Below are 144,179 nucleotides of genomic sequence, written 5' to 3'. Positions count from 1 at the left end.
CCTCCAGCAAAAAAAGAACACATTCTGACCTCTGCAAGTGTCTATTGGTCACCCCTTACCTCCCAGGAAGAACAGGGGTATATGGAGTATTAGGGGAGGGTAGTACCTCTGGTGTACACATCATGCTCCTTCTGACATAGTTTGTCTACCTTTGTCCCCCACCCTGCACCCAGCTCTCACCTGTGGCTCCTAGAAACTACCAGCATGCAACAGCAGCCACACCCTGGGAAATGGTGTTGATTGGCTGACTAAACCAGGTGAGGGTAGCTGATGGGTCTCAGACCCTTGGTGAGTGAGGGACTAGTGCTGTGTGCAAAGACAGGCTCCAGCGGATTGTGTGGGCGAGACCAATAGTCAAGAAGGCAGTTTCTGCACATGCTGTATGTAGAGGGAAGTGAGGGGCAGGTGGGGCTTGTCAACCTGGGACGGTAGTCAAAAACTCTGGTCCTAAACCTCTGCTGCTTTGTGGGATATGTTCAGGAGAAGAAAAGGCTAAGGAGCAAACCCTATACAAATCCAGACTGGAGCCCCTAAGATGGTTGGATGGCATCTTGTATTCCTCCTTCCAGCAACTTCTGCAGCCAAGCTGGTGCCAAACATATTGCTCTGCTTTCCTTTGGACCACATCAGTGAGGCTGAGAAAGGGGGCCTTGTTGCCTAGGCAGCCCAGGACCTCCATACACACTGCCCAGGCTTGCGCTCTGGGGAAGTACGGTGCTCCTAATGCAGTGGTTTGACTTCACTCCATTGTCTCTCAAGACAGACAGATGCAAACAACAACAATAGAGGCAAATGTAGAAATAGTTATTATAATTTAAATAGAAATGCATTTGCCCAAGGCAGAGAAGTCTGTGTCCAAATGAGCTCAGGTGCTAAATGTTGATACACCATCCTTACCTGTTCTCCCTTCTTAGGGTTTTTAAAATTGGGCTTGGACCAAAGGACTCTTCAGACAGAAGGCACCTTCCATTAAAGGATTGTCCTTTAACAGCCATTCCACTAGAGGACTCTAAAGTAGGACCCATGAGTCCTATTCTGATATTGTCATCATCTTTGAACTCAATACATTAAATGGTATTTTATGGGGGTGAGTGTGCCAGCTTTGCATTTGTCACTATTGCTTCCATCTTTTCCCGTGAGCTGGAGTGAAGCTGTGTGAGGTGGATATTCCCTGCACATTTCAGACTTCATTTTGGACCAGTTAAAGCTTCAAACCATCTTTAAAGGCAGGCCCACGTGGTGTGTGCTAATTTTATTGAGATATTATTTTACCTGTATTTTAAATCTTCAGTTCGTATCCCATGTCAAATGGTTTGACTGAAAAGCAAGCTATGGACACTGGCAGGTTTGCACATAATGCTAAGCCATGGTTGAGTAAGCTGTGGTTTATTAAACTATGGTTTATTTGGTGGTCCCGACCCAGCCCAGCTGCTTAACCATGAAACCATGTGGTTTGTTAACCACAAAGAAACTACTCCTATAAGCCATGCTTTGTTGTTGGTTTAAAAACCTTGCCTTACTTTAACCAGGGCCAGTATTATATTAAATATATTTGAATTTCCTTGTTTAGAATAAAATAAATAAATAAATCACATACACTACAACAAAAACAAAACAGACCAAAGAAAACCTAACTTGTAAAATTAAATATTTAGCTTAAACGGAGAAATACTATATATTTTCTAAAAATCTGCAAACCTGGAGACAAAAGATTTATGTATCTTTGACATACAATTATTGGCTTCCCCCCTGGTCTTGCTCTGGTGCCTTTCAGAGCATCATGACACACACAATCTTAGCAGGTGACTTTTTTCCCCTGGCTTGCAGACACAGTGACAATGACAGCGACAAATGTCAGATGTTGTTGTACACCCCACAGTAATATTCTCAGGACCTTATACAGGAGAGAACTGTGATGAGAAATGTCTTTTCTTGAATTCTTGATAACCGTCAGGATAACTTAGCAATGAATTGAGGTGAAAAGACAGATCAGAATGGACGAGCTGCAAAACACAGATCTGTGCACCCTGACAATATGTATTTGCATTATTTAGGAAATATTTATTTTCCTCTAGCACAAGGGTGAGAGGAGCCTTTTTTCAGCCCAGGGCTACATTTTGTCGTGAGGGTGGGGTCACATGCTAGTCATGGGTGGGGCCAGATAGAAAAGTGGTTGGGACCTCTAACGCTTTCCTTTTAGACATGAGGCTACACAGCCATGCAAAAGTCAGAGCTTTCTACATATGCATCTCTCTCCAGCCACTCCTCCCACCCCCAGATTTCTTTCAATAAGCAGCCTGTAATTTCCAGGATCCCCCTGGATCTCCCACTTTTTAAATGATGTTACATCAGTTGCTTTCCAGCTCTCAGTTAGAGAAGATCAGCATTTTCCCATTTCTTTGAGAACTCTTGGGTGGATGCCACCTGGACCCAGGCAATTTGTCAGTTTTTAATCTTGTCTATTTAGGCCTAGAACCTTGTCTCTCATCACTGCCATTTGCTTCAGTTCCTCAGGCTCCCTTCCTGGAAAAGTTAGTTCAGGCACAGGGATCTTCCCTTTATCTCCCACTGCGAAGACACATGGAAAGCATTCAACCGGCTTCTCTGCAGTCTCCTTGTCCTCTTTTGACTTCCTCTCATCCACTGTGGGGAATGCCAAGGACTGGAGGAGAGAGAGAGAGACCTGAAAGGGTCCTGTGCTTGAGGTTCTCCACTGATACACTACCGTAGCACAGGTGTTCTTGGAGAGGCTAACAAATTCAGTCAGTTGAAGTAACCACAACAATAAAGGAGGATGCTTTCAACAAAACATTTGTCTGTGTTTTATTACTTCTCTGATTCCTAGATAACTTTTCAGTAACTTTCTTCTTCTTCTTCTTCTTGGGCGATCACTTGTAGCTAAGTACAGTGGAACCTCGGTTTATGAACACCTTGGTTTACGAATTTTCGGTTTACGAACGCCGCGGACCCATCTGGAACGGATTAATTCAATTTCCATTACTTTCAATGGGAAAGTTCGCTTCAGTTTATGAACGCTTCAGTTTATGAACAGACTTCCAGAACCAATTACACCCATGCTTTGGGTTAAGTACGCTTCAGGTTGAGTACTCCGCGGACCCGTCTGGAACGAATTAATCCACTTTCCATTACTTTCAATGGGAAAGTTTGCTTCAGTTTATGAACGCTTCAGTTTATGAACAAACTTCCAGAACCAATTGTGTTCATAAACCGAGGTACCACTGTAAGAGTGTCTGCCATGAAAAGTTTTAACACAGGTGGCACTGTGGTCTAAACCACTGAGCCTAGGGCTTGCCGATCAGATCGGAAGGTTGGCAGTTCAAATCCCCGTGACAGGGTGAGCTCCCGTTGCTCGGTCCCTGCTCCTGCCAACCTAGCAGTTCGAAAGTACGTCAAAGTGCAGGTAGATAAATAGAACGACATTTCCGTGCGCTGGTTTTGCCAGAAGTGACTTAGTCATGCTGGTCACATGACCCGGACAAACTCTCTGTGGACAAACATCGGCTCCCTCGGCCAGTAATGTGAGATGAGCACCACAACCCCAGAATCATTTGCGACTGGACTTAACTGTAAGGGGTCCTTTACCTTTACCTTTTTTTAGGTAGCCATGTTGGTCTGACACAGTCGATATATATATATATATATATATATATATATATATATATATATGAATAAACATGTCCAGTAGCACCTTAGAGACCAACTAAGTTTGTTCTTGGTACAAACTTTCATGTGCATGCACACTTCAGTGAGTCTGTAGGTGACTCTGGAGGCCAATTCTGGATCTGCACATCTTTCCACAGTGGGGACATTGGTTTCCGGGTGGGAGTTGATCACGGTGAGGGTTTGCCAAGTGTGCCTTCCTCTTACATGTTTCTCCCTTGCGTCCTCAAAGCCCATGACACCTTTGGTAAAGGCTGTTCTCCAATTGGAGCTCTTGCAGGCCAGTGTTTCCCAGTTGTCGGTGTTTATACTACATTTCCATTTTTAAGTTCGGAATAGAGTACGGTAGTTGCTTTGGAAGACGATCATCAGGCATCCGCACAACATGACCAGTCCAACGAGTTGATGTTGAAGAATCATTGCTTCGACACTGGTGATTTTTGCTTCTTCCAGTACATTGGCACTAGTTTGCCTGTTTTCCCTGTAAAAAAAATCGGAAACACCACCACCAAAAGCAATCCCCCTCTACAGGAATACAGATGTCAGAAACCATCATTTGATTAAATGGATGAGGGGGGGCGTCTTCTTATTTTGTGGGGGGGGGGTTGTTTAAGAAAGACTGCCTTTTGTAACACCTGACCCATTTTGTACAGAGGTCGTGTGTGTGTGTGTGTGTGTGTGTGTGTGTGTGTGTGTGTGTCCGTGCCCCCCCCGTCTAGAGCGGCCACCTTTAAAAACAAGCAAGCAAACAAAAACAGTTCTACTCCAGTGCATTTAGAGGCATCCTGATACATTGGATGATAATCAACCAAGGCATACTCAAACATGCCCAAACTTAGACATTGATTCTCTGAGTCTACTCTGAATACTGTAATCACCTACAGCAGGGGTGGCCAACTCCCAAGAGACTGAGATCTACTCACAGAGTTAAAAACTGGCAGTGATCTACCACCCTTATTGGGGTTCAGGTCAAAGTTGTTGAACTTTTTTTAGGAAGGAGGAAGACAGATTTTGGGGGGGGAGGTTCAGGTCAAAGTTGTTGAGCTTTTTCAGGGAGGAGGTAAAATGTTGAGCTTGTCTTAGGGGAGCCACAGTTGTTCAGCTTCTTTGGGGGGGGGAAGCCAATGATCTATCAGTGATCTACTGCAGACATCCAGTGATCTACCGGTAGATCACGATCTACCTGTTGGACATGCCTGACCTACAGCAACCTTCATCACCCTCCTGTCCTCCTGCTGATGAGAATTTTAGTGCAAAACACCTGAAAGGTGCCATGTTGGCGGAGGCTGACCTACAGGTGCCAAGCAGGTAGTGCTACATACCAGGAAAAGTCTTGGCTGCAAAATATCTGTGTGCAAAAAGGTGTGTGTGTGTGTGTGTGTGTGTGTGTGTGTGTGTGTGTGTGTGTGAAGTGGAAAGTCTGACTCTAGTTTCAGCCAGTCCCTTGGAACAGCTCTTATCACTCCTTAAAGGGAAAATAGTCCTCAGGTTCCTTGCTTTTGTAGTCACGCCATAATTAAAGCCAGCAGATTCAAAGGATGTGATGCTACTTAGTCATCGTGACAGCAGTTTCTGTATTTCCAGAGAGTACTTAATAATAAACTACAACCTGTCACCCATTCTTTCCAGTGGGAATCCTATGCATATCTACTCAGAAATAAGCCTCATTGCGTTCCATGGGACTTATTCCCAGGTGTGTGCTCTGCATAGGATGGTAGCCCTTTTTTATGTATACCATGGATTGCAGCCATTCTGAAAGTTTTCTTTTTAAAAAATTTAAATAAATTTTATTAATATTTTCCACAGAAAAATAACAATACACAAAACACAAAAGAAGGTTATGAAAAACAAATCCAAATCTTACAAATTAATAATATAAACACTAAAAAAACAAACAAACCTAGATTTCCACCAATCCCACAGCCCCTCCTTTACATCTCACGGTGTCTTCCTGTATTCCTTATCATCTAGCATCTAAATATGTATCACTCTTTCTTATCCTTTCTATTCTATTTACAAGCTTATTCCAGACTCAGCCAGATTTCTGTCCTCGAACCTTGTCTTTTAAGGTATTCATTTAGGCACTCCCATTCCATTTTCACTGCACTTTTTGGTTTTTGTCTTATTATATCTGTCAGTTTGGCTAACTCTAAGTACAGTATTCACAAAGCTTACATAACCGTTCTCCCCTAGTGGGTATCTGATTCCCTTTCCAATACTTATCTACCAGAGTTCTTGCTGCAGATGTAACGTATAAGAAAAAAATGTCATTTAATATTCCTAAAAGGAATGCCTTTGGCCTTTTACTATATGATGTTCTTAATATTTTCCACGAAGAAATAATGTTTTCATATTAAAACAATTAAAAGCAACAGGAACCAACTTTCTTCTTATTGCCCACCACCACTATTCACAAATTGACTTTTTTTTAAAAAAAAGGTATTGTTTAATATGTTGTGTTTGAATTGCTACTGGATCAATACCAGCCAATCGTTTTCAGGCTGTTTTTCATCCCCACATCCTGAAAAAACAATTTGGATACAACATCTTAAGAAATGTTTTCAGTAATCAAAGAACATCAGAACCTAACAGAAAACCCTAATAATTGATTTTTTTTCTGAAATCAAACTACTAGAAAAATCAAATAGTTTTTGATCTGGTAACTAATTGTCAAAAACTCCCAATTTTCTTTATATATATTCTTTTTTAAAAAAAAAAAAGGCATGGTGGATATTAGTTTTAATATATACAACACAAAACTACAACCAACAAATTTTCCCCTCCCCCTATACTACCGGTCTCTGGTATTAAGGTGAGAATTTTATTATTCTCTTCCCCCCTCTCACCCCCCCTTACAGTTACTCAGTGTCACATATAAGTAAAAAACAACAACACCTCATTTTAGATGGATTTAGTTGTTAAATGTTTCAGTTTAACCTATGTTGATAAACATAGACTTGTAAGCTTAGTAACAGAAAGGCAGAGTTTAAATAATTTAAATAACACTGCTGTTTCCACCCAAGTTTTGTGTATGAATAATGGGAATTTCTTGTATTCATTTTTCTAAAAAAGAAAGTCCAAAAGTGTGATCCTAACCACGCCTATTAAGAAGGAAGTCATATTGAATTCTATGGGTCTTACTCCTAGGTAAATGGGATTAGGGTTGCTGTCTCACATTGACAATTTGCATCACAAAAAAAGATACATTTCAGCTTTCAGCCCTTTCGCCTCTCAAAGGACTAATCTGCATACACTGGGAAAGTTCCCTTTAAAAGTCCAGTGATAGAAACTGGTTTCATCCTCCATATCACTCAATTGACTCACTTGAGAGACATATAGATTAGATTGCCCATCAATGCAGCTAAAGGTGGCTATCACATTCAACACCTCCACCCTTTTGAGATGGATGAAACTGGCGGCATTCCAGCAGGCATGAGAACTAAATGCAATGATGCTTGATAAATTCACAGATAGCTGCACCTGAAAATTCCCTTCCTGAAAATTCCCTTCCATGGGAATTCTGTAGGAACTATTTTAGAGAGTCAACCCTATATCAGAATTGAATAGGTTTATGCAGAAGAAGAGGAAGGAGGAAAAGAGCTGTTCGGCAGTGGAATTTGCAGCCAAGGAGTGTGGTGAAGTCTCCTTCTTTTGGAGGTCTTTAAGCAGAGGCTTGACAGCCATATGTCAAAAATGCTTTGATTGTGTTTCCTGCTTGGCAGGGGGGTTGGACTGGATGGCCCTTGTGGTCTCTTCCAACTCTATGATTCTATGAAAAGGATCCTTCCAGGAACAGACTCAAAGGGATGCTTTCGCCACCTAAAATGGAGTAGCTTTGGAAGGATCTTAGCGCACAAAAGTCTTTGGGGTCACAATAGGGGAAGTTCTGGAAGCCTGAGAGCTTCTTGAACAGGCATCCCCAAACTGTGGCCCTCCAGATGTTTTGGCCTACAACTCCCATGATCCCTAGCTAACAGGACCCGTGGTCAGGGATGATGGGAATTGTAGTCCAAAACATCGGGAGGGCCGAAGTTTGGGGATGCCTGTTCCAGAAGTTACCTTAAATAAATAAGAACTGAGTTCCCTTAAATAAATAAATACTGAGCAAGGAAAAATGCATTCTTGTTATAAAAATTCCTTTCAAATTGCTCCAAATGATCTGAAACAGGTAATTTTTTAAAACCTAGTTTTAGGTCCCTTTTGCCTTTTAAGCATTGTGTAGAACAGGCATCCCCAAACTGCGGCCCTCCAGATGTTTTGGCCTACAACTCCCATGATCCCTAGCTAACAGGACCAGTGGTCAGGGATGATGGGAATTGTAGTCCAAAACATCTGGAGGGCCGAAGTTTGGGGATGCCTGGTGTAAAAGATAAGATTATGGCAAGAAAAGCTGCCAATTTATTATTATTTTTAGTGGTCCTTCTTTGCCTTTAGTAGCAGGTAGAAATTAAGCTGCTGACTCTTCCCCCCCCCCCAAAAAAAATTATCTCAATCCCAGGAAAAACTTCCTGGACTCAATTTCTGCCTGATAGGGCTGCCATTAGTAGCTCAGGAGCAGAGCCAGCGAGTATGCAGCTGGCAGGTGCAACTTTTTCTCTTCAGTGCTGCAGACATGATAAAGACTGGCACCTGCCAAAATTCCCTCTCCAGCTAAACAGCAATTAAAAGACAAATCCTGCCCCCCCCTCCACTTTGCATCTGGTCATTTGGGTGATAAAATCTCAGGAGTTGTGGAAATTGAAGCACCAGACCTTTCTCACACTCATCCATGAAGTTCTGCAACATCACCAAGACAATAAAGCAAGAGTCTTATCTGAGCCAGGCCTTTAAGCCTTAGACCTGTCTTGCAGCCGATGGTGAAACCTGTTGCCAAATTCCTCTGCTGCAGGTTCTATGGACATCTTTCAATCAGACCTCCCTGAGTTATAACCCACCAAACTGAATGCCATCAATTGTAGCCTGCCAGGTACGTGACAACTCACTCCTAGGAACATGTCAAAATACCTATTTCACAGAAGAAGAAAGATGCTCAGATACCCACTGCTGGGGGGGGGGGGGCTACAAAAAGAACACCCCTCATATAAACCCAGGAAATTTCTTCAAAATTTCAAAACCACCTCCTTGAAAAAGACGGGCAACCCTCCCATGCAAAAGAGGGCAGATAGTACAACCTGTAAGGTAAAGGTACCCCTGAGCATTAGGTCCAGTCGCGGACGACTCTGGGGTTGCGGCGCTCATCTCGCTCTATAGGCTGAGGGAGCTGGCGTTTGTCTGCAGACAGCTTCCAGGTCATGTGGTGGACAGCTTCCAGGTCATCTGGCGAACCAGAGCAGCACACGGAAATGCCTTTTACCTTGCCGTGAGAGTGGTATCTATTTCTCTACTTGCACTTTGAAGTGCTTTCGAACTGCTAGGTTGGCAGGAGCTGGGACCAAACAATGGGAGCTCACTCCATCAGGGGGATTCGAACCGCCGACCTTCTGATTAGCAAGCCCTAGGCTCTGTGGTTTAGACCACAGCGCCACCTGCGTCCCTGCACAACCTGTAAAATATAATTGACTGCAATGAGATGTATGGATCCTCCAGACCAATATAACCTGACCCTTATGCAGATAGAATACGCTGCAAACAAAAAAGGAGACAGAACATGCCACCATACAAACAGAAATATACACAAAAATGCAGCCAGGAACATGTGCATCCCTCAATGAACAGGGAAAATACCTTGTGAGAGTCACTCCTCATCCCCTAAAATTTATCAGGCACCAGCAGGATCCTTTCCCCCAAGAGTTTTAGGCAGAGTCTGCCTCGCTGCCCCTGCCACCAGCTGCTCCATAGCCTTCCTTTGCATTCCCGTGAAGAATGACTCTGGGCTCACATGGGGCCCAGATTCATTCTGAGGGGGGAAATGGAGAACAACAACAACAACAACAACAACAACAACAACAACAACAACAACAACAACAACTTATTATTTATACCCCGCCCATCTGGCCGGGCTTCCCTAGCCACTCTGGGCGGCTTCCAACAGAAAAAGAAAACACAATAATGTATTAAACATTCCTTCCAGCAGCATCTTAAAGACCAACTAAGTTTTTATTTTGGTATGAGCTTTCGTGTGCATGCACACATGCACACAAAAACTCATAGAAAAATAAAAACGTAGTTGGTCTTTAAGGTGCTGCTGGAAGGAATTTTTTATTTTGTTTCGACTACGTCAGACCAACACGGCTACCTACCTGTAACTAGAACTCTTAAACATTAAAAGCCTCCCTGAACAGGGCTGCCTTCAGATGTCTTCTAAAAGTCTGGTAGTTGTTTTCCTCTTTGACATCTGTTGGGAGGGCGTTCCACAGGGCAGGCACCACCACCGAGAAGGCCCTCTGCCTTGGCTTCTCGCAACGAGGGAACCACCAGAAGGCCCTCGGTGCTGGACCTCAGTGTCCGGGCAAAATGATGGAGGTAGAGACGCTCCTTCAGGTATACTGGACCGAGGCCATTTAGGGCTTTAAAGGTCAGCTGCATATACTGCTCTTCTCAGCAGCCCAACTACCAACCAAATATTAAAAATCTGGAGGTGCTGGGTCTTAGCAACTACTTTGGGAGAAGTGTGGGGATGCCTTGGTGCCCCTGGGCACTGTGTTGAGGTCCCAACAGCAGCAAGACATGGGATTTATTGGGCACCAAGTTCACAAGTTTGTGCGGTAGAATAAAAACGCACCTTTTCCCTGATTTTCCTTCTGGAGTGAGGGAAAATCTTTGACCCTCTGCATTTGGTTGGACCCTCCTGTCATTCCTGATCATGCTGGTGGGAACTGATAGAAGTTGTAGTCTAACAATATCTGCAGTGCCACAGTTTCCCCAGCTCCTGAAAAGGTCAAATAGAACACTATAAACACAGTGTTTTACCAAAGTTAAAGGTAAAGGTAAAGGGACCCCTGACCATTAGGTCCAGTCGTGACCGACTCTGGGGTTGCGCGCTCATCTCGCATTATTGGCCGAGGGACCCGGCGTATAGCTTCCAGGTCATGTGGCCAGCATGACAAAGCTGCTTCTGGCAAACCAGAGCAGCACATGGAAACGCCGTTTACCTTCCCGCTGTAGCGGTTCCTATTTATCTACTTGCATTTTGACATGCTTTCGAACTGCTAGGTTGGCAGGAGCTGGGACCAAGCAACGGAAGCTCACCCCGTCACAGGGATTCGAACCGCCGACCTTCTGATCAGCAAGCCCTAGGCTCAGTGGTTTAACCACAGCGCCACCTGGGTCAAATAGGGTCCATCCTTAGTAAATAGGGACAGCTGGGTCATGTGAGTTTATATAATCAAATGAGCTACAGTATTTGAAGGAAGCATGTGATGTCAGTGTGATAAACCAAATCCAAAATAATGCTCATTTTCATTACTGTACATGAAAATAATTTGGTGGTGATAATATGATACAGAGAATCTCCAAATTGCCAAGGGATCTTGCTTATATTTATTTACTTGATTCCATTTATATATCACCATAAAAAAATATCAAAGTTACAATAAAAGCAATTTCATAGATAAAAGCTACCGTAGTTAATGCCTAAAAAGAATTAAAATCCAGAACAGATACAGACTGGGGTATAATAATTGCAAGATGTAACACTATATATATATGTGTGTGTGTGTGTGTGTGTGTGTGTGTGTATACACACATACACAATGAAGCAGTGAGTGTTGCAACAATTACAAGCTTAGCTCAAGCTGCAACTAGTAAGATTTATTTTTTTTATTTTTGACACTGCTGCTGCATTGCTGAGATAATGGACCCATTGTGTCACCTAACAGTACTTGATGAACAATGGAATTCTGTCACATAAAAGATTGGCCTAGGTCTCTGAGAGTAATGAATTTGCATAACCCACTCACAGCCTCACCAACCCATTGATCAATCTCCAACTGTTAAAAGCAGTCTGAATTCAATCACCCCATTGAGAAAGTATTTGATGCCTAAGTCTCTGGCTGTTAATATAAATAAATAAATCCAACCAGTAGTTTCTAGGCACCAGAGAAAGTACTGGCAGAACTGTTGAATAAGAGGGTGCAAATACGGTAGTTCGATTCCACAAACTTAAACTCACCATGGCTGGAAAGAGAGGTGAGATCAAAGCAGTGTGGAAATTAGAGATGGGGAAATGTGTGACTATCCGACTCAAGATTCTAGGGCTTTATTCGTAGAGGGAGGGGTTAACATGAGCTGAATGGAGAATGTGCATAAACACTGGTTATTATGGACATTCACCAGTTGTTGCAGAGAATGGTTATGCAGTTAGAAGGCGAACAGAGACATGCATGACCTTCAAGTGATCTTCCAATTTTTACATCATTCATTAATGGATGCATTTCACACATTTGACTGGTAAACATGCATTGATGTCCAAGTGAAGAATATGCAATGTTTGCAATGCCCTGTTTAATGCTGTCAAGTTGTACACATTCTTCAATGTCATTTGGAGACTATGCACAGTAACCGGGCAATCTGCGGTTCATATCTGCACATTCCCCACATGGCTGGTGTCTTTTTACACGTTCGGTCGGTGGTTCGAATCCCTGTGACGGGGTGAGCTCCTGTTGCTTGGTCCCAGCTCCTGCCAACCTGGCAGTTCGAAAGCACATAAAAATGCAAGTAGATAAATAGGAACCGCTATAGCGGGAAGGTAAACGGCGTTTCCATGTGCTGCTCTGGTTTGCCAGAAGCGGCTTTGTCATGCTGGCCACATGACCTGGAAGCTATACGCTGGCTCCCTCGGCCAATAATGCGAGATGAACGTGCAACCTCAGAGTCGGTCACGACTGGACCTAATGGTCAGGGGTCCCTTTACCTTTTAATGAGGGGGACAGATTTCAGGCTTGTCAGATTTGGTTTTCTTTTGTTTACTTGTTGTTGTTTTTGTTGTTTAGTCATTTAGTTGTGTCCAACTCTTTGTGACCCCATGGACCAGGGCACGCCAGGCACTCCTGTCTTCCACTGCCTCCCGCAGTTTGGTCAGACTCATGTTGGTAGCTTCGAGAACACTGTCCAACCATCTCGTCCTCTGTCGTCCCCTTCTCCTTGTGCCCTCCATCTTTCCCAACATCAGGGTCTTTTCCAGGGAGTCTTCTCTTCTCAAGAGGTGGCCAAAGTATTGGAGCCTCAGCTTCACGATCTGTCCTTCCAGTGAGCACTCAGGGCTGATTTCCTCCAGAATAGATAGGTTTGATCTTCTTGCAGTCCATGGGATTCTCAAGAGTCTCCTCCAGCACCAGAATTCAAAAGCATCAATTCTTTGGCAATCAGCCTTCTTTATGGTCCAGCTCTCACTTCCATACATCAATCCTGGGAAAACCATAGCTTTAACTATACCAGGCATCCCCAAACTGTGGCCCTCCAGATGTTTTGGCCTACAACTCCCATGATCCCTAGCTTACAGGACCAGTGCTCTTAGAATCATAGGAGAGAGAGATCCCAAGGGTCATCTATTCCAACCTCATGCAACCTCTCACATTTTTACCAACCAGAGCCAGGTATGCAAAGGATATATAGTTAGATTTTTTTTTAAAAGGGTGCTTTGTAGAACATTCTGAACCTAGGAACCTAGGAATTTGTTTTCAATGTTGGAACTGAATTCACAGTCCTTTCCACACAGAGGTCCTTTCTTCATTTCAGCATTCAGGTGGGAAAAGTTCTTTCGCTGTGGCATTTTTATTTATTTTTTGCTTCATTTATGAATTGCTTCCCATGAAACATCTGAAGCCATTAACAATAAAAACATCAGCAGTAAAAACATACAAAAATCTTTTCAGATCAAGTATTAGTGCAGCCCCACCTGCAAAATAGCAACCATCAAGAAATGTCTTAGATGGCCATTGAAACTGTTACCAGTAGCTCCTGAATGGCCTTGATTCATTCACAAAGATCCATTCATCACTAATCTCAACTGCCCTGTGATAAACCAAATGTTTTAAAAGACTATGGGACAATTCAGTTGTTCCAGGGGTGGGGTCTCCCAGGTGTCTCAAGGGACTCAGGATTCTTCCTGTGCTTTGTGCCCTCTTCTGAGTGCTTTTATCTGGCTGAAAAAAATGTATCCTTGAACTGTGATAAGATGGCTCCCCTTTTCCTGGGGGGGGGGGGCACATTGCAGGCAGAGATCCAGGACCTCCAAGTGACCCGGCAGTGGGAGGAGGGATGCTGCCAAGTCTTTAGGACTCTCAGTCGAGTCATGCCCCCCCCCGGCTAACCAATTGGGGGTTGGTCACCACAGCACGCTGGGGGGGGGGCAGCCTCCATTCACCTCCTCCATCGGATCCCCCAGCCCACCCACCCTCTTTTCTTGCATTGCTTGACTATGGCCTTGCTATGACTAATGCCGGTCGCCTAGTTGTTGGGGCCAGGTAGGAATTTTTCCACTTGGCAAGTTGGCACCAGCCATTTGGTTTTCACCTACCTAGTAGCAATTGCCACAACTTTGTAAGGTTAGGCATTGGGTAAACCTTGTTATGGGAGGGGAGGTTGTTGCCTCCGCCTGCCCCTCCACACTAAGGATATCCCATTAAAGGGATCCGTGGGTGTGATTCCTGTCTGAACCCTGGGCATGGGCTAGGGCCATGGCATGACCCCATCGGTGACCCTGGGGGAGCTCTTAATTGATGTATATCATAGGGCTCCCCCTATCGGTGGTTAAACCTTTGAGACTTCCTGCAGACAGGCAGGAGTCAGGAGTCACACCTGTAACCAATAAAGTTGTGGCCTAATTTATCCCATTAACCCAACATATTCGCGTCTGTGTGTTTATTTCTGAGGGAACTGTGCCCCCCCCCCAGGCATCGCCATGCAATGCTTCTTGCTTGCCTGGACAGAGGATATAGAGCTGTGAGGCTACTGTCATTTAAGGTACATAGGTAAGAATTTGCCTCTTGCTCCACCCACTTCTTTCTCTGCCCTCACCCACTGCTGGCAAGTGGCCTCCTGAAGGCTGCCAATGAGGGGAATGTGGCCCTCAGACTGCAAAATGTTCTCCACCCCCTGAGCTATACTTACTTGTTGAGCAAAGTGCAATGGAGGCGTTATTCTCATTCCTTCATAAGGCCTTATGGCACAAAGTGGTCATCGTGGCAAGTAGGCAAGGGTGGACCGCTCCTGGTTTTAATCTTTCCTTTTGGTTTCCGGAGGTGTACTAAACTACTGTGTTGCATTTTTAATCAGGTAAATGCACTCTGTCAGAGAGGCCTTTGGGCTGAAGGAAATTTGTCTGTGTGGTGTTGCTGTTTTAAATATAAACCAGAGAAGATGAAGTTAGATGAGGGTAATAGTAAAACTCCCAAGCAAGAGGAATTTTTTAAACTGTTTCTGAAATATGCTTACATGCAGTCTTTCCACTAACAGGCCACTGTTTGAAATTACAGCTTATATTTCAATAAGACACAATGCAGAAGGGAGAATGGTGGGAAATGGAAAAGGGAATTGAGCACATTCGGGTTCTGTGGCCTCTGAAGGAGATAATTCTGAGAGGGGAGTAGCCAAATGCCAGGTAGTCGGAGCCATGCAGATGCTTTAATTTGTTGGAAGCTGCCCAGACTGGGGCAATCCAGCCAAATGGGCAGCATCAAAAAGGTAAAGATAAAGGGACCTCTGACAGTTAAGTCCCATCGCGAAAGACTCTGGGGTTGCGGCGCTCATCTTGCTTTACTGGCCGAGGGAGCCGACGTTTGTCCGCAGACAGTTTTTCCGGGTCATGTGGGCAGCATGACTAAGCCACTTCTGGCAAAACCAGAGCAGTGCACAGAAACACCGTTTACCTTCCCGCCGGAGCAATACCTATTTATCTACTTGCACTTTGACATGCTTTTGAACTGCTAGGGTGGCAGGAGCAGGGACCGAGCAACAGGAGCTCACCCCATTGCGTGGATTCGAACTGCCGACCTTCCAATCAGCAAGCCCTAGGCTCAGTGGTTTAGACCACAGCATATAAATTACAAATTGTTGGTGGTGGTGGATGTTGCTGTACAACCTCTCCTAGCTTGGTGGCGTGGGACCTTAACAGTTCTGGGAGAGGAGGATCCATGAGTTGGTTAGACCAGGCCAATGGAGGGCCTCATATCGTGGGGCTTCCAGCTACCCAAAAACATATTGAAAACAGGAGGGACACAGGGCACACAGACAAACCTGACTACCCATTGATGCCCCACCCTGGCCACGTGGTTGGCCAACATGTTAAGGAGCTCCCGACATAACAAGATGTATATATGTCCATCTTGCAACAGGAGACCATGATCTGACCAGGGAGTTCCATAGTTCAACTTTCCTCAGGTTAAATACAGACTAGTTATGGAGGTATCATGACTCAGCTTCCCCATTTGGGGCAGAATTTGCTGAAAAAAGCAGTGACATCACCTTACCAACAAAGGTCCGTAGAGTTAAAGCTATGGTTTTCCCAGTAGTGATGTATGAAAGTGAGAGCTGGACCATAAAGAAGGCTGATTGCCAAAGAATTGATACTTTTGAATTATGGCGCTGGAGGAGACTCTTGAGAGTCCCATGGACTGCAAGTAGATCAAACCTATCCATTCTGAAGGAAATCAGCCCTGAGTGCTCCCTGGAAGGACAGATCGTGAAGCTGAGGCTCCAATACTTTGGCCACCTCATGAGAAGAGAAGACTCCTTGGAAAAGACCCTAATGGTGGGAAAGATGGAGGGCACTAGGAGAAGGGGACGACAGCGGACGAGATGGTTGGACAGTGTTCTTGAAGCCACCAACATGAGTTTGACCAAACAGCGGGAGGCAGTGGAAGACAGGAGTGCCTGGCGTGCTCTGGTCCATGGGGTCACGAAGAGTCGGACACGACTAAATGACTAAACAACAACATTGCTGAGTTAGAGATTGCTGGCATTTACCTAGACAGGGCTCAGGTGGAGTAGGGCAGCACTGAGATGGAGGCTGCAAGGATGCACTGGCAGAAATGATGGATTGGCTCTGCAGATGCATCCACTCAGCTGCCCTGCCCAAGTGTCATTGAGGTAAGGTGCAGCAACAGCAGTTTGGGAAGGCACCTGTGGAAAACAATATTTTCCTATGAACGTCTCAGCAATCATTTCCACAGTGAAGATCTCAACTGGCGGTGCCATCAGACTACATGGCCCAGGCTTGTTCAACCAGCTTGAAGACCCTCATATTAATTCCAGTGTAAGACAGGTGTGTTTGCTTTCATTTTTATTGCAGCAGAGCTTAGCATTTTGAAAATCCACACCTTGACATCATAGATCAAATATTTAAATATACATACTAGAGATCTTTAAATATACATACTAGAGATCTTCTGACCTTGAGCCAGACATCTTGGAGAGTGAAGTCAAATGGGCCTTAGAAAGCACTGCTAATAACAAGGCCAGTGGAAGTGATGATATTCCAGCTGAACTATTTAAAATCTTAAAAGATGATGCTGTTAAGGTGCTACACCCAATATGCCAGCAAGTTTGGAAAACTCAGCAATGGCCAGAGGATTGGAGAAGATCAGTCTACATCCCAATTCCAAAGAAGGGCAGTGCCAAAGAATGCTCCAACTACCGCACAATTGCGCTCATTTCACACGCTAGCAAGGTTATGCTTAAAATTCTACAAGGCAGACTTAGGCAGTATGTGGATCGAGAACTCCCAGAAGTGCAAGCTGGATTTCGAAAGGGCAGAGGAACCAGAGACCAAATAGCAAACATGCGCTGGATTATGGAGAAAGCTAGAGAGTTCCAGAAAAACGTCTACTTCTGCTTCATTGACTATGCAAAAGCCTTTGACTGTGTCGACCACAGCAAACTATGGCAAGTTCTTAAAGAAATGGGAGTGCCTGATCACCTCATCTGTCTCCTGAGAAATCTCTATGTGGGACAAGAAGCTACAGTTAGAACTGGATATGGAACAACTGATTGGTTCAAAATTGGGAAAGGAGTACGACAAGGTTGTATATTGTCTCCCTGCTTATTTAACTTATATGCAGAATTCATCATGCGAAAGGCTGGACTAGATGAATCCCAAGCCGGAATTAAGATTGCCGGAAGAAATATCAACAACCTCAGATATGCAGATGACACAACCTTGATGGCAGAAAGTGAGGAGGAATTAAAGAACCTTTTAATGAGGGTGAAAGAGGAGAGCGCAAAATATGGTCTGAAGCTCAACATCAAAAAAACCAAGATCATGGCCACTGGTCCCATCACCTCCTGGCAAATAGAAGGGGAAGAAATGGAGGCAGTGAGAGATTTTACTTTCTTGGGCTCCTTGATCACTGCAGATGGTGACAGCAGTCACGAAATTAAAAGACGCCTGCTTCTTGGGAGAAAAGCAATGACAAACCTAGACAGCATCTTAAAAAGCAGAGACATCACCTTGCCGACAAAGGTCCGTATAGTTAAAGCTATGGTTTTCCCAGTAGTGATATATGGAAGTGAGAGCTGGACCATAAAGAAGGCTGATCGCCGAAGAATTGATGCTTTTGAATTATGGTGCTGGAGGAGACTCTTGAGAGTCCCATGGACTGCTAGAAGATCAAACCTATCCATTCTTAAGGAAATCAGCCCTGAGTGCTCCCTGGAAGGACAGATCGTGAAGCTGAGGCTCCAATACTTTGGCCACCTCATGAGAAGAGAAGAATCCTTGGAAAAGACCTTGATGCTGGGAAAGATGGAGGGCACAAGGAGAAGGGGACGACAGAGGACAAGATGGTTGGACAGTGTTCTCGAAGCTACGAACATGAGTTTGACCAAACTGCGGGAGGCAGTGCAAGACAGGAGTGTCTGGCGTGCTATGGTCCATGGGGTCACGAAGAGTCGGACACGACTAAACGACTAAACAACAACAACACTAGAGATCTTAGTATGCCAGAGAGTGTGAGACTGTGCTGTAGATAATAAGTGAAGAGTCTTGCAATTGTGGAAATTTACTTCCCCTTCAAAGGATGGGTGGGGGGCAATAGTCACCAAATTTTCTTGAGAGCTAGACAGGAGAGATAACTTGCCCCACCAGAAGCCATCAGGTGGAACTCCTCCAGAGCTCCTGGTGGCCCTTTCAAATGCAAATGCAGCTGTTTCTTTGAAAAAAACAACGCAAACCACCCATTCAGTGTCATTGAAATTTATTGCGAAATATTTTATGCTGTTAATTAGGTACTAATGATGGATGGGGGAAGAACATTTCCTGGCTATTAAGTCAAACCTTCTGACCTTTCAGGTCAGTATCGGTCACTGGGAAATTACTGTTTTTTAGAAAGGGGGATGAGTTAAAAGAAAGACATTACCTTTTAAGGTTTTTGAACCTTGCCCATGCTTTTAGTTGCAAAATCAGTGTCCTTTGCAGAAACTGCAGACCTACTGGCTCACCATAATAAGCGGGCCAGGTTTTTCTTTTTACATGGCTACTGTTTAGAAAAGCAAGATGCAGTGTTCTGCTATGATGACATATAATCCATCATTGTTTTCATGGCAGATTCTGTCTGTGGAATAATCAAACTAAGGAATTTCTGCACTGCAGGAGATTGGACTAGATGACCCCCCATGGTCCCTTCCAGCTCTACAGTTCTATGAATCATAGAGAACACCTTTGTTACTTTTTTGGTTGGACTTAATAAAGGTATTACTGTACTGTGGATTCTGGATTTCTATGATGGATGAATAGAGCTACATCTATCGCTGTGTGCAACCTGCCTGAGAAGGCAATTGCACCTCAGTGTTTCTCAAGGGGGACATTTGACTTCCTTTCCTGGGATGGGGTTAGGAGGAGTGGAATGGACTAGCAAGGAAAGGAGAGAGAAGAATGCAGCTACCTGGTCTTTCCCCCAAATCAGGCTGCAAAGGTAAAATGGGCAGGCCAGTTTGAGATAACTCTGATAGAAGGCAAAGGGAGATCAGGAGATTGAGGCTTAATAGCAGGGTGTTTTCATTCCTTGGACCAGGGTTGGGGTGACTGTCAGGTCACCTCCACACAGTCCTCATTTTGCATGAGCGATTTAGGCAGAAGCCGGTGCCTAAGGTTGTTGTGGAAGCTCAAGCCCAAGTAAGAGAAAATAAATAAATGCCATTTGTGAATTTCTTCCCACTGAGCATCCCAAAACGATTAACATAACATATATAAAATAGATTCCTGCATTGCAGGGGGTGCGACTAGATGACACCCCCCCTATGGTTCCTTCCAACTCTCCAATTTCATGATTCTATGAATTTAAGAAAATAATTATTAATAGCGAAAATATTTTTAAACAATAACACATAAAATCAAAACAAAATAAAAAAATCCTTCCAGTAGCACCTTAGAGACCAACTATGACAAACTTAGTTGGTCTCTAAGGTGCTATTGGAAGGATTTATTTATTTTGTTTTGACTGCATCAGACCAACACGGCTACCTACCTGTAACTAGTACATAAAATCAATTCAAATTCATGACAGATACCCACTGAGATAAAGATTTTAGCAGGCTTGTTGAAAGATGAATGTTTTTAGCTGGAAATACAATAGGGAAGGGACTGGTCTGGTATGCTTTTCCTAAGGTGATGGCAAAGCAGTTGGGCTTTGGGCCTCCCACAAGAATTTGGTTGGAGTGAGAGTAGCTCAGTTTGTAGAACACTAGACTATTAATCTCAAGGTCCTGGGTTCAAGATCCCTGGGTTCAAGATTCCTGCATTGCTGGGGGCTGGACTAGATGCCCCTCGTGGCCCCTTCCAACAATTCTATGATTCTCTGATCACTGTGGGAACAGGATGCTGGACTAGATGAACCACTGGCCTGATCCAGCAGAGTTTTTCCTGTGATGATGGGACCAATCACTCTGGATGCTTAAGGTGTACATATTAAATTCCTAATGATCTATCAGTTTTGAAAGCTAGTTGAAGCCTCCATGCTCAGGAAGAGTTTACCTGCACCACTTTCCAAGGACAAACAATAGATGAAGTGAATCACCTGCATGTGATCTTCCCAGAGGCACTTGGCTGGCCATTGTTAGAAACCATCCTGGATCTGATGGACCTTTTGCTTAATCCAGCCGAGAAAATGTGCATTAAATCACTTTTGTATTGCCGCAGAGTGACCAAGCTGTCAACTTGCCAAAAAAAAAAGAGAGGTCAGAGGTCCAACCTGTTGACTTACTTGTTTGAAACAGAACCTTCCCCCACAAATTCTTTCCACATATCTTCTAATTTTTTTACTGTCACTGTAGCAAGCGTTGTCTCCCCAGCTGCAAGTTTTATGATGCGGCTGTTTGGAAGGAAATATTGCAAGAATGAGATCACTGCGAGATCTGGAGTTGCCGTAAACATTGCTTACAAGTTTTGGATATTGTTTTGTTCTTCTTCTGCTTAGGTAACAATTTGGGGAAAGGTAAGGGAGGTGAGCTGATACCATTTCCAGTTGTTGCAATGTCTGTCGATGACAGTAAATAGAAGTAAGCTGAGTTCCATGTCACGCAAAAATCTGGGTTGGAATGGAAAGAAAGGGATCTGCTCACATTTCAGAATAGGATGCAATATTTGCTTCTTTCCGAAAAATAGATTTTCACTGTTTCTACAATTTTTCCGGCGTGCCTCCCCAAGAGAGGCAAATTAACTACAACCCCATAATTTGGATTCCCCTCAAAACCTGTGCCAAAGTTTTGCAGTTGTTTTGCAGCAAAAAAAAACCCCACGTTTTGCAGCATCCCACAAACTGAGTCCTTGGTACATGAAACACCGGGTCCGCACTTAACATGAACTACGAACCCCAACATTTGGAATCCCCTCCAAACCTGTGTTTTGCAACATTTCACTGAAGGGTGGAATAGACATTTGGGGGCTTTGCATTTAAAGGTAAAGGGACCCCTGACCATTAGGTCCAGTCGTGACCGACTCTGGGGTTGCGGCACTTATTGGCCGAGGGAGCCGGCATACAGCTCCCAGGTCACGTGGCCAGCATGACAAAGCCGCTTCTGGCGAACCAGAGCAGCACACGGAAACGCCGTTTACCTTCCAGCTTGTAGCGGTACCTATTTATCTTCTTGCACTTTGACGTGCTTTCAAACTGCTAGGTTGGCAGGAGCTGGGACCGAGCAACGGGAGCTCACCCCATTGCAGGGATTCGAACCACCAACCTTATGATCGGCAAGCCCTAGGCTCTGTGGTTTAACCTACAGCGCCACCCTGCAACATATTATCCTGCAACATATTTGCTGTGGGAAAAGCCATGCACAAACGGTGACTGAAAGGCACACATCCCAGATATAGGCATGCATTGCACACCCAGCCCTTCACAGGAACTGCTGAGCTGCGTTTATGAGTGGCCTTGGACCAGTCACTCTCAGGCTAGCCCACTTCATAGGGTGGTTGTGCTGATAAAATGGGGAGGAAGAACCCTGTGCACTGCCATGAATTCTATGGAGGAATGGCAAAACATGGATTTCATTAAATAGATGCATACATTTTATCCTTATGCTACAGGTGTGTTTTTTTGGGGGGGGGGTATTTGGTTGTTTTTGTTTTTGTTTTGTGGCTTGTGGTTTTATACTCTAATTTTATCCTGTGAGGCCTGCAGGTATGGGGTGGTATACAAATTTAATAACTAATAATAACTAATAATAGGGACTCAGGTGGCGCTGTGGGTTAAACCACTGAGCCTAGGGCTTGCTGATCAGAAGGTCGGCGGTTCGAATCCCTGTGACGGGGTGAGCTCCTGTTGCTCGGTCCCAGCTCCTGCCAACCGAGCAGTTCGAAAGCACATCAAAATGCAAGTAGATAAATACCGTAGGAACTGCTACAGCGGGAAGGCAAACGGCATTTCCATGTGCTGCTCTGGTTTGCCAGAAGCGGCTTTGTCATGCTGGCCACATGACCTGGAAGCTATACGCCAGCTCCCTCGGCCAATAATGCGAGATGAGCGCGCAACCCCAGAGTCGGTCACGACTGGACCTAATGGTCAGGGGTCCCATTACCTTTAATAACTAATAATAATAATAATAATAATAATAATAATAATAATAATAATAATTACAGGTGAAGGCAGAGAAGATTGAGGTCAGAAGAGCAGGGCCTTGTCTAAGATCACTGTAGAAGCTCAAGTTCAATCAATTCTTACTACATCACGACAGGTGTGAAAATTGCTCCTTTATTTTGGGGAAGGATCATAGCTCCCTGGTAGAGTACATGATTTGCATGCAGAAAGTATCAGGTTGAGTCCAAGTAGGGCTGGAAAAGATCCTGCCATAGAACCTGGAGAGCTGCTTTCCAGTCAGTAGACATATTACTGAGCTAGATCACCCCAGACTGACTTGGAATAAAGCAATTTCCTATGCTTTGTACTCCAGAGGAGCAAAAAAAGACCCAAAAAAACTTCACTCAAACACCTGCTTCTCAGGGCTTCCCGTAATGTTCAAAGCCACTTTTAGAACAGGACATGAGTGAGCTTTCTGGAACTAGGAGAAATTTATGTTTCTCAACAAGTTGCTGGGAAATTGCCAGCGATGTGCATCTCCATGATGTCCAGATAGTCAGACGCAATACATATGACCAACACACTGGACAGGGAAGGATGTCCCCCAGAGTGTGTCTAATAAACCAACAAAACATTATTTATTTATTTATTGCCAGCATTATGGGAGAATGGGGCTCCCAGGTGCTATCCCATTGCTCAGGTCCAGACCTCCTTAACATTCATCATGGTTAGTGCATCATGTTCTTTCATACCATGGCCCAGAACCATGATCCATTTATTTACAGGCAAGTCCCATGTTCAAAGTGTTAGGCTCGCTGTTTTTAACATCTAACATCAATGTGTGTGTGTGTGGTTTGATGATTAAGCAATATATAAGTCTTGTAAAATAAAATAAAATAAAAATCCAGTTACAACATTCAGATAGCAGGCGGTGATAAAGACCTGTACCTGTACTAGCCAAATGGGTGGGGTATAAATAATAAAATTATTCTTATTATTATTACCTGGGGCCCTGGAGAACCCATCCCAGAATAGAAAATGGTTGCATTCACACTATACAGTGCTACCTCTGGTTATGAACTTAATTCCTTCCGGAGGTCCGTTCTTAACCCGAAACCTGCTCTTAACATGAGGCGCGCTTTCGCTAATGAGGCCTCCCGCTGCCACCGAGCCACCAGCGTGCAACTTCCACTCGCATCCTGGGGCAAAGTTCGCAACCAGGAGCATCTACTTCCGGGTCAGCGGAGCTCATCACCCGAAGTGTTCGTAAGGAGGACGGTACGTAACCCGAGGTTCCACTGTACATTTGAAGCACATGGCTTCCCCCAAAGAATCCTGGGGAAAGTGGTTTGCTAAGGACGCTGGGAATTTTAGCTCTGTGGAGGGTAATCCAGAAACTTTTTACAGCCTGCCAGTCATAAGAGCTGATGCTGCATAAGTCTTCTATTCAGTTATGTCCCTGGAAAGGTCTTTAAGTTTGGGCCAGTACATATCTGTCCGGTCGTCCATTCCCAACCATCCTTGTTTTTCCTGACCACATTGCGCAATTATCTCCCATCACACGTTGTCAGACCATTTTTATTTGGCCCTGCTTGAAGCAAAAGCTGCCATTTTCTATTGGGCTCGCCATCAATGTGGTTTCCCATCCCATAAGGCTTCTGCTCCTGACGACGTGTCACAAAACCCTGACGAGATGTGCAAGGAATGACCCCTGGCAAGAGGTCAAGGCGTTGCATAACCTCCAGAGCTAATTTGGAGCCAGTCACTGTCACAAGGGGAGCATCCAGCCTAATTCAGATGGGAACAGAAGCCCTTGAGAAAGAGCTGCTCATTTACTTGCTTTTAATTTGGGAGGCATTTGATAAAGACATAAAGGAAAGAGGATTTGGAGAAATAAAAACGAGATTTGAGTCAGAAATTCTTAATAGCAAAGAAAAAACCCTCTCGAAAATGTATAGACTTCTAAGTGAACAAGAATGGGAACAAGAAATAAAGAACAATTATATGGAAAAATGGGAGAAAGATCTAGGTCATCCGATTGAATATAAAAAATGGAAAGAATTTTGGAGCAAACAAATTAACTTTACAGCCTGCTATGCCTTAAAAGAGAACTTTATGAAAATACACTATAGGTGGTATTTAACGCCTGAAAGGATAGCCAAAATAAATAAAAATAGCAATAACAAATGTTGGAGGTGCCAGCAAGCTATCGGAACATTGTATCATATGTGGTGGTCATGCCCAGTAATTAAAACATTTTGGGAAATGATCCACCGGGAAATTCAAGAATTAATTAAAGTTCCGTTTAATAAAAAAGCAGAAGCCTATTTGTTAGGAATTCTTAATAATGAAATACCTCCAGACAAGATTAACGTATACCTCTATGCATCAACAGCAGCAAGGATGATTATTGCTAAAACTTGGAAGGAACCTAGGATACTAACGAGAGGAGAATGGGTTGATAAACTCTGCGAATATCTAGAGCTGGCAAAATTAACTGATCTGATTCGTAATAAATCTAGAGATAAAATTAGGGAACAGTGGGAGTGTCTAAATGACTATCTAAAGAACATAGGAATGGGCAATAGAACATGGTTGTGCTTAGAATAACTGTGTAGGAATGCTAACAGAAGTCAGTGCAACAAACACCAAGAGGACAAGATATAGAAATGTAGAAGAGTGAAATGCTGTGCAAAGCGCGGTGGAAGCGACAGAAGAAGAAAATGTAATTAAGTAAGGTATGACTGTTGAATCAGTCAATCAGGTTCTACCTCCCTCTTTCCTTTGTCTGTTCCTTTTTTCCTTTTTCTTTCTTTCTTTCTCTTTTTTTTTTTTGTTTTTTGTTTCTTTCTCTTCCTTTTTTTCGGTGATTCCCTTTTCGTTTTTGATAACTACCAACATTATTATTTATAATAGTATTATTACTATTATTGTCATTATAATTCTTTTTTTTTTCTCCCTTTCTTCTTTCTTTCTTCTCTCCCTTCTTCGCTTTTCTCCTTTTGGACACAATTGCCAAGTTTTAGTTTTTCTGGGATTTTAACCTTGGAAATTATTATTAGGAATAATAATAATATAGATTTGTATGTACGAAGTAAATGATGGACATGTATGTATGTAAGTGTACTATTATTTCTTGACTATTTTTTGTTATTTTCTGTTATATAAATAAATAAATAAATAAAAAAAAAGAGAGAGAAAGAGCTGCTCCAAGGGAAGGCTCTAAAAATACGCTGTGATGCCTGCTCACAGAAGAGGAGGATGAAAAATGTACAAATGCTCTAATCCCCTCCAATCCCTCCCATTGCAGAGCTGCGGTGGCACAGGTTGTTTGCAATTATGCGCTTCTAAGTGCTGGTTTAGCTACTTGGGGAAAGATGCCAACTGAATTTTGGTGCATTAAAGAAAACAAAAACAAGAAAGGGAGAGGCTGGGAGGGAGGGAAGAATGGGCTGATACCTACAGGATCTGTTCTGTCTGCTGAAGGGGAGAAGAGAGCTTCATTCAAGGAGCAGATTCACCTGCTTAAAGGGCTGCAGAGAAGAACTCCCCGGCAAACATGAGTAGGCCACGCACCCAGGTCCGGCCCTGCAAGGAGGCAAAGCGAGGCAGCAGCCTCAGGCGCCAAATGCAGACAGAACTACATACCATGCACCCTCTAAGGAAGCTTCCTGCCCTCAAGTAGGATGAAGGATTCTGTCCCATTGCCTGTGTTGACGTAAGATTTAAATTCCAGTCTAGGTCATGAATCCATAGCAGAGGAGGAATGACTACTGGGAGTTGCGCAGAGAGAAGAAACTCTATGGTGCATCTGCAGCAGCAGCATGGACAACTTCATCTGCCCCAGCTGCAACAAAACATGTCTCTCCCGTATCGGTCTCTACAGCCACAGCAGGTGCTGCAACCATCCAACCGTTTGACTTCACTCCTAAAGACTCACTTCTGAGATGGACGGATGCCAACATTGATGAATCCATGGGGCTTCTCCATCATATCTAGTTTGGCCCTGAGTGATGCGGCAGTAGTTCTGCCCTATTTGCTTCCCGACAGCACAATAATGAGATATCATTGTCCCTGGGTGCATCCGGATGACTGGTTTATTAGACACTCATCCAGAGAACAGATGACATTGGTTATTTATTGAGCATTCATTCTGGTTTGTTGACAGGGAGGTTAGATGAGTTGCATTAAAGTCAGCGTTATTCCACACTTTCCAGTGCATTTTCCCATCACTTCCGTTATCACACACAAACAAACAAATACTGATGTAGGGTGTGGGTTTGTCATACAAGACCTTACAATAATTGCACAACCTGAAACTGCAGGATTGTGGTTGTATTGCAGCAGGTTCTAGCTGAATCTATACAGATCTGGGTAATGGTCAGCTCCTGGATCAGAGACTACCCCGAATTCTATGGGTTAAAAATATAGATAGCAAAATAATAGTGCTCGCTAAAATAGCAAAAGAATAAACATCTTATATACAACTTCTTTTAAAAATTTTTTTATTAAGGTTTATAGAGAAAAATACGAAACTTAATTCCCCCCTTTTTAAAGCAAACCAAGTCTTTCATCTAGATACAATAAAAACACAAAAAACTGGGGGGTGGGGGTGGGGGGGTGGAGAGAGATTTTTTAATTTAAAAAATCATTAGAAAAGAAGTTAAAAGAGAAAGAAAGAAAAATAAGATTCAGACAGTAAAGAACTTCTGATTCTTCATCTGTCCACTATATAAAAACAATCTTATGTACAACTTTTTGAGTTGCATTGTGGAAGAAATATAGGGTTCAACACCATCACCATCATCAATACTTAACCTTGGAGGGTTTTTAGCAAGACGGAGACATAGATCAGGGCTAGATTCTGTAGCCCTCCAGATGTGTTCCATCAGCCTCTTCCCACCTGTCCAATAGTCAGGGTTGATGGGAACTGGGGTTCATCAACATCTGGAGGGCCACAACTTTGCCAGCCCTGTCTTAGAAGCTGGGTCACTAAGTCTTCTTCCCAGCAATTCAGCCCCAGGACAAATTGGTTTCTCACTGCTTCTTATTTTTAACCTCTGCTTATGTGTCTCAGAAAGGAGAAGGATAATAACTTGGGGAGAAAAGAAAACTCCTTAATGATCTCCGAGTGAAAAACCCGACACCCGGCACGAAGTGTTATTATCCCATTTTTCCTTGATTTGGTGGCGCCCTTAATGAACATTTAATGAATGTTGTGACATTTCAAATTGTCTGGAGCATCCCGGGATGAGCAAGATAACAGGGGCAGAGCCAAAACTCCTTGCCTGACTCGCTGTGGTCTTTAATTAGAACTGGCTTTTTTAATTCTTTTAATTTGTACTCTCCGTTTAAATAACCTCTTCCTGGCAAGGGTTGAAAAGGAGTATCCTCCTCTCTCTTTTTTTTCTTCCTTTTTTTAATTTGGAGAGTTAGGCAGAACCTGGTTAACAGTTGACTTCATCAGAAGAGTCATCCTGGCACAATTTTCCAAGGCACCGAAAGTCCAGACTCGAAAAGTGCAAGGGAAGGGCCGGGTTATTTGGGTCAGAAGAAACCCCCTAGGATATTGACTATGCTGCTACATTGACTAAGTCACTTGCAATGCTGCTTTGGTGAGAGTTGAGCCAGGCCTTGTAGCTCCTTCTGTGGTTAAGGAGGATCCCCTTAACTCAGGGGTGAACAAACTTTCTATCCCCAGGGACCACTCGAGAGGGGTTGAGAATCCCTGAGGCCAACCAGTCACAAAATAGCGACAGATAGAGGCAGTTGTTGTTGTCGTTTAGTCGTTTAGTCGTGTCCGACTCTTCGTGACCCCATGGACCAGAGCACGCCAGGCACTCCTGTCTTCCACTGCCTCCTGCAGTTTGGTCAGACTCATGTTGGTAGCTTTGAGAACATGGTTATCTTGTCCTCTGTCGTCCCCTTCTCCTAGTGCCCTCCATCTTTCCCAACATCAAGGTCTTTTCCAAGGATTCTTCTCTTCTCATGAGGTGGCCAAAGTATTGGAGCCTCAGCTTCACGATCTGTCCTTCTCAGGGCTGATTTCCTTCAGAATGGATAGGTTTGATCCATGGGACTCTCAAGAGTCTCCTCCAGCACCATAATTCAAAAGCATCAATTCTTCGGCGATCAGCCTTCTTTATGGTCCAGCTCTCACTTCCATACATCACTACTGGGAAAACCATAGCTTTAATTATATGGACCTTTGTCGACAAGGTGATGTCTCTGCTTTTTAAGATGCTGTCTAGGTTTGTCATCACTTTTCTCCCAAGAAGCAGGCGTCTTTTAATTCACCATCTGCAGCGATCATGGAACCCAGGAAAGTAAAATCTCTCACTGCCTCCATTTCTTCCCCTTCTATTTGCCAGGAGGTGATGGGACCAGTGGCCATGATCTTGGTTTTTTTTTTATGTTGAGCTTCAGAGGCAGAGTTTGACATAAGTCAGCTCACAATTTCTGCCTTCATTCTCATTCCCACTGATACGCAATTGCACTGAGGAAGCTGCGAAATGATTTGCTGCAACGATGTTGGGGCAGGGAGTTCTTTGGCTTGGCTTTTCTCAAGCTCAGCACCGATATTGGCTCCGATATAGGTAGATTTTGCCAATTCGATTCCTCTGAGTCAGGGGTGGGGAAACATTTGGCCCAGTGGGCCAGATCTTTATCTTCCCCTGCCCTGCAGACCAGTTTTGACTAGTCGGTGGGACCGCCTCCCTGTCATCATAGTCACATCAGGTGATTGACAGGTGGGTTGGCCCACTGACCTGTCAGAGGTGGCCCATGGGGATGTGGGGAAATAGTAACCAAGCAGATTTGAACTTCCTGTGCATCAGCTCATGGGTGAGGAGTTCAATCCTACTTTCTGCAGCAATGGTCTGACAGCTGTATCTCCACCGGCATCTCTACCCACATATGACATCAGTTGTGGGGCAGGTGAGTGTGGTTTTTGGAAAACAACCTTGTGGGCCAAATGGAGAAGCCTGCTGGACCAGGTTTGGCCTGGGGCCTGGAGGTTCCCTACCCCTGAGTGGAGAAGGTTTTTTATTTCCTACTTCCCTGCCTCTCGCAGTTCTTTCAAAGGTTTTGGTTTTTTGTTACTCATCTCTGCTTCTCCTTCCAGGCTTATGTATCCTGTTCAGCTGCCGAGGCTCCCAGTTCCTTTCATCCTCCTTCCTGGCTCCTTTTACATTTACTTCTTCCTCCTATAGTAGCTTCCTTCTTTCTCCCCCCCCCTCTCTATTCCCAGTTTATTCATTTAACAAAATGTATATACCGCTTGATTGCAATAAAACTTCAAAGCGGTTTGCAGACAATTTATTAAAGTGTTGGTAAAAGACAATTAAATACAGGTATTTAAAAAAGAGTTTAAAAACTACAGTAGTTAAGAATAAACGAGAAACAAAGTAAAACTCAACCTTTGAGTTGTATCCAGTGCAAGTCCTACTCAGAGTAGAAACATTGAATTAATGGACATGACTAACATCGTTTTATTAATTTCAGTGAATCTATTCGGAGTATGACTTACTGTAGGCCATATTAACATATTTAAAGCACTATGATGCCACTTTAAACAGTAATGGCTTCCCCAAAAGAATCCTGGGACCTATAGTTCGTTAGGGGCGCTGAGAGTTGCTAGGAGACCACCATTCCCTTCCCAGAGTGGTTTAACAGCCAATCCCTCTCCACAACTTGCCCAGGGAGAGGAATAGAGACCGCCTGACCCTTCTCTGCACCCTTAACAAAACTACAGTTTCCAGAATTCTTAGAGGGAAGCGGCAACTGTTTAAAAAGGTGCTTTAAATGTATAGTGTGAGTATGAACTTAATTGGCTACATCCCTTTATCTCTACCCTCTTTCAGGGCTCTCTCTGGCCTTTTCCCCTCAGAGGAGGGAGAAGAGACTTTGTAGCTTGATAGGAGACCAGGTGGGGGGCACATGAAGGATGGTGTGTGAAGTTGGCCCTACCACAAGGCAGAACAAGGCAGCTGCCTCAGGCGGCAAGATGCTGAGGGGCAGGCAGGAGGCGACGGCAAGGTGTTGGAGAGCAGGGATGCCCATTTCTTAATGACTACTGCCCTCAGGTACAGTGAAGGATATTGCCCCATTGCCAGTGCTGAATGGACAGGGATCATGGCATCTGTAGTCTAATGACAATTGGAGAGTTGCAAAACCTATCCTTTTCACATCGGGTTAACGCAGCTCATGGTCACCAACTACCAGCCTTTGGTTCCATGGTCTAAAGGACATTCGAGAGACATTCATTCCCGCACAGAATTCTGGGCGCTGCAGTTTGTATAGGCTTGTCAGGAATTGTAACTCTGAAACGTAAATTACAGTGCTCGGAAATGTTCGAGGGAAAGAATTTCCTTCAAATGCACTTCAGAAGTCTCGTGTCTACACAGCCACAATCCCCAACGCCGAGCCAGTGGGGTGTTCTGAGGGACCCGTGGTCCTTTAGATGCTGCTGGATTGCATCTCCCATGGTGATTGGGGCTGATGTAGGGAGTCTCATGGTGTCTATAGGGATGCAGGTATCCCACCATTTGGGTTAGGCTTAGGCAAGTGAGATCAGACTCCAGGTTCCTGTTCAGCTGCAAATGTTCAAGGGGCGATCTTGGGTCGGCTAGTCTCAGCTGAGGCTACTTCGCAGGGTTGTTGTGAGGAGAAAAGGGCTAGAAATCACACCATGTGCTCCATTTTGAGCTTTTTGGAGTCAGGGTGTATTTCATAGAATCCTAGAGTTGGAAGAGACTACAAGGGCCATCCAGTCCAACCCCCTGCCAAGCAGGAAACACCATCAAAGCATTCTTGACATATGCCTGTCAAGCCTCTGCTTAAAGACCTCCAAAGAAGGAGACTCCACCACACTCCTTGGCAGCAAATTCCACTGCCGAACAGCTCTTACTGTCAGGAAGTTCTTCCTAATGTTTAGGTGGAATCTTCTTTCTTGTAGCTTGAATCCATTGCTCCGTGTCCGCTTCTCTGGAAACAGAGCAGAAAACAACCTTTCTCCCTCCTCTATATGGCATCCTTTCATATATTTGAACATGGCTATCATATCACCCCTTAACCTTCTCTTCTCCAGGCTAAACATACCCAGCTCCCTAAGCCGTTCCCTAAACCGTAATTTGTATTACGAAGGTCACAAATAATAACAGAATCCCAGGAGTGGGCAACCTTTTCAGGGATGAGGGTGACATTCCCTTGGCAGAGGGGCAGGGAAAGTGGTCAGGGCCCCCATACCAGTGGTGAGTGGGGCCTAATCCAATGGGGGTGGGAGAATGCTTTTCTTTCTCTCTCCCTTCCATTCTCTCTCTCTCCCTCTCCCTCTCTCTCTCTCCCCTCCACCCCCGGGACATGCAGAGTCACTACAATATTGTAATTAAGCTTCATTTGGGCTACATTATCTGCTTACTGTGATTTTGAGCCTAGATCTTTTCTTTTTACATTTTTATTTCTGGAATAGCGATTTCTGGAATTCCATCCTTCACCTCCCTGGCCTATCCCACCAGTTGTAGGATGTGCTGCTGGCGCCATCAACTGGGCAAAGCTGACAACTGCAGCTTATCCTCAGTTTGTTGATTATACCTGAATGATTCCTGTCATTATAACCTTATTGGGTTTGTTGGCACATTTGGAAACTTGCCATGGGCACCGCACACATCCCACAACCAAGCAACCTCACCTATTGGCACTTGGCAACCCCTCCTGTATGCAGATGCTGCTGAATTTACACTTCACGTTTTCCATAGTGTTCAGGTGATATGACAACACAGCTTTACCTTGTCCAAATTCTAGCGATGAAATTAATCTGGGCAATAATTATTCACTTGTATTTCCAGTTTTCATGGGGGGATGTTAAATTATAGTCACAAATTAGCATTTGGAGGAGACCTTTAGAGAAGCATGTGGGAAATGACCAAAGCTTTTTATTTTATTTTATAAAATATCTCTTTAGATATGCTCACTTCACTACGTTGGCTGCTTCTGAGCATTCATTCCAATTAGTTTGTGGGGGGGGGGGGTTAGACAATGCGGCATCAAGAAATTCTGCTGTATTTTCCTGTCACTTTCCTTATCTCAAAAAGTTATTTATTGCCTTTCTCCCCCACCTTCTTCTCCAAGGTACCAACTCCCTGGGACCCTGGGTGCCCGAGCACCCACAAAATTCCCCATGAAGGGGCAGGGCACCCACAAATTTTGATGCCAGGGCCATGCATGCTGCATGGCACCCACAGCCCTGGGCACCCAAGCTGGGACTCCTGCCAAGGAATTCAAGGTGGTGTACAAGGTTCTCTCCCTCCTCATTTAATCCCTGCAACAACCCTAGTTCCCCAAGTCCTAGTCCGACTATACCATGCTGCTTTTAGGGGAAATGGGTTTGTTGCATGAATCAGCTGTAATTGCATAAACTGATTTTGCTGGTGTGGGATTTAATATCACCAAAATTAGTGATAATCTGGAAGCACCCAAGGTGTGGCATACTGGAACGGAGAACCACACTGTCTTCCTGCTACTGCCCCTGTGCATTCCCTTGAATGAGAGTCAAGGGTAGCAGAGGCAAGATATGACTGCCACCTTGAAGTGTTTGAAGACTAAAGGGGGAACTCAACTGCAGAGACCATCACAAGGTGTTTGCACAGGTACGAGGGGCCACCGTGAGCTCAGCACATGCACTTCCTGAATGGATGGTTGGGCCAGCAACCAGAACATGCCATGACCCCAGTGCCCTGTGCTGAGCACTCCTAGTAACCCTACAGCTACATGCCTGCAGAATGAATGATCCAGCATCTTCCATGGCTGTCCACACCTCATGGCAGCCTCCTGTATGATTGTTGGAATTCCTCATACATCAACCACCAGTCAACAGCAGATGCCCACGAGCTGAACTGCACCTTTCTGACAATGCCAAGGCCGGTTCTGATGCCCAGTATTTTCCTGGCATGTTGACGGCTGCAGTTGTCATGTGGCAGAGATCAAGGGGATCAAGGATCAATTCCACTGCCGAACAGTAAGAGCTGTTCGGCAGTGGAATTTTCTGCCAAGGAGTGTGGTGGAGTCTTCTTCTTTGGAGGTCTTTAAGCAGAGGCTTGACAGGCATATGTCAAGAATGCTTTGATGGTATTTCCTGCTTGGCAGGGGGTTGGACTGGATGGCCCTTGTGGTCTCTTCCAACTCTATGATTCTATGATTCTAAGGCTGCCCCAAGAATGCAGTGTTTGGTACCTATAGCCAGAAACACTGGTTATTGCTCATGTTCATTAGTTAGCCAGTGCTTGGCTAGCAAGACAACAGCTCTAATACGGAGGGCTTCAGCGACAGCTGAGTTCCACCTTTGCAAAAGACCAATGAAAACAGAGGAGAAATGCTTGGCTGTCCAAATCTTCATCTCTTCCTTCTTTGTGGACCTTTGCAGACTGTCGCAGTTTTGTGGGAGGAATTCAAATGCATTCAGAAGCTTTAGCTTTGCAACGCTGAATCAGTGATAGAAACTGGGATGGAAAAGCTAGATGCCAAATGGCTCCTGGGATCTGGGTTGTGGGCGCCAAAACAGAGTGTCTAGTTGCCTTTTTATCCGTGTGTGTGTGTGTGTGTGTGTGTATAGGCAACACTTTTTATTTATAAAATAATAAATAAGCATGAACTAACATGCAGTTCACATAAGAGACACATTGTTAATATCACATTGTTATCAGAAATTGCTAGTACATGCTTAATTTGGTGTTTACAATAAAAATATTGGTATAGTACTTCAGTTTTCAAAACACTCTACTCTTTATTGTTAAACTCCTTAACATATTGTCTATCCTAAACATATACTCCAAGGCTTCAAAGCGACATCATTTCAGTAATCCTTCAGTGTCAGCCAGGCGCAAGAAATGTCACCCAGGTTTTTTGATGTGCTCGCAAATGGAGAATCCTTAGGTGCAAAATGCGTCTGGCACCCTGCTAATTTCGAACCCTGAAGTGGATTAAAGTGCTGTGCTGCCCTAGTGCAACAAATACACTTAAATACACACACACACACACACACACACACACACACACAGGCGGTTTTTTGGTTTGAGGTGAACTAATAGCCAATGGGAAGATGTCTCAATGTCCCGCAAGCAAATGAGGATGAATGAAGGATGTGTGAGCATTTTCATATAACCACCCTGAGAACAGTAAGAGCAGCACCTGCAGCTGGAACTTTATTGCCTACTAACTTTCTTTTTGCTCAGTGCTTATGTTTTAAAGTCTAGATTATTGCTTTTTGTAATATTAAATTTATTCTATATTGTCCCGTTTGAATTCATTGATACGTTTCGTAAGCTGTCCCTCTCTTAATAAGCAGACCCTGATTGTGCATGGTTCACTGTGGAAAAGCATTATGCAAAGAAACTAAGGGCTCATCCAGACTTCCTGCCTCTTTCCCCTGGGAAAACCTGGTCTTTGCTGCTAATTCATGACAAGTGTTGATTGGGTTTTCCATTGATTGACATTTGTTCCAATTCAGCAGTAAAGATCAGATTTTCGAAGGCAAAGCAGTGAGGCCAATGGGAATCTTCTTTGACCCCTGCCTAGAAAGCATGGGACAAAGGGAAGCATGGATGAACCCCAAATCAAATCAAGTCAAACCAGAACAAATGATTGATAAAGAATGCATGACACAAACCCCTACACTAACAACTAGGCAAGAGAACAAAAGAATAATATGCCCCAAGTCTCTACCCCCAACCGCGATGTCTAAGACATGTCGAAGTGTTCTCTCGCTAAATGCAAATGAGCTGTGAGAAAGACTATATGAATTGGAAGTGGAGATGGTAGATGTACCTGACCCTGTTTATCTGTTTTTTTTAAAAAAAAAACCTTAATAAAAACTATTTCTTTTAAAAAGATAAAGAATGCACGTGGTCTGTATAAGTTTCATGTGAGCAAATAGGGATGCATGCTGATTGAACAGGTCAAATGGAGAGATGCTGTGGGCACCTTCCAAGGTTCAAGTAGGGAAAGGCATTGCCAACTTTTAGAAGAATATGGAAGTCAGCAGAAAGGAGTCTTAAGCGACTTGGCTTCCCCCTCCAGATCTGTGAACGAGCTGAAAAGATCGCTTACACCCACATCTTTCCGTGCAGCACTGCGAGAGCTCATAACTGCGAGAAGCACTTATCAGATTTAAACCTGCGAAGGGATATTAAAATATAATTATCCCCTTTCTTCCAATTAAGCTTGAGCACTGCTGAGCCTCCTGCTCGGAAAATGTGACACTTGTAATGGAAGTTAAGCTCCAACAGGTGCCTGCTCTGTTTCAAGCTTTATTTAAAAGCACATCAATGTTCACTCCTGAGGCAGTCCAGACACACAGCCTTTGCTCAAGGCAAAACAATATTCCTGGGCAAGATCTTTCCATTCAAGATAATTGCAACCAGGGAGCTGTGCATTTAGTGCATAGTAGCGATCGCACGGCCATCGGTTTGGTTCCCAGCACAATCTATGCTACATCCACTCCTGGCATTTATTCCTTTTTTCGTGTTTCAACTCAAATGTGTTGAGAATAAACAGTTTTGGAAAGGGAAACCAGTGTCTTCTAAAGACATGGGACTTTCCAGATGTACTAGAGGCTGCAAATACACCCTACATTTAAAGTATGTGGCTTCCTTGAAATGAATCTTGGAAATGGTAGTTTATCTGCCACAGACTACAATCCCCGGCACCCATAAAAACTACACTTCCCAGGGTTCTTGGGAGGGGAACATGTCCTTTTAGCATGCTTTCAATGTAGGAATTCCAAGACCCACCAACTAGGTGGGAAATAGTGGACACAGGCTAAGGAACAGTGTGCTTCTGAGTTTATGCTCAGCTCATAAATTTGTCAACATACCAGGACCAAGTTCCTTCAGGTCCCAGAACAAGTCCTCCCACCCAAAAATCAACTCCTGGTTTCCCTCCTCCCTCCCTCCCTGCATATTCTTTTCCAGCATCCTAATAGGGGATGAGCTTAGCTGTCCTTGAACTACTAGAAGTGACAGAAACCCCTGCTTGATCTGAGACCAACCAGCAGATCCCAAACTACCTTCTGCCTTCCCTGTTGTAAGGAATCTAAACCTGTGCTTTGGAGCAGCATCTCCAGGTGAGGAAAAGCTGGACCTTTTCAACATCTGCCTGCCATAGGACTATTAGAGGTGGCAACCAAATTAGGCCCAGTAGGCAGAGGGTGATGGGAAAGTTTTTTTTTACGAACTACTCCATCAGCTCAGTTCCCAGAAAGAGGAAGGCAGAAATGAAGAAACGCCCACCCTATAAAGTTCTTAATTTTGTTCACCATAGCACGGGTGAAGTAAAGATCTATGTGTGATGCAGGTTGGGGAGACAAACGGAGAGCCAGGAAAGATGGGCAGGTAAGACTGTTAAACTGTTACACAGCGAATGTGCCAGAGCAATCTGCTGGTTTCTCTCGGATAACCCAAATGATCCAAATTAGTTAAGGGTTGCAATTGTCTGGGGGGCACTGTGTCCTCCCACAAGATGCCATCAGGAGTTGCCACATAGGCACTGTTTAATCCCCTTTTGGCAACACGTCACGAAAGCTGTGTGTGTTTCATGGATCTATGCTCTGGTAACCTCAAGATTAGATTACTGCAATGCGTTATATGTAGGGCTGCTTCTGAAGACAGTTCAGAAACTTCTCTTAGTGCAGAATTCAGCGGCAAAGTCTCTCACCGGAGCAAGACGGTTTGAGCATATTACAATGATCCTGGTCCGACTGCACTGGCTACCAGTTAGTTTCCGGGCCCAATTCAAAGTGCTGGTTTTGACCTATAAAGCCTTAAACTCCACAAGACCGTAATACCTCAAGGTATGTGGTTCACACAATCCGTTTTCTGTGAATCATAAAATCATAGAATCGCAGAGTTGGAAGAGACCACAAGGGCCATCCAGTCCAACCCCCTGCCAAGCCTGTGGAGGCTGCAGATCCTGGATTTACAGAGTACAGGCAGTCCCCTTTTCAAGCAAAGACTGTAACTTAGCTGACCGCTTGGGCATGTATATTACAGATCTTCATCATAAATTAAATTACACCGACAGCAACTGGCACCTCAATTACAGAGGGACAAAGCCAAGTCGTGTATAAAAGGAACAATGTTGAGCCTATAATCTAGCGAAGAAGATGACAATAACAGAGAGGAAAACACCTGTCCTGCTGTAGTGGGGAATGCAGTTGCGGAAGTCTGCATCATGCTTAGCAAGCAAAAGGCATCTCAGTATGACAGGTGACATTTTTTTCTTCTCCCGTAAAATTATCCTGACTCACCTGCTAAGTTCAAACAAATACACACTGCTATTTGAAAGGTGGTGAATTTTCCATTTGCACTGGCCGATTAGTTTGCTTTTTTTCCTCCAGTGGCGGAGGTGGGTCAATTCACAAGTGTCACCTGCAACAGAATGTTGCAGCATGAAGTGCTCCTGTGCTTCATTCGAGTCAGGCCACCTGCACTGACTGGCAGCGGCTCTCAGGGGTTTTGGAGAGAGTTCTCCCTTGACCCTAAGCTGAAATTAAAAACAGGAGAGAGAAATGAACTGGGAAAAATGGTTTGTGAATGTCACCCTCACTCTCTAGGAAGAGTCTAGACTAGAGCCCCCCTTTCTGATGAGATAATGTATTTGTGTTTGAAAGCATTCATGGTCTTTTGGATTGCCATTGACTACAACTCTCGTTGTGTTTGCTTGGTTTATCTGGCAGACTCCTTGCACTTGACGGGGATTGCTTGGCTGCTGCCTACCAACCTCCAGCTACTGCCTTGCATGTACAAATAAGTTCATTAACTATAAAAATGCCACAGCGCAATCACTGCATCCCTTTTGGGTATCTTCAAGCTAGCCCATTCTCTGGGCAAACTCTATTGCCGAGTCTTGAGCACAGAAATAGAAGAGAGAGAAGGAACACATCCACAATTCTCTGGCCAGCCTCTATCTTTATTGGATGGGAATGGACAGCAGATTACCAGAAAATACCATGGCCCTATTCTCCTGCTTGCTGCTGCTTGGCAACCAAACGACCAAGCACAGTGTATCAAAGTAGAGGAGGTCCAAAGCTCAAGGGTAAATTAACTACAGTACACTTAGAATTGCAGCAATGATTTCTGCTGCTCCAGAGGGTAGGACCCAAACCAATGAATTCAAATTACAAGAAAGGATATTCCGACTAAACATTAGGAAGAACTTTATGACGGCAAGAGCTGTTTTGACAGTAGGAAGGACTCCCTCAGAAGGTGGTGGTGGTTTTTAAAGAGAGATTGGATATTCCCCTTCAGGGATGCTTTAGTTGGGATCCCTGCATTGCAGGGGGGTTGGACTAGGTGACCCTCGGGGTCCCTTGCAACTCTACAATTCCATGCTTTGCATGCAGAAGGTCCAAGGTTCAATCTTTGGCATTTCCAGGTAGGGCTGGGAATGTCCTGTTTGAAAGCCTGGAAAGACACGCCAGACAGTGCAGAAAATACCGAGCTAGGCAGACTCAGTGTAAGAGAGCTCTCTATGTTCCTTTCAAACTTGACCCAAATGCTACTTAGCTGCTGATCTTAACCTCACTGAAATTAACCGTGCTAAGGATCCTATAGAAAGCAGGTGCCACCAGGCTTATGAAGTGGAATTTGCTCTCCTTCTAGATTGTGAGCCAAATATATAATAATTAAGATTCAAATAAGCATTTTTAGCAGTTATTTCCCCAAGGCAAGCATGCTCCCTTGGAGAAAATTAAAAGTGATGTCAAAACACAATGACGCTACGCTTAGACTTTCGCAGTGTGTGTGCCTCAAACAAGGAGAAGCTTATTGCCTCTGTGCTTAACAAATGTTAAGGAGCAAAGAGGAAGAAACACAGAAGAAAATGTCAGGCACAAAATTATAAATAGAAAACGTGGCAAAACGCTTCTTCGGTGCACAGCCAAACTTCACAATGTTTTGATCTGGGGTAGGGGGCGGGGACGAAAGGAGGCGGCAAAAAGCTTCCTACTGGTTAACAAGTTGGGGAAAGAGAAGTATTATGCAAATTACATGACAGAACCTTGTGTGGAAAACATGGCTAATTATGCTTGTAAAATGGCAAACAATTGCACTCGCCTATCAGAAATCGTAGCAGAGTGTAAATAGAGTCATCTGAATTTCTAATCAACCTTCCCCGATTGCATTTCGGGACGTTTCAAAATGAGTTAACCGGACTAATTTACTACTCACTCGCTGTGCACAGGAAGAGGTGGTGATGTGACACTGCATGGAAAACCGTTTAAGGATCTCCACTCAAAACAAGTCTAGGTCCTAATGAAGCTTCTAAAAATATGGTGTTGATGTTTCATTTAAATTAGGGATCTGCGACCAATAGGTCTGTAGGTCTAATGGGTTGTCAACGTGTTTTATTAATTGCTCAACATGTGCTAATTGGGGGGTGTACATACACACATAAGACAAAAGGTTCCTAATAAGAACTTAAGATGATCCTTGCAGGATCAGGCCAGTGGCCCATCCAGTCCATCATCCTGTTCTCGTAGTGGCCAACCAGATACCCGTGAGAAACCTGTAAGTAGGACCTGAGCACAGGATCATTCTCTCCTCTAGTGGTTTCCAGCAACTGGTATTCAGAAGCATTACTGTATTCTACCGTGGAGGCCTCCTTCATGGATCACTGCCTTGTTGTGGCAAAGGGGCTTGAATAACTCAGAGAAGCTATGAGCTATGCCGTGCAGGGCCACCCAAGAAGCAAAGAATCATAGAGTTGGAAGAGACCACAAGGGCCATCCAGTCCAACCCCCTGCCAAGCAGGAAACAGGGACAGATAGGTCATAGTGGCGTTTTGACTGAACGTAATCCACCTGGAACAGGAACTGGCAAGCCACTCCAGTATCCCTGCCAAGAAAACTCCATGGACAAAAACCTCCAATACTTTGACCACCTCATGAGAAGAGAAGACTCCCAGGAAAAGACCCTGATGTTGGGAAAGATTGAGGGGAAAGGAGAAGGGGACAACAGAGGATGAGATGGTTGGACAGTGTTCTCAAAGCTACCAACATGAGTCTGACCAAACTGCGGGAGGCAGGAGTGTCAGACGTGCTCTGGTCCATGGGGTCACAAAGAGTTGGACATGACTAAATGACGACAACAACAACCATGGAGGCAGAGCATAGCCAGCACAGCTAGTGCTCACGGACAGCCTTCTCCTCCATGAATTTGTCTAATCCCCTCTTAAAGCCACCCGACTTGCTGGCCATCACTGGCTCCTGTGGGAGTGAGTTTAATTTTGTGAAGAAATGGTTTCTTTTATCTATCCTGAATCATCCAACATTCAGAGCCATTGGATAGCCATGAATTCAAGTGTTAGGAGGAAGGACCCCCCCCATCTACTTTCCCCATGCCATTATTTTATTTATGTCAATCACCTCCAACTTGCCTTTTCTCTAAATTACAAAGTCTCAAATACTACAACCTTCCCTCACAGTTTCAGAGTGGGATGACCAGACTTGGGGTTGCTGCGCACAAGGTCCTGCGCCTGTTTTACGGCAACACCATCTCTGATGAACCGTAGTCTCTTACATGTCTCAGAAGAGTACTAATGCATTTTCTCCTCCCATTCGCGTTTCTTCTAATGCAAGATCTCCAAAACCTTTTACGGTGAAAGTGGGATGGGCTGGACAGCTTTCAACCACGCAATAGAGAGGCAATATTAGAATACCGTGCTTTTATTTGTAAGTACAAGGTGCGCAAGAAAAGTCATAAAGGGCTCTGCTTTATTTCTCTGACAATTGACAGGAATGGAAACCAAAATTAAATATTCAACAGTATCACTTCTATAAAGCTGGCAAGAGCTACACGGGTAAAGATGGACACTCTGGGCTGCCCCCCCCCCAAAAAAAATTGTTTTCTGTGGCTCATCACTCCACAGCCCTCTTGAACATAGGATGCTGGCTTCTGCTGTAGCCTCCTCACACTTGGGAAAGATGATGGTGGAACATCTTCCATTTGCTGAAGCCTGACCCACCTAGACAAAGCTTAGACAGGACAGGAAGTGGTCATGCTAGTCTCCTATCTAATTACTCTAGCCCCACAATCTACAATTCCATGCAAAAGAAGGTCTGAAAGTCAGGATGCCTGAAGGTACCCATGCAAGGTAGATGCTGTGGGCAGGTCACCTGTTTCTGTTTTACATGCATCCAAATGATTCAAAGTGACCAAGACCTGTTGTTGGGGGGGGGGGGGAGAGATGGAATCAAGAGCACATCATTTGTGATCCTAACAATTAGTACTTGTTCAAATCACACACCGCTTAAAAAAACCCAAAGTGATTTCTGCTAACTGCTTTTCTATTCTACTTTATATAGTTATATATGGATGGTCCTTCTAAATCGACAGCAAATTGCACACAAATTGCAGTTCCTTTTAAGAGGAACTGCAGCAGGGTGGGAAAGGGCAGAGCCTGTTACAAACTGGAAACTTTTCTGTTTCAGAAATAGTATGCTGTATGCGTGATCCAATTGGAAGACTCTTCCTTGGAGCGTTTGGCAGAGCTGTGTGATGTAAAAATAGACTTGTATGCTTCCGATTTCTCTCCTCTGGTTGTGAAGGATCGCTTGGGGCCCCCGGATGAACTTTTGCTGCTTTTTTCAGATGAAGACGATGGACCTTCGCTGACTGCTACAGAATGAAGCAAACAGAACACGCGTCAACTTCACCCACAAAACTTGCATGTAGACACACACAAACACCATACTAAAGAAACCTTTGCCAACCTGGTGCCTCTCAGTTGTTTGAGATTGCAACTCCCATAAGCCCCAGCACACATGGCCAATGGTCAGGGATAATCAACGCCCATATTTCTTTTTAAGGTTTGTTCAAGCTAAAGTCAAGACTAAGTTGCTTAAACTTCTATTTTGCACAGCTGGCACTTGGCACCCTTTGGCAGTTGCCAGGATCCAAGCGCTCCGGCAGCTCCACTGCCAATATCTATGCTGGTTCTCCCTTAAAACAATTTCAAATCAGCACCTGGTGGCTAGGCCTGGAAGCCACCAATCTTCTTCTCAAGAGAGTCCTGGGTGCACTGTAGGAAATGACAGTGATAGTTCTCAAACCCAGTTAGTTGCCTGTTGCAGATCAGAGTCCTGTTGCTCCTGCCACCAAATAAGCTTACCAAGACCCACCAACACAGGAGGGCCAAACAAGAGGGCACTTTGTTTAGGGTCCCCACCCCTCAAACTGGAACCAACCTTGTTGTAATCATGCAACAACTGGAACAGTTGGTTTTGTTAAAAACACGGACACCAAAGGACAGTTGGAAGTCCTGAAATCGGGAGGGGGTGGTTGCTGTTGTTTTTAAGTAGTCAGCACAACTAGACAGGACATGGCTCATGGAAGCTCTTAGGCCTTGCAAATAAGAGAGCTATGTTGCACCCACAGCTAGTCCACAAAGACCAAGCTCAGGGAAGCACCTCAAGCTAGCTCAGCAATTTAGTGGAGTAGGCGAGCTGAAAAAAAATTCACATCTGGCAACCAATGTGCTCCTTTCATTTCAGAACAGTTCACGGGTAGACAAGTCTAAAAAGCCTGGGACACAATTTTTCACGGCCCTCTAGTGGCTATGGTAGCTCATTTACCATTAAAGTAATGCATTTAGCATTAAAGTTTATACTCGATTCTGACTAAACTAAGCCTCCTAGAACAAAATATGTGAACTATATCAACATTATTTTCAGCTCTGCTACCCCGCTAATTTCAATATCTAACCTCAGTGGTTGAACATCTTGCTTTGCATGCAAAAGGTCCCAGGTTTAAGACTCAGCATCTCCAGGAAGGATTGAGACGAGACCCCCGTGTGAAACCCTGGAGAGCCACTGACAGTCAGCGTGGACAGTACTAAACTGGATGCACCAATAGGCTGACTCAGTAGAAGTCTTGTGTTCCCAGTGTTAACGTTGGTTATGGTTAGCATAGAAACAATTGACCATGGTTAAAAGCAGCAGTGGAAAGGCGAGGGAGGGGTGAATTTATTCAACAAATGACGGAGAGTCTGCCATTCCGTGGCTCATATGCAGCCCTCATCTTTCCACGAAGGGATGGTCCCAGTTACAGCTGCACCAGCTCAAAGTAGAGTTCTAGGTGAACATCTAGCTGAAAATGGCTAATAAAGGATTATCCACAATATTACTGAATGCAATGTCATGAAACTGCATGGAGAATTTTATACTAACCTGTACTCTTGCAGAAGGCAATGCTTCTATTTTCTCCAGATTTCATGTTTGCTGTATCCTTTTCAGTATTTACTTGAGATGATGTAGGCAAATCTTAAAAAAACAAAAACAACCCACATAAACAGGAAGAAAGAGAAATTAAAAAGAAAAGAGGTGGAATCTGCATCCTATTAAAATCAATAGCAAAAGATTTGTTCAGCAAGAGAGTGCTGCAACCAAAAGCAATTAGACAATAAAACTTCACTCAAGAGTTGGACTAATTAATGATCAAAACATAGAGAGTTGCCACTGAAAAGAACAGTCGTGTATTTAGTTCCTTTCAGTCCCTTTCTGCATTGCCTTATTATGTGTTGTAACACCATGATATCCAATGTTCTCCACCATAGCCAAGGACATGGAGTAGAACCATAACGATATCAAGGCATAAGTTATCCTAATTGTTACACAGATGGGGGAGAGGGTAAAATAAATGGCTCACTGCAGCAGCACCTGTGTACTTAATTAACTGCCAGGTTAGCAGAAGCTTTGTGGCAGGGAACAGATAGGCCAGGGGTCCCCAGACTTGCCCGCCCTCGGGCCGGTGCCCGCTGCGCCGATTGCGCGGAGGGCGGGGGAGTGCGCGCGCAGTGGGCCGGAGGGTGGGGGAGTGCATGCCAGTGCGCATGCGCACACCCATTTACTGGCGCGGTGGCACGCTTCCAGGCCGGAAAAATCGCCGAAAATTGTTTGTGCGCATGCGTATGGGCCTCCCCCGACCCGGAAATGCACCTCCCCTGACCCAGAAGTACACCGGAAATGACCTCTTCTGGGTCGGGAGAGGCCCATACGCATGCGCAGAAACAATTTCCGGCAATTTTTTTCAGATCCGGAAGTGCACCGCAAGAGCGGGCGGCAGCAGCGGGCGGTGGGGGTCGTCGCGGGCCAGATTGGGAGGCCAATTGGGCCGCATCCGGCCCGGGGGCCGTAGTCTGGGGACCCCTGAGATAGGCAAACTCTGCCTAACAGCTTAACTAGCTTGTTTACTGCCAAGAGACAACGCTTTGAAGGCATGGATTGTTGTTGGCTCATGAACTCTAATTTGTTTTAACTATGACTTGGTGTTACATGTGAACTCAGCACACTTCCTTAACCATGGTTAGGTTTGGACACCGTACCTCAGGCACTTCGCAAACTCCAAAGGCATGAGATAACAGTAGCTGGAAAACAAATCAAATGTTGGAGAAACAAGCCATGGTTTGTTTGATCCTTTGTGGGACAACTTGTGGTTAACTCATGATTTGTTTCAAAAACAACAACAAACAAAACTGCCCAAACAAATCATGGTTTAAGGTTATGTGTGAACCAGGCTAATGTCTTCTAAGCAGAAGGTCCTGTGAAGTCCACTCCAACTATAATTGCCCCTTTGTGCAATCTACCTACAAGCTCCTTGTTTTATTTTTTGTCCCTGTAAAAATGGGGGCTGGCGGCAGAGGGAGATAATCCATTAAGTAAGAAAAGCATTATTGCAGGTTAGTTATGTTTATCACTTTTGTTTTTCCTTAAGGGGATATTTAGTTCATAATGTGCGCCCAACTTTCTATTTACTGTTACTCTTTTTTATACAGTTTCTAACCTATTTATGTCAAAACAACATGCAAAATGGCCTTTTAAAAGAACACAGTGGCATAGAGATAGGGAAAGGTCATCCATCACTGGAACTCGCCAATAGGTGCAGATCATATTTGCATAGCTACTGCAGATTTCATGAATCAAACCAGAGGTGCTAACTGCAGGGGTGGAGTGATCCTAGCAACACAATATAGTTGTCTGTGTGCTGGGAAAACTTGGCTTCTCTGCAAAAGCAGCACTACCTTGAAGGAAAATATGTGGGTTCTGGCCAACAAAGGTAATAGCTGCAGTGTTACTGCCCTGGAAATAATAGTAATCTGGAATAGCACTTTGTTGCATCAGCACATGGACACAACCTTACCTTCCGCAGCTTCAGGTTTCACAGTGGTCTCTGCTGCCTTAGATTTCTTGGATTTCTGAAAGCAATGGAGACAAACAATGAGTGACAACAGCCCAAACTGTGTTTGGTAACAAATCCACCTTGGCACACCCTTTGCCATAAGATTACTCGGTGCCTTTTTCATATTACATTGCTACACAATCTACTCCACTCACACAATTCAGTGCCCACTTTGTGCTCCCCTAAAAGTGGGCTTATAAGGCTTATAAAGTGCAAAGGGAGACAGAACAATCCACACTTATCTGCCTGCAGGATCAATATGTTTTGAAAAACATCCTGACTTTGATCCATGAAACTAACTCTAATCATCCTTAAAAGTTATATAATAATAATTTATTATTTATACCCTGCCCATCTGGCTGGGTTGGAGAGATATGTTCTTTCTTCCATTATCCACACAATTAAAATTAACCCAACACTAGGAGCATAGCTTTCTCCATTGGGGCTGCCTGCCCCCTTTGGAAATCTCAGTTGGCTAGCTGTTTGCAGTCCCTTTTTAATATTGTTTAAGATAATCTTATTTGGGGTCCAGTTAATAGTCTGGGAGTATCTGAGGCTGCAGCATTGCCAAAGCTAAGCAGGTGTGGACCTAAGCAGCCCCTTGAATGGGAAAAGCACAGTGAGTCCCACATAAGAACATGAGAGACAGACAGACATGACTTACCTGCCATTCATTACACCCACCATTCATTATGGTTAGACAATGAGCCCTTTCACCTGATGAACTGGGTTGTTGACATTAAAAAGAAAACTTGCCACAATAAAGAGACAGGTTAAATGCTTTCCCACAGAAATGCAGTTGAACAGGGATTTCATATGAGGTTATTTGTGAATGAGCGCTGGGTGGCCCAGCAATACTACAGTGAAAACACCCCAAACAATGTTAGGATGCATCAGGCCTGCTCAAGTTTTGGACTCAACAAGCTGGCTGCAGACCACTAGCCATGCTGTGTGGCTTAGGAGATGGCAGATAACTGCCTTATTTGTGCAGTCTGAGGCAGGCAGAAAAAACAGGACACTGTGAAGCCCTCAGGGGTTCCATATGCAGCTGATGGTCACCCCAATTTGCCGCATACATTATTATTAGCTGCAATAAAGGCACTGATTCCACTGAGCTATTCCCTGTTCTGCAGATTACCCATTTCTTCCTGGAGGTGGCAGCAATGCACTAGAACTTCCTGTGCAGCAGTTCTAGAGGCAGGGGTGTCTTGCAACTAAAATGCATGTGGTAGGAAGATGCAACTAGGGAAGGAGACCGATTTTTCCCCAAAGAATTGTTATCCTCAAAGGCGGCTCTCAAGTAGCTTTAAGATTGCTACAAGTCCCTGCCAAATGTTGCTGGTCTCTCAGCTGTACCTATAAAGGAGCCCACCTTTGATTTGCTTCTCTTTCCTAATCCCAACACAGATATGCCTAGCAGTGTTATATGCTTATTTGGCATCCAGCCTTCAGCATGAAAAAAAGCACTGCCCTAATTTTAGTTTGAAACATGAACACTGCTTGCAGAATGGCATGCTTGATTTACTATCATGTCGAATAGGAAGCCAGATTCGAAACGGAAAGGAGGCCCTTGTAAGAGGAAGTTCTCCTTGCATGCTATTTTACCACACCACCAACAACCTCAGAAGTTAAAGACAGAACTGCGGTTGTTATATTGATGAGTACAATGAGGGTCATTAAGGCCACGAGGGGAGGGATATAGGTAAATGAAGGGATACTCTGCACATTGCAGAATGTGTGTACATACTGGTGCGATTACTACATGCTTGTGAAGTTTAGAATTAGGGGGCAAAATGAACTGCACCCTGGATCAATGGATGCAGTGCAAATGTGTGAGTAGTTCTCATGTAGCTTGGATCACACCGATTGGTTTGACACCTTCCTATCCCTAACAGTCAGAAGAGGGTGATGTAAAATGTAAACTACGTCAAGGAAGAGTGACAGTTCTGCTTAAGAGCATCTGAATAATGGAACAACTGAGCACTGATTTGAAAAGGAAAACCAATGGGTTTATTTATTTTGATGACGGCATTTGTGGAAGGAAGGAAGAACTATTTCCATGAGAAAGAAGAGCTGGATTAAATTAGTGGCAAGGCCAAAGAAATTACTTATCTCTGATCTAATTAAAAATGACTAATGAGGGCTGAAATTGAAAAACAACAAGCTGTACTTGATAAAAATATTTGCTGGGATTCAATGAGCTGCACCTACAGTTTCTTGCTGGGGGCTTTGGCCACTTGAACAGGAGACCAACCCCCTGCCACCACGGAGAAGATTTTGAAAAAGCTGTTTGTAATAAACTCTGTAATATACTCTGTTCATGAAGTATTCCATAAATGCACGTGCAAATACATCAGAGAATGCACAAAGCTCTCACCTTCCCCAATTTACTCTTAAGCCTCCTCTCCTCCATTCTTTTCTTCAGCACTTCTACATCCTCTTTTGTACCGTTAAGTACAATCACGTCGTCATCTTGAAAAGAGGCCCCACACTTTCATGAGGAAAGGGAAAAAAAGGTTAACAAGGCTTTATATTTTTATGACCACATACGAGCAATGTAATGTGTTGAATGTACATAAAAAAGGGAGGGCACAAGCTACATCATCCACATTAGGAGTGTTTTGCTTGACTATGAAAATAAATTACAATTCAAACATGCTTATTAGTAATAATAAATTACTTGACTGAGAGGATTGTTTAAATTCTTTATTTCATAGAATCATAGAATTGTAGAGTTTGAGGGTACCCCGTGGGCCATCTAGTCCAACCCCCTGAAATGCAGGAATCTCAACTAAAGCATCCATGACAGATGGCCATCCAACCTCTGGTTAAAAACCTCCAATGAAGGAGAGCCCATCACCTCCTGAGGGAGTCCATTCCACTGTCTAAGCCAGGCATCCCCAAACTGCGGCCCTCCAGATGTTTTGGCCTACAACTCCCATGATCCCTAGCTAACAGGACCAGTGGTCAGGGAAGATAGGGACTGTAGTCCAAAACATCTGGAGGGCTGAAGTTTGGGGATGCCTGGTCTAAGCGATCAGTTTGTAAGCAATCAAGGTACTTGCCGAAGTACATATAGGGTTGGATCCAGACAGGATTAACCACATTCTGGGCCACAACAAAATCAATCTGAAAAATTAGTCACAATAAACTGAAGCATCATTGATTTCTAGGGCAACTAGCTTAATCTGGACTCAATCCATAGGCCCCACTCCAAAAGCAAGTTACTAGTTTAGCCAACTGTTAAATCACTTTGAAATTAATGAGAAGTAATTAAGTTGCAACCAAATTGTCCTACTGATTGCAAAAGGACGGAAATGTGACTGATTTGCTCCCTCTGGATTGGGGCTGTGCATTCCATTAACTCAGCATGGATTTTATCTCTCCCCCCGCCAGTGATTTTATATGGCATAAAGTGGGATGGGCTAACCTCCTGCTTGGGGGCCTGATCTGACCCACTGAGCGATTTTTCTGAGCTCCAAAATCACACCACTTTGATGGCAGTAGCAAAAAGGAAATATAGAGGAGACATGGGTTGGGGTGGAAAGAGGCTTATATCCCCTCCATTCAGCTGAGGGTGGTGATGCCTCTGTGTTTGAGAGATACTGCATGGTGACCATACTCCCTGCTGGCATGCAGGTTGGGCTAAAGGCGATTGTTGCCCTTGGGCAAAAAAGATTAGCCACTCTTGGCTCAAAACTATTTAGTTCATTACATTCTGTCCTACCCTTCCTTCATTGAACTCAGAGTAGTCAAAAGAGGACACTGTGTTCTATATCCTGAGAAAACGTGACTGGGGAGGTGAGGAAATAGCCATTTTACTGGTTTATTTAATGATGTCATTATATTTGTTATATCTCTTTATCTTTACTAAAACCTTAAGAAAAGAAAACGGGACTTGGCTGAGACCATCTAGCTGGCCAACCCAGGATTTGAACCCAGGTCTTCCCAGGCTTGATTCTGTCCATGATGCAGCATAGCTTCTCAACTGGAACTCTACACTGTAAGGTCTAGTGATTTTTACAAGGTGATAGTATAAAGAGAGAGCAGCATTTACACAAAATATTAAAAAGCGGGAAATGGTACTTTGTTCAAGGAGAAGCAAAACGCAATTGCGAAAACACAACAACACAATAATTTAATAGTTCACCTTTCTCTGTAAATTCAGAGCAAAGAAAGAGAAGTATCTAGGTGTAGCGACATTAAGCCTCAATGGTGGGGGAAATGTCAGAATTTTATCGCTTGCATTTTGTTCTAAACATCCATGATGAAAAAAATGTGTAGTTAATATATACAAATTTGCAAACAAGAACTATGCGCATCTAAAAAGAACCAATAAAACAACATACAAGTCAACAGACTGTTATGCTAGTGAAATTGGAATAAAATCGCAGAGAAGCCAGGTGTCCACCCCATAATTAACAGCATCCTCACCCATGAATTTTTCATGGCATTTCATAGCAGCCAGAGCTTAAAGAGCCACAATACCAGAAGGCATTATTGTTTGCCAACAGCTAACCTGACTTGTCTGGCAGCTATTTATAGCAAAGTCTACAAGATTACAGATCTATACCAATATATTTTGATCTTGTACACAACAATTTCCTGAGCTGCAGGGAAAGAAAACAGAGTCTTACTTACAGCAGCAGCAGCATTAAAAAAGGAAAGGAAGCCTAAGCCCTATGAAAAGTTGCCCCAAACAGCCATTACTCAGGGCTTTAAACCAAGGAGACATACACTGTTAATAAACAGATATGAATAGGAACCACATCCTGCCCCCCTCTGACGAAAGATGCATTTAGCTCAGCCTTCATCACTCTGGGACTCTTCAGGTGTCTTGAATTACAACTCCAGTAATTCCTGACCAACAGCCATTCTGCCTAGGGCTGAGAGGCTGAAGGCAGCTGGAACACAACAATAACTTCAAGGTACCAGGTAGGGGAAGGCTGATGTTGCTTTGTGTTATAACAATGCAGATTTATTATAACCACAGTAGGTGGTTATACAGAATTGACACATTGCAGGCAGCTCGAGTTTTCAATTTTTTCTAATCCAATCTAATCTGAAATTGGATTGAGAGTCTCCAAGCAAAAATGCCTTGCAAAAATCTCAGAAGCTGGGGATGTGGGGCCACTTCCTAGGACTGCTGATGACTTGAGGACAAGGCTTCAGTACAGCTACTTGGAATTCTGCAAAAAAAGGTAGCTTGAATTTTGCAATATCGCCAATTTGCAAAAAAAAGGGTTGTTGTTTTTGCAGAATCTATCTTTTGTTATTACATAATTTAAATATTTGGAGGGTGGGATGGGTGGAGGTAAAGGCTCAAGCCTGCTAGGTTTGGAGCTTCATGGGAAGAAGGTGCAGGAACAATGGAAACTGCCTTATTGTCATCCAGACAATCATGACCAGCTAGCAGCTTTAGCCAGCGCTGCCCTACTGGCTGGAAGGGATTCTACAGAGTCGCTGGCAGAGGTCTTGCCCAGTACCGGGTACTTGATCCTTTCCCCTTTACTTTTCTTCTTTCTTATAAACTGGATGTGCCAGGGATCAAACCTGGGATCTCCTGCATGCAAGCAGAAGGTCATCTGAGACAAGCACAGGTGCAGGATTCATCAGGATGAACTGAGTGTTACAAATGATGGCAACATACTCAATGAACTGAGATTATGCATATCACCTGAGAAGAAAGTGCAACTGAGTTCAATGGATTCCCGCCCCCCCTCCTGAAGGTCGCAACTTAAATCACTACTAATTGAAGCTTTTGCATATTCCTGTGTCCCAGTACTAAGGGAAGAGTTACATTTCCAAAACACATGCATTCAGAGCTCTTTTTCCTCTGACTGCCAGTTCTGCTGAATCATTAATAGGATCTCAATTTGTTGTAGCCTTTAGCTCTCCGTTTTGTTGCCCTTTCTCAGTTTCACTAACCTTGGAATACAATTAGTAAGGCAAAACCATACGAATACCGGTCCATACACTACAAACTGGGACAGAGGATTTTGTTGTTGTTGTTAAGCATAAAACATACACAATACGGGACAACTGTTGACAGGCGGAATTGGAAAAATGTTCCAGGCGCAAAAACCAGTAGGGAGAAAGCATGGAAGAGACTGTGAGAAGAGTGGAGAATTGGGTGGATAGGAGATGCCATTGAGAGGTGAAAGCAGCCCATTTGAAGTCTGGATTTGGATGATATTTTAAAATAAAATAACAAAGCGCTGGGCTTTCCCTCCAGGAAAGGGAATTTCAAAAGTTGCTGACATTCTCAGAACCGAAAGGGGCTCAACAGACAGTGCAGGTTTGCTGCTGGCTTCTTTGCTATTTGCACCTGTCTCTTGCTATCTACTACCGGTATCTCATTTAGACACAAAATCCTGATAGCATCTGCTAGCATACCCACAAAGAACAGCAATGTTTTTCTCATAATGACAGGAAGCCAGCACACATCCATGGATAGGTGATGCCAACAGATGAAAAAATGAGAGAGGGAGAGGGAGGAGGAGAGGGAGAGAGATCGAGTATCTTTTAATGGTGGGTGCATTCAGCTTTATAGTTTGGTTTTGCAGTTGTTGTTTTTCTAGCCTTCCTAGCAATTACGAAACAGGAAGCCGTTGCAATACAGTCCTGAAGCTCGAAGGCACTGAAAGCACATTTAAGTCATCTGCATGTTTCCAGAAAATCAGCAGTTTTGAAGTTAGATTTTAGGTGAGAAGGTCTTGGTGTGGTTGCAGAACAAGCCTGACTCTGTGCTTTCCCTCTACATTTTGCGGGGTAAGTGTACTTGCTTTACTTGATCGGCTGTTACTCTGCTGTCAAAATGCATTTTCTGACCCTTCGGAGCTCAATGTACAGGGCAGTTTACAGGGTCTTCAGATAAATCCTGCATTACTTGCTTTGAGCGAATACAGCCTAGGGACATGTTGAGCATGAGAATGTACTGTATCTCTTTTAGTAGTCTGGGTGTACACTGCACCACAATAAATCCACACTCTGCTGTCAGAACAATGTGTTCTGATTTGGTACACTCGTGTATGTATTTTCTTTGTGAATTTTGTTCTGCAAAGTGATCTGCTAGGCAATGTTTTGAGTGCACAGGTCAAGAAGGGAAATGTGACGGAGGGGAAAAGGGCAAGGAGACTGGGCACACACTGGCAGCAGAGGCAGGGGACAGAGAAACATTGTGGGAACTGGGGAGGGTCCCCAAGTCTCATGGTCACTGGAAGTTGAGACCAACAGCCACACAAGCCTTCATTAGAGAGTGCTCTGGTCATGATTTCCTTTAAGGTTTCCTTTTTAAAAATTGAGAGCCAAGATGGTTGAAATTCCATGCTTGTGTTGTAAACTCATTGCCAGAATACACAGATCTGTTAACAGTCAAAGAGATCCTATCAGGCATTTAATTTTCCGGAGCAATGCTGTAGCTGCTGCTAAACTCCGTCAATATCACTCACCCAGGACCAATGCCTAATAATATGATTTATACAGTGCCTTACACAGACACATTGGCAAAAACAGATAGGTCCCTGCACCTGTCCACCCCATGAGTTTGCTATGTAAAAGAAATATAACAACGAGAGCTGTTAAAAAGTGTGATGTAATTGGACTCTGAACAGAGTGCTCTAGCATGCCATAATGTCTACTTTTCTATCACTTACTATCAAAAGTATGATCTGTGACTGAACACAGATGAAGTCTTGTCTTTGATAATGCTCCCAGAACTGCAGAACACCATAAAGGTAAAATGAGGAAGATACTCATGGCACCAATGCCAGAAATACAGTAATAGTAATAATAGCAGCAGCAGTAGTAGTGATGATGATGATGGTATATTGTATTCAATGTAGCACTAAAGCTTATGCACATGGGTCTCTCCTTGGGGAATGGGACTTCTTCCCTCTTCTCCCTGCTTGCAACCCTCTTAAAACTATTCTAGGACTTCCTCCAACCCTCTGGAACAGATCTGGGGTGATTCAGGAGATGCATGGAGGGAGGGGGGAAGAGACTAATTGTGTGCCAGTAACTATTTCATTGAATACCACCCAATGATGCCACGCTTAAAAAGATCCCAAAGGCAGGGCCATGTGCTTCCAGATGTTGTTGGACTCATGGTCAACAGTCAAAGGATGATAGAATCTTGATGGGTGCCTCCTTAGGGACCTATACCCCTCAGGATCTTGCATGCAATACAGGAATATACAGATATGCATGGCAATTAATATACAACAGTGCATCACAGAATGAACCCTGTGATGTGTAAGATTCTGCTTTCCCTTTAAGATACGCTTCTAAGACAACTGGGAACAGGAAATGCTATCTGAAAGCACATGGGCAGTTTCAAGAAAAGGCTAGATCACTGGGTGGGAATTTCCCACACCATTTCCCCAACTCTGCCCCACTGCCCCAATCTATGAGTTTTAGTTCCTGAATTTCAGCTTCTCCCCCAGAAAAGTTAAGAGCTTTGATACTTTTACTGATTACCATATTTTCACCCCAGTTTCCAAGCAGTTCTCATCTCAAAAATCACGACGCATAAATTAAAAAAGGAAAAGAGATAGGCACTGTCACCAAGCTTACAAATGCAAACAAGGGAAGGGAAGGGAAGTGGAGAGGAAAGCTGGAGGAGAAAAATCAGTTCTTTAAGTCTAGGGCAGTGGTTCCCATTTAGCTAATTACTGAGGACCCCTATTTTTCAAAATCCAAGCCATGGAACCCCTACTTGAAAATTTTGATAACTCTATGGTAGTTACATTAGAATTGTTATCACTGTGTGATTTCAAAACTGATTTTGGCCAATATATTGAAAAACCGCACAGCGCTAAAACAGGCCATAAATTTTGTGGTATTACCATGCAAAAATGACAAAAAATAGTGTGGGGGGGGAGGCAAGAGATACAGCCACAAACCCCCTGAGTGCATTCTGCAGTCCCTCGGCTGTCCCCAGACCCCTAACTGGGAACCACTGCTCTAGGGTAAGAGCTATAAGCAGGAACTGCAATCCAGTTGGTCCCAAGCTGGATCTTCCCTTGCTGATGTTCTTTTTTTCTGAACAGTAGCTGCGGACACCTGCTCCCTTGGCTGATGGATGGGACTAGAGGGTCCTTCCCCTTGCTTCTGCAGCCTCACAGCAACAGGTTGTTAGATCTGAGCATTCTTTCAGACTGAAAGTGGGGAAGTGAGCCCCCTGCCGTGGCTCCTATTCTAGGCGATAAGACAGGGCCAGGTTGGCCTCCTCTTGCCTTGATGCTGTTATTCCTAGGAGACATCTCCCTGGTCCCTTGGCCACTGAAAGGGACACCTGCAGTTCTTGGGATTTTCTGGCTACCGTTTTTTGGCATTCTACCCTATGCAGAAACAGGACCCACTTATAGGTATTGTCAGTTTTCTGAGTGTGACACTAACTAAACTGCAGAGTGCCGCAGGAGAAAGGCAATAAAAGTGCTCCAAGCCTGCTGCACTATACATTGCAACAGGTTTTAAGTCACTCTCAGGGCTGACTCACATACCTGCTTATTCCATGATTTCTCAACAGACAACTGCTTCCACTGAAAGAGGTAGTTTTAGACCACATGTTAACTCCTTTGACGTTTTACACATACAAGAACTCCGTTAATGTTGCAGTCGTCAAGTTAAATTGCACGTATGATCTCATCCTGTTTTAGCTTCTCTGAGAGAACCTGGGAAGCAGTACAGTTCTCTTGGAATTACACAGAAGCCTGAGAATCCTGTTTTAAATGATGTAGGTTTCAAATATTGGTGTAACAAAAGACAGGGACAAAGGAAGCTGTAAGGAAAAGCCTGTGAGAAGGAAGGGGTTGCATGTCAATAATTTGCCTGATATTGGGGAAACATTCATTCCTAAACACTATTGTGGAGGTCAGCTACACATGTAACACCCAATTTGATTTTAGAGACAGCCCAGATGCTCTTATGAAAATCCTGAGAAGTGCATTTTTTTAAAAAAAAAAGTCTATCCCTAATGTTTGTAAAGAGAAGGGTCAATACATAATTGTGGGTATTTTCTATGTGGTCTGGTGCCAATACACTGTCCAGACTTGAATTAGACCACAGGCATTTAAGCATTTAAGGTTAGAACTTTCTGTATTTGTCATACTACCCTACAGGAAACCCCACTACAGTTCTCATTCTGTTATTTAGGATACAGCAGGTGGTTCGGGGCAACAGCACCCACGAAACAGGAACAATATTTATTTAACCTTTATTTAGTGAAATAAATAAATAAATAAAAGTGAGAAGCATCCATTCTTGCTGTGTGCCATGCCCAATCATATATGGTATATATGTTGCAGAGCATCTGGGGTGGGGTCAAGCAAACAATGGTTAAGGAAGGGTATTGGGTTTACACATGACACCAAGCCACTGTTAAAACAAACCAAGGTTCATAAACCAACAACAAACTATGTATTCAGATCATGGTTTGCTGGCAAGAAACAAACCAAAGAGTTATGCTGCTGGGCCATGTACACATGCAACACTGAGCAATGATTTAATAAATCACAGTGTCATAAACCACGGTTTAGCATTAGTTTGCATACAGGAATAGTGGTTCATGCTTGGATTGGATTATTTCCCCTCCTCCTCACTGTGAATTCCCTAACAGATTTTTCCTATCCATTAAGCCTTTTTTCAAGCATTAATGTAGTTAACTGAGACAGGTTGGAGTAATGTAACCATAACTATAAAGAAGGCTTTAAAGAATTATTTTTTAAGGGCAATACTGTAAAGTCTATAGGTTATTTACTCCACTACTGAAGACTAATCTTTGGAATAGGCAGTGAAAACCATTGCTATGCCAACATAAACAAGGATGTTGCAAAAGAATGTTCAGGAAACAAAGAGACTTTTCAACAATTCATGGTTTTTGTGTAGTTGTGCTGTTTCATGTTTCTCCTTCCTGGAAGGAAAGAGGACTGGGGAGTTACTGTTTTTTTTCTAATTTTTGTTTTCATTTATAAATAAAGCGGCTGAAACACTGTGAGTAGCAGACTCACAGAACATGAACCTAAATTATTTACTTCTTCAAAACATCTATACCCCAATCTTTAGCCAGCAAAGCTCTCAGAGTGGCTTACAAACCAATAAAAATAGCATAGCCCCTGCCCCCACTCAAAATCTAAAACCTAAGAAGACATGAAACAAAAGGGGGAAAGGGACAGGAAGAGGAAAACAAACTCACTCAGACAACGTTTTAGTACCTCTCCTACTTATTCTGTAAGAAATAATATAATCCCTACGTATATTCTGGAATAAGAAGGTTAATCAACCATAGAAATGCAGCTGTTGTTCTATTATGCAATGTAGAAAGGCTGCCCTCCTTCTATTCTTTGGAATAGGCTTGTCCTTGGTGAATAGTTGGGCTGCACTGTGTGTAAAGCCACTCTAACATATCTGCCTAAAAAGTGGGAAGGGATGTAACTGGTCTGCCCAGTCTGAGGGAGTTGAAAGAAGTGGGGTTGTCATTGGTTTTGTGTGTGTGTGTGTGTGTGTGTGTGTGTGTGTGTGTGTGTGTGTGTGTGTGTTATATTTCATGTGCTAAAAGCTGAGGTTCTTTTGCAGGGGGTCGGGGTAGGTTCCATCTAACCTTGGGGAAGAAAAGATGCAGCAGACACCTTCACTCCCTAGTGCTCTCACCCATCTTCCTTACTCAGTTTCCACTCTCCTGTGAAGAAAAGCAGCAGTACAGAGCAGCTCTGGAGCCTAATGGTATCAACTGGGCCCCCATGAGCCTTCCTGCTCCAACAGGAATAGTTGTATAAAACAACAGTTTCTAGCTAGTCTCTAGAAGGTCAGCGGTTCACCCTGTAAGGTCAACAACCTCTAGCTGCATTACAGCCAATTTCAGGAAGGTTAGGTCATCACCTGTTTCTGGAATCCTCAGTATCAGGCTGTGATAGAGTGATGTTCCATGAATTTGTCCAGATCCCTTTTAAAGCCATCTAAATGGGTGGCTATCACCACATCCTGAGGGTGTCAGGATAGATAGACCATGCTGTGCGAGAGGGGCAAATTGACTGGCCTTAAATAATGCAACTTCCTATGTGGCAGAAAACCTGCCATACTGTATATACTTACAGTCCACCATTCACCAAATGGCTCCAGGATGAGTGATAAAAAATATAACCACTGAAACAACTATAAAATAAAAACCAGAACGCTAACCGAAAACAAAAAGCAGAAGCACAGAACAACAACGCAGAAAGGAAAGTGCCCGCTCAGCCCAAGACCTAGGTAAGAAGTGTTTCCTTGATCAATTATTCAAAATCATGCAAAGATGGTGCAAGATGCATCTCAGAGGGGAGCTCATTCCACAAATTGGGGGCCAACAGAAAGATGGCTGTCCCACATGCCCCCTTACCACAGAGGGAGGCCCACAAGCAGACTCAGATATTTGCTAATGCAGCTAGGGGATTTTCCTGCTTTTTGAGAGGCAAAAGGCACAATATTATCTAGTTCAGTTCTACAGATGTTGCTGCTATATTGTTTTATTATTAATTAAATCTGTTGGTTGTTTTGTGTTGCCCAGGGCAACCCATAGTGACTTACAATCAGCCAACCAACCAACCAACTGTTGCAGTTATGGCTCAAATCTCTTCTCTTTAATTGTGCTGCCCTAAAAGTTAATGTCTTGTGTGGCAGGGCCATAAATACAGAATACAATCTATGCAGGCCAGCAACTCTTCAAAGACAGAACAACACATTTAGAACGTAGAACTGTCCAGTTCCAGTCATGATGAAAAAATCTCTTTAAAATTAGTGGGGAGGAAAAATGAATAACGTCTCATCACAAATTCCAGTACCCATCAAAAGCAATGCATTTTAAGACTCAAGAGATGGTATCCAACTCATTCGTTCCATTAGAACAAGGATTTCCTGTTGCCCTCCCCAAATCTACTCCAGAGGGTTGGGGAAAACCCTAGAACAGATTTAAGGAGTGCACAGAGGGAGGGAGGAAAGCGCTGTAGAAGCAAGAAAGCCTTCCAAGTAGCACTACTTTGGATACAACCCAAATATTTTTCTGAAGTGTTTACAGGTGGGCATAACAGGGATGTACAGCAAGGAGACAAAAGAAAGTAAATACTTATATATTAATAAGCTCACATATTAAGAGCAGGATTTTTTAAAAAAACAACAACAACACATTGCACTTAAAAGGTTGAGAAGGCTTAGGAAAAGCTGGACAGAACGTGACAGTTTTCTGTTTTATTGCCTCAAGCATTTTGACATATGGCATGTCTGCTTGGGCTAAGCCCACAACAGAGAACTTTTTTTGTGTACCATCAGGAACGTACACATTTTATTGCACTTATATGGCAATTTAAGCTTCATTTTTTTAAAAAAAAAACACCTGGACTGCAAACAGTCCCGGGTCGTCACCACCTAGAACATCGCCACCTTCTTTGACGGCACTTCTTGGAATTCCTATGCCTCTACAAGCAGCTGTATTTGTTTTTAAAGGGGAGGGAGGTATAACTCTGTTCCACAGATAGTCTGTCACTATGGGTGGAATTGTCTTAAAAATATTTGCTGGATGCTGCTCTGCCAGCTATATAATTGTCACACCAGCATTTTGCCAGCCTGCTGACCCCCAGACTTTTTGGCCTACAACTCCAATCAGTCTCGTGTGCTGCATGGAGTTGATGGAAGCTGTAGTCTAAAACATCCGGAGGGCAACAGGATGGCGAAGGCTGGACTATGCAATAAAATGGCTGGTGATGGTTGATGGTGATTTAACTGGTTTATTGTAGTGAAAGCTTCTGTAGGCAAGAGCCTAAACCACCTTGTAAAGTATCTTTGGAACTCATGAAAGTGTTGATAAATAACTACTTTAGAATGTTAGTTGTCTTTCGCTTTTGTGGAAATAATTCTGCAGTCTCCTTTTTAAAAAATTAATCGAAATTTCAGTGTTACACATGCACAATAGCACTTCTAAAATAACTGAGTATTCCTGAAAGGCCCAATCTCACTGTGAATGAAGCACTCTTCAAAAAAAGCACAATGATCAAGTGTTTAATGAAGCAGGAATGGTAGGGGATTAAATCCAACCCTTGCTGCCCCCCAGACAGTTTATAGGAGCAATTTCGGATTTTAGAACAGCGCTCAGTGCATTGCCCTAACGGCTGAACTGGGGGGCATGGGCACCCCTCTCCCACCTAATTGCATAGGTGCTTTTCTAGGCAGCCAGGAATATGCACATAGAAATCCATTTCCGTATGTGCATGGCTCCTCCTGATTGCATCCAAATGTCTACCATTATTAATTATTATTATTATTATTAGAACAGCTTTAGTTAAAACTGAGAATTAGAACAAAGCTACAGAATTCTACACAGAGACCATTTAAAATTTCTTTTTCCCCACTCCATGCACCCCACAGCTCTCAATTCATTATTTAAACTTCCAAACCAAGCACTTAAATGAAACACAAAAGCCTTCACACATTAAGATGACGAAAGAAGTGAAATTATTTAGATTGGGAGGAAGGCACAAAGCCAGATTCCTCAGCCTGATTCATTATTTCTTCACTCTTCCCTGGTAGGCAAAAAATCCTTACACTCCTCTCACATGCCTGTCATCAAGTGGAAAGTTTCAGCAACCGGAGAGTTAAAGAAAAGAAAAGAAAAGAAAAGCACAAGATTTCTTCACATTGTTCACTGTACTCTGCTAGCAGCCTAGAGGTTAAAGCCATACCAATACTATTTATAATCAACAGCAATGCTTTATCTACAGATCTCATTTACAAAGACTGGTTTCACTGCCTTAAAAGGCTGTCTGTACAACAACAACAAAATCCAGAAAAACACAAGCTATTTTTAATTATGTCATCCAGAATATTGCTCCTGAATAAAAAAAATGGGACTTAAGTGGTTAAGGAAAACTAATCCTAAAATGCAAACATTTCACATTAATTATTAACTACTTTCACGTGATAGAAGGTCTCCGCATGAGAAAGGGAAGGACATAAGAGTCTGAATCTGCCTGAAGGGCAATGGATCCTGAGAATTTTCTCTCTCATTTCTCAAATTTGGCTCCAAACAGTCTGCCTTTTCCAGCAGAGGGTGAGTTTATTATTTCTAAACTTTATGGTGTTTTTTTTAAAAAAAAATTAATTACAACCGGCTTCAAAATCACGGGTCACTTACAGTGCAATCCAATATCTGCTGACTCTTGAACTTAACAGGACTTACTTCTGAGTAGACATATATAGAATTGTACTGGGGGGGGGGAGAGATTCACACCTGTCTATTACCCATTTCTGCCATTTTCTTGAATAAATGTGCCAATCTGTTTCTTAGTAGGCACTGAATTAAATCCAAACAACTAAAACTGGAGAACGGGCTCTTTTGGTTCACTTAAAAATCGAAATCCTTGTGAGTTAGCCAATTTCCACCCCTACTATAAACAATCCCATGTCAGTCACCTCCTCTAACTCCTGAGATTAGCATTTTTGGAACACAATTTTAAACAGTTAATCCTTGTTTGCGAATAAACATGTTGAGCAAGGCAAAACAGAATAACTATACAGCGTTACATATATAGCGTTACAGCTGCTGGTTTCTAGTTGGCAGTAGTATTTCACCGCAGTTCCTGATTTTAAAAAGAGAAAATATTTCATCTGAAAAACAAAAGAAGGGGACAATAAAAGTGGCCATCACTTGTACTGGTTGAGTGTGTTTGGGTTCTGTTGAATTCCGAGAGCTCATCCACTGCTCCAATTCTTAAATATCTTTTAGGGAAGGAGAAGTTGGTGGTCTGTTTTGCTTACACTGGAGGAAGTAGCAATCGAGTCATATGCCCCAGGGTTAGGTCATTCAGACCACCACATTACTGTTGCTTTTAACTCCCCCCACCCAACAACTCCCAGCCTGAATCCGGCAGCAAGTCTTCCTCTGTGGTGTGCGGCTCTCTCAAGGATGTGGTTTAATTTGTGGAGGAAACTGATGTGTGGAAGATATTGTCTTGGGACAGACAGCTAGACCTGATGCCCTTCTGGTCTATCCAAGCTTTATGATTTATGTTTTGTGGACAAGGCAGTTTATGAAACAAAATTAAAAAATTCCTTCCAGTAGCACCTTAGAGACCAACTAAGTTTGTCATTGGTATCAGCTTTCGTGTGCATGCACACTTCCTCAGATACCTAGCGGTTTATCTTATACATGAGGCTATGGCTACGCTATGTGTTCTACAAAATATGCAAAGCCAGGATTTTTTAGCACTGGACATTAAAAAGTTGCTCACCCTGAGCTATTCCAGAATCATGGCACAGTGTTAGTGCCACTTCACAGGTAGCAAACAGTATGAAACCTTCAGAACATGCCTTTTACTGTGCACACGGATGCTGGGAACTTGTCATAAGCCATGGTTTCTCAATGCACCTAACATGGCCTCAGATGAAATGATGAAGTATGGTTTGGCAACTTAGGACCACATCTGTGGGCCTGTGATATGGGGTGGAAAATTTCCGGGGGGGGGGGGATTCGTGCTTTATTTTTTTGTGGAAAAATAATCAGTTTTGTATGTTCACTAGTAACAATGAATAGGTACCTAACTGCAAATCAAATAGGAGGGAGGGAAGTGTGGCAGTTTCAAAGTTGTAATTAATGTTTTTCAAGTGATTATTTCTAGCAAGTATGTGAGTCTGCGCATCAACCACAATTCTTTGGGTTACAAATTTTGTGTCAACAGTTTTCAATACCTTTACAGTGGTACCTCGGTTTAAGTACACAATTGGTTCCGGAAGTCTGTACTTAACCTGAAGCGTACTTAACCTGAAGCGAACCTTCCCATTGAAAGTAATGGAAAGTGGATTAATCCGTTCCAGACGGGTCCGTGGAGTACTTAAACTGAAAGTACTCAAACCGAAGCGTACTTAAACCGAAGTATGACTGTACTTTTTCTTGTTAAATGCAAACAACACAAGGGTGTACATGCTGCTGTCTTTAAAAGTTTACAAGTATTCCAATAAAATTTCTACATATCATGGAACCTTGGTTTATGAACACCTCGGTTTATGAATTTTCGGTTTACGAACGCCGCAGACCCATCTGGAATGGATTAATTCACTTTCCATTACTTTCAATGGGAAAGTTCGCTTCAGTTTATGAACAGACTTCTGGAACCAATTACACCCATGCTTCGGGTTAAGTACGCTTCAGGTTGAGTACTCCGTGGACCCGTCTGGAACGGATTAATCCACTTTCCATTACTTTCAATGGGAAAGTTCACTTCAGTTTATGAATGCGTCAGTTTAAATACTCCGCGGACCGTCTGGAACAGATTAATCCACTTTCCATTACTTTCAATGGGAAAGTTTGCTTCAGTTTATGAATGCTTCAGTTTATGAACAGACTTCCAGAACCAATTGTGTTCATAAACCGAGGTACCACTGTACTAGAACATTTGAACCACATTAAGTGCTCCCAAACTATGATTTGCAAACACAAACACAATATTTTTTTTATTGCAAACTGTGATTTGGAGGCACTATCAAGAATTTGACATAGCCAAAGATGGTTTTAAAAAAACACAAACTATTGAAAGGGGAGCCTGTGTGAGAGACTGTGCACGAAACCATGGTTTGGCATTATGTCTGAACTGAGCCACTGTGTACATGCTGTGAACTATATGCAACAAAAGGCAAGTGACAGTCACACAATGTATTTAGGAAAAATGCAATGTGAGAACTAATCCCGAGACTCATAATGCATACTTTAAGAAGTGGAAAAGGAAATCTGGATATGGTGAAGATCTACCATTGACAGAGCTACGCATTGTATGAGTCTCACAACAGCTTCCATCTAGCACAGTAGTGTTTACTTTGAATGATAGTAGCTCTTCAAAAACAGTTGAGGTTGTTATCTGAAACCCTAAAGTGAAGGTGCTGATGAATGAACCAGTGACCGATGGCATACAATGCGCAGGTTTGAATACTGAGCTTTGGCCCCCTCCTCATTAAACATTAATACACGCATCACCATTACAAAATAACTTTTCTCAAGCTTGCAGCAGTTAATAAGAAAGGAATGGCTGTACTTTACTCAGGGTCTGTAAAGGTTTACTTCCAAGTACGGTACCTCTGTCTGCTCCAATTCCACCAGCAGCTCTGTTGTGCCTTTGCAGTACAAACTGAACACAGGCATCGTTCTATTATCCTATGAGATTTGCCCCACGAATCCCTCTAAATATCTAATAAGGAAATGGAAGTCTCAAAATATGCTTCAATTGTATACTCAAATGTTATTTTTTTAAAAAGGAAAACACTCTTTGATAGTAGTGAAGTTTCTACAACATGATAATCAGGGATTGAAAAACAGAATAAAGATGGTGGATATTGCAAAACTCTAGGTCAGGGGTGTCCAACAGGTTGATCACAATCTACCGGTCGATCGCGGGGTGTCTCTGGTCGATCCTGGATGTTCTCAGGACCCCTATGGCCCCCCCCAAAGAAAAGCTCAACTATTTTGGCTCATCCTCCCCCCCAAAAAGCTCAACAACTTTGATGGGTAGATCACTGCCAGTTTTTTTATACTGGGAGTAGATCGCAGTCTCTTGGAAGTTGGACGTGCCTGCTCTAGGCGAAATATGATAGATAATTCCTCCACCACCTTACATCTATTGTTGTCTCTAATTTTCAAGGGGTACATATGATTTCAGGGATACCTTTAATTTTGTTTGCATTTTTTCATTAAGTTTCTAGAAGATAAATAACTAGCCAGAACCATCCTGTTTCTGTTGCCCCTCCTCTTTGGATCCAGCACAGGAGTCACCCTCTTTATCAATTTGGTTTAAAATTCTGTGTTATCTGTGTTAAGAGCATTACTGCAAAAACAAGAGCGTCCTTTGCATACATAAAGATTGTATGCAACTAAGTTATACTCAGAGTATTTGTGCAATAATTTCAGAGGGTCTAGTCTGAATAGCACTTGTGTTGGATAGAAGCCTAACACATTTATTATGACATTAGCCTGCATGGCCTTCTGTCTGTGGTGGCCCATGAAAGCTACGTTGTAATAAATTTGGTAGTCTTTAAGGTGCACTGGAATCGCTTTTAAAGAACAACTAAATGGCATTATTAATTGCCTTTATATCCCCCCTAAAGAGGGACCCAGGTGGCGCTGTGGTTAAACCACTGAGCCTAGGGCCTGCTGATCAGAAGGTCGGCAGTTCGAATCCCTGTGACGGGGTGAGCTCCCGTTGCTCGGTCCCAGCTCCTGCCAACCTAGCAGTTCGAAAGCACGTCAAAATGCAAGTAGATAAATAGGAACCGCTACAGCGGGAAGGTAAACGGCGTTTCCATGTGCTGCTCTGGTTTGCCAGAAGCAGCTTTGTCATGCTGGCCACATGACCTGGAAGCTATACGCCGGCTCCCTCGGCCAATAATGCGAGATGAGCGCGCAACCCCAGAGTCGGTCACGACTGGACCTAATGGTCAGGGGTCCCTTTACCTTTATCCCCCCTAAAGAGTCTAAACAACCAAAATATCTAAAAACAATTCCAATACTAGGAAAGGTCTCTACTAAAAAGACTTGTTGAAAGAGGTGGGTCTTCAGTAGGTACTGAAAAGATAACAGTGCGGGCACCTAATATTTAACCGGAGGGAATTCCAAAGGGTTGGTACCACCATACTAAATGCCTGATTCCTATATTGTGTGGAGACCACCTGATAAGATGGTACCTGCAGGAAGCCTTCACCTACAATGATCAATGACTGGATATATAATGGGTGAGAGACAATCAGGTATAAGCCACTCAAAGAGGAACATAAAATGAGGGAGGACCTTATGAGCAGGACCAGGAAACCTACATTTAAAGTCACACCATGGCAGGGTACAATGCAGCCTCAGAAAAATTTCTAGTGCAAATGCACATCAACCCAAATGTACTAAAGCAGGCATGTCAAACTTGCGGCCCTCCAGATGTTTTGGACTACAATTCCCATCTTCCCCAACCACTGGTCCTGCTAGCTAGGGATCATGGGAGTTGTAGGCCAAAACATCTGGAGGGCCGCATGTTTGACATGCCTGTACTAAAGCATCAGTGCTCCTAGCGCTGTTTCCTCTTTTGCTTCATTCTGAATTGCTGACGACCTATTATTAGGACAATGATGTTTTCCTAGCATCTCTACTCAAAAGAACAAAACCTTTACTTTGAAATATCTGCAGAACAGAGACACCGGCAGGTGGAGAAGGGTCTTCAGCAATCTGTTTTTGATGCTGTTGCTCAGGCATTAATACTTTGTGTTCGAAACAGTGGCATGGCAAGCAGGGAAGAACATCCCTATTTCCATCTGTGAAATGCTGCAGCGTGATGTCCTGGTGACAGTTCCTGTCAAACGTGTCTGGAGTCGCATTTTGTGTGTCCTGCCACAGTCTGACCTTGAATACAGCCGACGCTGGCTCTCCTCCTAGCCTCTTATAGCAGGGAAATGTCAGTTACAAATGCAAGTGGCTTCAGTCTGTCTAGGTAGGCAGGGTGGATCTTAAGGATGCATATTTGCTTTTCAGTGATGTTTGCATGTGCAGAGGCTTTTAAAACCTTTAGTGAACTGTACCCCCAATGCTCTGCTCACGCACTTCCCGGTGGCAGTGTTGTTACAACATCAGCCGTAGGTCTGCCTAATCCAGAGCGGTTTTCTACTCCCTTTTTTTTAATCGCTCACCCACCGTAGCGCAGCCTTTCTGGCTCTGTGACACAGCCAGCACTTCCCTACTGTAACACCCCTTAAACACACTCTAACCCTCACAACAGGGTACATAATGTCCATTATGCTAATCTATTCTTGGCTCTGTTAGTCACTTGGCAGCAGACTGCAATCTCAGAGCAAGCGTGATTCTGTTTTGCTGAGAAAACTTTGCGCCCACCTTTCAAAGACTCCCTCCTCCTCCCCCTTCTTCCCCCTCCTTCCTCACATCATCCAAAACCTGATGCGAGAACTGAACCTTTGCAGATTCAGTGGACGCATGAGGCTTGCATTAAGAATACGCCGGATTGCTTCCATGTGTATGTTTACACAGTAAGCCAATCCCCTATGAGTCTCTAAGCAAACGCTATTCTGCTGGGACTACTATTCCTGATGTTTTCCTTAGGCCTGCAGAGACAGCACCGCAGAAGAGCAGTGTGACTAAGAGAGAGACAGGAGTAAGCAGCAAAATGGATGCATCTTCCATCTAGCACTACACAGAAAGGATTTCATCAGCACAATGAACTGGGGAAAAGGACACTCTTCTGACTTGAAGACCAGGATAGGCTGGTAAGGAAAATGAGCTGCATTTCTTCTGCGAGTGCCTCTCAGAATGTGTTTTGTTTTTGTTTAAACATTGGAGTCAGAATATGTATGCAGGTTGAATAAGTATAACTGATTAAAACTAAAGCTTAGATATTAGGGGGGGGGAACCAGCTAAAGAAAATAATAATAATCTAAATATATTTCTGTGAAGGCTGTTGATCAGATAGGAGGAATTCAAATTATCATCAGTGCTGGACAAAACAGCAACTACGTGATATTTTTTATTCCACATTTTGGCATTATTTCTACTGAATAAAGTGTACAAACCTGGAAAACCATGGTGAAATCCATACTGCCTGACCACCTATTTAGGGTCACAAAGCATTTCAACAGACTGCTCCTTCTGCTAAATATTTTTTCCCCTCTAGTACTGCATATATCCAGCATCTACCGTAAGAGTTCAAGGACAGAGACTTGACTTCTGAGCTGCAAGAAAACATACCACTGTGCTGAGAAGCGTAGGATGTTACAACGAAGTCAAGTTTGTGTAAGACCACGTTCAGAAAGGTAAACATGTGAAATAGTAAACAATGTTGCTAGGGTTAGAGCAAGGCAAAACAATGTGGCTAGGGTTAGAATGTTTTACCTAGGAGAACACTGAAGTGTGTTAAACACTGATTTTCATTTTATAAACTGCATTCAAAAGCATGCTTAGTGCTAATAAAAAGTAAATAATAAAAATGCTTTACAGTGGTACCTCTACTTACGAATAACTCTACTTACAAATGTTTCTACTTACGAATGGAGCTCCGTCCGCCATCTTGGATGCGGTTTAGATAGGATTTTTTCTACTTACGAATTTTTTCTCCCAATGCATTCCTATGGGATTCAACTTACAATTTTTTTCTACTTACAAATGTGTGTTTGGAACGCATTGAATTTGTAAGTAGAGGTACCACTGTAATTTGAATTTTGTTACAACAGTGGCAACAGTGTGGCCTTTTCTGCAGTGACAAATTGCTGTCAAAGTGGTTATGTATTGGTTGTATTACTAGAACAGAAGATCCCTACTCTTCTTGGAGAAAAACCCATTTCAGTAAAGGGATGGTGAATCATATACTGTATAGGAAACAAAATTTATATATATCAAGCACATCCAACTTCCAAAAGACTGCGATTTACTCCCAACATTAAAAAACAAACAAACTGGCAGTGATCTACCCACTCTCATTGCCAAGAGTTTTTGAGCTTTGGGGGGGGGGCTAACCAAAGTTGTTGAGCTTTTGGGGGGGTTAATTAGTCTCGCGATCGACTAGGAACACCCCTGCGATCAAAGGGTTGGACATGCCTGATATATATGATGGCATGCATGCTAAAAAAAAATTATAAATTGCTGCCAGGATGCAGACAATTGTGCATCTAGACCCACTGAAACAACAGGACTTTGCATTGTGTCTCTCAAGCCAGCAACTGTGCTCTCCCTCCTCAAAATACTGAACGGTAAACCCAGGGAAGTTGCAAAAGCAATTGCACAGAGGGCCGGGGGGGGGGAGGGTGTGGATAAAAAAAAAACCCAACAAATTAAAAAATTAAAAGAGCTAGATGCAACTAAATAGCTCTTTGGATCCTGGTTTTAAAAGATTAGACATTGCATTTTTTTTCTCAGACTTAAACCCTGTCTCCACCCTTCCAGGAACAGGGTGCATTCAGCCTAAAGAAACTGTAGAATTGCTGAGCTGATGTCAATAGAATGGATTTGGTAAAAGCCACACCTGCCACCATCATGTCTGGTTTTACCAGGAACAAAAACTGAAAATTGCTTCAAAAAAATAAGAAAATCTACAGCCAACTGTAGAAGCTTAAGCCACAATTAAGCCTGTCTTTCAGAACACACGTCATTTAGGAAACAAAATTTTCACCACAAGTTCAACCCCGGTTGCCTCTAACGGAATGAACACGTCATCAGGGTGCAGGTAACGAAACACTAATTTTTCTTTCTTCCCCATTCAGGTACAACTGAACACTGTTTCACTGAACAATGGTCAGAACAAAACAGCTGGAGTGCAAAAGATGAACCTACTTGAGACAGCAAAATCAGGCTTTTTTATATGCATCGTGGGTTGCATTATCATCTTTGCTTTTGTCTACATAAGGAATACAATCCCCAAGGAAGGCGATGAGCAAAAATTCCTCCCAGAATTAGCAGAGTGTGGCGATTACCCCGATGAGCTTTGCTCGGCCCTCTTTGATGGGAAAGATGCTGCTCCTCAAATTGGCCACTTGTGCCAGCAGGTTATCCGCAGGCAAGAAATGTCTACCTGTATACAGACGCCTTGCAACTGCTCGGCACTTCAGAAGAGACTCCACTTCATTACAAGTCCTCTGTCAGAAGAAGAAGGCAACTTCTCCTTGGCGTACATCATCACCATTCACAAGGAGCTGGACATGTTTATAAAATTACTCAGAGCCATTTATGTGCCTCAGAATGTTTACTGTATACACATTGACAAAAAATCATCAAAGGATTACAAGTCGGCTGTGCAAACCCTGGTTAACTGTTTTGAAAATATTTTTATCGCTTCGAGGACAGAGAATGTTGTCTACGCAGGATTTTCCAGATTACAAGCCGATATCAACTGTATGAAGGACTTGATTCATTCAAAAAATCAATGGAATTATGTTATTAATCTTTGTGGCCAGGATTATCCCATCAAAACTAACAAGGAACTTATGCAGTACATCAAAAGCAAATGGAATGGTAAAAATATGACCCCAGGAATTGTTCAACCGCCTCATATGAAACACCGGACACATGTGAGTTACAAAGAATATGTGCATTCAGAAAAATCTTATGTGTATCCAACGAAGAATGTGAAAAGTGAACCTCCCCATAATTTGACTATTTATTTTGGGGGTGCTTACTATATACTCACAAGAGAATTCGTAGAGTTTATACTGACTGACACACGTGCAAAAGATTTGCTTGAATGGTCAAGGGATACCTATAGTCCGGATGAGCACTACTGGGTCACCCTCAACCGCCTACCAGGTAAGCAGCTATTTATACTGAACACTGCTTCCAAGTCTTGAATATTCAAGTCCAGGAGCCAGTGAATTCAGTTTCCCTAAGCTATTTCCCCATCATTTGACCCTTTCAGCACTCAGTAAATATTAAACCAACAGTTTTCAACACTGAAATGTGATGTCAACTTGCCAGGTATGAAATGAGAAAAATCCTGATTTTTAAGGGGCTTTTCCTGACTCCACACAACCCATTGGTTGTTGTTCTTGTTTGTTTTTAAATAAATTATAGGCAGGAAAAGCAGATTTTTTTCAATCCTTAGGTTTTATCTGAATGTATATTTTAAAAATCGAAATCAAGCCTCTTCTACCTTTAAATAGAAAATAACACTGTAAAACCACTCGGTATTGATATAGGGTCTACCAATTCCACAAACTGTTACGATACTAGGTGTTCTAGGCAATGCTTATAACAGGAATAAGGAGGAACTAGATCCAGACGCTAGGCCAAGTGTGATATGTGGGTGCGGCTGCTGACAGCACAATGGTGGCAGGCAACCAATATTTTGCCCATGTGGTTTGAAACAAATTCTGTGTCCAAAGGGTTATCAAATGAGTGTTGAAGCTTGCAAAGCACCACACCCAGCACTATGCAAGTACACTGGTTGTCAGCTGACTGGTGGTGCCCATAAACCCTCTGTCAATCTAGTTGCATTCTTTACCTGCTACACATCTGGTGTCACATAGGCCAACAGGTGTAGAACGTATGGGCATGGCCTTTGAAAAAACTGCTCACAGGCTAAATGGGGAGGCCCAAACCTTGGTTATGTTGGACATCCCCTTTCTAGGTTGGTAGAATTGTCCCATATGAGGGTCTGTAGTCGTAGATTTAGAAGTATGAGCATGAGACTGGAGACTGGAGTTGAAGGTCTCACTCATGCAAGGTCTCTCAACAGCATCTCCTATCTGCCTGCCAGGGATATCAGAGTCAGTAGAATTCATTCTAGTAGTATCTAAAGCCTTCTAAGCTCTCTCTCCTTCTTTTCCTTAGAGAGCTCCTGGCAGGCCGCTCCTTGCAAGCAATGGGGAATTATAAAGGGTGTTATGCCAGTTTCCCTACATCAGACACGATCACATCTTTCTGGAACGTGTGGTGCTCTAATGGAGAACAATTGGCACCCCTGAACCATGCAAGTTCATATTGGGCAGAATTTTTCAGAGGCATCTCCAGATGTTGGAACTTGCATCACTGAATTTTGACATAGCGATGAAGGATTCCTGCACTACCACCACCTTTCAGAACAAAATGCAATGCTTTTCTAAATAGAGCTATGGTTGCTGAATATTTAGTGTATCTCATGGGATGAGGAAATATTGGAACTGCAAATAGAAGAGGAACCCCCCAGCCCAGAAAAGCTCGGGATTGCTAGCCACCTTTGGGAGTAACAATACTGCGAGGTGGCCTATGAATTCAAACAAAATAACGGCTAATGTTGCTTTCAATTTGGTTGTTAGATGCTCCAGGTGCAACACCAGATGCACAGTGGGAAGGAAACATACGTGCTATCAAGTGGAGAGATCAAGAAGGGAAAAACCACAACGGCTGCAAAGGTAAATATAATAAACTGCACACAGCACACATCCCCTGGGACAGCCATCTGCCAAACACAAAGAATGCACAACTTCCATGCATTTGGATGGGAACTGAGCAGTAAAACATGCAAGTTAGGTAACAGTCTCCCCACTGAGGAAATGGAGGCTGTACAGCAACAGAGCTAAGAAAACTGCAGCTGGTGAAGGGATGAGTTGCTTCTACTAGATAATTGTAACTCCTTTCCTATAATTGATTTCCAATATGTACCTCAATATTCATTCACAAAGCACTTTTTTAAAAGCAACGTGCACTGACATATGTAGGAACAGATATAACGGGCTGAGAATCCAGTAGCAATTTTACAGCAATGTGTTTATTTATATCCCCCAGCTTTCAGTGATGGCGCTCAGGGCAGCATACATGATCATCACCCCCTCAGTTTATCATCACAATTCAGGGATTTTAACCTGGGTCCCTTTCCTAATCTGACAAACCTACATTAATACATTACCAACCTTATTTAGCTTGCACCTAAGAAACACATGGTTTGTGAATAAGAAAAGGGGTTCATTTATTCCTTAATGATCTGCATTAATTTTAAAACATATCTGGATGCATTTATGATGGATACTGCACCTCTAAGAAGTCCCATCTTTTGTTAATCATGTTCAGAGAGATAGAATTTGTGCAGGATCAAAAGTAAATGTTGTAAAAAAAAAAAATAGGAATCCTAGGGTTTAGTGGGACCTTGCTTAAACAACACCTCTAATGTAAAATGTCCACCATATATTTCCCTTTCTGTGTTGCATGCAATCTGGGGTTGTCATTTGCTATTTCGCTTTTGCAGGCCATTATGTCAGAGACATTTGTGTGTATGGTCTTGGGGACTTAAAGTGGATCCGCGAATCTCCCTACTTGTTCGCCAACAAATTTGAGCCGGCAACCTATCCACTTGTGATGGAATGCATGGAGAGGCATTATAGGCGTAAGGTACTCCAGCAGGCTGAAGTCCCACTGGAAGCACACTGGTATTTGCAAGAACATACATTTCAACGTGAAGCAGAAAAGCTGAAATAATCGTTGCAAATATTTAGAGAACAAAGCAGAACAAAAGAAGAAGTGCTTTTTTAAATTAAAAAAAGTGTACATTCCAAAGCACATATCAGTTATGGAATCTGTGCAATACAGTAGCATGTTCTACATCTGAGGGCGTAAAAAAGAAAGAAACATTTTAACAGAAAGAAGAGACAACGTGTTCTGAATCCAGTGTCTTTACCAATACTGATTTTTCCAGACTACTATCACCACCCCGAAATATGGAAGCAATGTTAATCAACACTGGGTTCAATTAAAGATTCCTTTGATTAAAATCAAGGAACAAAATTTTAAATGTTTCAGCAGTATTTTATTACAAGCACCACCACCAGTGGTAGCTTCTGGAAGGCACAGCAGGGACCTCCACAGCAGCAGAGGCTCTCCCTGACAAATCTGCACGCCCTCCAGCAGTGCTGCTCAAGGGGTTAGGATTGTCCTGAATTTGCCCCCACTCATCAAAAAATCAAGTTGTACATTAACTAGAGAAGCAACCAGTGTATATACAGTCTACAATCATCCTGCGACTAAGTGAAGAATCCGTGGTAAAAAGCTGAAATTCAGTGCACCATATGCCTTGATTCAGATGGAAGGAAGAATTAAGCCCGTTTACGGAAAAGAAAGCGGCAGTGAAGGAACAGATGGCACTGAACAAAGACATTGCATTATTTCAATTGAATGCCAGACATTATATATGTTTTGAACTGAAAGTTTACAAGAAGGCTTACAGGGAAAAGGTAATCTTATAAACTATTAAATTAATTATTGCCTAAGATTTTGAAACCAAATTTAATTATAACTGTGTGATGTGTGATGGCTGCAAGTTTTCTAATGTCAGGTTAAAAAAAACAACCCCATACTAAATGCATGAATCTGTGTGCTTGTGGTTTTCAGGACAGAGATATGTATCTGAATGCTTGTTGTTGTTGTTTTAATTTAAGATGAACATGTTAGAACAGGGGCGGTCCACAGAAGGCCCAAAGGTCATATACAATTCACAAAACCATTTTTTCCCCCTGTTAATAAGTGTATGTGAAAAAGTGACCTATTGTTTCACTTGTAAGAGAAAGGGAGATTATTTTTGAAGCACTGAAAAACAGTTTATTTCCACACTTTAATGTTTTACCTCTCTGAATTTTATATAATAAAACGCTCTAGCAATGCAGGTGGTGCATGTTCTCCATAACTTACTACTCACAAGCCACTGAGTAAAGCATTACCAGCTATGAACGACTCTCATCAAGTCACAATATATTGTTGCAAAGGTTGTGCACCATCCCCAGAATCTGCCGAGCAGCAAGAGTCTAGGGGGTACTAGCTGGTTACCCAGGGTCATGTTTCCATTGGGAATCAACACGTAGCAGAGACTGTCATGTCCTTAATAAATAATGGTTTATTAACGCATATTTACACCTGGGTCTGCTTTGGAGAGAGATCAGAGCATTACATCTCAAGAAGGAACTGCTCCTCACAGCAGTGCCGCATCTGGTTCCAAGACATCTCTATGCCTCTGTGGCAGCCTGCCAAAGCACCCACATTGAGTTCTCCCTATTTCCTCCTCCTTGTTCCCCCGAGCACCTCTTGCCAAGCAATTCCTCCCCTTCTGCCTGTTATGCCAAACCTAGTTTGAAAAGGTGACATTTTCCCTGTAACCCACACCCTTGCTCAACGTAACCTTGAAAACCTCTGGATTTCTCTGTGAAGAGCCATCAACACCTTTTGTCATGCTCATGGCCTCTATTCTGTGAACCACCCTGAGATCGTTTGACGGAGGGCGGTTTATAAATTTAATAGATAAATATAAATAAATAAATATTCAAGGTGAGGCGCTGGCCTGGAAAGGAAGCTCAGCCTGTATGTTTTCCACTGGCCCAGCATCTTCCCTTCAATTTTCCAAATAATATCTACATTCTACCATTTTACTAATTTCTAAAATTCACTAACTCTAGATCTGTAACAATATATTTCTAACCACCACCACCCGGCTTTCCCCACTTCCCCAAGAATACAGGTGGTGGTCCACTGTTTAAGCATGCTCAACTCTGTGCTGGATAAATTGATAAACCCTCTGCCACCTGCAATCTCAAGTATTACAAGTCTATTCTACCATCTCATTCCGCTGAAGCTAAATGACTGCTAGTTTTATTGTCCTTATATTTTAAGCAGAAGATGAAGTTTGGAAACGAGCCTAAAAAGACATTATTTAACAAAGAAGGCTCTGAAAAAGATTGCTCAAATATTTTAACCCATTGCAGCTATAAGTGTTTCACAAAATCTTGCTTATAAGAGAAAAAAACCCATAATGAGGCCTGCTTTCACAGAGACAGCCTTCATTTTAGGTGTGAACCAAGTCTTTTTGTCAATGGAAGCAAACACTTGTCCCTTTTAGATCTACCTCCCTATCCACCTCAGCCCTAATTCAGACTTGCAAGGTGAACGTGCAAATTATTTACTGTATTGGGAACTGCTGAAAGCTGAACTGCAAATCAAGGTGGCCTTTTTATACACTGTGTGGGATGAGAGAAAGCAATCTGGATATGACTCAGAAGCCAGATAATTTCTACTAACGCTGCACATGATCACTGCCGTAATGATGGGCAAAAAGGAATACACGCCAGGCAAACATTTTGCTTTCAGCCACTTAACTGAGTGCTCATAAACAGGATCTAGAAAAATAAAAAGCAGCCACAGGAAGGATGCGCCTCACCCAACATCTCTATGCATTCATAAAAGACTGACTTTGGGAATAGAGCTCTTTGTTTGCAGGACTCCACTGCTAGACCTAGTTTGCAGTGAAAACCCCTGTTCCCTGAAAGCTACAGGGCAAAGCTAACAGAGCCCAATTCCTACCTCTGCTCAACAAGATGGTAAGGTTGTTTGGTGAGGTGGCAGCAGCACGCAACACAACGTTTTCCTTAGGCATGCTCCCTTTCCCCTCACCATCCCAGAAACAATTGCTACATTCACCATAGGGATCCAAGTCAACGGCCTAGATTAGCTGTTACAGTAATTACAACAGAGCATACACCATATATTCAGCAGCCAAAATAGCATAAAAGGGAAAGTGTCTTATTTTCTACCTCCACAAGGAAACCAGAGACCGAGGAATCCCATTGCAGTGAATTCCGAGGTTTCTTAGAAGCATGCCATCATTTTGCGCTTTGACAAATGCTCCTTTCCAGTTGAACACGGAAGGCTTTAGGAGTTATGAATGCCTTCAGCTACGTATACAATAGCGATGCTTGTTCCTCTTTTATAGGTAGAGAATCTAAGCCACAGAAAAGCAGACCGTAGGAGCATACTGTTCTACTGGGTTTCTTTCATGGCTTCAAAAAGGTCTCACTGTTACCAGCCAGCTAGTGGGAGTTACACCAAGTCTACTGTACAGCAGCCAGATGAAGGCCCCCCCACCACAGTGAAAAAGTAGCCAGGCCTCCTCCTGCTTTGACCTGCAGCTTAACCAGAAAGTCATCAGAACAAGCCATTAAACATTTTCCCACAACCACGAGAATTTTCTTTGGCAGTGGAGTTTATTTTAAATAACCTCTAACCTCAGGACCAGTCATCTGCTCCACTATTTATTTGGGAAACTAACCCCCATGTCCCTTGCTCTCAAGTATTTTTTTTAACGATAACATTTAAAAAAACCACACACACATCAGCATATGAATCTCATATGCTTCGTATCTTGTAGAGAATCACTGACATAGCACACTTACTTCAAGGTGGGGGGTGGAATTGATATTTTGACTAGATTTAAGCTATGGAAACTGGCCGACTGCAGGTGGGGATTTTTCTCACATGCATCAGTAATGTGAAATTAGCTTTTTAAACAAACCACTGTAATCTTCAGTTATGTTTCTCTTTTCCACAGGGTTTTCAAGCAAGGGACCATAATGCTGGCTTTCTTGTGGGAGCCAGCACTGCATCATAGAATTGTAGAGTTGAAAGGGACCCCAAGAGTCATCTAGCCCAACCCCCTGCAATGCAGGAATCTCAACATGACAGATGACCACACAACCTGCTTAAAAAGCTCCAAGGAAGGAGAGTCCAACACCTCTTGTGGGAGTCTGTTCCACTGTCAAACAGCTCCACAACGCTAAGTTTTAGAATCAAGGTCTAGAACAGAGAAAAATCAAAGGAAAGCCACTGAAACACTAGTTAGGACACTAGCAAAGTGTCCATCAGTGTGATGGGCTGTATTTATTTTCTGGATTTAGTGACTGGATGTGCTGTAATGGTATTCTGGGGCAGGATCCCAGCTTTTCATGATTCCACCCCCTTATAAAAATGAATGCCTCTTCTGTACGAAAGAACAAAGGAGTTGCAACTGAGAAGTAGTGAGTGAAATAACCAAGTAGTGAGTGGAGAGAGGTTACAGGCATAGGTGGAAAATTTAGTGGGACCTGTCCAATGTCGGGGGAAAGGGAGCACATTTTACCTTTATGTTTTCCCCAACGGTAGCCCCCAAAACTTTATCAGTGGGAGCCATTAACTTATGTGGAAGTAGGCAACAGAGTGCTATGAAGGATCCCCCTACCAAGAGCTTTTTAATGGTGGAAACCTAAGTATGGATGCATCCCTTCCAAAGGAACTAAGCACCAGAAACCAGTTGCACATCAGTGAACCAGATATTGTACTGTACATACATATGATATTCAACACCATTGGCAAGAATGTGGTGAGCAATAGCCCAGCAATTCCAATTACCTTTTGCCACTTTTTGCTGGTGCTATAAGGGACTGTGAAATCCAGTTACAGAATAAAATAAGAAATGCAGCAAGGAATAAACATCTTCACCTTCCAATTACTGAGTCTTTTGAGCATATTGCCTTCATGAAGGCAACTGAGACAGCTAAAGAAACATAACATGAACGCAAAGATTCTCACCACAGCCACAAGAAACAGCAGCACTCACAACCGTTTCCAAGGAGCTATTATGGCCCTCTTGTTAAAATTCAAGAACTCTGCAAATTGTTATCAAAATCAAGAGAAACAAATGTGGATCCCAGTGGCACGCAAGTGTAGGAATCAAAACCTCCCATTCACAAAAGTTTGATTTGAGAACTGATTTAAAAAATCAGAACAGACTACTGTACATTTACCTTGGGCCAATTGCTCTGTTAAGAAGAGAATATACTTGAACAAAACATTGAACTTAATTACTTCCAAGTAGACATGTATTGGATAGCACTGCTAGTGTTGTGAATTTTTTTTTAAGAAAAAATCTTTAATGAGATTTAAAATAGTTGATGTCATAAACGTGTGATCAGCTTTACTGTATGCACCTTATCAATTCAAGATGGACTACTATTCAGAATGCAAGCAACTTATCATATCCATTGCTGTTTACTAGGGTTGTGCTGTTCACTTAATTACCCTAGCTGCCTGTTACAGCAATATGATTATGTGAAAGGAAACAGCATGATGCACAGCAACCAACAAATTAATTCCATTTATAACAAAAGACTCTGTACAATTTCTTTTTAAAGTCATAGCACATATGTAATAGCTGAAATGAGAAAATATTTATTGTCTGAATGTCTTGTATTTGTTTTGTTTTTTACCTAGGCATTTAGTTAAATGTGACATTTTAATTTTTGCTGTTGTTTTGCTGCTTGTCTACTTTGTGACAGAATTGCTAACTTGTTTATTAGACTTTTTTATATGATTTTGAATTTTTTGTGTATTATTTTTATTATTCTGTTCCCTACTCTGGGATTCAAAACATTCAATGAAGAGCAAGCTATAAATACTGTAAATAAATAATAAAGAGACAGAAACCTGTGCAAAAGTGTGCATTATGATAAGATGAAATGAATCTTCTTTTCAAAACAAAATGCTCAAGATTACATTCAAACTTCTGCATAAGTCTCTGTGATTTCATATCATTAGATGTAACTGCAACTAAGTAATTAATCACATTTATTTCTATTCCACCTTTTTCACCAAGGAGCTCAAGGTGGCGAACATGGTTGTCCCACCCTTCATTTGATCCCCATACCACCACTCTGGGTGTAGGTTAGGCTGAAAGGCAGTGACTGGCTCAAGGCTAACCAGTGGTCTCCCAGGTTCAACAATCTAACCACTACATCAGCAACAATAAATCTAAAGATGTTCATAGGTGAACTCTGCTCTGCAGAAGCCTTAACTGGGTCTTCACTTGTTTCCAATGTACATATAATTTTGTAATGCATTGATCTTTAGGCTGAAACTAAGAGAGACACTGGAAATACAGAAGCAAACTACATATGGTTGCACCAGAAATGTTTTATTTTGCTGCCTCGAAATAGTTAAGTGTGTTGCGCTTCTTCAATACACTAGCATTTTACTCAGGTTCATAAAAAAGTTACCGTACTTGGCTGGTGACCGCTGGCAAGAAATGGCTTGTTTTGACTTTATATTCACAACGGCCTGGTGTGCACATCACATTAAACCAGGCCTCCCCAAACTGCGGCCCTCCAGATGTTTTGGCCTACAACTCCCATGATCCCTAGCTAACAGGACCAGTGGTCGGGGAAGATGGGAATTGTAGTCCAAAACATCTGGAGGGCCGAAGTTTGGGGATGCCTGCATTAAACCATTACATTAAATCATAGTTTATTTTAACTATGGTTCATTGATGGGAATTGCTACAAAGTGGTTCCATCCCACATCGCAAAGAAAGTGTTTGCAAGTTGAAAAAACAGTTGGTTCTTCTCTCCCTTTCAAAATACGAATGGAGGGAGATGTTTCAGCCATAGCCTAGTTACAGTGAGATAAAGGCTGTGTGTGTGTTTGTGTGTAGCAAACTAGGGGGGGGGGAATGGAAAATTGTTAAGAGGGTGAGTCACTACATCCCTTCAGAGAGCCTAGCAACTGGTATAGCTTCTGAGCAAAGTACAATTATTAGATTAGATAGGACAAGCGTTGTCCTCATCCAGAGCTTGCTTCCTTCCTTCCTTCTACTGATACGCATCAATGCTACTCATGCTTCAGTTGTTTCTGTGAACATGCATTTACAAAATGAATCCAAAGTCAGCCCCAGCCCTTGCCCTCTGCTTGCAGCCTAGCAACAATATTCATGCTTAGTATATCACAGTGAAGTAGTGGTGCAAATAAGCAGCAGAATATGTAGTTACAATGAACCAATTTAATAAACTTCTGCTTCTCAAATTATTTCGATGTATCAAAAGGAACACATTGATATGGGTTTTGGACAGGCACTGCCAATGAGTTGTAGTGGCTATATCTCAGCTTGGTGGGAGAGCACCTACTTTACACGGAGAAAGTTCCAGGTTCAATAATCAACAAATCTAATTAAAGGTTCACTATAAGGCTGAGTGTTAGGGGTGTAAGGGGAAGGGTATCACCTCTGCTGGGGGACATGCTGTGCTCTTTCTGGGGTAGCTTGTCCACCTTTGGTCCCCACCCTGCACTCAGCTCTCACCTGTGGTTCCTAGAAGCTGTCAGCATGTGACAGTGGCCACACCCCGGAAACGGCTTTAACTGGCTGACTAAATCAGTAGCTGATGGGTCTCAAACCCTCTGTGGTGAGTTAGAGGCTTGCCCTGTGTGCAAAGACAGGCTCTGGCAGATTGAGCAGATGAGACTAATAGGGGATTCAACAACCAAGAAGGCAGTTTTTGCACGTGCTGTAAATGGAAGTGAGGAATAGATGAGGCTCGTCAACCTGGGAAGGTAGCCCATCTAGAAGGAGGAGAACTCTGATCCTAAACCTCTGCTGCCTTGCGGGACATCTTCGGGAGAAGAAAAGGCTAAGGAGTATGGGTTCTATGTGGGTTTTTTTTTTTTTTTACTCTGTTGCTGTGTTCTGTTGCATGCCATATTGAGAACCAATCCATCAGAAGATGGGTGCAAGCCTTCAAAATATAAATCATTACAATGTACAAGAACTGGAGCAGTCATTGAGGCTAAGGTGGTACTTGCAAAGATCTCATACGTGATAAAATGTTGTTCAACCACATCAAGAACGCGACCCAGCTGCCTGAAGGTGATGGAGGAAAAAAGCATTCCAACAGGCAGTTCTGGTAAAGCAGGCTTAGTACAGGTGATGGCTGCAGGCAATTTTTAGGGGCTGGAAAATAGGCCTTGCAGCTCCAGTAAGAATGCCAGAACACCCAGCATCCAATGTGACGGACTCCAGAGCTATGGTCCTAACATTGGGAATGATTGGGTTCAAAAGGCACAGCAACAACTAGCTGGGGAATCTTAATCTTATGAGGTTGTAGTGATGAACACCAGCATGCCATAAGGATGATGCATGGAACCCAGAGACTGCAGAATAGCAGAGCAGGGTGTTCCTCATGCAACAGCCGAGAGAGAGAGAGAGAGAGAGTATAAAGAAAGAATGTGGATACTAACATTTAGCTGCTGAAACTACAGTGGTACCTCAGTTTAAGTACACAATTGGTTCCGGAAGTCTGTACTTAACCTGAAGCGTACTTAACCTGAAGTGAACTTTCCCACTGAAAGTAATGGAAAGTGGATTAATCCGTTCCAGGCAGGTCTGCGGAGTACTCAACCTGAAGAGTATAATTGGTTCTGGAAGTCCGTACTTAACCTGAAGCATACTTAACCTGAAGCGATCTTTCCCATTGAAAGTAATGGAAAGTGGATTAATCCATTCCAGACGGTCCGCGGTGTACTTAAACTGAAGCGTACTTAACCTGAAGCGAACTTTCCCATTGAAAGTAATGGAAAGTGGATTAATCTGTTCCAGACGGGTCTGCGGAGTACTCAACCTGAAGAGTATAATTGGTTCTGGAAGGCGGTACTTAAACTGAAGCGTACTTAACCTGAAGCAAACTTTCCCATTGAAAGTAATGGAAAGTGGATTAATCCATTAGAGACGGGTCTGCGGAGTAGTTAACCGAAGTGTACTTAAACTGAGGTATGACTGTATTCATCTTTTGTGGGTAAGGTAATCTTTTCCACAATATTTCTGAAAGCTACTTTATACCAACAGACTAGTCATCCATGTAACCCAATATTATCTATGCTGACTATTAGAGGCTCTTTGTTTTTTTCAGTCTTGCTGCCAGATATCCTTTTAAGCTAGACATGTTGAGGATAGAGCACAAGACCTTCTGCATACAAAACATCTGCTTCAACCATTAAGCTATCACTCTTCCCCATCATACCATTTAAACTATCTCATACACAAGCATTTTAAAATACAATTCTACCCTACAAACAGGAGACTAGAAAGGAGAATAAGGCTTCTGAAAACCATGGCAGCAAGGAAGAATCTGTCTGAAATGGTTTATCCCACCATTGTCTTATTCATCCCTGTTTTAACACCGTAATCTCATGGATCAATGCCTTGTCGTGGCGAAGGGGCTTGAATAACTCAGAGAAGCTATGAGCTATGCCATGCAGGGCCACCCAAGATGGACAGGTCATAGTGGAGAGTTTTGACTAAACGTGATCCACCTGGAGAAGGAACTGGCAAGCCACTCCAGTATCCCTGCCAAGAAAACTCCATGGACAAAGACAACGGGTCACGAAGAGTCGGACACGACTAAACAATCTCACCTTTGTTCTTCAACAATGTCCTTGCAATTTCAACCTTCTTTTGTAAAAAAGATTCTCCAAATTAAAATACCTTGGTTCTTTGAAATCTGCATTTACAGTTGTCTAAAACAAATGAGCAACAGATCAGGAAAAAAGAGAAGGGAGGAAGTGTTCTTGATATGGTATCTTTTGGGCACACTACACATCTTCACGCGGGTGGCGCTGTGGGTTAAACCACAGAGCCTAGGGCTTGCCGATCAGAAGGTCGGCGGTTCAAATCCCCGCGACGGGGTGAGCTCCTGTTGCTCGGTCCCAGCTCCTGCCAACCTAGCAGTTCGAAAGCATGTGAAAGTGCAAACTGATAAATAGGTACCGCTACAGTGGGAAGGTAAACAGCGTTTCCGTGTGCTGCTCTGGTTCGCCAGAAGCGGCTTTGTCATGCTGGCCACATGACCTGGAAGCTGTATGCCGGCTCCCTCAGCCAATAATGCGAGATGAGTGCCGCAACCCCAGAGTCGGTCACGACTGGACCTAATGGTCAGGGGTCCCTTTACCTTTACACATCTTCACACAAAACTCCCATAGCTATTCATCTCAGAGGTTATCTTGGTTGTCCTCCAGATCTGTTAGACTACAACTCTCATTATTCCTGACCACTGGTCCTGCTAGCTAGGGCTAATTGAAGTTGGAGTCCACAGTATCTGGAGCCCAAAACATTGATCACCCCTCATCTATACCTACACATGTTTCTAAAGTAACACAACTTCCAGATTGCCACAGCTCCAGGCTTCTGCACACTTCTGTGAGAGTTGTAAAGAACCCTGAACTTACCTCCAAATAAGTATGTATATGATCAGATTGCTGCCTGGACAAGAATTTTGTGGCAATGCTCTTTATTATTTATATTTTTACATCATGGAACCCAATGTAGTGTACACATGGTTCTCAGACAGCTACCTATACTGTACAGGCACTGCTAGACCCAGAGCTGCTTGCTCCAGTGAAGTGGTATTCTCATGTGTCTTCAGACCGTTCCCCATCTTTGTACACCCAGATGGAGAGCTGTATTTTTGAACTCACTATAGCCAGAGGCTATGTAGGGATTCTGTTTGTGGTTAAAAAGAAAGCCATCACATTCAATCCATGAACAATTATCCTGCTCCTGAAATAATGCTTAAAATCTTTCAATTTATTTCTCAGCAAGAGGACAACGGGTGCAGAACAGCTTTCTGAACAAAGAAAAGCTAGGTAACATGGACCTTCCTTCTCCTCTTCAAGATAGGACACAGTTTTGCCTTCGCAGAAATCTTTATGTCCATCCACCACTTTTCACATAGCAGTAAGATTCACAGCCCTGTAGGCTTAGTGACATTTTGAAAAAATGCTCATTACTCTGCACAACAAGCAGCTACAGGTACAGAATCCCTTCAGGCTATCCCTGGGAACATTCGCCTCAAGGGACTTTTTTCTGCATTATGCACTTTCCATGACTTTATAATTTCCATGGGACTGCACACTCACTGCTCCCATAAGCTGGATCTGCCATTGTACATTATAAAGCTGATATGTCACACACCATGCCTGAAATTTTTCACATGTCAACACTCCCAACTGTAATGCTGTTAAGATTGCTTGTTTATTAGCCTGGGCCTTACTACGTTTTGTTAAAGTGCTTAAAAAGAAACTCAGAACAAACAGAATTTCCAAGGAAGAAGCTTGCTTTCACTATGGGCAGATAATAATGTATACTAACCACTCCTTGGATAGCCAAGTTAAGGTTGCTTGAGAATATAATAGCCAACCAAGACAAAAGCTCGTGATTAAGCATGCATAGGATTGTGGGCAAGAATGTCCCCTAATTAAAGTTAATTGATCATTTCAGTCTTAATAAATTAATCTGTCCATTAAATCCACAAAACTCTGTAGATACATAAACATTATTCTTAAGTGAAAAAATATATATGTTGTGGTAGATTGTTCCCATCCCAAAAAATAAACACCAATTAAGGATTGTACTGTTATTTTGCTTAAGCTAATCAAGAGAAGGTCATGATCTTATCTATAACAGATTCTCACCAACCCACATACTATCCCAATCATTTGAAATCATCCCATGACAGCTACAGTTTCTCACACACACACACACACACACACACACACCACACACTTTGAAGTTCGTCTTCTTAGTCATGAAGATATAAATTTGCTTTAAAAAAGAAAAAGCGGGGATTCTCAGGATGCCAATTTTCATATCATATCCTGTTCAAATTCTACACTTGGATAGAATCATGGAATGCAAACAGCACTATATTTAGATTTAGGATTTCAAATTATAATTGGAATTGGATGGAATGAAAAAGCCATCCAATATAACCCACACAAAACCAATTGAGGCAGGACCACTTATCATTCAGGGCTCTGCCACAGACTACTGTACTTTGTTTACACAATCCAGTCTACATGGGGAGCATAGCTCAGTTGGTAAAGCATGAGTCTTAATCTCCATGTCATGGATTCAAGCCCTACATTGGGCAAAGGATTCCTGCATTGCAGGGGGTTGGACTAGATGACCCTTGTGGTCCCTTCCCGCTCTATGATTCTATGATTATTTCTATGAAGAGAACAGGCACTCCAGAGAAAAACACTTGCAAAACAAACGCTCTGCAGGGTGAAGATGAATATTAGATCCCTTCTCAGATTTCTTCTGATTTCTAAACTTTCAGAGAAATTCAAAATAATAATAATAATTTGTCTCTTCATAGTATGAACGACTTACATTTCTCTAAATGTTAAAATATGGATATGTTGCTTTTCCAGTGCTCTCTGTTCACCACTCCTATATTTACACTGCATCCATAAAAAGAGCCCTGGCACTGCAGAGCTGAAGACTGCATACTTTAACCCCTGTCATCAACCAGGAAATTCAGGACCACTGGGAGGTTCTGCCCCTTGCCTCCTAGAAATAGCATCTTGGCAAACGGGAGACCAACATGGTCCCATTCACAAATCAAAGGAGGAGCTGTCGTCCCCCACTCCTGTTCCTTGTCTGAAATAACATTTGGCATGAACTGCCAGTTGCCTAGGAATGAAGAAACAAAATGGAAGGACATTCTGGCACCTTTCTATCAACTAATGAAAAAGGAAACATCAATTCGTTTTTTCAAGGGGAAGGTCACCCTGCCCCAAACTGGATAAAAATGCTCACCACTTTGTTCTGGCCCCGAAGAACTGTTCTGCTTCTCTCCTTTTCTCTCCACTCAGATGTTCCTAGCATGCTTTGCCCTTTTAGTTTATACATTTGGTGGCAGGACCTTGTTTCTCTCAATATGAGCTGCTTTGGGAGACAATACCTGTTTTAAAAAATAGATAAAACTACAACTTGAATGAGGATTGCTCATTAAGATCTACATTGTGGGGCTGTGATTGCCTATTACAGTGTTGTTCAGAGTTTCCTGCCAAAGAAGCCTTGTGTGTCGCAGAACATTCTGGGAAGTGTTCAGTGATACACACTCCATTCACAGGGCAGTAGCAAGACTTGTTGGATCGCATCGTCACTTCACATAAACAGAGCATGCCCTAAGGCTGCACATTTTAAGGTATCACTGAGAGCAGCGAGCAAGCTGTCATGTGGAAAAACCTCTTTCCACTCTTAACTCTTGTTAAGATTCCGAGAAACCCCAGGATTTCTTAGGAATCAGAGATAGCTCCTGTGGTTTTGTGCCCTAATATTCCGACTAACCTTTAGAATACAGGTTTAGACAGCTTCAAAAATACTACCAACTTTTTTAGCCACTGCTGTAGCTCAGGTGTGGGAAACCTTTGGTCCTCCAGGTATTACTAAACTACAACTCCCATCTATACTTGCTAATGCTGTTGGGAGTTGTAGCAACTTTTGGATAGTCCCTCCCATCTAGTACCAAACTCCGCCCCTCCATATGTTTTGGACTACAATTCCCATCATCCTTGACCACTGGTCCTGTTAGCAAGGGATCATGGGAGTTGTAGGCCAAAACATATGGAGGGCTGCAGTTTGGGGGTGCCTATCTAGTAGATGGAGACTCTATAAAGGAAAAGTCACAGGACATGAAGTACTGAAACGACACAAGCTGGGTCAAGTGACTTAATCTAAGTGAGGAATGGAGTGCTGAGTGATCACAACAATGAATTTTAATCTAAATCCTGGTGCGTGTGCAAAGGAGGCAATGAATAAAACAAGAACACTTAATTATCCTCTGTTGTATTAAGTAATGAAGTCTGTTGTGGAGCTTATGATCCACAGTCACAACACTCACACTTAGCTGTCATTTGTAGCTAGAATGTTGAGGGCAATGCGAAGGGTCGCTGCACATAAACTGCATATGCCATATCAGAGAAATGTAGAATGCTATATATATTATTATTATTTCTTGCTTTGAACAAGTCTGTTGGGTCTAGGTCACCTCTCAGTATATACTTAAAGGAGGGGAAACACCTGGGGAATAAAGCTAATTGCTGCTTTAAATAAAAAACAAAACATTTAACTACCAGAAACGTAGCAACCAACTCCCTTTGGCCTCATTTGTTATACCTCATCTTGCTTCTGTGGGTAATCTGTGGTCTGTTTTCAGTTTTAACAATAGAGCAGAAGAAACCGAGAAGGAATTTCAGATAACATTGGTGTATTGATGTCTGAATATGATACTGCTGTCCACATTCTTTTGGACCAAATGTGCAGGTTGTTCTCTAAGGCCAATCAGGGGTGCGGGAACTACAAATATTAAAGCCTTGAAAACAAAGGTATTTACTTGAAAATAAGAACTGGTTTTCGGTCGTTTCAAACAAGTATCACTGGGATATAGAATTTAAGTACAAACATGCTTATTTGGACTCTATGTTTTGATTCATGGTGCAGCCCTAAACACAATTGACAGGCAATCATTTTGGAATATTATCACTGCTATAGATGAGACTACTGAAGGTTAAACAGTTTGTGGATTAGCACTTAACTTTCAACAACATTCCTTAATTGTTCTTTTATTTCTGTGCCATCCATGGCAGTGTTTTCAGAGAAGACTGGCAGATGAAATTGAGCAGACTCATTCATCCAACTGTTACATGTCTATGCTTCTTGGATTGCTTTCAAAATTTCAGCCTCTATATTTAAGCAAAAAAATTACTCTAATCATGTCTATTGACAAGGAGCAAACATGTGCACAACACCTCCTTGATTATACACTTATGAAAAACCAAAACTATCATTGCAATGAAATGCCAGAAACAACGTGAAGGACGCTACCATATACTGTACAGAACTTCGCTGCACATGGCAGAACAGATTATTAGCAAACACTAGATTAAAAATGCACTGGTTTAAAAGGCCATAACTGTAATACAAAGAGACAAACCCACCATCGCATTAAACCTTACCATTTGAACCTAAATATGGGACAATTACTCTTAAACCTGATCGACAACACTCCTGTATCCCTCAGGACCATGCTGGTGCCCTCCTATTGCAGTTCCCATTTCCCAGTAGGTCTGTGATCAGGAGACCACGAAATCCAGTTGTGTGCAGGCAACAGCAATACCTGCTAGTCGCAATGCTCAATAGGGATCTGTAAGCCTGTCACAGTCTATCCCACAGCCAGAGCTGTAGGAACTAGTCTAATAGTTTTGGTGGTGGTAGGGAATCCTACAGAGCAACTACACTGTGTAACCTCCTGACCTCCAGTTTGTCTAGCGTGTTTATAGCCATCTGCCAGCACAAGGGGAAGAGAAAGGCGGCTATGCCAGTCCACCTGGGACATCGGTGGTTCAGATACTTCATCTTGGCCAGTTTCTGCAAGCTTTTCGACAGGTAGGACTAAGCACAGCATCACAAAAAGGCTCCAGTGGATGGGACAGCTGCCTCAACCTGCCTCATTGGCCTGCCTGGAAAAGGTTTAGAGGCACTGAGCAAAGCAGGAAGATATGAAGCATGCCCAAAGTATTCGATTACACTGGAATTCCCCATTTTACATCATGATTCCCTACTTACTGTAAGCTGCTGCAAATCGGAAAGGAAAGCTGAGTTTTTAAGAGTTTCTTAAAATAAAAAAACAAACAAACCTAAAGTCAATTACATGCTGCTGCTAACTTCCGTGAGGTTATACTGGCTTCAATTCAACCTTCTCAGCTCAGCAAGGTCATAGATGGGCTGGAAGTATACACTTGGGAACCTTTTGGCACAGAAGTCTATGAGAGCTTGACTCCATGAGGGCTTCTTTCTTCTTTGGCGATCACTTGTAAGATTCTCTTCCATAAACACAGTTTTAACAATGAGTCCATAAGTGACTGTGGGGGCCAATTCTGGATCCACACGTCCTTCCACAGTGGGGACATTGGTATCCGGGCTGGAGTTGTTCATGCTGTGGATTTGCCAAGCGTGCCTTCCTCTTAGCACGTTTCTCCCTTGCATCCTGAGTTTGAGTGTCTTCAAAGCCCATGATGCCTTTGTTCTCCACTGATCAGAAAGATAATGACCTTCAGAAATCTAGGTCCCTGAGGTTGAGTTGATACTACCATGCTATTACTCAGCACAAAAGGGCTTACCATTCCCATATCATTTGAAGGCTATATTATGACCTTCTTAATGCTATTTGTTCTTTTGCCTTATCTCCTCTTGGCTTCATGGCGGTACAGTAAGTTACAAAAGGAACTATGAGATAATCATTATCTAGCAGGAGACCTCAGTCTATCAGGCGGCCTTGAGGAATGTCTCTTTTCTCAGCCTCCTTGCTATACTCTTTCCACCCCCAGCCCACATTCATCTGCAACGTGGGAATAATGTCAGTCTCCTTTACCAAGCTGTAGGAAAGACTGCTGCAACAAAAGTCCCCTCGTGAGCGTGAGCGGTAACAAGCCTCAGTTAGCACCTCAGTTTTAAAAGCCTTCACATTCCAGTGCTGGGAGAGGAACAAAGTCAATTGCCAATGAATCAGCCCAAGTCTACATAAAATTCAAGTTCCACAGAGCATCCTCAGTGACCAACCAACTGCTAAACCTTGGGTGGTTTGCACCATGGTTGAAAGGTGAACATGCATCATGTTGGTGTATGGGTGGGGCTGTGCTGCTGGGAACTAAGCAACCGTTTGGCCTAGCGTAGGAGTGATGCACCAGCACACTGCTTGGTCATAGTTAAGCTTAAACTTAACTGGTTTAAAGTGAGGTGCAAACCAGACATTTCTTTAAAAAATACTTGTCAGTTTTAAGAATTCTGGAACACTGGTGCGTTAACAGGAATCAAACCTATGTAACTCTGAAAGTCCCAATTCAGAGAAAACTTACATATATCTAGTCCATTTTATATCTCACATTTCTTACAAGTAGCTCAAGATGTTTAGATTTTCCCTCCTCCTCATGTTATGTTTGTAACAACTTTGGGGAAGTAGGCAAGAGGTGGACCATTTTGACTGGTGAGATACTGCTCTTGCAAATTTAATAAATAAAACTGATGGCCACCTGTCATGTTTGATCTAGTTGAGATTCCTGCATTGCAGGTGGTTGGACTTGATGACTCTTGGGGTCCCTTCCAGCTCTACAGTTTTATGATCCTATGATATTGTTTATATGATTTTTGTGAGCCACCATAGGAGGCATTGTAAACAGAGTCAGCAGGAAAATGTTTTCAAACTCACACTGTGACTTTGTGTCATGTGCATTAAGGAATTTTGGGAGGAATCTTCCCACACACAAAAATTTACCAGAAAATCCAGGAACCATTTTGATTGTTCTGCATTTGATAAGATCTTGAAGAGATGAATCAACACATCTGCTGGCCCTTGGATGTCGGGCACCAGATCAATCAATCAATCAGACTTTATTTGACCGTCAGTCAGAGATAGGGCACCAGATCTTGACTTTCCGGGAAACGGCGTAGTCTTCAGATGAACTGACATCAAAATGCACACTGGTGTCCGATAAGAGAGACTGATTCCATCACAGACTGAGACTGAGAAGCTTTGGCAGACCTTCCCTTCCTACTTAGCGCAACTACTCTTTCCCCTACGCAAAACCTAAGATAAAAGGAAGTACTAATGTTTCCAGAGGGTTTTAAGTTGTTGTTGGTCACACTGGAAGAGAGTCAAGTTTTAAACTCTTTGTATGGGACACAGCTCATGTGCATGAGTCATTGGGCAAAGCTAACTTTGTTGACCCCACAGTCCTTGCTCATTTGAAAATATGCCTATCAGGGTTTAATGTACAGGGGAAAGATGAGAAGAAATCTTTGGCATCTTTAACCCCACATATGTGCATGCCTAGCTTCTATCCTGCAAACAAAACCATAAAATACACAAGTGGGATCTGCATGAAAATGGTGTAGTGCAGGGGTAGTCAACCTTTTCATATCTACCACCCACTAATGCATGTTTCTTGATGGTAAAATTTCCTTACCACCCCTTACTGCTTGATGGAAGAATTCACCTTGTACCGCAGAAACCCCTACCGCCCACCTAGAATCCTGAAACGCCCATTAGTGGTTGGTAGGTTGACAACCCCTGGTGTAGTGCACTACATTCCCGTTCAGGATGCTAGCCAGCCAGCCATGCCTTCTTTTGAGATACTTCATTCCATCCACACATTTGTTGTTTAGTCGTTTAGTCGTGTCCGATTCCTTGTGACCCCATGGACCATAGCATGCCAGACACTCCTGTCTTCCACTGCCTCCCGCAGTTTGGTCAAACTCATGTTCATCGACACATACATCCATATTTTCCATTCCCCCAACAATAAGTCAGTATTCCATGACTACTGAGTATGCTCAGTTCTAACGGGGATGTGTTTCCTCTGCTTAGGGATCTTTCCCCACCAACACTACTTTGTACTTCTGCAAACCTTGGGATCCCCTTGAACCTGCTGAACCTCTTGGACACAGATGGTGCCATTTGGGTTACATAAAGATCAGCATTTTAAGAAAGAGTTAACTATTAGTACAGTATATAGGATGTGAATAAATCTAGTTAATCTGAATTTCCCCTGAATTCCAAAATGGGTAAGGACCAGGTGCGACTTGTAGACATTGAACTTATTTGCAGAGGACAGTAGGCAGAGGTAGAAGAAGGCAAGGCTTGTTTTCAGAATTTATATCTCATCTTATCATTATGAACACTATAAAACCATTATCCATGAAACAATAAAAATGCAGCAGAAAACAGCAGAAAAAGCAGACTAACAGTAAAACAAGTGATAAAAAATTATGCTCAAGAGGGAGGACAAAGTAATTAAGTGCCATAAAAACTCAAAGGGAAAAGATAGTGTTTGCCTGGCGCCTAAAAGGTACTAACCATGGCACCAAGCGAACAAATCTTGGAAGAAAGCCTCACATTTTAGCCACAAAAGCTGTTAGCTGTCCACCTAGCTTGAGAAGGAGGGTGGGCTCCAGAGAAAAGCCAGTGAGAGATTTTTATCTACTGCTGGGTAACAGTGGGCAGGTAGGTTTGAAAGGCTGGACTTGCGGGGTGAATACATTAAACACACACATTTGCCATTTTTGGAAACTTTTTCAGGCACAATTTACATTATTTTATCATCAGTCATGGGGCTCAGATATATAGCTGTGTTAAATATGACTCTTGCAAATTTAGTTTTCATTTAAAACAAACACTGATCAGGATTCGCAGTAGAAAGCTGAACTTCTACGAGTTATAAGATAATCACTGCACAAAGATTTATTGTTACGGGCAACATGCCCATTGCTATATAATACAACTATTGATGTTCCAACAGTCTTTGAAGCTCATAATTCCTTTTCCATATCACTTAATAGTCAAGTGGGCCCCAACAGAAAGTGGCACAGCAAACTTGTTTAGGCCTATTTTAATGTTATATGGCTGCCATGAACAAGGAAGAGAACCAGCACAACTGGAACAGCAAGCTCTGAAAGGAATCAATACATCAATAGATCCGTTTCTATTGACTTTTCAACGTAGCAAGCCAAGAAAGCATCATTCTAACAAAGTCCACAGTATTCCTGTGGTAGGACTGGATGAGTCACTGCTGGCTTCATTTTGACATGCATAACAATGACTTTTTCACATTACTTTACAAAATCACAAAGTTGCAAGGAACAAAAGGTCATTAAATTGAACCTATGACTGCCATAAAACAAACACAACAGACCTCACCCTAGACCCACCTTCTCACTGACTGATCAAATAAGCTAGGGAAGTGGTTCCCAGTTAGGGGTCCACTGACCCCTGGGGATTTGCGGAACCCACCCAGGGGTTCCGCGGCACCACCCCCTGCCAGGGACTCACTTAACTTGTTAATTGCACAGTGAAAGCCACAATGATGATCCCCAGTACCCAGCCTCTGCTGTGACCAGGGCCTGCTTGCTGGCAGGGAGAAAAACTTGTGAAAGAGTTGCTGGATTGCAAGTGAACTAGGACTGGGCAAAAACCTCTGACACAGTTTATTAGGGCTCTTGCAATTGGAGGAGCAAGGGGGCAGTGAGGGGGGTGGAGAGAGAGAGAGCAAATGACTTGCTCCACAGGGCAGGTTCACATGTTTATAATTTTAAAAAGGTAAGTGATCTCTTCCCCTTGCTCTCTATTTTTTAACTGAAAAGAACTTCTAATTGCTTTCAATGACTATCAAGTTTAGAGGACTCTCCCACTGCTTGTACTGTAGTAGGGTTTTCAGTGAATCTTGCTTTTGAGTTTGGGATTCATGTCTCATCCTGAAAGACCAACAGGGGAAATAGCTAAGCAAATTGCCACTATGATTAGCACAACAGCTCACCCTTTGATGATTTAGTTTATTGCTAGGGCACTGTCTGGAAACAGGCAATTTGTGATAGTATCACAAATTTTATGGCCTGTTTTTTAGTATACCTAAAAATCCTTTGCTGATTAGGGGCCACCCCACATTTTCTTCAAAAAATTGCTTTGCGCAGATAACTACCGGGTACAATAGAGTTATCAAAAATTTCAAACGCAGGGGGTACATGGCCTGGCTTTTGAAAAATAGGGGGTACTCAGTAATAAGCTAATTGGGAACCACTGAGCTAGGGACACCCTAGCACAGCAGTACCCGAGTGCAGCCGCCAGGGGCTAAATAGCTTATACAGGCATTTAAGCTATGAAAGCACCTGCACACTGTTTACTGTTGTCATTATAAAAAGAGTCTAGTTACAAAATGGTGCCCATCACACATGTTATGTAGCTGGCCAGCACTTAGTACATTTCTCCACTGGAGAAACTCGAAATGTGTCAACAGAGTACATAGCTCTACAAGGCTTGGGAAAGTGAGCCGTGCCACAAACCACACGCATGGGCAAAACTCTCTAAGGACCACTAGCCAATCTTCTGCCCTGGGGAAAATTCATTCCAACTTGAAACATACTTATCTCATTTCGACTTTAGTCGTGAGTAAGTCAGAGACTGCTGCTTTATGCAAAGTGAAATCACCATGCAGGTCTCTCTGATTTGTTTTCTTTACTTAATGGCCTGCAGCTGAATTCCTATTTAAAAATATATACTCAACCATAGATGCATTTATGAAGAATATCTTACCCTGAAACTAGTGATTTGTGCATTTTTGCTACCACAACCTCTGTTGAAAGACTACTCTTAATCTCACTACAGCTTCTTCAACTTTCAGTTTACTTTGAATCCTTTACTCACATTATCACAGGGATTACCACTACAGTACATCTGTTTATAAAAGAAAATTCTGACTTAAACCACGGTAGGCGGCATAGTGGAGAATAGACACACATGAAAAGGAAAAAGTGGAGAAAGGAAACACATGGAAAGCCTGCAGAAAATAAAAGAAAAACGTGTTCCACAGCAACCAACTAAATCAGTGTTCCTCAAGCTGTGGGTAGTGAGGGTTCCTTAGGAGTTCCTTAGGAGAGTGTGGAATATTTGTAAAGAACTGCACATGTCTTATTAGTAATCAGCCCTTGAACAATAAGAGCTTAGGGTTGCCAGTGACGTTGGCCACTGGGAGTAACTGAAAGGAAGGAGTGGGGGCCACATGTTATCTTAGGCTAGAGAGAAGATGCAACGTGTGTATAGGAGATGGTCAAAATGGGCTCCAAGGGCCACAGGATTCAACTGGCAACAGCAGTAGTATGGAAACCACATACCATAGGAAACTGCCAACAATACAACTAGTTTTAGGGAATTCAAGGACCTTTGGAATGAAGGAGGAAGCAAGTTCACAAATAGTCCTTCTTAAAGAATGGCCTATTTAGATTCCTGCATTGGAGGCAGTTGGACCAGATGACCCTCAGGGCCCCTTCTAACTCTACAATTCTTATGATAAACATAATCCTAAGAGACAAAAAGAAAGACCAATTCTTAGCTCTGAGGAGACGGAGAAAATGAGATGTTATTCTGGTGCACAGTAAAAGGATACCCACTTGAATGACTTCCACCAGTCTACTGAAAACAGAAGCCCAAAGTCCCCCTGGATTAAACAAATTGTGTCCTCTCTTTGAATGCACATGGACGAGAAAACCAATAGCTGCAATCTAGATTCTAGTTATGCATGTTTATAACACTGCTTAAGTCAGCATTGGGGAAGTATCTGGTTGTGGGACTGATTAAGCCCACCAGGCCTTCTCAATTAGTCCACCAGGTCATTTAGGCAAAATCATACCCATCTGTCAGCTGCCTGATGTCATATGACATCAGGGGAAGCACAGGTATAGCTATGGTTTCAAACAGTGCTAAATTCAATGTTTCTTTGCAGCTGCAGGTTGTATTCTGCACTGTTTTAATGTACCGTAACACATTACCCTGTTGCAGTGCTTTCAGCAGGGATCAGATACACTCCCTACCCACCTGCCAAAGTGGCCCCCAGAGAGCAGGGCACTTCTAGATCTGGCCCTCTGGACAATCCAGTTCCACAAACCTTGCTTAATTCAAAGTAATTTTGGGCTGGGATGCAGCACAAACACATACAAGAAAGGGGGGAGGGGAGAGAAAGGTACAAAGCTTACCTTGTGGCAAACTTCAGTTTTAATTTCTTTGAGAGCGCGTTCAGAGAAGACACAACCACAGTTGCGTAGAAAGCAAAACCTTGGGCAAAGCAGAGAGAAAATGATGTTCAGAGGTTAAATACAAAGGCAACTATGAAGCTCCAGACAGCTCTAACTAAGACTGCAACCCTATGCACACTTAACTGGGAGTAATTTCTGAGTAAGCATGTATAGATTTGCTGTAAGCAATGGGGTGTAAGCTAATTGTGGCTAACTTGTATTAATTGTTTTAATGGGACCCAGGCTGCAGTCATATGCACACTTAGTCTTATCATACTCAGTGGAACATAGAATTTCGAGCGTATATAGGATGAGCTGCACATTCGAACTAAATTTAGCTGGATCAAGGCCAGAATTTATAAGCAAAATTTTTCAAGTAATACAAGAATGCAAAAGAAGGATAATAATAATAATCCATTTGTTACTGCCATTTGTCCCCAGCACACAATGTGTCCCAAAACACCCCCATGTGGTTAACACAGGAAGTGCATATTATGCTACAAAATCCTCATTCGTTACTGTAGTAACAACTACAGTGGTGCCTCGCAAGACAAAATTAATTCGTTCCGCAAGTCGCTTCGTCTTGCGATAATTTCATCTTATGAAGCGCAGTTTGCCGCAGCAAAAAAAAAACAACGCAAAAAACTTTGCCTTGCGAGTCACCAAAAACATCGCAAAACGCTTTCGTCTTGCAGGTTTTTCGTTGCGCGAGGCATTCATCTTGCGAGGTACCACTGTATCCCATTTCAGTAAGCAAACAATAAAAGCCAAGCAGTTGCTGTCACACTACATTAGTTTTACAGATACTCAGATTTCATAGGCTTTTCCATATTCTTCAATGACATTAACGCTGATAAAACTTACAATATGCAGGCCTTTAGACTCTTCCCTTGATACTCAAATAAGGTTTGATTTTTCTCATAGCAAACAAATTAATGTGTCTAGATTTTGATCATTAATCCTGAAGGCTTATGTATGCTCATTAGGAATTCCTAATGAGCACTGGGAGAGAGATACCTCTGAGTAAGCTTGCACAATATTAGGGTACATGTGACATATCCGCACATCATGCTCCTGTTCAGAGCCCCACAGGACAGCAGCACACTGTGATTCCACTCCCACTTTCCTAAGCAGCATGCCCCATTTAATTCAGTGGAATTTAGTTTCTTTGAAAACTTGCTTAACCATCTAAGAATTTTTCTCCATCACACAGGATATTAAATACTTACCGATGTCTTCCGTTCATTTCCAACCCAACTACAGGGCAAATGAAACGTGCACTCTGGATGTCATCATATTTATCCCCTTTTGTATTCCCCTTGTCACCAGTCCAAGCAGGATTGTCTGAGAGATTTAACTCTATGACGTTCTGAAAGGAAATAAAAGTCTCTTACACAAGTTTTTAAATGGAAGCAAGTTGAAATGACCTCCTGAAATAATGCAGTTCTTCCCTTTATCATTCTATATTAATAAAACCATTTGCAAAACATTCAAGGTTAAATTCCTACTCCTGAATGAAGGTTTCTTTTTTTAAAAAAAAGCAATTGAAATTAATTGCTTTTCTAATCATAGATCTACTCAACTAATACAAGCCTGGTTAATTTCTAAAATAGCAACTCATCTGATAGAGACAACAAGACACAGCAAGCAATTTTTAAAATGTTGGTGCTTAGGCACTGCATAAGGTAAAGGGACCCCTGACCATTAGGTTCAGTCATGACCGACTCTGGGGTTGCGGCGCTCATCTCACCTTATTGGCCGAGGGAGCCGGCGTACAGCTTCCAGGTCATGTGGCCAACATGAGAGCAGCACATGGAAACGCCGTTTACCTTCCCACTGGAGGTAAAACCTATTTATTTCCTTGCCATTTGACGTGCTTTCGAATTGCTAGGTTGGCAGGAGCTGGGACTGAGCAACGGGAGCTCACCCTGTCACGGGGATTTGAACCGCAAGCCTTAGGCTCTGTGGTTTAACCCACAGTGCCACCCGTGTCCCCTAGGCACTGCATACCGAGCTTTAATTGCCATTATTCTGTTATTACTTTTTAACAATTTAATAGAACTACGTTAAGCATCAGAGACACCACAAAAGTGGGGCTCTCTCGCTTGCTCTGCCCAAATATATTTTAATGTAAGAGAAAAGAAAAAGCAAAGAAGGGACTACAGGAGAAAACAAGGAGGCCAAGTCATGGGGTAATGCAGAAAGAATGAGACTGAGAGTTGTTCTTAAACAACAGTAAAAACTAGGAATCCATAATTCCATTTGTCACAGCAAGATCCCAATCCCCTTATGGTGAATATCATGAGCCTTAGGTCTTCCTCATCTCCCAGGAGCAGTACTATGCTTCTGAGTTGCTTGGAGGGGCTCTGAAGCATAGTACAACTTGCAGTGAACTCCAAGCAAGGGGCAGGGGGCACTTCAGAAGCATAATGCAAGGTTGGGGACAAGCGCCATAACATGGGAAGGGGCAGGGTTCTGTGACCAGTATTTATCAAGGCTAGGCAAAATTTGTTGATGCCTCACGAGATCCAAAAAGTTTTGAATATAATTTTAAGAAAGAAGAGGGAATTGCCTTGATAGACAAGGTCATTTTGAGTGCAAGGAATATGACAGAAGCAAGAGCAGACCAATAGTCAGCGTACAAAAAAGGCATGAGAAGATGCAGCATATAAAGCAGGCATAGGCAAACTATGGCTATCCCTAACAGGACCAGTTTTAAGGGATGATGGGAATTGTAGTCCCAAACATCTGAAGGGCTAGAGTTTGCCTATGCCTGATATAAAGATTACACTATGATTTTTTTTAAAAAAACTAGAAGCCTGCTAGAGAAAGTAGGAGCTTCAATGTTTCATTAAAATCAATAGGATTTGTATTAAGGAATTACTGTATACAAAATAAACTTTCTCTGAATTATGCTTAATAGTTGTAGGCTCTGATATCTAGAAACGTTCAGACAGATCACAAGCATGTGAATTTACCTTAATACTCTTGATGTGAGATGCTGCTTCGACAAGGACTTTATCGGAAGATTTATCCAGCAAAAATTCAATGATTGCATCTTTGTTATATAGTCTGTAATAGAAAATATACTGTAAAAGTGAGTAAATTTCATGATTGCAATTTATTCAGAAATTAATATTGTTTCACTGAAAAGGAGTTTAAAAATGTAATCCTACCTGCCAAGTTCACAAGCGACTATAGGCCTGCTCAACTTTTCTTGACTCAGAGTGCAGTAGTACCACTGGGCCACCAATTCTGCATTTTTGTCAACCTGAGGAATACATAAAATTATTAACATTTTTTGAAAGAAATTATTAAAGGAAAAAACTTTACAAACATCTTCCATTATGCTTTCCCCTTCTATGTGAAACCTACTTTTCCTGAAACACTAGTTTGAAATGAGTTGAAAGAGCGTTGATGATCAGAGCTTTCTGGGGTTTTTTGACCCAACATAAGCAACTGGAGAAATGCTTTGGGGCAATTTCATTTTAAAAAGAAAAGAAAAAGAAAACCCTCTGGGAATGGAAGAAAATCACCCCCAAATTATTTTCTTTGTTTTGTCCAAGGTTGCTACGACAAAACAATTTCTGAATCTTGTCTTTTAAGATTGTGTGTCAAACATTTTCTCACCAGCAGTCTGCAGAGCAGTCAGAAAGCTCTCATGACACAGCCCAGCCTCAAGGAAGGAAACAACCCCGAGAGAACACAACCACCAGACAAAAGGGTAGAGAAGAAAAAAGTGTGCCCCCCCCCCAATTTCTTAAATGCTGACAGGGCCCTTTTCACTCAGTTCTGCCCCCATTTTACCTTCTATGATAATGTTCTATAATTCATGTTCATGAGCAGGTTAACATCACACAACCCACGTATGATCCTTCATGATGAGCTGCATGAAGATCAGCAGCACCATACTTAACATGCGGTTGCAGTGAAGTAATATGTTAAGTCAGGGGTGTCCAGCTCCCAAGAGACTGCAATCTACTCCCACTATAAAAATACTGGCAGTGATCTACCCATTGGATTGACCAAAGTTGTTGAGATTTTTTTTGGGGGGGGGGGAGAATAATATAAGTTGTTGAGCTTCTTCTGGGGAGGCTTCAGCAAAGTTGTTTAGCTTCGCGATCAACCTGTTGGACATCCCTGTGTTAAGTCATGTTGAATGTGTCAGCTTCTTTTTTGTGTGTTTTCAATTGTTTTTGAAAGATAGAAGGGAGGGCTGCTGCAAGTGCGAACCCTCCAGAACAGACCGCATCTGTTATTGAGATGTGCAATAGGAGAGTAACCAGGACAGGGAAAGCGGAATGGTAAAACAAGGAGGGGTCTGACGGGAAGCACCAGTGCTTATCAGCCGTTCAGAAAGAGGGATCACTCCTGCAAAAGGCGTTATGTTTTGTCCACCCACTCTCTTCCGTTGTGGCAATGGTTTCCCAAAAGCTTAGCTACCTCACGGCAGCTTCTGAGGCTGGGACTACCCCGCCGTCTCCGAAAACCGTATTTCCCTTGGCCTCCCAAGGCCTCAGCGCGTCCTCCGGCCCACCCTTCCTCGCAGCTTCTTCTACCCCACAGGACCAGAACCAAGGCCTTTCCTGCCCTCACCTTCTCGATCTTGCGGGGCCCTTTCACCAGCTCGTGCCTCTTTGGGATCGTTCCCCCGTCGCAACCCATTTCTCTCTCCCTCGGCGGCTACTCCGCCGCCCCACTTCCGGGTTCCTCCAAAACAAAGGAGCTTCCGGCCGACGTAGGCCGTCTATTTCCGGCGCAGAACGGGAAATGGGAGGGCGAGGGGCGATGACGTAGACGGCCGGCGTTGCTAAGGGACCCTGGCAACCAGCAATACGCTTCCCGTAATGCTTTCGGTGATTCGCTGCGGCTGTTTTATTTGGTGCAGCCGAAGCCGTTGCGAAAAAGATAAAAACACGTGAAGCAGAATACAATAAAACGCATTACACATTTAAAATAGTCGTTGTGAAAACCAGACATTCTGTCAAAGAGTTTTTGCTCCCTTGGAGGATTTAACTTGCCATTCCCACAAACATTTATCCAGGCCATTGCAAATTTAAAGTACTGTAAGAGCCTGGCCCCAAAGCGTGTTTGCATCGCAGTAAAGCTGCAGTGCAGTCCTAGGCACACTTCCTTGAGAAATTGTACCAAACTAACTGGGATTCACTTTGGAGTAAGCAGCGCATAGGGTCTGGATGTAGTGCTGCTGCTGTTGGGTGCAAAGCATCACTAAGAGCATCAACATGACTTCTTTCTGAGTAAACAAGACTGGACTGAAAGACTGAAGTTTTTATGCTTGCTTACATCCCCCAACCCTTACATCACTCAATTAAAAAAGAAATAAATAACCAGTAAATATTTCCATACTGTTTTTCAATCATGTTTCCTTTTTTTATATATATAATTATTTATTAAGTTTTTTAAATAAACACATTTAAGACATTATACAAAACAAACAAACAAACAAACATTCAAAATACATACATCACTCTTTTTACCAATCTTATTATTCTTAACCAAAAACATGCTCCGCCGAGCTTGACTTCCCTCCCTCCCTTCAAAAGGTTTTCTAATCAATTCTTATCTCGCAGTTCCTTTGTATCTAATCTTTAGAGTCAATTCGTAGGATTTATTTCACGCCTGCAAGTGTCTTCAAACCTTTACAGTTCATTTCCATATAATCCACAAATTTACTCCAATCCCTTAGAAACCTTGTCTCCCTCTGGTTTCGGATCCTGCTAGTCAGTCTCGCTAGTTCTGCATATTCAATCATCTTTGTCTGCCAGTCTCCAATTGTCGGTAAGTCCTGGGTCTTCCATTTTTGGGCTAATAATGTCCTCACCGCGGTTGTCGCATACAAAAAAAGGGTACTGTCCTCCCTAGTTATCTCTTGGCCTATCAGTCCTAACAGAAAGGCCTCTGGTCTTTTGGGAAAGGTATACTTAAATATCTTTTTCAGTTCATTATATATCATTTCCCAATATCCTTTAACCTTTTCACATTTCCACCACATATGATAAAAGTCCCCTTCCTTTTCATTGCATTTCCAGCACATTCTGTTACTCATTCTATACATTTTTGCTAATTTCACTGGAGTTAAATGCCATCTATACATCACCTTCCAAACATTCTCTTTCAAAGCAGTACATGCTGTAAATTTTATTGTTTGGTTCCATAATTTCAACCACGCATCATATTCAATATTATACCCAAAATCCTTAGCCCATTTTATCATTACCTCTTTCGTCAACTCATCTTTAGTATACCACTCTACCAGCAAATTATACATTTTGGACAACAATTTTATTCTGCCCCCTAGCAACTCTGTTTGAAATTTGGACCTTCTCTCCTCAAAACCAATTTTTTTATCTTTCGCAAATACATCATTAATTTGATGATATTGCAACCAACTCGTCAAATATACTTTAACCTCTTCATACGGTTTCAATTTCCAACCTTGTTCCGATTGTCTTAAAAAAATTTCATATGTTGGTCTCTCACCTTCCATATTCACTTTTTTCACTATGATCACTTCCATTGGTGAGATCCACCATGGCGTCTTAGTCTCTAACAAGGCTTTATTTCCTTCCCATACTTCAAATAACGATCTTCTTATCACATGATTCGTAAATCCTTTATGGGTTTTTTTCTTATCATACCATAGATATGAATTTTTTCAATCATGTTTCCAAGGCAGTGTGGTAGTGGCAGCAGCAACCAAAGAAATTCAACCGTTGGTCAGCAGTTCTGCAAGGAAAGTGTGTAAAAGGCTCTCGCCGAATCTCCCCTTCTGTCACAGATGCATGGAAAACCCCTGGTTTCTGAGATCAAACAGACTTTTTTTAAAAAAAAACTATATCTCCAAATCACTTATTGATTTAAATTTATTTATTAAAAGACTTCTCACTTAAAATGTATCAAAGCAGTGTACAATGATAAAATTACAATAGAATTACATCAAACTGCATAAATACACAATAAAACAATGAGCAAAGGACAATTAATGGTTGGTAGATATTTGCATCGATTAAAAAATGTTTTAAACTGTTGATGGAAACATAACGCTGAATGTGCCTGCTGTATTTCTGAGGAGCGACTATTCCATAGCACTGGTACAACTGTAGAGAATGGCCTCCTCCTGGTTGTCACCAGATGGACCAATGCAGGTCATGGCACCACTAGGAGCGGTTCCCCTGAAGATCTTAATGAACAGACAGGATCATATGGAAGGAGGCGCTCTGTCAGATAACTGGGTCCCAAGTTGTTTAGGGTCATATAAGTCCATAACAAAACCTTGAACTGGGCTCAGTAGTCTATTGCCATCCCTTGCAGCATCTTCGAGAGAGGTGTCACATGTGTGCAGTTAGAAGCATAGCTGCCACATCCTGCACCAGTTGCAACTTCCACATCAAGCCTAAGAACAGACTCACAAAGAGCACATTACATTAATCCAAACTTGTGGTTACCAACGCATGGGTCACTGCAACCAACTTATTTCAGTCTAGGAGTGGTTGTAGTTACCATTTGAAGCACAAAAGTTGGCCTCCAGGGACACTGATTTTTCCAGGAGCACCCTCAAACTACACACGTGTTCTTTCAGGGAAAATGCAATGCATTCAGAGCAGGCAGCCCATCTAATTCCTGGAACTACTCACCCACAGGGTCTGCCTTGGTGGAATTCAGCTTCTGTTCGGCCCTATTGTTACCTTGCACTGTGAAGGGACTGCAGTTGCCAGCCCCCACTTCCACCACTCCAAACCTTCCTGTGTCAAATGGGAAGTTCTGAAGGGGGGTTGTTAAAAGTGTTTCACTGAGTGCAGCTAGAATCCTCCCCACATTCAAGAATCTTGATAGCACAGGATTTCTGAGCGAATGCCTGAATCTAAAGACCTGTCAGTATGGGGTATCCTCAGAACACCAGAAGAATGATGGCTTCATTCCATCATTGCTCGGAATTGCTGTGTATACTTCAACAGCCCATCAGCTTGAGTCTGAAGTTCCTTCATTGCCTCGGGACTTGGATATTGCATTGCAGCATTTTTCGTTGCAACTGCCAAGTTCTTTAGCAAACCACAAAAGTTGCTGCTGCCATACAATATCTCGTTTCGATCGGCCTTCTGAAGGGCTTCCTGACATAAGGCGTCCACCAACTTTTGGCCCACCATAATTATCATTTTGCTGTTGGCTATGAAAACTTCAGGAGCCAGATCGTTGCTAAGGCTTTTGTGGAAAACACCAATGGCCTTCTGGACAGCACCGAAATATAGTCTGCAGAGATCGGAGAGGACCATCTTCTTGGTTGAATCCTCCTTGCTCACAACATTATGCCTCATCATAGGTGGAGAATCCTAGAGAGGAAAAAACGAAAACAAGAACTATTACTGAAAGCTATCAACATTCAGCATTTTTGCTGATGCAGCAGCAGAAAAAGCTAATGCTATTCTAGGTTGCAACAACAGAAGTATAGTGTCCAGATCAAGGGAAGTAATAGTACCACTCTATTCTGCCTTAGTCAGACCACACTTGGAATACTGTGTCCAATTCTGGGCACCACAATTTAAGAAGGATGTTGACAAGCTGGTATGTGTGCAGAGGAAGGCAACCAAGATGATCAAGGGTCTGGAAACAAAGCCTTATAAGGAGCGCTTGAAGGAACTGGGTATGTTTAGCCTGGATCAGAGGACACTGAGAGGAGATATGATAGCCATCTTCAAATATCTTAAGGGCTGTCACATGGAGGAGGGATCACACTTGTGTTCTCCTGCTCTGGAGGGTAGAATTCGAACCAATGGCTTCAAGTTGCAAGAAAGGAGATTCCAACTAAACATTTGGAAAAACTATCTGACAGTAAGAGCTGTTCAGCAGTGAAACAGACTCCCACAAGAAGTGGTGGACTCTCCTTCCTTGGAGGTTTTTAAACAGAGGTTGGATGGCCATCCGTCATGGATGCTTTAGCTGAGATTCCTGCATTGCAGGGGGTTGGACTAGATGACCCTTGGGGTCCCTTCCAACTCCCAACCTGGTACCTTCCAGATGTTGGTGGCCTCCAACTCCCATCAGTCCCAATGAGCATGGCAAATGGTCAGGGATGATGGGAGTTGTAGTCAAAGACAAATTGGAGCGCATCAACCTGGGGAAGGCTGGGTGTAGTTTTTTTGTAAGGCATTCCATCACATCAGAAGTAAAGGTTATTTACTAATACCAGTATACTCAGAAGTACTACAGTTAGGGACATAGAAAGCTGCCTTATGCTGTATCAGACATTTAGCCCAGCTTGGTCTATTATGACTGGCAAAAGCTCTCCAAGGTATCAGGCAGAAGTCACCTGTTACCAAATTATTTCCTCTAGCGAAGTCGGGGATTGAACTAGGGTGGTAACTCAATTTATGGAATGTTATTCAATTAATTGCATATGTTACCTGTCAATTAATTAGAGAATAAAATCTGCATAAATCTGCACATGAGAAAATGGTGTTTTAAGATTATGTGTGCATGTGTCAGTCATCATCTTTAAAGAGACATTCCACTTTCTTTCACACAAGAGGGAATGTTTCTTGGTACATCAGGGTTTTTAATAACAATACATTTGGGAGCAGGGAATATGCTGCCTGATGAACTGTGGGAAACTGTTTCAGTTGGTCAAAATGTCTATTACTCAGTTAATCTGTTAACAGATCCATCAACTAAATGTTTCAGTCATAATTTCAATGGAACAAAGGTGTAATTTGAAGGATTATAAACCACAATGGAGAACCTCCAGTGAAAAGGAGACAGTGGTGTGGGAGTGCTGAAAAAAATCTGAACCAGATTTATAATTTTAGATCTTTGCTGCAAAGAATAATTTTACCTTTATTTTTAACTTGGCATTCTTCCTCTCCACCTTGCTAGATGAAAGAGGTGGTTGTGTCTGTTCCGGTCCTGGTGATTTCTGCAAAGGGGGAAGAGAAATAATATTTAACATAAATGGCCATAATCCTTAAATGGGAAAAAGACTACATGTTGTATGATCATGGATTATTGGAAATCCTGTCCAAATGCCCTCTGAGCTCTAAGCCTTTTAAAATATATATTTTTTAAAGATATTATCAGAAGCTGTCTTATAATGAATCTGAACATTGTTCCATCTTGCTCAGTGTTGTCTACACTGATTGGCAGCAGCTCTCCAGGGTTTTAGGCAGGAGTCCCACCTCACCCTACCTGGAGATGCTAGGGATCGAACTTGGTACCTTCTGCATGCAAATAAGATGATCAACCTCTTAGCTATGGGTAAAGACACATAGACATTTTTTGTTCCACCTAGCTTCCATTGTCACTACATTTCTTCTAGTATTCTACCCTTTCTGTTTATTCTATTTTTGTGATTTTCAATATGGACTTTTGTTGTATGTTAGCTGCCTCAATAATCTTGGACTGAAAGGCGTATTACTGGAAATTTTTAAATTAAAGTTCATAGGTTCAAAATTGGAGTGGTAGGTTTTCTAGTTTAATTAATCTAGAATGAAAGGCATGATATTGTGCATGTATATCAAAGCCCTACTGACCTGTTGCTGAATATAATCACAAACTTCAGTGATGGCAGCTTTTGCTTTCTCCAGACATGGGCTATTTTCTTTTGGCTTATCTAAAATATGTCTTAAAAGAGAATCTACCCGCTGTTCAGCTCCAGGCTTAATTATTTCATGCTCTGCACCAACTCTCCATTCCTTGCCTTCTTTCTCTTTGCAATTCTTTCTGAAAAGTAGCTTCCCGTTAGCTATGATGATAGAAGCAAATCTCTTGATGTCATCTGGAATGGTGCGAGCAACCATAACAAACCGATCCAGATCGTCTGGGTTGTTCTGAGGCTTCTCAATGACTAGAACATCGAGCGACCATTTGCAGTTATTCAAAGCCTCTCTCGTTTCCACCAGCATTTGAAACGAGTCCGTGAGGATATTCAGCTGCTTTTTAATTCTCGCATGAAGTTTACTGTCCGAGGACTGAGCAGAGTTTCCTTCAATGGCTCTAGCAAAGTCCAAGAATTCTCCCAACGAGACCCTTATGTGGTCAACCGCTCGGTGGATTTCGTCAAGGTTTCCCACCAGGTGTTCTTGGTATCTCCACCTGCTGCTCACAAAGATCATGAGACTTGCAATTGAACTGGACACGCTATGCTGGAGCTTAGTCAGTGTTTCTATGGCAAACTCAAGTTCCATGGTTGCTTCTTTAGTGGGTTCTTCTGATGAGGAAGAAGGGGCAGATGAAGAGGATGCTGCAGATGAAGAGGACTCAGTGGAAGAGCTTGACCATGTTGATATGGTGCTGGTTCTGCTGTCTAGACTGGAAACAGACAATCGGTCTTGGTCTCGTTTGCCATCTGTGTAATATGATAGAGGGAAAACATATGTGTGGTCTCCAGAATTAGGACTCTGTGTGTTTTCTTTCTTTTGAGACAAAACGACAGGCATTCCTCTTGGTATATCATAGACAGTCTGTTGATGGCTCTCCTTTTCAATCATGGAGGACAGCGCACCCGAAGGAACATCGTAGTTACCATTCTGACGCTGCACTAAGGCTTCATGTGTGGATGGTATGTCATACAGAGGAATTTCTGGAAGAGTTAGTTTCCTTTGTACAGGTGGAACATCATATACTTCTGAAGTTACCAATTTGACTTCATTATTTGTTGTTGGCAGGATTTTCTGCGTACCAGAATCGAGCCTCATTGGTGGTATATCATAAAACACATGTATATTTGGAGAACGATTCTGAAGAGCTGAGTTTAATCCTGCTTTTTCGGGTGACACAGGTATATCATAGATCCATTCTGATTTCCGAAGGTTTGGCAAGGTATTGTAAGGACCCAGGTGCTTTCCTTGGGGCCCTCTTTCTATAATGTCACGTTCTCTTGAAAGTGGTGTGGGAATGACATACACCTGGAAAACAGCAAAGCGCATGCTATTACAACTGAAATTCTATTCCACTTCTACAAACTCAAAGCAGTGCACAAAAGAGAAAAAACAGAAACCCATGCTAGCAATTTTTAAACCAAATGTAACAATACAAACATAACGAAACCTCAAAAAATGCCCTAGGCTCAGACCCCCCAATGCTGCTTGTACCGTAGTGTTGTTCAGAGGACTGCTTCCTGACACTGCCAAGTGTCAGGGACTGGGCAGAGGAGGAATGATGGAGACCGCCTCCCCAGCTTGACCCTTCCAGGGAGGAGCAAGAGGAAGACAGTGATTTACAACAGAGGTCGCAGCTCAGAGGCAGATGAGGGGGAAAGTTGGGAAATAGTGGGAGAGGAGGAAGAGGAGGAAGAAGCACCAGTGGGGCGGCAGCTGAGAGACACAATGTCTTTAGAAAGTGTTGCAGACACCCCCCTCTCAGAACCTGGCGAGCCTTGAAAGTAGGAGAGCAAAGAGCTCAAAGACATAGGGCACGTAGCAGCACCCATAGGAGAGATGATGAGATTGAAGTGAGAGAGACGGAGGGTGGAGATTCACTCAAGACAGAGACTGGGTTCTATAGCCTGTCCCTGTAAATACTGAATAAAAAGCGGATGGTAAGAAACGTTCCTTGTCTTTGTACGTTCCTGGACAACCGGCAAGGATTCGCTGGCAGCAGCTTGACACCAAGGAAGCCCAAGATGGCCACCAACAGGGGAGAGGCTCCATCCAGTGCCTCCTCAGATCTCCAGCTGTCTGTACCTGCAAGCCAACATTGGAGGTAGTAGCCAACCTCTTGTTCTCCCTTCAAACTCCAGCAACTGACCTTAAGGACCCGGGTTTTGTAGTAGTCACACGCCAGTTCAGCCCATCCACAACCAGGTCCCCATGATAAGAGCAGCATGACTGGCAGAGAACGACGAAGCTTCATGATCCACACAACAAAGTATTTTCTCATGCTGTACTTACATTTTCTAAGGAAGACTCTTGCAGTGTGTGAGCTCGTGGCTTTTCTGGGCTCAGTGGGATATCGTAAAGCTGCTGTGCTGTTCCCAGGTAACATTCTTTGGAGGGGAATAGTTTGGAGCCCTTTCTGGAAGAGGGTGGTGTGGCAAGACCCTAGTTAAATTGTTAAAAAGAAATTAATCTGTATGCTTTACCAACAGCGCTGGGGGAATCATTGTATACATTTATTTCAATGCATGCACAGAGGTTCTTTGGATTTGGTCGTTACGAGTCTCCCTAAGTCTCCCCAAATTAAAAGAAACAAAATAAAAAAATTCCTTCCAGTAGCACCTTAGAGACCAACTAAGTTTTTCATTGGTATGAGCTTTCGTGTGCATGCACACTTCTTTGTCCTTATGCCATTTTCTGTATCTCTGTGAATGCAACTGTGTAATATTTGGAAGAGGTTTTAATGTCAGGGATCCGGCCTGGCATTACCATACTGAAGCATCAGTCTTCTGCGGAGGGCCCAGAACTGATGCCTGCCCTGGCATCACTTTAACATTTCCGAACTGCCGGCCTTCTAGGGCTTGCCGATCAGAAGGTCAGCAGTTCGAATCCCCGCGACGGGGTGAGCTCCCGTTGCTCGGTCCCAGCTCCTGCCAACCTAGCAGTTCGAAAGCACATCAAAGTGCAAACTGATAAATAGGTACTGTACTGCTCTCGCGGGAAGGTAAACGGCGTTTCCGTGCGCTGCTCTGGTTCGCCAGAAGCAGCTTTGTCATGCTGGCCACATGACCTGGAAGCTGTACGCCGGCTCCCTCGGCCAACCCCAGAGTCGGTCATGACTGGACCTAATGGTCAGGGGTCCCTTTACCTTTTACATTGCACTGGAACATTGTGGGCTGTTAAAATGGTACCTGCCTCATGAGGAGTGCTGTTGTTGGGTAAGACAGTGGGACAAGGGCATGGCGTAGAAAAAGGCATATCAGGGAAAACCATGCTAAGTATGCTGCCAGTCCTTGTGGCAACCTATCAGGGACTCCCAGGAAGTAGGGACTGAGATCTAGCCAAGTGTTTTGTTTATGTCTCACAGTCAGAAAAGAATAGGCCCCCGCTATTGGAAAGTAGCAGCGAGACTCTCAATTGGCCAAGCCTGGTATGAAAAGCTGGAGTTTGACCTTCTGTTTGGTATTCCTTAGGCACCATTGGCTGTTCCTGCTTCCCAGCCACCAATCTGCACAATCTAGATTGTGCATAGCCCAGACTAACACTAAAATCTGTTTAATTTTTTAAAATTGGTGTCTGCAAATGCGACATGAAGGCTGTCAACATCAACCCTGCCATGTGGGAATCCCTTGCAAACAACTGCAGTGCCTAGAGACAGGCAGTCAGGTCATGTATCCATAGCAGTGACCGGAGGAGGAATGACTACTGGGAGTTGCACAGAGAAGAAACGCCGGGGTAAATCTGCAACAGCACAGCCAGATGCCGTCATCTGCCCCAACTGCAACAAAACATGTCTGTCCCATATTGGTCTCTACAGCTACAGCAGGCGCCACAACCTTCCAACAGTTTGACTTCACCCGCAAAGGCTTACTCCTTCATTGTCTCCCGAAACAGAAGGTTGCCCAACAACAACACTAGCACTTTTGACTGCAAAGACAAATATGCAAACATATAAAACCCAAATGAGCGGCTAGGTAGGAATTTCACTGGTGGAGTTAGAGGGATCTGCATGGCTCCTGGTCATTTCTGTACTGTCAAAAAAAAATCTGATTGCATTATAATGGCAGAGAACGAGCACTAGATGGCAGAGTGGCTTAATAAACGTATTTCCGGAGATCTGAATTAAAATATGGATCTACTCAATGCAGTGGCATAGCAAGAAATGCTCATTCTCTACAAACAGAGGTTGACTTTAAAAGAAAAGCTTGTCTGAAAATAAGGCAGGGAAAGGAGACCATGTTATCTGACGCCTGTGTTGTCGCAGGCACAAACTAGCTGCATGGCCTTCAGCTAGTAGGTCTCCACACACTACTGTACAGTTGTGTTTTTTTAGAAGGATAGCTGGCAATGATTTTTAACTGACTGCCTGTTGTTACCTGATAGCCATATCAATCAAGGCAGAGGGCCTCACCTGTGTGAATACATGATGCTGCGGCGATGGGACATCGTATATATCACTTTTCCTCTCCATTGCTGATGCCCAGGTTGCTCTGGGAAGAGTGTAGAGGTGCTGGGGGAAAAACGATGAAGAAATTGAAAGGAGGTTACAGGATCTGTGAGTAGCTATTGTCGGTCTATTTTTGTGCTGGCCCAGGAGCATGTGAGCATGCAAGCCACCTGCCCCATCAGCAGTCTAGCCGCTGCATTCTGCACTTGCTGGAGGTTCCAGACCAGATCCAAGGCCAGCCCTGGCTAAAGCTCATTGCAGTACTCTAGTCTTGCGATTACTAATGCATGGACTATGAAGTTGGTAAAAAGGCACTCTTGGCCACAGAGGTGTCTGCGGAATGAGGTTGTTCTTTGAACAATGATTTCCCATTTTGGTCGTTTTTGTCTGGCGGCCAGACAGGAGAGGTCCTGCTATTTTCTCCAAACAGATGGCTGGAAAGACAGGAGAAACTTAGTGCTATAAACCCTAGAGAGGAGGTAAGCCCAGTCCCTCTAAGATCCCCACTCAGCCGCCATGTTTACTCCTATAGAAAAAAAGTTGGAATAGAATGGTAATAATGTACTGTATGTCTTTTGGGAAAGCTATTCTCTCACCCAGAGTTTTACATCAGAAACGTATCAATGTTAGCGGCCACACTGCCGAAATATTGCAACCGTGAAGCACTATAATTCTATTAAAACACTATAATTCTATTAGTTGGTCTCTAAGGTGGCACTGTGGTCGAAACCACAGAGCCTAGGGCTTGCCGATCAGAAGGTCGGCGGTTCAAATCCCCGCAATGGGGTGAGCTCCCGTTGTTCGGTCCCAACTCCTGCCAACCTAGCAGTTCGAAAGCACGTCAAAGTGCAAGTAGATAAATAGGTACCACTCTGGCGGGAAGGCCACATGACCTGGAAGCTGTCTACGGACAAACGCCGTCTCTCTTGGCCTACAGAGCGAGATGACCGCTGCAACTCCAGAGTCGTCCGCGACTGGACCTAACGGTCAGGGGTCCTTTACCTTTTAAGGTGCTACTTGAAGGAATTTTTTTATTTTGTTTCTATTAAAACACTTCACACTAAAGTTCTATTAAAATGAGAACCAAATAAAAGAGACGGAATGGGGACAGGACTGCCCCGTTTCCTTTATGCTTTAGTTTAAAAGAGTCTGATCAGAGCACTGCTGCGAATGCTGCCACCAGGTAAGCTCACCAGGTGAGCCCACCAATGCAGGTGAAGGCCCAGAGAGCACTTTGCCCTCTCAAGCCTGGAGCCAGCTCTGACAAGAATAGACACAGACAGGAACATAGGAAGCTGCCTTACATTGAGTCAGATCATGAATCCATCTAGCTCAGTATTGCTGGAGTCTGGTAGCAGCTTTCCAGGGTTTCAGAAAGCGGATATGTCTAGCCTTACCTGGAGATGTCAGGGATTGAACCTGGGACCTTCTGCGTGGAAAGCAGATGCTGCGCTGCTCCCTTGAAGGTGCTTACAAGCAAGACCCTGGCATGTGTTTCATCAGAGAGATGTTGGAAAGTATGACCATTCCAGAGAAAAACCACTCAAACTTCTGTGTTGCTAGCGGCAAGGAAATCTGCCTTGTAAACGCTGAGCACAGTGCGTCTACCTATTCTGAAGCAGTTCATACCCTCCCCACACCACCAAATTTTGTAAACAGATTGCAACACTGGAACACCAAGTGTGTCACCCCAGGAAGTTTCCAGGCGAGGTTAGGAGCTGAAATATTACAACACGAGAAAGATCAGAAAGGCTGTGAAACGGAAGGGAGGTCCCTTCCCAGGGCCACTGGCAACACTCCATGGGCAGGTCGCCTCTAAAAGGCAGGCAGGCAGGCAGTGCAGGTTTTCAGCTGCCCATAAGGCTACCAAACACTTCCTAGGAAAGTATTGATCAAATCTTCAGGGGCAAAGCGAGCTCCACCCCATGAGACGGAAATGTTGTGATAGACAGCCAAAGGCTGCAAGAGGTTGGTGGAGGAGAACCATAAGTTACAGGGAACCGGCGAAAAACTAAATGTGAGCAATCGACCACATTTCAAACCGCATTTTTAAAAGGAAAGGCCAGCATCCACCTATCAGGAGCCAGTTTACAATATCCTGAGCAACCAGTTAGAATAGCGGGCTGTATCTAATGGTGCATTTGCACTAGTGGAGGCATTTTTTTCTTGCACAAGGCAGGGCACCGGATTTTCACTGTTTCTTCCTGCCATGTGCAGCCCCCTGTACCCCCCCCCAATCTCTTCCAAGTATTACAGCACAGAGAGCTGCAATTGTCAGAGAGGACTGGTGAGAATGGGGTGCCTTGCCCTGTTCTGATGGAAGCATTTCCACTTGTTCAGAGCTACCACTGGGTACAAACCACACTCAGTATATTTTCCTCTATAGCTGCATCCGGGGGTGCGGGGAGAGAATCCAATAGTTAGATTCATAATTCAAAAACAAACCAACCCAATAACTTTGAATCTTCCAGACCTGAAAAATTATCAGCAATCTTGCCTAATCTAGCATTCTTGGACATGGATATCAAGGGTGTTGTGGCAGCATGCGTGCTTCTACGTACAAACTTAAGCATGTGGAAGGGGTGGGACTGCACCCCACTGGCTCTGCCCATTGCACCAGCCCCACCTCTCGATGTCCTTTGAATGGGACATGTGGGAAAGGAGCATCTATACAACTTGGGGGGGGCATGATCACACCGAGTGCCTACCTACATGCTCCTTTCAACTCAACCTATGGATGGCAGCAGCAGTGTGATTATACTGAACCTTCTTCAGTCATTTAGCACACTCATGAAGAAGGCTATACTCTTACTGTCGTGTGTGAATTGACTCCTTGTTTTTAGGGGAAATGTTGCTAGAATAATGGAGATTTCCACCACAGAAGCTTAAAGATTGGGGTGTACACAAGTGAGTCTTCCTCAGGCAGATTCCGTATTAAGAGTCTCAAGCAGAATGGCAATGGTTTTGGCCGGCTGCTCGGGGAACAGCTGATCACCCGCCAGCTGTCTCCCTGCAATTTGGACTACCCTGTTGCTATTCCTGCACCCAGCTAGGGCCATTCACCCTCCGCGTTCTTTAAGTGTGTGTGCCCGCACGTGTGCTGGTGTGTGCTGTGTTGAATTGCTGCGGCACACTTGTCCTTTGTAGCGACAACTGTGATGCAGGGTACGACGTAATCCCAGAGAACGTCCAGTGCTCAAGATTGTTGTTGTTTTTAGCTACCTGTTTCAAAGAACTCCTAAAGGTTCAGTTACTTGCTCTTTTTCAGCATTTAAAGCTGTTTAGGAAGATGAAGAACTGCTAAACTCAACCAGGCTAAGTTGCATACCTCGGTTTACAAACACAATTGGTTCTGGAAGTCCATATTTAACCTGAAGTGTACTTAACCTGAAGCGAACTTTCCCATTGAAAGTAATGGAAAGTGGATTAATCTGTTCCAGACAGGTCCGCGGAGTACTTAAACTGAAAAATACTCAAACCGAGGCGTAGTTAAACCGAGGTATGACTGTACTTTGGCAGTGTGTCTCCAGCTGGGGGGTCAGCCAAATGCCTCTGAGAAAGTTGAGGTGTCAGTGAGCCAAGGAGGCAGATGCTTATGAAGTGGCAAGCAGCAATCCATCTTGTTTTTTCTTAACTACCAATTAGTTTCCAGGTGCAATTCAAAGTGCTGGATTTTAACCATGAAAGCCTTATACAACTCAAGGCCGCAATGCCTCAAGGACCACCTCTCCCCACACGAACCAGTCTTGACCCTGCAGTCTTCATCAGAGACCCTTTTCTGTGTGCCCCACCTGAGGGGGGTGCAGAGAACCTGCCTTTTCTCTGCAACGCTCATCTGTAATGCTCTTTCCAGGGAGATGTGCCTGGAAAGGTAGGACATGTCTTTAGCAATAGGTTGCTGGTTGTGTGTTTTATGCATTTTGCATTGTTCATTGTTGGGTTTTTTTTTAAAAAAAAATTGCTTTTATGTGTTGCATTTCACTTTATAAAGCAACTGATAAATGTTAAATAATAATGATGATGATTCATATTTATATTTTGAGGGGGGTTGTAGCTCTCTGGGAGGAATAGGGGGTCTCCTAACAACACTAGCAGTTTCCAAAATTCTTTGGAGGGAAGCCATGACTTCTTAAGGTGGTACAATACTGCTTTCAATGTATAGTGTAGAGGGGGCCTGAACCTAAGGGCTTCCAGCTATTCCTCCAGAATTTGTGAGGTTCTCAGGAGGCCTGGGGCAAAGTCTCCTCCTTTGAGGGTGGGAAAGAAGCCTTGACATGTCATCAAATGTCATCTCCAGGTTAATGGAGGAATTGCTTCTGTAGCCTGGTAATCTCACCACCAGCCATACCCCGAGTCCTTCTGCTTTTCCCTTCAGAAGAAAACGACCCAAACCTGGGCTTATGACAACAACTACATAGGAAACTGTTTCATGCAGAATCAGAAACCATTGGTTCATCTGGCTTAGTACCGTCTACACCAGGATTGGGGAACTCTTCTAGGAAACCTTCCAGGGGCCACATGCCAGAGGTGGGCGGGGCCAGAGACTACAGTGGGTGGAGCAATGCATGTAGATTTAACGATACAACCCTCGCTGTTCTTCACCCAGGAAGGCAAGAAGCGTTACCAGAGTTCAAAGATACATTCTAGTCAGGCAAAAGCCAAAGGAGTGTTGCCTGTGGAGAAGGGCTTTAGCTGAGGAGGAGGTGTGGTCTAGAGAGAGCCCCAAGGGCCAGACAGATGACTGAATTCGGCCCTTTGTTCACCATTGCTGTTCCACCTTGGGCTTTAGGTGGGGATTTCTCTCCTGGCGTGCTATGGTCCATGGGGTCACGAAGAGTCGGACACGACTAAACGACTAAACAACAACAACAACAACAAAGTCCACCTAGCCCAGGAGAAGGGCCGTAGCTCCGTAGTAGAACATCTGTTTTGCATGCAAATAATCCAAGCTTTAATCCCTGGTGTCTCCAGGTGGAGCTGGGAGAGAACCCTCCCTAAAATCTCGAAGAGCTGCTGCCGCTCAGTGCAGTTAATATTGAGCTAGATGGACCAATGGTCTGACTCAGTATAAGGCAACTTCCTGGGTTCATTCTTTGCAAGAACGCCTCTACCAGCAGCAGGCAGGAGATGGTCTACTGGAAATCAGCAAATGGTCTACAGTGGAGTACACAACTACACAACCTACATGAAAGGAAAATAAATATGTGTGTGATATTATTATACAATGAACACGCGGGCAGGATTTGAACTACGAGCAACAGGAGGAATTAAAGATTGCAGTAGTTTTGTCAAGCTTTAAGAGAGAGGAGACAGTGTGCAGCAGAGGAAGAGAAACAGAAGCACCATGGGAAAGGGATGGGAAGTCAGAAAAAAAGTTTATACTTGTACTGAAATGTACGTGTGAAATTTTGGAAAACTTAATAAAAAAAACTTCAGAATGTGTGTGTTTAAGGGGAGGGGGAGGCAGAGAGAAGGTGGGTGAGACAAAACAAAACACCACATTATACTGTGGGTCACCATCAGTGCCTGTTTGCTCCCTACTTTCCTCTTTTAGGGTTTGCTTGCCTCTTTACCTGGTCCGATGAACTTTGGGTCTTTTCACTGAGCAGTGCAGCTGCCATTGCTGGCACTTGGTAAACTTCCGGTGTCAGCGGGTAAGGAGCAGAGGGAGGAGGAGGAGGAGGCATAATCCAGCCGTCCATTTTTTCATAGACGGGTAGTGGCACAGGAGGCCTGCGCCCGGAAGGAACCTGGTAGACAGTCCGTGGCACGCTTGCCGGTCCTGGGGAGCCAGGCTGGATGGAGGGAGGAGCCTGTAAAGTGGTCAGGAGCTGGAGGCGATTTGCAGGAGCCATGCCTTGCTTTCCATGAAGCGAACATTTCCACCAGCCCTCGCTCCCGAGGAGATTCTGATCAAGAACCGTCAGGATGTCTCCTCGGCGGAAGGCGAGCTCATCTGGACACTCTGCTTTGTTGTCGTACAACGCTTTTGCCAAGGTGTTCTAGAAAGAAAGAGGCTAGGCATAAGGCAATGATCAAGACTATGGGCATTATTTCAGATGATGAAATAATGCTCCATATGAAAGCGTATATTATTTTATTTATCTTATTTGCAGTCTGCCCTTCACCGTATGGTCCAAAGCATGGCATAGAAACATTATACAGGCAACGACCGTTTTATACTTGTCCAATATGTGTGCCACCATGCATCGCCGCCACCCCGAAATTGGCAGGATAGGGGTGTAACAGGACGGGGCCATAGCTGCCAAGTCTCCCGTTTTCCCCGGGAAACCCCCGTTTTTAAAGCCGCTTCCCGCCATCATCCCAAATGGCGAAATATCCCGTAATTCCCCCGGATTTCTTCCGGTGCTGCTCTGCCCATGTCTGGGCACAGGAAATTGGGCAGCGCCGGCACCGGAAGTCGCTTCTACACATGTCTGGACATGCGTAGAAGCGACTTCCGGTGCCGGCGCTGCTGATCCCATATTTTTCTAACCGGGACTTGGCAGCTATGTCACGGGGCAGGGTGGGTTTATGCATGCTCTGCCAATGCGCATGGGGGTCAGGATTACAACCCCACACAAAACGGCTGTTGCCTGTACAACAAAAATAAGTGCTATAAAATATCACATTAATAAAATACATTGCATCAGCAACATATAGATGCAGGTGATAAATGAGCATCTAAGAATGGCTTAAAAATCGCAGCCCCCACCCCACCCCCAAGGTCTGGTTAAAGAGGAGCATCTCCAGTTGCTTTTGAGATGTTAATAATGTTTGTGCTCAACATCCCTTGGTAGGGGCTCCTGACTAGGCATTTAGCTACGCAAAGCTGAATGTTATCTATTCTGTTCTGTTTCCCCTTTGTTTTTGTTTAAACCAATTCACGGACCAGGAACTTACACATCAACCACTAATAATAGGCCCCATGTTGTAGATATTACTGCAAATTTATTGCTCTATTTTTGACATGAGAAGACTTGGTCTATTTATTTGTATCATTTATAATTCCTATAATTCATTTATAATTCCTATTTATGAAAACCCAAGAAAAAGTTACTTTAAAAATCAACAACACCATGCCTTAGTGGGGATGTCATTCCAGAGGCAGGGAGCCACCACAAAGAAGACCCATCTGCATATTCCCTGCACACAGAAAATTAGATGACAGGGATAAGAGCTCTAGCTAAATATTTTATCTTTCATGCCAGTTTTATCTGCCATGCCATTTGTAGTTCCCAGCCATGTGAAAATGTGCAGGCCAAATCTGGAAAGACCCTCCAATTCCCTATCCTGGACCTAACGTTTCAATCTAGCTTTGCAACAAGTGCTCTTGAAGCATATCACGTTTTCACAATTGAACCGACCATGTGCCCAAGAAGAGGGCGAGCAACTGCGACTTCCCGAATCTCGCCACACCTACTATCTGCAAACAAGACTGTAGTAAGGCTGCAGAACCCTTTGGCCGCTTGTGCAAGCGATAAACCATGGGATGCAGTGTAATGCGAGGCCTCAGTTGGTTCCTCCACCTCTCAGTTTCTTCATTCTTCCTCACCCCTGGGAACCTCTGCGCAAACAGTATCAACTCAAAACCACTGGTGACATGACAGCTGGAGAAGCACTAGATATTGGTAGGATGCCTTTCCTAGCTACTGCCAACTACAGCACTAATATTATAGGGGTTTTTGTGTGTGTGGATCAGGCTCCCAGGAAAGAGAAACAAGCTGTTGGAAACAAGATAAAGGGAATGCACCACATGTAGGATTCAAGAGCTGAGTAACAGCATGCATAGTTGGGCAACTGCTATCAAGGAGCGCTAACTTCCAGATGTACTCTGTGCAATGCTGAAAGAGCTGAAATAAGTCAAGTACAAACAGTTCCACATTATCTGAACAAAACAGGTATGTCTTACCAGGAGACAGGAATTCTCACTTCATTGGGCAGGGGATGGAAGACCCTTTCCAGCCTGAAGGCCCTTGTATGGGGCTTCCATACATTCCCTTTTATGGAACTTTCTGGGAGCTACATGTCAGCTGTTGCTTGGGCCAGACGCAGAAGTAGGTGGAGCAATGGACACAACTCTTGCCTTTGGACAGTAGGCTAAATCAAACCCTCCAAGTGTCCCTATTTTCCAGGGACATCCCTGATTTAGAGAAGCCGTCCCGGTCTCTAATTTAATCCCGGAATATCCCACTTTTCCTTAGGACATCCCTATTTTCATTGGAGAAAGGTTGGAAGGTATGGAGTTATCTGACCCCTGAGCCGTCTGAAGACAATCCTGTATGTATAGGGAAGGGTTTTTTTAAAAAAAAAGTTTAATGTTTTATTATGTTTTTATATACCCTGTTTCTCTGAAAATAAGATGTAGCCATAAAATAAGCCATAGCATGATTTTAAGCATTCAAGGAATCTAAGCCATAACACGAAAATAAGCCATAGTCGGGTTTTTTTTGAGGAAAAATAAATATAAGACGGTGTCTTATTTTCGGAGAAACACTGGCATGTTGGAAGCTGCCCAGAGTGGCTAGGGCAACCCAGTAAGATGTGTGGGGTATAAATAGTGAAATTATCATTATGGAATGGGACGTCCCTATTTTCATTGGAGAAATGTTGGAGGGTATGCTACATTCAAGCCATGCAAAAGCCAGAGGTTTAATCACACACACTCATCCTTCCTCCGCCCAGGCAAGCAAGAGGCATGCTCACATTCCAGCCAGGCAAAAAAAGGGTGTGGAGCAGGGATGGTGGCGAATATACGTGGAGGGATCATGTGAGGTTCTCTCCCGCTGACATAGTGCTACAGACACTTATTTGGGACGGAAGACAGTGTAAGGCAGTGAGTGCTAACAATTTCCTGCACTGTCTTGTTTCTAAGGTGAATGCTTGCCCCACAATGTCATTTCTCTACTCCTCCTGTGTTTCAAAGAGGAAGGATGCACCTGTCAACCCCCACCTGCAGGTGAAAGCTACCATTTCACAAGACCACAATGTCCTTCACGTTTGACAGATAAATCTTCTGCAAAATCCTTCACCCCTTAGCCATTATCCCGCTCCTCTTATTCGTCTATCAGCTTTATTCCCCCTTTAAACTGTTCTGGTTGTGCATATGGCAGGCTGTATCACCAAATGTGATTGCCCCGCTGCAAATCCTGCTTCACTCTGACCAAGGAATGATGAAATTGCCAGGGTCAGATTTTCCTACTTTCTCATTTCTCCCCGGTCTTAAGTTCACTAACATTTAACAGCATTTTACCGCAAGTTTATCCTAATTAATGCGTTTGCCATTTTCCTTAATATAATGAATTTCACTAACACATGCACAATGTGCACTTTGTTGTTGTTGTTTTTTAAAAAAAGTATGTTTTATTAAAATGCTTTTCTTGGGTAGCAATAGAACATGCATAGTTTCTGTTTACAAGTCACAGAATCATTTGAACAAATTGTTGTTTTTGGTTGGAAAACTTCAACATTTCAAAGGAAAGCTGCGTTTCAGTCTATGAATTGTTTTGGGAAGTGGGAATTAGGTAGGTTTGCAGTAATGGAGGCAGAAGCAAATTTCTCCCCTATCCCCACTCTGATCCGGACACCCTTGCGCCTGTTCTAATCCATAGAGTAAACTGCATGACTGCAGTGAAACCAGAACAGAATGTAAGAGCAGGAGTAAGACATCCATGTGCAGAAAGCAAGAATCCCACTGTGGGAAGAGGGAAACGAAAAGGTGAAGAGGACAGCCCAGGGTGAAGCAACTGGCCTGAACATCTTCCCTGTGGCGCACCACCAAAGCAAAGTGTTTAGTGGCCCAAAATCTCAGCTGAGCCAGGTGATCTGAGGAACCAATAACGGCCTGGCTGGCTCTAGGTAGCTGTTGTTCTAGACTTGGCTCTTTGCCAAGAACAATTTCTCTGAGTGAGTAGCCACACACACTGGGTTCCCCTGCGTTGATCTGGAGCCTACCCATCAGCCTATCTTGTGTCTTGGCTCCATTCAGCCCCAACCTGCCTCTTCCAGAACCTTGTCCCCACCCCATCCTCAAGCAACATCCGTCAAGAACTTCTGGATTTGGGGGCCCTGCTCTGCCTGTGCTAGAACTAGATCCCAGAGATGAAACATCTCTTGTTTTGGCCAAGGTCTGACACTTATTTACCAGAGTAGACATTACGGAGCAGTCATCCACACCCACAGTACCTTGACACACTCCGCTGCTTTAAGCCTGTCTCATGATGCTACGAGTGAGTAGGGCTGGGAGGAAGTTGCTTAATGCAACAGGAGACAGCAAAGTCCCGGGGGAGGCCGGTTTCACTTCACTCCCCCACATGATCCTATTCATGTAAACAGCAGAACTGGCCACCCCTATTTTATGTGCTTACAGGACAGGTGCATGTATAAAATACATGTGACGGCACCATCCCATCTAGTTTATTCCTGAGGTCTTTGGAGAGCTTGATGCTTTCCTTTCATATTACAAAGTTACCTGGGAGTCATACAAAGTGGGGAGAACCACTGAAGACCTCGCCCCTTTTGTTCACACCCTGTGACTGCTGTGTTGAGCAACAGTAGTTAATGTGATGCTGTCTGGATGTTCTAGAACTACAACTCCCATCACCCATGGCCATTCGTCACGCTGGCTGGGTTGATGGGTCCAAGAACATATGGAGGTACAACATTGGCTATCCCTGGTGTAGAAGATACTGGAGGTGCATAGGTGCCAGAGCACCCACCAAATTCTGCAACAAAGAGGCCAGGCACCCACAAATTTCGGTGCCAGGGCCATGCATGCTGCATGGCAGCCGCGACCCCAGGCACCCACAGTCACAGGGCCAAGCTGGCTGGCACTCCTGAGGAGGTGCATGAGTGCTACTGGCATCTCTTGGACATTGCTTGTGATGCGATCGGTGACAAGCAACACAAATCCTCTCACTGGATGGGATTCACCTAACAAGCCCCACCAGCGCGAGCCCTGTGCAAGGACTTCCACTTCTGCAATGGGGCTTCCCCTCACTTCTTCATGAAACTGGTTTGGTGGGTGGTCAGGAGAACCCCCAAAACAGTATGCAGCAGGAGGAGAGGGGGATTGTTCCACATGGAAAACTGCAGTACTTGCACAGACAGAACATTCATCATCATCATCACCACCACCACCTATTAAATTTGTTAGTTGCTTTATCTGGCCCAGGCAACCCAAAGCAATTTACAACCAACCATAGTGCGATGCTGAATACCACCTGCCATTTCTCACAGTATGATAGCAGGATTAGCCCTGCTGCAACCTGGACAGGAATGGAATATATTGTGCCTGTTAAACTAATGTTAAACTGGGCAATGTTTTCTTTTTGGCATGGAACAAATTAATCAGGTTCCCAAGGCTCAGAGAAGTCAACAGGCCAGGCAAGGTGGGACACTGTTGTAGCTCTTCAGCGTTCCTGTGACAGTAAAGCACATCAAGCAATCAATGCTCCTGGGGAAGGCAAACACTGGACACATGTAAACACCAGGCAGCAGCGAAGTGCAGGTTTATTGCACAGCAACTGCTGGGCAAGAGCAGTCTATCTGAGCAATTATGACTTACAGTTGTCCACAACCACTCTTAACTCCTCCCCAGCACTGTAGTCCTGGAGAGGAGAGTCCTGGGAGTGTGGCGAATTCCAGAGCTTCCACAGCAAAACAGGAGGTAAACCGCAGACACTCCTCACTGTGCCAATTTCACCCGGGGTTGCGAAGAATTTGTCACCCAAATTGCAAGTCCCAGGCACAGAGGCACAGTGCACGAGGAACACAAGGCTCATATTTTTATCCACAACATTTGCTGAAAAGAAACAGCTGCTGTGGAGCATCAGGGGGAAGGCATGCGCTTGCCAGCTCAGGGGATGAAAGCAACCTGTTGTTGATAACATCGGTTTCTTTCGCAGTGATGGCCTGGGAACAATGGATGTCTTTTAATGCCTGGCTTGGCAGCGCTGTGCTTTGCCGACTGCCCAGACAGCTGTCATAGACAGGCGGGAGCAGTCTTGCTCACCTTGCGTAGCAAAGGGCTTCAAACCAAAGGGCTTCTTTCAGTTATTACACCCCAACATTCTGTTCTATTTTGGCAATTAAAGAGGAATTCTTGATCTAGCCAAGCGCCACACCAGGCGTCTCTCCAGACAAAGCCTATGTACATTCATATCCCACCCATGGGAATTCAACTTTAACTCGGTGTCAAAAAAAATGTGTGATGCAACAGGGGAAGTTGTGCAATGATGGACACTAGGCTAGATGGCTTCGTGAAATGATTAGACAGGTTCATGGGTTTGGAAAATTCATAGAGAGCATGAACTCCTCACTCTCATCATACTAGAACCCAGGGCGATTCAATGAATCTGGCAGCTGAGGAGGAGCACCAGCGAGAAGGAAGGAAGGAAGCGGCAAGGGAGGGAGATGAGGTCATGCCTTCCCCCTTCTCCCTGTTGTCGCTCACGCTCCTCATCGACTGCACCAACAGCGACTCAGCCACCATTTTGGGCTGGCCACCCAGCTCCCTCTCATGCCCGATGGTGTCAAGGAAGGGAGGGGATGCTGCTGCAAGGACAGTGACGGGAACCAAGGGGAAGGGAGGCGGGTGGGCAATGCCAACCAATCTAATGAACTGGACCCATCCTCTGCCCTGCCCGTGCAAACTCACCCTCTCACTTTCCACTGCACCCACCCTCAGCCTATGCAGTTTTGAGGAGGAGCACTAAAAAGGAGTCCAAATGGGTCGAGGGACACTTTAGTCCAAAAAACGGGACAATCCCATTTTTCTAGGGATGGGTGGCAACCCTACCTCTGCCTGCAGCCTGCTTCTAGCTCTCTCTCACAAAACTCTCGCCTTTGTCCTTCTAACTACTAAGAGCCAGGGAGATTCCCTCTGGCACAGAGCCGCTTCCTTTGCTTCTATAATGACACATACTTAGGGGGGCATTACCAAGAAGTTGGTCTGGGACTTCCAACAACTGAATCCTTACTGGATCCAGGAATTAGGAGGCACTCAGGTATTAACCCCCCCCCCCACACACACACACAACTCACAACAATAGGTTGGGTTAGGGCAAAGCCTGGTGTTTTACCATTTCTTTTCACCTGTAAAGTATTACTATAGAACAGGGGTGGGCAGCCAGTGACTCTCCTGGAGTACTGTGTCCAGTTCTGGGCACCACAGTTCAAGAAGGATACTGACAAGCTGGAACGTGTCCAGAAGAGGGCAACCAAAATGGTCAAAGGCCTGGAAACGATGCCTTATGAGGAACGGCTTAGGGAGCTGGGTATGTTTAGCCTGGAGAAGAGAAGGTTAAGGGGTGATATGATAGCCATGTTCAAATATATGAAAGGATGTCATATAAAGGAGGGAGAAATGTTGTTTTCTGCTGCTCCAGAGAAGCGGACACGGAGCAATGGATTCAAACTTCAAGAAAGAAGATTCCACCTAAACATTAGGAAGAACTTCCTGACAGTAAGAGCTGTTCGGCAGTGGAATTTGCTACCAAGGAGTGTGGTGGAGTCTCCTTCTTTGGAGGTCTTTAAGCAGAGGCTTGACAGGCATATGTCAAGAATGCTTTGATGGTGTTTCCTGCTTGTCAGGGGGTTGGACCAGATGGCCCTTGTGGTCTCTTCCAACTCTATGATTCTATGATATGGTCCATACATCCGCATCTTTGGCCGTGTTGGCTGGGCCTGAGGATAGGCAAAGAGGCAGAAGAATATCAGTTGCAGTGTCATTTCAAGGCTCGGAGGGAGGGCTGCAGAAGCTTTTCTTGCAGCTCCTGAACACATTTATAAGATTCAAGCGAAAATAAGGCTAGCAAATGGAGTTTTCTTCTGCTTAACAAAGCATTGAGTCACAGCTTAAAGTGACCCAAGTCCAAAGAGGAAGTGCATGGTGAAATTCTTTAAAAACAAATAAATTGCCCTAAATCAGCATAGTTCCAAGGCAGCATGCAGATAGCTCAAGAAAAAGAGAGAGAGTAGAATTTAGCCGCTATTCAGACTTGAAGCCTGCAATGCAAGATTTGTAGATTATTTCAAATCAATAAAGCATAGGCTGACCACTTACCTATCACCCAAAAAAGAGGAAATGCATCACCAAAAGAGAAAAGGGGGAAAAATAATTTGCTTTGATTCTGGGTACCAAGTTCAGCATCAATGAATCTTAGTGAGAAACCACATTTTTAATACCTCTAAGAAGATCATCCTAAGAGAACACAAATGACCCAAACCAGTTAAGGATATGAGAACTATCTCATTGTACCAGGTTCAAAGAATAACACTGGTGTGTCATTTTAGGGGGTGAAATTTGATTTTTGCAAATTTCTTCAGTGAGAGGTCTTAAAAAGATGCTTTGGGGAGTGACGAATTCAAATCTGCTATTATTTTTGTGACCAGACAACATTGAGCTTGGTAAGTCTATGTGTGATGAAGAAGCACACATACTGCTTTTAGAAAACCAAAGAATTTTAATTTTACCTTCTGAAAATGTCAGATTATTATTATTATTAATGTTTTAATATGCTGTAAACTGCACTGAGATGTTTTTCTTAAAAATATAAAGTGGTATAGAAATGAAATGATCAATCAATCAAGGGTCCAGAAGCCCATCATAAAAGCTAGAAGGAGGATCACGGTATGCTTAGCAAATGCCTTAATGTGAGGCAAGCTGAAAATACAATCAATAGGCATTAACCTTCTGCTTCAGGGATACTCCCCCAAAAAATGCTGCCCCAAGATAAGTAGACAAGATAACATCACCCAAACCCCCTGCATTTCCAAATAAATAATAATAATAATAATATTTATACCCCACCCTTTCCAGTCAAGACCAGGCTCAGGGCGGCTAACAACAAGAATATCAAAGCAGAATATCAACTGCCAACCAGAATTACATTGACCCTGATGATGGAAAAACATTCTCCCCATATCTAAGGGCAGCAAAATAGCTTGAGAAGATACAGGGCAGCCTATGTGGAACACAAAGCTCTGTTCTCCAACCTTATGCCATGCCTTCCCATCCTGCAGCACCTGACTCTTGAAGCAACAGCCTCACTCTACCCAATGGCAGGACCAGGCCTGCATAATAAACTACTGATGCAATAACTATATAATGTTCATTCAACACTTCCATGGGATCAGTCTTTCAGTGTAGCAGCACCTGCATGCTGGAACTCCCTGCTCATTGATAATCAGCAGGGACCTTTGCTCTATTGTTTTTGGCACATCCTAAAAAAAAATGCTTACAAAAGCCTACCCAGAAATGTAATTTAGACATGTAATATTATCTGCTGATTATTATACTTTAAAAATCAACTTATTTTTATTGTTTGGATTCATCAGTATTTTTAGTGAATATTTTATAAAGTTCTATGCAAACTGCTTAGAGGTTTTTGGTGCTTTGGCGGTATCTAAATCCTGTTGACTCTTGAAGTCCCATGGACTGCAAGAAGAACAAACCTATCCGTTCTTAAGGAAATCAGCCCTGAGTGCTCACTGGAAGGACAGATCGTGAAGCTGAGGCTCCAATACTTTGGCCACCTCATGAGAAGAGAAGAATCCTTGGAAAAGACCCTGATGTTGGGAAAGATTGAGGGCGCTAGGAGAAGGGGACGACAGAGGACGAGATGGTTGGACAGTGTTCTCGAAGCTACGAACATGAGTTTGACCAAGCTGCGGGAGGCAGTGCAAGACAGGAGTGCCTGGTGTGCTCTGGTCCACGGGGACACGAAGAGTCGGACACGACTAAACACAAATCCTGTTGAATGAATGAATAAGAAAATGGTTGTGTATAGACACTCTTGAAAAAGACTTACTCCAGTGTCCCTTCCAAGTCTGTTTGAGTCTATCTGAGCATTCTGCATTTCCCCTTAGAGTCACACTTCCCATCTGCTTTGAGACTCCTTTCTGCTTTGAGAAGGTACTATCTTGTGAAAACACAACTTCCTCTCGTGGCTTGAGGGTTCTGTATATTTTTAGTACCCGCTACTAGCAAGGCAAAAATTTTACCCGTCTTGTCAAATTATCAACTTTGCTTGCAGGGCAAAGGAGAAGAGGATTTGAGAACCAAATGCAATGCAGCATTGAAGCCCCACTTCAGGGGGTCCCTTGGGGGGCCCAGGAGCACATTTGGAAATCATTAAGAAACGGTTGTAGGCACCACAGAACGACCCTTTCACAGATGGAAAGCTGGCAGCATCTAGCACCCTGAAAAACAGGCAGAGTGCTTCACCATATGCTTAAAGCAGTACAGTACCATACCACTTCAAACAGATAGGTTCCCCCAAAGAATCCTGGGAACTGTAGTTTGTTAAGGGTGCTGAGAGCTGTTAGGAGATCCCTTCCAGAGGTACAATTCCCAGCTCGGGCCCATATATCCTTCAGTAGCACCTTAAAGACCAACTAAGTTTTTATTTTGGTATGAGCTTTCGTGTGCATGCACGAATTACAACTTATCACCAAGCTCAAAACCATGGAGGGACCTGGTTTGAACAGAGACATTGGATTCTTATCTCATTATACATGATAAAGCGATCTTCAGCCATCTCAACCCTTGCTTTTTCATGCATAACCATTTGCAGTCGTTTTCGGTCATCAACAGCTATCAGTCAGTCAATCACCCACTTCCACCACCCTTCTGAGTGATGCCCCTCCCCTCCCCACCCCCTCCCCACCCCCTCCCCACCCCTTCTCTACTTAAGCACCTGGGGACTCCTATTTCAGTGTATCTGAAGAAGTGTGCATGCACACGAAAGCTCATACCAAAATAAAAACTTAGTTGGTCTTTAAGGTGCTACTGAAGGAATCTTTTTTTATTTTACTGCTTTTAAAGTTCTCTTTAATGTTTTAGTTTGGAACTCTGTGCTATTATTATTTAAAAGTATTCTTTCATTTTTTTTCTTTTTTCGGTCCCTGCACATTTAACCTCATATCAAAAAATTTTAACAGGTAAGAGTCCCCCCCACCCTTTCTTTAGAGCTCTTGCCTGCAAGGGCATCTTTACAGGATCATTTTCCTGTGAGTAAGAAGTTGCTGAAGTCCGTGGCATTTTTTGTAATGCTCATTTATTACCAAATATACAGGTCAAGCGGGTGAAAAACAAGCCGGCAAAACACAGGTCAAACCTGGTGGCATTACCAAATAAGAGAAGAGGAGAGGAGAGGACACATACTTGCATATTTGCTCCCTGTTCCCCCCAGGTGGACTTTGATCATCTTTCATAATATAGTGTCCTGTGTGAGGCCAAAATTTGGCACCCCCAAGTGGATCTTCTCAATTATGGATCTTCTCACTTTCACACCTGCTTGGCTTGGTGTTCTGTGTAGGGGAACCACCAACAATTCCCTAAATTGGCACTGCCCCCCCCTCTTCAGATCAAACCTGAATTTCAGCTCTAGACACAGAGGTTTGACCCCCGAGGTGCTCTTTGGCCACGCTTATCCACAGGACTGTTTGAGGTCTTGTTGTGCAGACCATGGCAACCGCACTTGCAGGCAAAGGAAATGAATGTGTTTCATACCCAGCGAGAGGAAGGCCCTGCCCTTTCAGCTCTGCCTCTGCTCCGGAACATTTCCCACTTTGTCATGTTATTTCCCCCCACCTCTCATTTCCCTTTTCGACCCTGGTTCAGCCGCAGTGACTCACGCACCATGCTGAAAGCTCAGGAGGAATGCAAGAATGAGAAATCGGGCTCTTGTTGTGCAAACCCAGCCACATCAACATTTAAAGCATGTTCACACCACTTTAACAGTTGTGGGATCCTGGGAACTGCAGTTCCGTTAAAGGTGACAAGAGCTGTTTGGAGACCCTTAAGATTAAAGCTGCAGCACCCAGATTCTTTGGGGGGAAGCCACGGCTCTTCAAGTGTTATAAGGGTGCTTTAAAATCTTAATGTCGGTGTGACCTATATTACCGTTTTGGCTGCAGTATGGCAAGTGCTGTTAAAATATCTGCTTGGTTTTAAAAACCTTAGATCAGGGGTGGGGATCATCTTTGGAGAGCCAGTGTGGTGTAGTGGTTAAGAGCGGTAGACTCGTAATCTAGGGAACCGGGTTCGCGTCTCCGCTCTTCCACATGCAGCTGCTGGGTGACCTTGGGCTAGTCACACTACTCTGAAGTCTCTCAGCCCCACCCACCTCACAGGTGTTTATTGTGGGGGAGAAGGGGAAAGGAGATTGTTAGCCGCTTTGAGACTCCTTCGGGTAGTGATAAAAGCGGGATATCAAATCCAAACTCTTCTTCAAACTCTTCTTCTTCTTGGACTCCAACTCCCATCAGCCCCAGCAAGCATGGTCAGTGGTGAGGGATAATGGGAACTGAAGTCCAGCAGCCCCTGGAAGGCCCCTAACCCTGCCATGGACAATACTATCTGCTGCTCTGTTTTTGTTAAAGCAAGGGAGTCAGGACTGCAGTATAGTGGTCCTTCACATATCCACAGAAAGACAGTGCTGGAGAGTAATTGCTTTCAAGCTTTTAAAAGCTTTAGCAGTTCCTGTGCCAAACAGCAAAATGAGCCTCAAATATATTGCTACTACAGGGGTGGATATCATAACCACATATTCAATATCTAGCCCTCCCTGTCCTCTGAACCTCCTAACAGATTTTGTTTTTCATGTAAGAGCCCAACCATCCCTATGGCCACTGAGATATATCCCTGGGACAGTTGGAGAAGTGACAGTTCCATGTTGAAATCAGCAAGAACTTTATTCCGAACCGGAAACTGACTTTGAAAGGAGGTTATCTGCTAGAATATCAACTTGGCCAGCGGTGTGTTTTTAAAGAGTTATTTAAATTTCTAATGTGCCTTAACAAGAACTATTTTGTTGTTGTTGTAATGAAATCCATCTGCCTCAAGAGAAAAGACTTCACACCCTCTGGGGGCGAAGTCAAACTGCTGGAGTATCACAACGCCTGCTGTGGCTGCAGAGGCTGGTAACTCATAACTAATATAGGCTCAATATTCAAGCAGGCAGATGTGATTCAATGATGGAAAAGGATCTCGGGTGCCACTGTTGTCTGTAGTTGCTGATGAACACTGGTGAAAGCTACAAGAGTGGAGCTGTACCAAAATCCCACACGTATTTTGCCATTTGGCTGATTTATTTCATTTAAATTCAGCGTTTTTAAATGTATTTATCAATTTTTGTTGGGGATATCTGATACTTAGCAACACTTGGCCCAAAGACTCATGACATCCTTTAAATTAGGCATAGCCAAAATCCGGCCCGCCAGATGTTTGGGGCTACAATTCCCATCATCCCTAGCTAACAGGACCAGTGGTCAGGAATGATGGGAATTATAGTCTCAAACATCTGGAGGGCCGGAGTTTGCCTATGCCTGCTTTAAATCAATGATTCTAACTTCCCAGATTCAAGCAATCTCATTCGTTCTAACATAAACAATGAATTTTTTTGCCTCTGTGGAACATTTCCAGATTCTGCCTTATATTTGCTATGGATTGATGGGAGCTTTTTCTACCTGTTGATAAAGTCTGAAGAGTTGTTGTTGTTTTCCTGGAATCCAATAACTGGCTCCTTCATCTCAATCAATTGTTGCAAGCTGAGTAGTTTATTTTATTCCTCCCCTGCCTTAATTCCTACTAAACTGTTGCTTTGCCTGCCTGCCTTCAGGCCATGCAAGATTTTGCCTTGTACCATGTCAGACCATTGCCCCATCTAATCTTCAAGGCTTCGGGTCCTTCCCTGTGTCATTTCCTAATCCAAACCTACCTGGAGCTTCCCACATTTCAAACATATACATAGATCACCTGTATGACCAGTTAAATTTATCAGAGCAAGCCTGGAGCCATGGAGAGAGGCTGCCAAATGCCAATCAAAATAGACACTATTGGACTCGATGGATCAATGATTCAGAAAAAATTTGGCACCACTCAGGTAGAGGAAGGCAAGCTGAGAAAGGCAGTATACAGCTGATTTTACACATGCATGTGCATACTGTATATGCATGTGCATCAATTGACGTCTTATCATTAAATGAGTTATCACTTGATGTTGCACATGAGCTCTCTGTGGGAAAGCATTGTACTTGAAGCAGTAGGGGAAAGGGCTGTAGTTCAGCGGTAGAGCATCTCCCCAAGCCCTGACATCTCCAGGTAGGGCTGGGAGAGAACCCTATCTCAAATTCTGGAGTGTCACTGCCAATCAGCGTAGACAGCAGTGAGCTAGATGGACCAATAGCTTGACTCGGTACATTTCCCCATGTTCCACTCTCACACCTTCAGAGCATCACTTGAGCTCTATTCAGGCATTCCACTTAAGGGTTAAATCAACCCATGATGGGGTAGAGGGACTGTGCCCAGCAGGCCCAGCCCCACGTTCCACCCCTCCCTCTGGGCCCAAAAGCTTTATGCACCTACAACCCCCACAAAAATGGGCTACAAGCAACCAGTTTTGTCATCCACCTGGTTCCTGCCAATTCGTGCTCAACCATAATAATCTCTGCCCCTATCCTCAGGACAATGGCACTGTGATGAATACCCACACACCTGTACAGCTAGGGTGGCAAATACAGTATTTTCATTCTTGGTGGGCCAGATCCTGCACCCCCAATGATGGGTTTGACCACCTGTCAACATTGGTTGACCCATATTTCCTTTGCAGTGTGACTTGAATTCAAGCAAGATCCTTGCCAATTAATTCTCCTATACAACTCCAATCAGCTACACTCCATAGTGTGACAACATACTCACAACTGACTTGGAGCAGTTAGCTCCTGCTCCCAAAGACCTTTCCTCTACCAAAGATAACATAAATTGCACTGCCACCCGGAATCCTTGGGAACAAGCATTTGGGGATTCCACCAGGACTGCAACAAGAAGATTGTCTCACCTCTTATATATCCCATTGATCACTTGTGCTCTAGAGATGAGGGCCTCCTGCAAACACCATATTATCAGGAGTTTCATTCTGCACAGTGTAGGAATTGTCCTTTAGTGTTATGGCATCTGCCCTCTAGAATTCCTTGCTGTTAAATATTAGACAATTCTGTTGCCTTTTCTGCACCTACTGTACTGAAGACCTTCCCACTTTCAACAAGCCTTTTAAACTGAGATCTTTCCCAGTTGGCACCTGTATTGGAATTGTATTGGAGTGTTGATGTTTTCACTGTTGTTGTTCGCCACCCTGTGCTCCACCCTGGGAGGATGGGCAGTATCTAAATTTAACAATAGTAAGGATAAAGATGACTGAGGTCATCTTCAGAGGCCCTTCGCTGAGTACCTCTGCCTTATAAGTGATCAAAGAGAGGGTCTTTTTATTCCTCTCCCATCTTTTGGAAAAATCATCCCTGAGAAGCTTGCCTTGAACCAGGTGAAGACATTGCATTCTAACATGCCTTTTAATGCGTTATTTAAATTTATTTTGCTACTCATATGTTTTCCTCAGAGCTATGTTTTATCTATTATTTGAATACTGTATGCTCGTTTGCTGTTAAAAATATGTATTGATATCTCTCAGCTGTCCTGGAAGTAGAATTGCTGAAGGACATGGTATAATCTTTTAAAACAACTGTGTAATTTCTACTTCACTATCAACCTGAATTTAGACAAATCTATGTAGCAGGTTCACGTTCTGGACACCCCATTAGAATTATGCAATGGCTGTAGAACCGCTACCTTATGCCTGATTTTAAAATGCTGCTCACCAGCAATAGACCACATAACAGAAACCCAGAAGTCAGTGAGAGAACATTTCAGTTTCCTAGGCTAGTCTTCCCTCAAATTCACCACTCTGTCTGTCTGTTTTTGGTCATTTATGTCCCACCTAATCACTGAAGTTTCTACCTACTAATACAACAAAAGACTTTGAAGGACAACTCAGTATTATTAAACTGCCATGTTGATTAAGGTCAATTCGGCCTTAATCTAGATTGCGGGCCTCTTTCCCACAACGTGTCCTTATTAAATTACCACAGCATAGCTAAAAAGATGGCATTATCTTTAGCGATTATCACATCACCAGCGTCGTATTGCATTATTGTATTATGGCTATGCCTGCTGTGGTGAATGGGTCGGCCCGTTCTTGTCTTGTATACATTGGGGCATTCCATAAAAATGCCACAGATCTAATGCTTCCCTTTGTAATTCATGACTCTAGTATTTACAACCCCCTAACACCATTTTTCTGCATCAAAGTATGGATATTAGTTAAGCAAGGATAACCCTTCAGCATCTGCCAAACTGGGTTCTGTAGTCCACAAAAGCTTATGACACAATAAATATGTTAGGTTCACATCCATACCACAACACATGGTTTTCTCCAAAGAATCCTGGGAACTGTAATTTACTCCTCACAGAACTACAATTTCCAGCACCCTTCAGTTCCCAGGATTCCTTGGGGGAAGCTATGCATGTTCAACTTGCTTTAAATGATGGTATGGATGTGACCTGAGACTTTAAGGTGCCACAAGATTATTTATTGTTTCGCTGCAACATAGCTACTCCTCTGGAGTGGACAGAAGTTGCTGTTTAAGCTGCTCAGCTATGAGCTAATAAACACAAAGTCCTTGCTGAGATTCCCAGACAAGTCAAACTGAAACAGCACCCTGAACTGCCATCACTTTATGTTTGACAAGACCCAATTAAAGGCAAACTGGCACGTATCAGTTTTAAAAGTTTGCAATTAAAAGGCTGTGTTGGAATACTGTAGACCTGGAAATGTTTGCTATTCTCTTTTTTTCTTTTCACTTTGTGGCAGCAAACCTGTGTATTCTTCCTTGCCAGTAAATCCCATAGAATAGAATTATAAAGGAGACTTGCAGCATCTGAAATTTATTATGGTGTATGTTTTCATGGACTAAAGTCCACTTCATCAAATATATGAAGCATTGCCCTAAGCTGGCAAGTACATATACAGATGGGTGTCAAGAGAGAAAATATGTAGACCATGAAGTCAGAGGGAAATGAAATGCAAGAAAAAATGACAATAGATTGTCATTCTAGTAAATTCACATGTAAAGCAGTGGTTCCTAAACTTTTTTGGGGTCACAGTCCCCTTTGAGAATCTGATGCAAGCCTGGATCCCCTCTCCAGAATAATGGAGTTAAACACATGCACACAACATTTTGCATACAATATATCTTGTTGCAATGGGGGGGGATCAGAAAGTTTTGTTCCTGATTGACAGACCCCTGAAGCCTATGGACCACAGGTTAAGAACCCCTGAGCTAAAGTCTCCAGGGGAACAAAAGGTTCATCCATATATGTCAATGCTAGATGAGTCTTTGGTTCAGCATGACTCTACAGTTTTATGGGTGGTTATAAAAATACATCTAACACAAAGAACGGACCAAAAGTCAATATAATCAAGTATCCTGTTTCTCACAGTGACCAAAGAGAAGCCTCTGTGAAACCCACAAGCAAGAGATGAGTGCAACAGTCAACAGCCCTCTCCTGCAATGTTCAGGGGTCCAATTGTGCCTCTGGTCCTAGAGGGAGCTTAAAGCTATCATGACTAGTAAAAACACCAATGCCGGTAGTTTATCCTCCTTGAATCTGCCTAATCACTTGTTGAAGCTGGCAGTGCTTGCCACTTCTTGTGGCAGCAAATTCCACAATTAGCTACCGGTAAGTCCTTTGTGAAAAAGAACCTTATTTTGTCTTCCTGAATCTGCCATCAACTGACTTCCTTGGATGACCCAGGGTTAGGGGTGGTATATTTTGCCACTTGAGGTAAAACAGGAAATGACGCCTTTTGCACGGTGCGGATTTCAGGTGAGATTGTGCTGAAATAGCGCAATATCTCACATGTCCCGGAAAATCTAGCATGGTTTTGGTGAGATATTGCCTGAAATTGGCCCTGATGCCAGAACCACTTCTCCATCAACGGTGGAGGTAGCACGACGCTGTGCCAGCCTGCCCTGGGTTCTACAGTTATGAGAGAGGGTAGAATCCCCAGCATCTCCAGGTAGAGTTGTGAGAGAACTCTGTCTGAAATACTAAGCTAGGGGGACCAGAGCCTGGCTCAATATAAGGCAGCTTCCTGTACTCATTCTTTGCAACAACTAAGCTGCAAGCAGTAGACCAGGCATCCCCAAACTTTGGCCCTCCAGATGTTTTGGACTACAATTCCCATCTTCCCTGACCACTGGTCCTGTTAGCTAGGGATCATGGGAGTTGTAGGCCAAAACATCTGGAGGGTCGCAGTTTGGGGATGCCTGCAGTAGACTGTGATCTACTCACAGAGTTAAAAACTGGCAGTGATCTACCCCCTTTTTTTGGGTTTGGGTCAAAGTTGTTGAGTTTTTCAGGGAGTAAGTAAAATGTTGAGCTTTCTTTAGGGGAGCCACAGTTGTTCAGCTTCTTTGGGGGGGGGGAGCCAAGAGAAGACTCCCTGGAAAAGACCCTGGTGTTGGGAAAGATGGAGGGCACAAGGAGAAGGGGACAACAGAGGACGAGATGGCTGGACAGTGTTCTTGAAGCTACAAACATGAGGTTGACCAAACTGCGGGAGGCAGTGGAAGACAGGAGTGCATGGCGTGCTATGGTCCATGGGGTCACGAAGAGTCGGACACGACTAAACAACAACAAATGATCTACCAGTGATCTACCGCAGACGTCCAGTGATCTACTGGTAGATCACAATCTACCTGTTGGGCATGCCTGGTCTATGTGAAAGAAAGACCATATTGGGGCCGCTTTGGACAGATTCAGGACCACAATTCACTGGTAGAGCATCTGCCTTGAATTCAGAAGTTGTAGACTTTGTGTCTCCAGGGAAAGTTGGGAAAAGCGGCTCCCAGAAATCCTGGAGAGCTGCTATGCAGGGCCGGCCCAACGTGCAGGCTGGGTGGCGCAGGGCACCATGGCGCCGGCCCGCCAGGAGGGCGCCACGAGCTGCGCCCACCTGCTGGCCGACCAGTCCGCCGCGCAGCTGCGCCTGCCCGCCCGCCTGCCGCGCAGCAGTGCCTATTGCACCCGCGCTGCGCGCGGCGCCCACCCGCCCACCGCGCTGGGAAACGGGGTGGGAGGGCGCCGGAGGGATCCGGCACACCACGGCACCGGGAGCGCTTAAGACGGCGCTGCTGCTATGAGTCAGAGGAGCAGAGGAGACAGTGCTGAGCTAGGTGGACCAGTGGTCTGGTGATGCTCACCACTATACTACCTAGGTGTCTGATGATGCTGTACAAGGCAGTTTCCTATATTCCTCCCTTGCAGTTACAAGTAGTCTTTCTCAAAATAAAGGGTGGGTGGGTTAGGCATTTCTGATTGCCACAGATGTTCAGAAATACATTTCAACTCATCTAAAAGATTGTCAAAGTAAAATGGAGAAACTGAACATCCACAATCAGTACAGCGTATCATTTCTACAAGAGGGCAATGGCATTCAAAGAGCAGTTGTCTCCCTAAAACAATCACACACAAACCTCTTGCATATATCAGCTTCTCCTCTTTTCAGAAATCAAAGCTGCAATTCCTAAGAACTCTTACTAGAGATGAAGCCCCACTGAGCTCTGTGGAACTTACATCTCCTGAGTAGGCATGTTCGTTTGTGGACTGAATCGTAGGGTAAGGGCAGAGATGCATGATTTTAAAGTACAGTATCGGCATTCACCAATGACATGAAAAACAATGACAGCATCTACAGAGGAGATGCCCCAAAAGTGTAGATACACCATATAAAATCATTTCATTTTAAAAATAAGCCACATCTTCAGATAAATGCCGCTTAGAAACAACAATGCCCCTTCCCCATGAAAACAGAAGAGAGCTCAAGGAAACGTCCGCTATACTCACGTTGAATTTCATTTTGCTGTTTTCAGCTGGGAGCCTCTATTTGACCATCATCCAAATCGCACCCTCCAGATAGACTCTCTCTCTCTCTCTCTCTCTCTCTCTCTCTCTCTCTCTCTCTCTCTCTCTCTCTCTCTCTCTCTCTCTCTCTCTCTCTCTCTCTCTCTCTCTCTCTCTCTCTCTCTCTCTCTCTCTCTCTCTCTCTCTCTCTCTTTTGGTGAAAAAGGGGCAAACAATCAAGCTGGTCTGCAGCACGGCAATGTTTCGTTGCAGACCTTTTGTGCAGCCTCCTTGCATGGGGAAGCAGCTTTCGAGTGAAGCGAGCAGCCCTCGGGGATGAAAGGCGAGGAGCTAATCGCGCAGCAAATTCCCTTCCAGCCCAGCAATTGGCTTGTAGTTATCTCCATGCAAATGAGGACATCCCATCTCCGCCACCCCTGAGGATTTTGGTGCCTCTAGTGTCAAGGGGCTAAAGGAAGAGAGTGAAATAAAAGCCCAAACAGAGTGTGTTCTTGTTCTTAGATCTCCAACACTTCAGAAACAGCACATCACTGACTATAATGCAAAAAATCAAATAAAATCTGAGCAGGGCAGATTTAGAGGATGTTTTTTCCAGCAGGCTTGCAAGAACCCAGCAGATGTTTCAAGGTTCGGTTTGGGGCTATGGTGGCGGCTTTGAATTATCCGTGCTCACTCCACCGAAACTGTCCTGCCTCAGTGAACCCTCTTCAAACTACAAAAACAAAGGCTTCGTAATGACATCGCTTTAGAGGCACACACAGAGAAGGAGACTCGGAAAGAACAAAGCACATTAGCCCCACGAAAATGAAATACTTTCACTGGGGCCCGGCTATTCAAATTGACCATCTGGTCTCCTTGGCTAGAATCTGCTGCTTAATCACTTTTTAACATGCACCGGTTCTGTGCAATGATCTCTCCCCCCGTTCCTTTTACTCATCATCACCCTTTTCCTTCGTCTTTTGATTAGACCTTCCTCTTTTCACAGAAACAATATTTCTGAGAATAAAATGTGTGCACACTAGCAAACATTCGATTTACAGGGCCAATATGGGACTGCCTTTAAGGGGAACGAACCTCCAGGTTTAAAAGAAGTATGCAAAATCTTTTTTGGGGGGGGGGGGACAGAACCATCAAAGAGGGAAATTCCCTGAAACAATCCAGTGGGGACTCAGCGGCCACAGAAGACTGACGATTCTTGAGAGGTACCCCTGCGCTACGGAAAACCCATGTTAGAAGAGAGCATAGTTCGCCGGCTGGAACTGTGACCATGAGCACTCCAAACTGCAACCACTGCAAAGAGAATTTCCTCCACAGATTTTCTTAGGCCAGCGTTACAAGGACAAATGCAGTTGTGTTCATTTCTGCCCAGTTAGTTTCAGAACCTATTAGCAATAAAATAATAATTTAGATTTCCTCATCACATTCTACCAAAGTGCAATCCTATATATGTCTACTCAGAGGTAAGCCACTCTCATATGTGTGGTTATTGGAAGGATACAAAGTAATTTTATACATGCTTACTCAAAAGTTCCACTGAGTCCAATGTAGTTTATTCCCAGGAAAGTGCCCATTGGATTTCAACCTCACACTTACGTGGGAGTAAGTTGCAGTGACCTCTGTAAGTGAACTTACTTTTGAGTAGTTATCAATAGGCTTGACCTTTTACTCTCTTAAATTCCATCTTAAATTCTCTGTTGACCTACCTCTGCAAATCTGCCACGTCCAATATTTCTATCCATAGTTGTTACCAATAACTGTTGCCCCTTCCTATATCATCATCAGCCATCAATGCTTTCATTTTGCAAACTTCTGTGTATGTCACAAAATATATATTTCAAGAAAAAGGAACCAAAATATTATTCTTCAGCAGGCACTGGTGGGGGAAAACGAACAAATGTTCCTGGAAAAAGGGAATTTCTAAGGCCACAGACAATCAGCACAAAGCATAAGAGAAGGGATTCAAGTTTTAAAGTGAAGTAAGTTCTCATGACAGCCTTTCTGCAAATAACCCACACACAGGAAAAAGACACAATATTTTCGCTTTGCTTCATCTTCCTGTCGTTCCTATTTTAGACAGATGATAGGAGGAACAGCCTGACTTGTTAGCTACAGGCGTCTTTTAAAAAACTTGGCACATCAGGTGCTTGACTTCCAGAATGGGACAACACAACAGTCACATCTTTTAAAAGAGCATTTTTCTTGATGGACGACGCTGGAAATGCCACCAGGAGCTGGGGGACATACTGATTCCACCCCAAACAATTTATATACAGCACAGTTGCAATCTAGACTTGAGTCTCTTGATGGAGGTTAAGGGGATGGGCAGGAGAAAAATGCTACCAACAAAATTACGAGTTTGTCTGCTCCAAGGGAAGTCCCAGAGAGTTCCAATAGAGCAAGGATCAGTTAGCGGGTAACGAGAGGGATCAATGTCTCTCCACAACAGAGAGGAGCTATTCCACTGGGCCCAAATGAGGACTTGTTAAGACCTCTCTGAATCCAACTGTCTCGGGCAATTTCTAGGGAACCTCCAATATTCCATTCTTGGCCAAAATGCTTGAGCATGTGACAGCATCTCCACTCTAGGTCTTTCTGTGTGGTTCATCTAGAGCCATTCCATCAGGGCCAGCCCACCCATGAGGCACGGTGAGGCAGTCACATCAGACAGCAGATTGGGGAACAGTTGGGAGAGGTGGCAGATATAGGTCCATGCCACTCACCATACCCTTGGCTTGTCACCCGCCTCCTTCTCTGCCTGCTGCAGGTGGTGGTGCCTTCAGTGTGGCAGCTTTGATGGGCTGTGGGAAAGGTAGCTTCAGTGGGCAGTGTCGTTTTCTGTTTCACCTCAAGCAGCAAAAGGTCCTGGGCCAGCTCTGCATTTCAACTTGGTTTCAGGCCCACTTATATGACTGAGACAGCTTTGGTCCCCTTAGTAGGTAGTTTATGCTGGGAGCAAGATGGGGGGAGTGTTGCCATGTTGGTCCTCTTACCAGCTTTTAATACCGTCAGCCATAGTATACTTCTGGTTCTCATAGCTGGGATGGGACTGAGTGGCACTGTTTTGTGGTGGTTCCAGTCCTTCCTGGAAGAATGGTTTCAGAAGGTGGTGCTAGGAGACTCATGTTTGGTGCTTCAGCTATTTGCCCATGGTGTGGGTGGCCAATCACATACTCTCGGTTGATGATTTTAGTTACCACATATCAAATGCAGGAATGAACAGGGGTGCTTAAAAATTTCCCTGAAAGTCAGTAACAAGGGTAGCAGAAGCACCTCAATGACCTAGCTCCTTTATTTATGGGTTATAAAAATTACTGAAATAACCTTTTATAAGGATTGTGAATACTGTACCAAAAAGCCCTATTTAAGTGGTAACAACCCAATTCAATTACTCACAAGTAATTCCCATTAAATTCCCTGGGTCTCACTCTGATGTATGAGTGCAAAGGACAGTACCCAATTATTCTTTTCTCGCAGCAGGCCTCAGACTACTGCAAAGCAACCTCATTCATATCTGTAGACGAGACAAAGAATGGGTAATCAATCAAGAAGGGCAGCCAGCCAATTCCCACATGCGCAATAAAATCCCCTCCCCTTCTGGCCAATTCACCTCCAATAGGCTGATGTTTCAAGGTCTGAATCCCATTCAAGATTTCTTCAAAGGTAGAGACTCTCTTAGTGCATAAGCCACAGCACCCAAAATAGTAAACTGGTACCAAGTGTGAATGTTTTTTTTGTTGTTGCAGGATCTATACCTCAGCAGTTGGAAAACAAGTGGTGACCTTGGAATTCTCACTGTCTTATGTGGGATTTATTTTACTTTATTGGTTTCCTGGTCCTAGTTCCTTTTTTGACAAAGAGCTGTGGGAATACCCTAGTTTATTTTACCCTGCACAATAAAATATGACTTATAATATCCCATATCATATATTCTCCACCACTGGAAAGCTCTCACCTTCAAGATTCTCTGGAACAAAAAGTATTGTTTTTTCCACCAAGTACTTTAATGAGCAATGACCTCAGTCAGTCCAAAATAAACATTGGGTCACCTCAAATGACACCACCAGAGGAATACGCCCCCCCGCCCACCCATGACATGTCATCTGAGTTGAGTGGCCCACTGCTTTCTGCTTGCGTAAGTCACTGTCAACTAAGCAACTTCGCAAGAAACGTCACTATTTCACAGGTCAAATAAAATGTTTCGTTTACCTTGGACATATATGGTCTAGCTTCTTTGTTTTCAAATGAGTCATCATAATGATCATCCTCAAATAGATGTTCACCATCCTCTGAAGTGAAGTCTTGGTTTACCACAGTTGGGGTGTTTGCACATATCAGTGCACTTGAGGCCTTGTTTCATACACCCACATCATGGTCCTTCACACTTCTTTGTAGGCTAGTAGACTGAGACTGGTCTCAGGTGTTGGCAGATTTTCCTCCCCATGGAGAATCAACTGCTCACTTCCATCTCTGCCTTCCAACTTCCAGCTCCTGCCAAGTGGACTTGCTGTTCTTGGGCCCTGCTCTGAACACCTTCTCCATATCACGGCCAAATACTTTGCACGTTAAGCAGGTTTCACAAAACAGTCTTCTCTTCTTCTTTGGCGATCACTAGTAGCCGAGTAAGATTGTCTTCCATAAACACGGTTTTAACAGTGAGTCCATGACTGTGGAGGTCAATTCTGGATTCACACATCCCAGTGGGGACATAGGTTTTGCCAAGTGTGCCTTCCTCTTAGCTCGCTACTCCCTTTCATCCTGAGTTTGAACATCTTCAAAGTCCACGACGCATTTGGTAGAGGCTGTTCTCCAATTGGAGCGCTTACAGGCCAGTGTTTCCCAATTGTTGGTGTTTATACTACATTTTTAAAGATTTGCCCTGAGTGTGTCTTTGAACCTCTTTTGTTGACCACCAGCATTACGCTTACTATTTTAAAGTTCGGAATAGAGTACGGTAGTTGCTTTGGAAGACAATAGTCAGGCAACGAAGTTGATGTTGAAGAATCATTGCTTTGACACTGGTGATCTTTGCTTCTTCCAGTACAAAACAGTGTCCTTATGGCGGCAGTTGGTACCTCTCCTTACCTGCTCCAGGCACAAAGCAGAGAATCCATGCCTGCTGGCACCTCCCACTAGTGCATGGATGGTATCATTTGACTTACATGCGAAACACCACTCATGTCTGAATGTTTTTATTATTTTTATCCTATTCCTTTTATATTCCACTTTCTTCTCCAAGCTCAAGGCAGCATACATGGCTCTTGCCTCATTTAATTTGCACAAGCCTGTGGGGGGTAGGTTAAGCTGAGAGGCAGCGAGTGGCCCAAGGTCACCCAGTGAGCTTCATGGCTGAGTGGGATTTGAACCCCAGTCTCCCATGGCCTAGTCCAAACCCTAATCACACCACCACACTGGCTCTATGTTGGAAATAAAGGGAATGACAGCATAAGGAAGCCAAGGTGTTTTGTCTTGAACGGGTGGGTTTTATTTTAAAGCTTCCACTCCCCCTTAATCTCATTCTTGGATTTTCTTCTCCCCATGACTCATCCTTGCCTTGCTACTGGGCACATCTGGTTAAACCAGGCTGATAGGAGAGCAAGCGGGAGGAGAGAAAGAGGGACCAGCTGCTGACTTTTCTAATTTATATGCAGGAGATACAGCAAGGATCACACTGGGAGCTGTCACCTGGGGCAGCCTCCTTTCTGCATAAAATACCAAGTATTTAGCAACCATTTCAGACCCCTGTATACTCCTTTTCTCTTCACTCACTTTCTTACCACCATCTATTGTGTACTGTAGGCTATGCCAGTTTCTCCAAGCTTCTCAATACATCGGGTCCTTCCGACACTCGCAAAAAGCCTTTAACATAATTAAGATTTCAACGGATGCCATCTGCTTATTTGAATGGCAGGCACAATCATATGCCAGTAAGAAAACCATTGTGTATCTGAGGAAACCGCTGTATATAGGAGACTTAGTTCATTATTTATTGTGTTTCCCTTTGTATGCCTATCCTAGAAAGAAATTAGTCGTACCTCGGGTTACGAACACCTCGGTTTGCGAACAGTTCGGGTTACGAACTCCGCAAACCCGGAAGTGTTTTCGCCCCGCGCGCGTGCGCAGAAGCAGCATGCGCGGTCTGCGCATGCGCAAAATGGCGCTTCGGGTCGCGTTCGGCTTACGAACTTTTCGGGTTACGAACTGCGATCTGGAACGGATCGCGTTCGTAACCCGAGGTATTACTGTACAGTATCTTATTTTGTGTCGCAATGTAGTGGGTGGACAATTCAGGACATAGTGATCTGTCTGCTGTCTGAGGAACACGAGTATATATCCTATTAAGTTGCATTATTTGCAATTGCAACAAAGAAAATCCAAGTGAGAATTTTGAACCCAATGTCAGTGGCCTACAAAGGTGACTCGTTATTTGGAGAAAGCTAAAATGAACAGCAACCCTAAAAAGTCTTGAGGTTGATTTTGCCAAGTCAAGGCAATGCAACTAAAAGTTATCTAAAATAAATCTCCAGATGAAAACAATATTACAATAAAAATCCTTTTATACATTGCTAGGTGTATAATCAGTCACTTAATGAAAATACTGCTCTCCTTTTAAACTGGACATGCTGGCTGACATTTTTCTAGAGAAAAATGAACCTTAGTAATCTAAAAATTGGGATCCAACACTGCTTTGAAATTGAGAACTATCAAGGAAGACATCTAAACCAGAGCACAAGCTAAATGAGATGTGTAAAATGCAACATGGGTTTTAGTTTTTTGTATTGTTTATGCAAAGGTTTCACTTCTTCTTGGGAGTAAGACTATTTTGGTGCTTTAAAGTAGTCAGCCAAAAGAGCCTAAAAAGCAAAATTTGAGAAGGCTAAGAAGCTGAGCGCTAGAGCAGCATATGCAGTACTTCACTGTCTATTTAAACACACAGCATTATGAAAATGAACCAATGACTGTCACTTATCATGTGTTCCTTAGACATGTATTACAAAAAAATTGTATTTAATTCAATCTGTGGTTAAGCAGGAATGTCTCTGGCCAATCTCTGATAGGCGTTAATAACAAATAAGTAACATCTCATCTCCCATGCTATTCTCATAAAGCTTTCACATGGAAATTAGCTCTCAACTTTACACGTGTGTAGGGAGAAGAGATGGTCATAACAAAGGAACTAGTAATTGGGAAAATATTATCATCAGAGACTTCTTAGGGGCCACTCCCAGACTGTTTGATATGTCCTTTAGAGCAGTGTTTCCCAACCTTGTGCCTCCAGATGTTTTGGGACTACAACTCCCATCATCCCTAGCTAGCAAGACCAGTGGTCAGGAATGATGGGAATTGTAGTCCGAAAACATCTGGAGGCACAAGGTTGGGAAACACTGCTTTAGAGACCCAACAAAAACTGGACTATGACACTACAAAACTTTACCTAACAAAGGTATCTGTATCCAAGAACACCATAAGAACCTGCTGGGCCTGAGGTAACCCAGCATCCTTTTCTCACAGTGGCCAACCAGATGCTACACTTCCCCCTCCTGCAGTCTTCCACAACTGGTATTCAAATGAATATTGCGCCCAAAACCATGGAGGCAAAGCACAGCCATCATTGCCACTGATAGCCTTTACCTCCATGAGTTTGTCTAATCCTCTTTTAAAGCCATCCTAGTTGGTGTCCACCACTGCTTCCTGTACACACGAATTTCATATTCTGACAATGCACTGTGTGAAAGTTTTAATGTACCTTTAAACATATTGGCTAAATGAATGTTCCAGTGATTTCTAGGTACCACAAGAGTCTATGCTTTAGAAGAACTCATCATAGAGGTGACCGAAAGAGGGATTATAATTCTAATAGCTCCCAGGACATTGTGGCTTTATACTACTCTATGGTGCGGTCACACTTGGAAGACTTTGTCTAGTTCTGGGTGTCACACCTCAGAAATGACCCTTTCAAGGAGCTGGAGCATCATATATATGAGGAAATGTTAGTATGAAGCTTTTCAGTTAGAAAAGTGGTAAAGGCGGGACACCACATAGT

The 144,179-nt window shown here is 43.5% G+C and overlaps 3 protein-coding genes across 7 annotated transcripts; 1 reads left to right on the top strand and 2 right to left on the bottom strand.

The window, feature by feature from the left end:
- Nucleotides 1-41,327: 41,327 nt before the first annotated feature.
- On the bottom strand, nt 41,328-100,067 carry RTF2 (replication termination factor 2). The gene is made up of 9 exons (XM_035124364.2): nt 99,919-100,067; nt 98,499-98,593; nt 98,301-98,394; nt 96,552-96,691; nt 95,284-95,362; nt 48,231-48,344; nt 45,815-45,869; nt 43,846-43,938; nt 41,328-42,295 (listed from the first exon to the last, which is right to left on the bottom strand). The coding sequence occupies exons 1-9, from the start codon at nt 99,985-99,987 to the stop codon at nt 42,105-42,107; spliced, it is 930 nt and encodes a 309-aa protein (XP_034980255.1). The 5' UTR covers nt 99,988-100,067; the 3' UTR covers nt 41,328-42,104.
- Nucleotides 52,251-78,011, top strand: LOC118089558 (beta-1,3-galactosyl-O-glycosyl-glycoprotein beta-1,6-N-acetylglucosaminyltransferase 7-like). Of its 5 annotated transcripts, XR_004693127.2 has the most exons (7): nt 57,404-60,926; nt 66,954-67,117; nt 67,522-67,660; nt 69,104-70,142; nt 71,630-71,725; nt 72,556-73,537; nt 76,675-78,011. XR_004693127.2 is itself a non-coding variant. In XM_035124361.2 (6 exons), the coding sequence occupies exons 4-6, from the start codon at nt 69,164-69,166 to the stop codon at nt 72,783-72,785; spliced, it is 1,305 nt and encodes a 434-aa protein (XP_034980252.1). In that variant the 5' UTR covers nt 52,251-52,624; nt 66,954-67,117; nt 67,522-67,660; nt 69,104-69,163; the 3' UTR covers nt 72,786-78,011. The 5 variants fall into 5 exon arrangements, 3 of the variants coding, with proteins under 3 accessions (XP_034980252.1, XP_034980254.1, XP_034980251.1); XM_035124361.2 differs by lacking the exon at nt 57,404-60,926 and adding an exon at nt 52,251-52,624 and having other exon boundaries at nt 72,556-78,011; XR_004693128.2 differs by lacking the exon at nt 76,675-78,011 and having other exon boundaries at nt 57,401-60,926; nt 71,166-71,725; nt 72,556-72,607.
- A 2,260-nt stretch (nt 100,068-102,327) lies between the features above and the next one.
- On the bottom strand, nt 102,328-122,866 carry CASS4 (Cas scaffold protein family member 4). The gene is made up of 7 exons (XM_060277491.1): nt 122,828-122,866; nt 115,947-116,375; nt 110,338-110,436; nt 108,222-108,371; nt 105,864-107,237; nt 105,170-105,250; nt 102,328-103,670 (listed from the first exon to the last, which is right to left on the bottom strand). The coding sequence occupies exons 1-7, from the start codon at nt 122,864-122,866 to the stop codon at nt 103,257-103,259; spliced, it is 2,586 nt and encodes an 861-aa protein (XP_060133474.1). The 3' UTR covers nt 102,328-103,256.
- Between the last annotated feature and the right edge of the window lie 21,313 nt (nt 122,867-144,179).

This window comes from Zootoca vivipara, chromosome 7 (genome assembly GCF_963506605.1).
Source record: "Zootoca vivipara chromosome 7, rZooViv1.1, whole genome shotgun sequence".
Classification (NCBI taxonomy): Eukaryota; Metazoa; Chordata; class Lepidosauria; order Squamata; family Lacertidae; genus Zootoca; species Zootoca vivipara.
Note: the sequence above shows the minus strand (reverse complement) of the source record. Positions and strands in the feature narration are given on the sequence as shown.

Bases quoted from the DNA above. Each gene is read 5' to 3' on its own strand.
- LOC118089558 (XM_035124361.2), top strand. From the start codon at position 69,164: ATGAACCTACTTGAGACAGCAAAATCAGGCTTTTTTATATGCATCGTG. The intron at 70,143-71,629 runs GTAAGCAGCTAT...TTTGGTTGTTAG, and splicing joins CACCCTCAACCGCCTACCAG to ATGCTCCAGGTGCAACACCA. The intron at 71,726-72,555 runs GTAAATATAATA...TCGCTTTTGCAG, and splicing joins AAACCACAACGGCTGCAAAG to GCCATTATGTCAGAGACATT.
- RTF2 (XM_035124364.2), bottom strand. From the start codon at position 99,987: ATGGGTTGCGACGGGGGAACGATCCCAAAGAGGCACGAGCTGGTGAAA. The intron at 96,692-98,300 runs GTAAATTCACAT...ATTTCCTTTCAG, and splicing joins CTCACATCAAGAGTATTAAG to AACGTCATAGAGTTAAATCT. The intron at 95,363-96,551 runs GTAAGTATTTAA...GCTTTGCCCAAG, and splicing joins GAAATGAACGGAAGACATCG to GTTTTGCTTTCTACGCAACT.
- CASS4 (XM_060277491.1), bottom strand. From the start codon at position 122,866: ATGGTGGCTGAGTCGCTGTTGGTGCAGTCGATGAGGAGC. The intron at 110,437-115,946 runs GTAAAGAGGCAA...TTTTTCCCCCAG, and splicing joins CCCAAAGTTCATCGGACCAG to CACCTCTACACTCTTCCCAG. The intron at 103,671-105,169 runs GTAAAATTATTC...TTTCCTCTCTAG, and splicing joins ATGCCAAGTTAAAAATAAAG to GATTCTCCACCTATGATGAG.